General features: G+C 54.2%; 7 protein-coding genes and 1 pseudogene across 16 annotated transcripts in view; 7 read left to right on the top strand and 1 right to left on the bottom strand.

The window, feature by feature from the left end:
• Nucleotides 1-13385, top strand: part of ZNF304 (zinc finger protein 304) — a 17215-nt gene extending 3830 nt beyond the window's left edge. For 2 of the 4 annotated variants that reach the window (XM_070401510.1, XM_070401511.1), the window contains exon 3: nt 9729-13385. In XM_070401510.1, the coding sequence (XP_070257611.1) occupies nt 9729-11548 (1820 nt within the window). In that variant the 3' untranslated portion in view covers nt 11549-13385. Of the gene's footprint in view, nt 1-5053; nt 5164-7663; nt 7791-9728 lie in introns of those variants that run through there. The other 2 variants (XM_070401508.1, XM_070401509.1) reach the window with 2 other exon arrangements.
• Nucleotides 13386-17460: 4075 nt separating this feature from the next.
• LOC138999768 (zinc finger protein 548-like) lies at nt 17461-26314 on the top strand. Its single transcript, XM_070401992.1, has 4 exons — nt 17461-17608; nt 20158-20199; nt 21770-21896; nt 23227-26314. Exons 2-4 carry the CDS (start codon nt 20179-20181, stop codon nt 24867-24869), a joined length of 1791 nt encoding a protein of 596 aa, XP_070258093.1. The 5' UTR covers nt 17461-17608; nt 20158-20178; the 3' UTR covers nt 24870-26314.
• Nucleotides 26315-29089: 2775 nt separating this feature from the next.
• On the top strand, nt 29090-38673 carry LOC139000275 (zinc finger protein 773-like). The gene is made up of 4 exons (XM_070402527.1): nt 29090-29114; nt 32344-32396; nt 33567-33693; nt 35020-38673. The coding sequence occupies exons 2-4, from the start codon at nt 32382-32384 to the stop codon at nt 36099-36101; spliced, it is 1224 nt and encodes a 407-aa protein (XP_070258628.1). The 5' UTR covers nt 29090-29114; nt 32344-32381; the 3' UTR covers nt 36102-38673.
• Nucleotides 38674-41264: 2591 nt separating this feature from the next.
• On the bottom strand, nt 41265-49634 carry LOC139000274 (zinc finger protein 772-like). 2 transcript variants are annotated; one of them, XM_070402525.1, is made up of 5 exons: nt 49584-49634; nt 47928-47963; nt 46029-46155; nt 44899-45021; nt 41265-44059 (listed from the first exon to the last, which is right to left on the bottom strand). In XM_070402525.1, exons 2-5 carry the CDS (start codon nt 47937-47939, stop codon nt 42927-42929), a joined length of 1395 nt encoding a protein of 464 aa, XP_070258626.1. In that variant the 5' UTR covers nt 47940-47963; nt 49584-49634; the 3' UTR covers nt 41265-42926. The 2 variants fall into 2 exon arrangements, with proteins under 2 accessions (XP_070258626.1, XP_070258627.1); XM_070402526.1 differs by having other exon boundaries at nt 46029-46149.
• Nucleotides 49635-55342: 5708 nt separating this feature from the next.
• On the top strand, nt 55343-58508 carry LOC139000276 (zinc finger protein 773-like; annotated as a pseudogene).
• Nucleotides 58509-71175: 12667 nt separating this feature from the next.
• On the top strand, nt 71176-81808 carry LOC139000273 (zinc finger protein 211-like). The gene is made up of 4 exons (XM_070402524.1): nt 71176-71263; nt 73822-74014; nt 77428-77551; nt 78854-81808. Exons 2-4 carry the CDS (start codon nt 73862-73864, stop codon nt 80497-80499), a joined length of 1923 nt encoding a protein of 640 aa, XP_070258625.1. The 5' UTR covers nt 71176-71263; nt 73822-73861; the 3' UTR covers nt 80500-81808.
• Nucleotides 81809-93651: 11843 nt separating this feature from the next.
• On the top strand, nt 93652-104729 carry LOC138999740 (zinc finger protein 551-like). The gene is made up of 3 exons (XM_070401959.1): nt 93652-93844; nt 99112-99235; nt 100418-104729. Exons 1-3 carry the CDS (start codon nt 93689-93691, stop codon nt 102238-102240), a joined length of 2103 nt encoding a protein of 700 aa, XP_070258060.1. The 5' UTR covers nt 93652-93688; the 3' UTR covers nt 102241-104729.
• Nucleotides 104730-110488: 5759 nt separating this feature from the next.
• LOC139000087 (zinc finger protein 551-like) lies at nt 110489-124136 on the top strand. Of its 6 annotated transcripts, XM_070402363.1 has the most exons (4): nt 111690-111733; nt 115291-115399; nt 119117-119240; nt 120697-124136. In XM_070402363.1, the coding sequence occupies exons 3-4, from the start codon at nt 119120-119122 to the stop codon at nt 122586-122588; spliced, it is 2013 nt and encodes a 670-aa protein (XP_070258464.1). In that variant the 5' UTR covers nt 111690-111733; nt 115291-115399; nt 119117-119119; the 3' UTR covers nt 122589-124136. The 6 variants fall into 6 exon arrangements, with proteins under 6 accessions (XP_070258462.1, XP_070258464.1, XP_070258465.1 ...); XM_070402361.1 differs by lacking the exon at nt 115291-115399 and having other exon boundaries at nt 110489-111733; XM_070402364.1 differs by lacking the exons at nt 111690-111733; nt 115291-115399 and adding an exon at nt 111893-111904.
• The last annotated feature ends 14466 nt before the right edge of the window (nt 124137-138602 follow it).

Here is a 138602-nt window from a genome sequence, read left to right as displayed (position 1 = left end):
CCGGCCCCTCTGCTCCTAGGTTCTGCCCCCAGGCCCCCGGCTGGCATTTCCTGGGTCGGACTGTCCCGGGACTGTAGGCCCTGGCGGGATCGTTCCTTGTGGGACAGATGTTCCTGCAGAACCTTCTTACGGGATGTTTCCTAATACGGGCTTTTCTTCCCTGTGGGGGGGGCCGCCCCGGTCCCCGCCGGCCACTCACCAGCCCTTCTTTCCCCTCAGGACTCGCCGTCTCCAGGTCCCCTGCGGTCACCCACGCGGAGTAGGCGCAGCGCCCGGGTTCCTGAGAAGGTGGGCGCAGCTCCAGGCCCCGCAGAGGAGACCAGGGGGAGGCCTGGCCCGGTGAGAAGCCGTGGGGAGTGTGGCTCGGGGCGCGTCCGGGCTGGCTCTCGTGACACCCGCTCCCTGCTGCGTGTCCGTCAGCATCGGTGGCTGACCGCGTCCTACTCCTCGGCCCCTGTTTGTCTTGATTTGTTTTGTTTTCATCCTCCCCTGAGGATACGTTTTTATTTTATTTATTTATTTTAATATATATTTTATTGATTTTCTACAGAGAGGAAGGGAGAGGGATAGAGAGTTAGAAACATCCATGAGAGAGAAACATCGATCAGCTGCCTCCTGCACATCTCCTACTGGGGATGTGCCCGCAACCCAGGTACATGCCCTTGACCGGAATCGAACCTGGGACCCTTCAGTCCGCAGGCCAAATGCGCTAGCCACTGAGCCACACCGGTCAGGGCCCTGAGGATATGTTTTTAGAGAGAGAAACATTGATGTGACAGAGATGCATCACTCAGGTGCCTCTCGTACCCGCCCCGACTGGGGATTGAACCTGCAACCTAGGTGTGTGCCCTGACTGAGACTCAAACCCGGAGCCTTCGGGCGCGCGGGACGATGCTGCAGCAGCTGAGCCACCGCGGGCTCCTGGCCTGGGTTCGGCTTTGCCCGGTCCGACCCCGACCACGGGCACCGTAGCCCCCACCCCCCGGCCCGGGTCTCGTCTGCTCTTCGCTTGGCACCCGGTGATGAGCTCCTCAGCACCGGCTTCCCTTTCAGGGGTCAGCGGTACCTGTCCCTGCCTTCCCTTGAAGATGGAGTGTTCAGCTGCAGCCAGACCTCTGTGGCTCTGGACAGAGCCCTGGGCACAGCACTCAGCCGTCCTGGGAGCCGCGGCCCTGATGGGAGACCGTGTCTCTCCTCCTCGCACCGTTTCCATCCATATATATATAGTTTTTTAATTGCTTTCAGAGGTAGAGAGAGGGACAGATAGAAACATCAATGATGAGAGGGAATCATGGATCGGCTGCCTCCCGCACGCCCTATACTGGGTATGGAGCCCACAACCCCTGCGTGCCCTGACCGGGAATCGAACCCTGACCTCCTGGTTCATAGGTCGATACTCAAAAACTGAGCCACACCGGCCGGGCTGCTTCCATCCTTACACCCTCTTCCCTGTGGCATCTCCTTTGTTCTGTGACCTCCGAGGCCCCAGCCCTGCCTCATCCTGATTCCTCTCCCGTGTTCTGCCCGCGGCCCCGTGGTCGGTCCCGGCTGTCTCGGGCACGTTTGTAGTGGGGGCCGCTTGCCGCCAGTCAGTCACACACGTCACCAGCGTTTCTCCTCCCCAGGTCGCTGGCGGGGAGTGGAGGAGGCGGCTGCATCTTAAAACTGGTGAAGGGCCAGGGCTGTTGACAAAATCCTTCAGCTGCCGCTCCACCCTCAGTGAGCGCTGAGAAGCAATCGCAAGAACGTTTAAGAACAAAAAACAGACGTGAAGGGGGAGGAAGGAGAGTGGATGTGACAGAGAGGAGAGCACCTGTGGCTTCTCTCTGGTTCCCTGATAAGCCCACGGCAGCTCTTCATGATGCTCTCTACCTCTGACAGCAGGGCTTGGGGTGAAATGGCCTCGTCCCTTCACTGACTCAGTGCACAGCTCTGCCCTCCCCCCCCAGAGCGGCTGCGGGTGTTCGCCGAAATCTTCCTTTGTTGCAAAACACTGTCTCGGCCCGTGAGGAGCGTCAGTCTGATACATGTGACGACTTCATTTATGAAGCCTGAAGGAGATCATCCATGGAGCCTGCAGGAGATCATCTATGGAGCCTGAGGGAGATCATCTATGAGCCTGCAGATCATCATCTATGAGCCTGAGGGAGATCATCTATGAGCCTGCAGGAGATCATCCATGGAGCCTGCAGGAGATCATCTGTGGAGCCTGAGGGAGATCATCTATGAGCCTGCAGATCATTATCTATGAGCCTGAGGGAGATCATCTATGAGCCTGCAGGAGATCATCCATGGAGCCTGCAGGAGATCATCCATGGAGCCTGCAGGAGATCATCTATGGAGCCTGAGGGAGATCATCTATGAGCCTGCAGAAGATCATCTATGGAGCCTGCAGGAGATCATCTATGAGCCTGCAGGAGATCATCCATGGAGCCTGCAGGAGATCATCTATGAGCCTGCAGGAGATCATCTATGAGCCTGCAGGAGATCATCTATGGAGCCTGCAGGAGATCATCCATGGAGCCTGCAGGAGATCATCCATGGAGCCTGCAGGAGATCATCTATGAACCTGCAGGAGATCATCCATGGAGCCTGCAGGAGATCATCCATGGAGCCTGCAGGAGATCATCTATGAACCTGCAGGAGATCATCTATGGAACCTGCAGGAGATCATCTATGGAACCTGCAGGAGATCATCTATGAGCCTGCAGGAGATCATCCATGGAGCCTGCAGGAGATCATCTATGGAACCTGCAGGAGATCATCTATGGAACCTGCAGGAGATCATCTATGAGCCTGCAGGAGATCATCCATGGAGCCTGCAGGAGATCATCTATGGAGCCTGCAGGAGATCATCCATGGAGCCTGCAGGAGATCATCCATGGAGCCTGCAGGAGATCATCTATGAGCCTGCAGGAGATCATCTATGGGCTTGAGGGAGATCATCTATGGAGCCTGCAGGAGATCATCTATGGAGCCTGCAGGAGAATACTAAAAATGTTCCCGAATGCACGCTGTATTGAAGGAGAGAAGGACTTACCTGTGGATGGGCATGCTTTACTGTACAGCTTAAGACCATCCAAGGGCTCAGGTTAATGTATTTATGACGTTGTTTTTGAGACATAATTGACATGATGTTGTGTAAGTCTCAGATGCACAGTCTATTTATCTGATAGCTTTATATTGCACAGTGGTTGCCGCCTGGCGATAGCTGTCACCTCTGGTGTCCTATGTGGTGGGAGCACATGTCACGTTTGATACTTATGATCACGTCATTGTGTGTAACTCCGTCCTGTGTACTCGGCCTCCAGGAACCATTGACCTACTAGTTGCAAGTATGTGCCCTTCACACTCTCCTGTCCCCACCCACCAGCCTTCGTTAAACCACCAGCCCACTCCTTGTTTTTTTAGTCCTTTTTGTTTTGTTGGTTTGTTTCAGATTCCACCTATAAGGGACATCATGCAGGGTTTGTCCTTCTCTGTCTCACTGATCTCAGCATAATGTCCTCAAGGTCCACCCGTGTTTCACAGAGGACAGCATTTCCTCCTGTCTCGAGGTTGAGCAGTATTCCTCTGTGTGTGTGTGTGTATCGCACCTTCTTTCGTCCATCCATCCATCGCTGGCACTAGGCTGCCCGCACTTCCTGGCTGTTGTGCACATGCTGTAATAAACGCGGGTTTATATGTGTCTTCAGTAGCCTGTTTTTCATTTCCTTTGGCTGCATACCCAGAAGTGGAATTGCTGAATCATAAGGTAGATTTATTTTTATTTTTATTTTTTTAAATATATATTTTTATTGATTTTTTACAGAGAGGAAGGGAGAGGGATAGAGAGCTAGAAACATCGATGAGAGAGAAACACTGATCAGCTGCCTCTTGCACACTCCCCACTGGGGATGTGCCCGCAACCAAAGTACATGCCCTTGACCAGAATCGAACCCGGGACCCTTGAGTCCGCAGGCCGACGCTCTATCCACTGAGCCAAACCAGTCAGGGCTAATTTTTTAAAAATATATTTTTATTGATTTCAGAGAGGAAGGGGGAGAGAGAGAGAAACATCAATGATGAGAAAATCATGGATCAGCAGCCTCCTGCATGCCCCTCACTGGGGATGAGCCCACAGCCCAGGCATATGCCCTTGACCAGAATGAACCCGGGACCCTCAGTCTGCAGGCTGACGCTCCACCCACTGAGCACACCTGCCAAGGCTGATCTATCTTCCTGATGGCATCCATTCTTAAAGGTGTGAGGTGATAGTGTGTGTCGGGGGGAGGTTAGTTGGTTTGTTTTAACTGATTTTTAGGGAGAGGGATACAAACACCGATGAGAGGAACTTCATCGACTGGCTGCCTCCTGCATGGCTCCTCCCTCCTGGGGATCCAGGCGCAACTGGGACATGTGCCCTGAGCCGTGACCTCCAGGTTCATAGGTTGAGGCTCAACCACTGAGCAACACTGGCCGGGCCCTTGCTCAACATAAATCTCAGTGCCCTCCCCCTAAATGCATACGTACATACATACATACATCTCCAGTGGAAGAAGTGAAGCACCTCTTCCAGGATTACAGAATGGGTCCCCGTCCACCACGGAAATGTGGGCGCGTCCCCTTTAAGACACTCTCCCGCCACTAAAGTTCTGGGCGCCTTCGCGCCGCCCTCACCAGCATCTCAAAGCTGCCCCACGCTCGCTTGGATGCAGCGCAACGAACTACATTACCCAGAAGCCTGTGTCCGGAGCCTAGGCGTTGCGTCATGGCCGCGCAGCAGATGGCGTTTCCTGACGCCGGTCAGGCAGGGGCGGGACTTCCGGCGCCGGCGCCATGACGTATTTATCCCGCGCCGGGTCTGTCAGTCCACTCGGGCCGCTGAGGCTGGGAATCGGGGCGCGGTCAGCTGGCCGCGCGTCCTCGGACAGGAGCCGAGAAGGACGGTTACGGGGAAAGGACGGCCCCCCGCGCCCGGGGACGAGCCATGGTCCCCGCCGCGGGGCGGGCGGCGCTGCGCCGAGGTGTCCGCGGGGGCCGCGCTCCGTCTGAGGCCTGGGCGTCCCGTGCGGGTCGGTCCCTGGCGGCGGCCCCCTGAGCCCGGTGCGCCTTCTCCCTGGAGCGAGAGGGACGGGCGCGCGGGATCCGATGGCGGCCCCGGCGAGGACGGACCCGGCTGGGGTGAGTGGCGGGCGGCCGCTCCCTCCTCCTGGGACTCGGCTCGGGGCCGGTGTGTTTCCGGGCCTTCGGTCCCCCTCCTCACTCCCTCCCCCTTGGCTCGGGGCCGGTGTGTTTCCGGGCCTTCGGTCCCCCTCTTCGCTCCCTCCTCCTGGGACTGGGTTCGGGGCCGGTGTGTTTCCGGGCCTTCGGTACCCCTCCTTGCTCCCTCCTCCTGTGTGTCGGGACCGTGGCTGGCGGCCCTCTCGCGACCTGAGCCGGGGCTCCGCGTCCCCGTGTCCGGGCGTGAGCAGCGCACCGGCCCCGCGGGCACCCGGCTCTGCCGCGCGGAGGTGGCGGGAGCCTCGGGCCTCCGCCGCGTCGGGTGAGGACGGAGCCGGCGGCCGGGGCTCAGGCCGGGGAGGCAGCCGAGGAGCCGGGCCGCTGCTGGCGGCGGTGGGCGCCGTGGAAGCTTTGGGACCGAGGAGGGAGGGGACCCGGCTTGGGTGTCAGTCGGTGCCCCCTGGCTGCGGAGTGGAAAGAGGGGGGCGCAGGGGGCGGGGCGGGGAGGCCTCGGGCGTCCACTGCGGTGTCCAGGGGTGTGGGTGGGGGTCAGAGAAGCCTCTGGGCTTTGTATGTGGTTTTGTTTTTTGTTTTTTGGTTGTTTTTTCATCCTCACCCAAGGATATCCCCCCCCCCCCATTGATTTATTTAAATATATTTTCATTGATTTCAGAGAGGATGAGAGAGAGAGAGAATCAGTGATGAGAGAAACATCGATCAGCTGCCTCCTGCACGGTCCCTACTGGGGAGGTGCCCGCAACCCAGGCACATGCCCTTGACCGGAATCGAACCCGGGACCCTCAGTCCGCAGGCTGACACTCTTATCTACTGAGCCAAACCGGTCAGGGCTCCCCCATTGATTTTTAAAGAGAGTGTAAGGGAGGGAAGAGAGAGAGAGAGAGAGAGAGAGAGAGAGAAACATCAATGTGAGAGAGACACATCCATTGGTTGCCTCCCACAGGAGCCCCGACCTGCTACTGAGGTCCATGCCCTTGACCAGAATCGAACCTGGGACCTTGAAATCCTCAGGCTGGCGCTCTATCCACTGAGCCACACCGGCCAGGGCTGTGTGTGTGTTTGTAAAGCAGGGCCCTCCCCCCCCCCCCCCGATTTTCTGATGAGACTCTCCGCTTGCTCCTCTCTCTGCGCTTGACTTTGGGGGCCCCCTACAAGGGGCTCATCTCTAGCCCAGGGTTCTGAGTCTAGGCCTGGGGTTATGCAGAGAGCTTCCTAGTCTTGGCAGCCGACAGGATGAGGACTGGAGGGGGGGGGCGGTGCAGGGGGAGGCGGGGGGGGGGGGGGAGTATCAGGCTCAGGAGCAGCAAATGCTCGGAGGGAAGATCGCGCTGGGAGCCCTCAGAGAACCCCAGGTCTGCGTGATGGCCCCCAGGGAACAGGGCTGGGAGGCAGGCAGGAGGGGCAGGCCCAGGGCTGGGCTGTTTCTGAGGGTGGCGACCCCTGGAAGGTGTGAAAGGTGACCGGACGCCCAGCTTCACAGGCCCGGGCCCCCTGTGGCTGCGGGCTGGCTGAGAGCAGAGCGAGGACCCGGGGAGGGACCTGCCCCAGTGTCTCCGGGTGGGCTGGTGGCTGGGACAGGGCAGAAGTTGGTGGATTTTGCGTCTGTTTCTTACGTGGGGGGACTGGGTTTTCTGCTGTGAAGGGTGAGTGAGAGGAAGGGGAGAGCCGTGGATGACTCAGCGGTTTTTTTATTTATTTTTGCTTTAGCAGGTAGGACGATGGAGGTGCCTTCAACTGAGAGAGAGAGAGACGTCGGGGGCAGGAGTCACTGTCAGTGGCCGCAGGGGGAGTCGGGCTTTCGTGCTGAAGTCCCAGGGGCCCCTTAGCTGAGCGTCACACTGGGCACGGGGCTTAGTCCTGGTCAGAGACGTCCCGAAGGCGGGATGGGGTGGAGCCATGGTTTAAGCTCAGGGGCAGCACCTCGGGTCCCGGTGGCGAGGCTGTTAGTAACCAACCGGGACCTCACCCCGGGGGCCCCGGCTGCGGCTCCTGCCCCGGCTCCTGGTGGGGAGCCCTCCCTGGTCACGGTGCAGCGTTGGGGGAGGGGTTTCGGGGTGCACGTGGTGTAGACCAGAAGGTTGTCGGTGTTAGTGGGAGGTCCGATGAGTGATCTATATATGGGGTGAGGGCGACCTCACAGCCCTAGGCTGTGTCTGGGAGTCTTCGGTCTGGGCGACACCAGAACCAGCCGGCAGGGGAGTGTCGGGCCCTTCCTGCCAGACCCACGGTGTACATGGCACCTGCCGGCTCACCCGCTGCTCCCGCTCTGGGCTGGACTCGGCGATCAAAGGCTGTGAGGGGACAGCGGGCGCCAGCTGCCGAGGCCTGGTGTCTCCTGGGAGCTGAGGGCTGGGGAGGACGGGGGCCCGGGGGGCCCGTGGGAGCAGTGAGATCTGGGAGGGAGGCCTTGCTGCCTGTGGGCTGAGCTGTCCCCGTCCCCCAGGGCTGTGTGACCTTCGAGGACGTGTTCGTGTACTTCTCCCGGGAGGAGTGGGGGCTCCTGGACGAGGCTCAGAGGCGCCTGTACCGGGACGTGATGCTGGAGAACTTCGCCCTCGTGTCCTCCCTGGGTGAGTCCCGGCCCCGTGCCCTGTTCTGCGTGGCAGATCCCCCCACGTTTAGTGGCTTAGCCCAGCGGCCGTTCCCTGTCTCAGTGTCGGTGCATCGGGAGCCTGGTCCCGGCTCCCCTGGTGCTTCCAGCTCGGGCCGCCCGAGAGGTGTCAGCCGCGCTGTGGGCCTGAGCCGCGTGCTCTCTGCAGGCCCGGCCAGGAAGAATCTGCTCACGAGCTCACGCATGTCCGTTCGCCGGGTTCCGTTTGTTGCCTGAGCGTAGCTCCGCGCTGGCCGTTGGCCAAGGCCTCCCTCGGGCCGGCTGCTGGCCTTTGCGGTGCCTCACAGCACGGGGGCCGCCTGCTCTCTGAGCCAGTGAGCCAGAGCGGGCGCCAGGCGGACGCTGGTCGTCTGTGACCTGGAAGCGACAGCCCATCGTTGTTGCTTCATTGTGCTCCTTAGAGGCGGGTCGGTCAGTCCCGTCCACAGTGACGCTTATCTGAGGGCAGGGGTGTCGAGAGGGAGGCAGCCCTGGGTGCCTTCATGGCGGCCTTCCACCTGCCACACCCACTCGGGTCCCTGGTTTGCATGGGCCCTGCTCCCGGGGGCAGCTTTCTGTCCAGCGAGAGCTTTGAACCTTCTCCCTCCCCCTCGGCTCGGGGCCAGCGCTGGGCCGTGTGCAGGACCCTCCCTCGCTGAGGAGCCCCCACTGCTGCCCAGAGCCTGGAGGGAACAGGTCGGGGACGCGGGGTTTTCCCAGTGGGTTCTGTGGATTCTGCCTGGAGGGGGCGCTGCCTGGAGGGGGCGGTCCCGCCCCCCGGCGCCTCCATGTCCCAGGTTTGCCCTCGTCCTCTGCTGACGTTCCCAGGGCCCTCGGCCAGGACCTGCAGGTGTGGACGTGGCCACTGCTTGTCCAGGCCGCCGGGCTGTTCTGCCAAACATCGGAGAGTCTTTGTTAACATCTGTGACGAGGCCACTCCTCTGCCCATCTTCTTCTTCTTCTTCTTTTTTAATGTGTTTTTATTGATTTCAGAGAGGGAGTGGGGGAGAGAGGAACACTGACGTGAGAGAGAGACATCGACCAGCTGCCTCCTGCACGCCGCCCACTGGGGATCGGGCCACAACCCAGGCAGGTGCCCTGACCAGGGATCGGACCAGCGACCTTGTGGTGCATGGACAACACTCAGGCACCTGAGCCGCACCCCTGGGCTGCCTGCGTCCTCTCCATCTGTCAGACCCACGGAGAGGCCCCGATGGAGACAGGCAGCAGCCCCAGTGCCTGCCGGGCAGATCGGACAGCAGCCGCCGTGAGAGGCCCAGAGAGGCCGGGCCCTGCAGAGCAGGAGCTGGGAGACCGTGTCCCGCTAGGGCTGGGCGCCAGGCGTCCCTGCAGCCTGCTCGTGTGCACCGGTGTCCTCCCCAAGCCCATAGCGACGCTCATTCCTCCCCCTCCTTCTCCGCTCCTGGCGCTGTGCCGTGTCACCTCTCTTCCGTCTTCCATCCTTGGTCGTTCCCCACTTCTCTGGCCTCTGTCTCCCTCGTCCCTCTCCGCTCCCTCCGTGGCGCCCACTTCTGCGTGCCATGAGGGGAGCACGCACCCTCAGATCGTCCTTAGAGCCAGCGGCTTGCGTGCAGTCAGGTCCCTGGGCCTGGCCCAGCCTTCGCACGAGCTCAGCAGGCCCAGCAGCCAGGCCCGCTGACGCCCTTTCGTAGGGGAGTGAGCGGGAGACCTCGCCTCCCCCCTGGACTGTCCCCCATCGTGGTCTTTACCCGGCATCGGGTCCTCCATTCTGTGACCCCCAGAGGCCCAGGGCTGACGAGGCCCTTCCTCGCGCTCCCCGGATCCCTGCTCCAGCCAGCGGGCCGTGGGCTCGTTCCTGGGTGTGTGACACGGCATGGGCCAGGCTGCTCTTCCCGCCGCGGCCACGTGCACTCGGCCAGCATCTCTCTGCTTGCAGGTTGCTGGCGCGACGCCGACCCTGAGGCGGCCCCTTCCGAGCAGAGCGCCTCTGCAGATGCATCGCGGGATGGGCCGCCCGAGCCAGGTCCACGTACCCAGCCAGCCCTCCCGTGGGAGGCGTGGGACCCGCTCCGGGAAGACGCTGTGCCCCTGGGTGGTCTCCAGGGGTCGCACCCCACGCGGGACCCGTGCACACGTGGCCCCGGCGGGAGAGGACCCTCGGGCCGTGCAGACTCTGCCCAGCAGGAGGAGCAGCACAGGGCAGAGCGCCCCCGCGGCGGGGACCATGGTGGGGCCTCGGGGAAGAGCTGTGCCGCCCCCACGTTCGGGTGGCCCTGTCCCTGCAGGGAGGGTGGGGTGGGCCTGCTGGGCAGCTCCGGCCTCTCCCGGCACCGGCCCGCTCACTGTGGGCTGAGCCCACGCAAGGGGACTGGGCTCTCGGACTCTTCCCCACACGGTGCCAGCCCCGGGCGCCACCCGGGGCACCAGGAGGCACGGGCGCTCTTCAGCCGCCGTGACGACGGGGACGCCTTCCTGAGCACCTCCCCGCCGCCGGACAGGCGGGTGACTCGCACGGAAGGGGGGCCCGCCGGATGCCCGCCCCGCGGACGTGTGTCCCAGGAGAATTCGGCTCTGATCCCCCCCGGGAACGCTCCCAGCGGGGAAGCAGCGCCTGTGTGTGAGGAGTGTGGGGAGGCCTTCGAGCACCTGTCCCACCTGAAGGTGCACCGGACACTGCACCCCGGGAAAAGGCACTACCCGTGCGGCGACTGCGGCAAGGCCTTCAGCCGCAAAGACACGCTGGCCCAGCACCGGAGGGTGCACACCGGCGAGCGGTCCTTCGACTGCAGCGAGTGCGGCAAGGCCTACAGCAGGAGCTCCCACCTGCTCCAGCACCAGCGCGTCCACACCGGGGAGCGGCCGTACGCGTGCGGCGAGTGCGGGAAGGCCTTCAGCCGCAAGGACACCCTGGCCCAGCACCAGAGGTTCCACTCCGGGGAGCGGCCGTACGCGTGCAGCGAGTGCGGGAAGTTCTTCAGCCAGAGCTCCCACCTGACCGAGCACTGGAGGATCCACACCGGGGCCCGGCCCTACGAGTGCGCCGAGTGCGGCAAGTTCTTCAGCCACAACTCCAGCCTCATCAAACACCGGAGAGTCCACTCGGGCGCCAGGGCCCACGTGTGCAGCGGGTGCGGGAAGGCTTTCGGCTGCAAAGACACCCTGGTCCAGCACCAGGTCGTCCACACCGGGGCCCGGCCGTACGCGTGCGGCGAGTGCGGGAAGGCCTTCAGCCGCAAGGACACCCTGGCCCAGCACCAGAAGACCCACACCGGGGAGCGGCCCTACGAGTGCGGCGAGTGCGGGAAGTTCTTCAGCCACAGCTCCAACCTGATCGTGCACCGGAGAACCCACACCGGGGCGAAGCCTTACGCGTGCGGCGAGTGCGGGAAGTGCTTCAGCCACAACTCCAGCCTCATCCTGCACCAGCGCGTCCACTCGGGCGCCAGGCCGTACGTGTGCGGCGAGTGCGGCAAAGCCTACATCAGCAGCTCCCACCTGGTCCAGCACAAGAAGGTGCACACGGGAGCGAGGCCTTACGCGTGCAGCGAGTGCGGGAAGTTCTTCAGCCGCAACTCGAGCCTCATCCTGCACCAGCGGGTTCACACCGGAGAAAAGCCTTACGTGTGTGGCGAGTGTGGGAAGGCCTACAGCAGGAGCTCCCATCTGGCTCGGCACCAGAAGGTTCACGCTGGAGCGAGGCCTCACGACCGCGGCAGTTTCGGGGGCCCTTTGGCTGCGTCGCTGAGACTGCTGTAGCCCCAGGAGGCCCACACTCGAGAAGGGCCTGTGAACGCGGGGTATGAGCCTCTCCCTGTTCGTCCTCAGCCTCACACCGGAGGGAGGGAGCTCTGTGAGCACCTGGCCCCGAGGGAGCACGGCCGGCCGGGGAGCCTCGTACAGGCGTGCGCCCGCCTGGTGAGTGCCGTGAGCTGGGAGTCTTCACGGGCGACGCTGCACTTTCCGAGCTGCCTAGAGCTCTCGACGGTTTTGTCAGTGCCAGTGCCTTTGGCAGAAGCCATCGCTGCCTCCAGCTGTGGGTCCCCCTGCGTATCAATCACTCCAGTAGCTCAGGGAAGGCAGACCCTGCACACGCGCTCATTCCCTGGCGGGGATCCGCGTGCTCCGGGCCATGGAAGGTCCTCACTTCCCCTGACGGGTTCTGAGAGGACAGGATCTGAGCGGGAGTCTGCTGGGCATTCCCACACAGGCTTCCCTTCAAGCAGCCTGGACTCGAAGTCATTGGTCCTCTTCCCGTCCCCCACCAGTGGAACTGCTGCCCCGGGGCTCCGGTCCGCTGCGGTGCAGCCCTGCGGGGCGTCATGGCGGCTCCGGGAGGGACATTGATTGAGAGGAGCCTGGGTTCCGCCAACACGAAGGGAGGAACACCTTCGTTGGCACCCACTTCATGTGCCTGAGAAGGGACAGCAGGAGGGCAGAGGACAGGCCTCAGTCCAGTTGGGCCTGGTCTGCATTACTGTCCGAGGCTTTCGGGGAACGACTGAGACCCTGGTGTGCCTGATCCTGCGGCCTGGACGCCGGGCTCTCTGGAGGCCAGAGTTCGTGCTGAGAAACCGCCAGCGCTTCTGGAAACACTGTGAACCGGGTCCCTTTTTCATAGGAGACGTCCCATCATCCCCGGCACGTGTGGGGGCTTTCTGTCCCCTGGATCTATGGGAGCCAGTCCCTGGTGTCCAGGATCCGTGGGCAGGGGTCAGCGCCTGGAAGGCCTGCAGGGCAAGGTGCGAGTCATGCTTTGTGTAGCAATACTTAGACCACTGCGCGGGGCTGACTGGAAATGAGAGGTTCTGTGTCTGTTACAAAGGGGTCGTCTACAAATGCCCGTGTCGGAGGAGAGGGTACAGAAGTTCTCGGGACCCTCAGACATCTGCATCTCCTGTGGCCACGGCCGCTGTCGGAGTAAAGGTTCGCGGGTTCCTCTCTTCCTGGGGCTGCTGAAGGCATGGCCATCACTGCACCAGCGCTGGCGAGAGCAGCCCTGGGAGAGGGCACAGGATGCCCGTGTGTGATGTGGAAATGAACGGACTTCATTCCTCGCTTCAGGGCTCCCCCTTTAAGTCATGGGGCGAGGGATACGGTGGCACCAGAATAGCTGGCAGATGTGACCTGGCAAGAGGAGGGTGAATACATGTGTTTTCTATCGACGTGTGATTGACATGAAAAGATTGCACATATGAGGAGTGTGACATGTTCGGCACGTGTACACGCCTGAGGAGCCATGACCGGAATCACGACAGTGAACGTGTCCAGCAAAGCACAAGGGGCTCCTTTAGGGCCCTTTCCTCCCCGTCCTTTCAAACCCCTTCCCCACAATATGCAAACAGCAGCAAGCATTTTCTAGATTTTTATGCTCCCTGGGGAGGGGGGCCCTGGCTTTTTTCATTAATCATAATTGTCTTCAGATGAACCCATCCTGTTACATGTACCAATGGTTTATTCACTCGTATTGTTGGGTGCTGTTCCATTGTATGGAGATACTGCAGCTTTCTGTCCACTCCGCTGTTAGTGGCTATTGGGGTTGCTTCCAGTTTGGGGCTATTACCAATAAACCTGCTGTGAATACCTGTGCGTGTTACCCCTGAATAAATTCCATTGCATGAATGTTCACAGTTCATCCATCCACCCACTGAAGGACAGCAGGGGCTGCAGGTAGCATTTTTATTTTCCTCTAGTCCAGAATACTTATGCTTCTTAAAGTTTCCCTTGTCATTTCTCCTTTTACCTGGAGGATACTTGGCAGCATGTGGTTTGGCCTAGGATCCTGGGCTGTCACTGATTGGCTGTCTGCTGGGGCCTGAGCGCTCATTGGCTGAATTTTAGAAGTTGGTGACTATCAGAGATGTGCTGACTTTCAGAAGCTGGGTTACCGGAATGAGGCTGCGGTTGCTGCTGGCTTCCAGAGGTCATCCGAAGTTAACTCTCATCTTGGTTTCTTATTCACAACTTTGGAATTGGGCCAAAAAACAGGCTTTTCCTTTCCTGGGTATGAAAAGTAAGCACTTCCTTAGTCCCCTCTTTTGCTCTTCCTCAGCCACACCCGCAGGAGAGGCAGCTCATAAGGCACATCCCCATGGTTCTTTGTGCAGATGTGGTTTTGAGCTAGTGTTGCCACTAAGTGATTTAATTGCCAGTTGCAGGGAGAGAAAAAATAATAGCTCTGACTTCTGACTTTCTGTAATGTATTATAAAAAACCAAATACAGGGTATTTAGGGCATCCTGACAATGTCAGTACAGGCAGTCCTATGCCTGGTGTGGGCCGTGCACTACTGTTGTGCCTGTAAACCTAAGTGCTCGTTGAATATTTGTAGATCAGTAAATACACAACTCCCCTATTCCTTTTTACCTTTCTGGCAACTTTTTAAATATCGTTTTTACCTTTCCCTCCAAGTTGTTAATGTGCAATATTTTAGAAGTATTAAAAACTAGAGGCCTGGTGCATGAAATTTGTGCACTCGGCGGGGGAGAGGGGCTCCTTCAGCCCCACCTGCGCCCTCTCGAAGCCCGGGAGCCCTTGGGGGATGCCCAATACCTGTGGGCCTAAGCCAGCAGTTGGACATTCTTAGCGCTGCCACAGAGACGGGAGAGCCTTGCCAGCTGTGAGCCCAGCTTCTGGCTGAGCAGCGCTCCCCCTGTGGGAGCACACTGACCACCAGGCGGCAGCTCCTGCATTGAGCGTCTGCCCCCTGGTGGTCAGTGCGCATCATAGCGGCCAGTCATTCCACCATTCAGTTGATTTGCATATTAGCCTTTTGTTATATAGGATGATCACATTTGGGGACAAAACCCTGAGTGGAGTGTGGCCAAGGTTTCAGCAAGCCAGTCTCAGTGTCATTCTCTGACTTTTCACACTCGGTGCCTCTCACTCAAAGGGCCCTGAAATCCTAACTATTTTTTTCCCTCCGACTTGTCACATATTCCTCTAGAAGGGTGGTTCTCAACCTCTGGCCCTTTAAATACAGTTCCTCATGTTGTGACCCAACCATAGAATTATTTTTCGTTGCTACTTCATAACTGTCATGTTGCTACTGTTATGAATCATCATGTAAATATCTGATATGCAGGATGGTCTTAGGCGACCCCTGTGAAAGGGTCATTCGATCGCCAAAGGGGTCGCGACCCACAGGTTGAGAACCGCTGCCTTAGAACCATTTCTGTCACTTTCCTCAGAAAACAACCAAGTCATTATTATTAGCATTGAGTAATGCCCACTTCATAAGTGTTTTCCCAGAGATAACCTCAACGCCCTGGCAGACATTGTCGCTACAATTACAGACGCAACGATGAACCACTTCCCAGGCAGGAGGTGAGATCAGACACCCAAACCTTCATCGCAGAGGTAAGATGCTCCCTTTGCACACGCGGTCAGGTTGTCAGAAAGGCACAGGCTGCCCACACAGAAGGGAGAAGTCCCTCGCAGAGAGCTTTCAGATTCCTAAGTGGGAAATGCCTCAGGCGTGGAGTGATGAATATCTGAATTAAAATGTGGCTCCCTGGTCCAGCCGGGTGTGGCTCATCCGTTCAGCCTCAACCCAGGAACCAAGAGGTCACCGGTTCAATTCCCGGTCAGGGCACATGCCCGGTTGCCGGCTTGATCCCCAGTGTGGGGTGTGCCGGAGGCAGCCAATCAATGGTTCTCTCTCATCATTGATGTTTCTATCTCTCTCTCCCTTTCCCTTCCTCTCTGAAATGAATAAATATATATATATTAAAAATAAAAAGAGCAACTGGAAAGATAAACTGTACTCCGTTGATTTTTAAAATGTGGCTCCCTCCATTGGAACACCATCACTAGCCATACAGGCGGGACAGATGTTTCCTGTGGCAGCCAGAGGCACAGGGACATCCTGACCACTTGGTGGGGGCGGTCCTGTCACCCCGAACCCCGTCATAGCCCTGCCTGGGGGCGTGTCTTATTGTCCCCCACAAACCTGTTGGCGCTCAGAAAGCTCCACAGCCTCAGTGCGCATCTGACAACTCGGTGGCCGACAGGGATGAGGGGGCTGCCCCTTCCCGAGCGCAGCCTTCGGGAACCGGCTGCGACCCCCTATTGATGTTCTTGGTGAACGGAGGCGCAGAGATGAGTCGGACGACAGGATACGGAGAAGCAGAGGGCTACCGCTCGCTCAGGCGAATAGCAAAGATCCTCTGATCCCTCATGGCTTTTATTGGGGGTGAGCACAGCAAATAACAATGGAGTACAGCAAGTGACAATGATTAATAAACATGCTTTAAGAAATCATCAAAGCTAAGTTATACATTACACTATTAATTTCCTATATTATATAAAGATTCTTTCCACCTGCAGCAGTGCACCCTCCCCTGAACTTTCTATGCCTTCATGGACTATTCATCATGTCAGGGAAAGTTCTGCCTCGGAACAATAAGTCTCGCGTGCAAGACTTTGTTCTGACGCAGCCTGCTTGCAGGCTCCCGCCTTTTCCTGGCAGAGCGTCCTCTTCTAGTTAACTTCTTTCCACTTTACCGCAACAACCCCCCGAGTCCCTGAACAGTCTCTGCGGTGACCCCGGACCGAACGCCAGGAAACCTGAGCGGAGCCGCTTCCAGAGCCAACGAAGCCCGGCCCCGTTCGGGCCTTGGAACTCGGTTCCCCAGCGCCCCTCCCATTGCCGATTGGCTTGTATTCACGGTCAGGAATGACCTGCTTCTGAGACAGCGCAGGGCACGGCGAGGGAACTACGTTACCCAGGAGGCAGTGCGGAGGCGGCGGCGGCGACGGACCAATGAGAGCTCAGACTGTGTGCGAGGCGTGGGGGCGGGCTTTGGATGTCCTTTAGTGACGCACTGCCTGGGGGCGGAGCTTCAGGGGCCTGATAGTGACGTACAGCAAGGGGGCGGGGCTTCAGGGGCCTGATAGTGACGCCCGGCCTGGGGGCGGGGCTTCAGAGACCTGGTTAGTGGCGTAGACTCTACGTCATAGAGAGTTTCAGTGGGGTTGGGGCCTGCTCTTTGGTCCAGAGCGTCGTCGGAGTCCGCACTGAAGTGAATGGAAAGCGCGTGGGAAGCTCGGCGCCTCCACCCCTCCTGTGTGCCCTCTTCCTTATTTCTCTAGAAGTAAGACTTCCACTCAGCCCGCTGTCAGGCGGTTCTGTGTTTTAGTTGTAATTGTGCTGCGGTTCCGGGAGCCGCGTGTACCGGCATTCACCTCCGCCACCGTCTTGGTTCTGCAGAGCATGCGTATCCGCAAAGCCCCAGGATAGCTGACAGCTGTGAGTGGGAACGTGCCGGGCCTGGTGGGGCGGGTCTGAGAATAACAGGCCTCTCACCTTGGTGGCTTCCTGAACCGCCTCCCGAGAAACCCGGGCACGTCCCCTTTAAGAGCCCGCGGAGCCCAGCCTCCTTTCGGAGCCCGAACTAACTCCGGTCCCAGCGCCCCTGCCCCGGGCACTCGGCCTTTATCCGCCACTGGGAGTGACTTAGGGACGGAGACCTGACAGGTGGCGGCGGCAGCGGAAACTACAATACCCAGAAGTCTGTTCGGACTACGAGGGGCAGCTGAGCCAATGAAGGCTTAGGAGAGGCGCGCGGACTACGTGCGAATCATGCGCTGGAGGCGGGACTTCCGGCGGTGTTTTTTTTTTCCCCCCCCCCGATTGTCATTTTGATGGGGTTTATCCCCGGGTCAGCGCCTCGGAGGGGAGGGGCGGGAGGAAGAGCCGGAGCTGAGGCGGCGGAGGCCCGGCTGGGCCCGGTGGTGACGGCGACGCCGCTCTCCCGCCCCGTCGCCCCTGCGCCTCCCTCAGGCCCGCGGCGGGGCCGCGCCCAGGAGCCCGACCGAGGTGGGTGCTGCGCCCCCCGCCTCCCGGCCCGCCCCCTCCTCCGAGCAGGAGCCCGGGTCCCTCGTCAGGTCCGTGTCCGCCGCGTCGGGAGCGGCGGCCTGAGCGCTGGGGAGCCGGGGTCTGTGTCCCGGGGGCAGGGCCGGGGGGGCGTCGCCTCGGGGTCTCTGTGTCCAGGGGGCAGGGGCGAGGGGTGCGCCTCGGGGTCTCTGTGTCCAGGGGGCAGGGGCGAGGGGTGCGCCTCGGGGTCTCTGTGTCCAGGGGGCAGGGGTAAAGGGGTGCGCCTCGGGGGCTCTGTGTCCAGGGGGCAGGGGTAAAGGGGTGCGCCTCGGGGGCTCTGTGTCCAGGGGGCAGGGGCTGGAGGCGTCGCCTCGGGGTCTCTGTGTCCAGGGGGCAAAGGTGGGGGCGTTGCCTCGGGGTCTCTGTGTCCAGGGGGCAGGGGTAAAGGGGTGCGCCTCGGGGGCTCTGTGTCCAGGGGGCAGGGGCTGGGGGCGTCGCCTCGGGGTCTCTGTGTCCCGGGGGCAGGGCCGGGGGGCGTCGCCTCGGGGTCTCTGTGTCCCGGGGGCAGGGCCGGGGGGCGTCGCCTCGGGGTCTCTGTGTCCAGGGGGCAAAGGTGGGGGCGTTGCCTCGGGGTCTCTGTGTCCAGGGGGCAGGGGCTGGGGGCGTCGCCTCGGGGTCTCTGTGTCCAGGGGGCAGGGGCGGGGGCGTCGCTTCGGGGTCTCTGTGTCCAGGGGGCAGGGGCGGGAGGGGGGGCAGGGGACAGGGATGAGAAGCTGGGAAACAGCCGCCAGGGCTTCCTGTTGCCAAAAACAACAAAACAAACAACGGTTGTGACCAAAAGTAAGGCAACATCCCAGGTATTTTTTAAAATACCTTTTTATTGATTTCAGAGAGAAACATCCGTGATGAGAGTCAGGCACCGGCCGCCTCCCGCCCCCCATGGACCCCGGGACCTTCAGTCCGTGGCCGGCGCTCCATCCGCTGGGCTGACCGACCGGGGCCTCCGGGGGGGGGGGTGGGGGGGGGGTGGGGGGGGGTGGGGAGGGGGGGGGGAAGGGAGGGGCAGGACCGCGAAGGGGCGGTTCAGGGAGGACGCGGAGCTGAGTGCGGACCTGCTGGGGAGGGAGGTGTCAGCCATGGAGGCGGGTGTGCGGGTGGAGGTGGGGGCCTGGGAGTGAGGACGGGGCGGGCGTGGAGGCGGCAAAGCGGGGAGAAGGGGGGCCCGGCCGGCCCGCTGGTTGGAGGTCGTCCCCGCCCCACAAGGTCAGCTGAGGGTTCAGGTCCGGGCCAGGCACATCCCTGGGTTGTGGGTGCGACCCCCAGTCAGGGTCTGGACCCACGTTTCTCCTTCACATTAATCTCTCTCTCTCTCTCTCTCTCTAAATCAGTGGTTCCCAACCTTGGCTGCACATGAGAATCACCTGGGAATCTTTTTAAAATCCCGATTTCTGGGCCTCCTCCGGAAATTCTGTTTCTCTGTTACTAATGCTGTGGCCCCACCCCATCACAAAATAACAGAATTTCTGGAGGATGAGGCCCAGAAATCAGGATTTTAAAAAGATTCCAGGGTGATTCTAATGTGCAGCCAAAGTTGAGAACCTTTGCTCTAAATCAATAAACAGCCTGGCCAGCATGGCTCAGTGGCTGAGCATCAACCTATGAACCAGGAGGCCACAGTGTGATTCCCGGTCAAGGGCACGTGCCCGGGGTGTGGGCTCCATCCCCAGTGTGCGGGGTGCAGGAGGCAGCCGGTCAGTAATTCTCTCTCATCACGGATGTTTCCTTTGTTTGTTTGTCAATCCTCACCCCAGGATATTTTCCCGTTGATTTTCAGGGAGAGAGGGAGAGACAGTGAGAAACATTGATGTGGGAGAAACACATGGATTGGTTGCCTCCTGCACGCGCCCTGACCAGGGCCCCAGGCCGGGGAGGAGCCTGCAACCCAGGTACGTGCCCTTGACTGGAATCGAACCCAGGACCTTTCAGTCTGCAGGCTGACGCTCTATCCACTGAGCCACACCAGCCAGGGCTGGAGGTCCTTCATTTTTTTAAAAAAATATATTTTATTGATTTTTTTTTAATACATATTTTATTGATTTTTCACAGAGAGGAAGGGAGAGAGATAGAGAGTTAGAAACATCAATGAGAGAGAAACATCAATCAGCTGCCTCTTGCACATCTCCTATTGGGGATGTGTCCGCAACCCAGGTACATGCCCTTGACCGGAATCGAACCTGGGACCCTTCAGTCCACAGGCCGACGCTCTATCCACTGAGCCACACCGGCCAGGGCTGGAGGTCCTTCGTTTTCACTGCTGCAGAGCATCCCGTGGTGTCAACGTCTCACGGCTGTTATACCCACTGGTCTCCTGATGGCACGTGGGCTGCGTCCAGGTCTCAGCTGCCGTGAATGGGAGGGGCACGGCTTGCTGAGGGGCTGGGCTCGGACCACCAGGCGGAGATCGCGTGCCTGCCTGGCAGGGTCAGGGTCCGGCGTGGCCGGTAGGGTCCGACCCTGGCGACCCCATTCTCACGGCCGCCTTCTTCCCACAGGGTCCCACAGTGGCAACAGCAATGCTCACGGACCCTGCACAGGTGAGTGGAGGGCGTGCCTGTGCTCACCCATCCATGTATCTATGACACGCATGTCAGAGGTGACACGTGAACTCATTTTTTTGGTTGATTTTTCTTTGTTAAAGGGCATTTAAATATATGAAATAAATATCAAAAATATCAGTCTTTGTTTTACTATGGTTGCAAATATCAAAAAATTTCTGTATGTGACACGGCACCAGAGTTAAGTTAGGGTTTTTCAAAATGCTGACACGCCGAGCTCAAAAGGTTCGCCATCACTGGTCTATGCCCTCAGGGAAGGGGAGCGTCCTGAACCGTCTCTCACTTGTTTCCCTCGAGTCTGAAGACCCTGTGCATTCACCAGGCCCAGTATTTTGTTTCCAGGCCCAGGTCTTTTCTTTTCTTTTCTTTTCTCTTCTTTTCTTCCTCTCTTTCTTCCTCTCTTTCTTTCAGAGAGGAACGAAGAGGGAGAGAGAGAAACATCAATGATGAGAGAGAATCATGGATCGGCTGCCTCCTGCACGCGCCACACTGGGGATCGAGCCCACAACCCGGGCCTGTGCCCTTGACCGGAATCGAACCCGGGAGACCCTTCAGTTCGCAGGCTGATGCTCTATCCACTGAGGCACACTGGCGAGGGCTCTCTCCCTCTCTCTCCAAAAGTCAATAAAATGAAATTAACAAAAAGATGTCCCAGGGAGTCCTAGGCACAGGGTTTGGCGTGTTCCGGTGCGAGCAGGGGAGGTTCAGCTGGGAGGTTAAGGGACCTGCAGGTCTCCGTTCTCTCTGGTGGGAACAGGGAACCTGGTGGGGGGTCAGGTGGGGAGCACAGGTCTCCCGCTTGGAATGACAGCCTGAGACCACGGGCGTCTGATCTGAGGTCGGTGGGAAGCTTGGAAGGTGCTGTGACCCACACTTTAACGGGCCCCCTCTGGCTGCAGACGGAAGAGACTCAGGGTATGAAGAAGGCAGGGAGACCTGGCAGGAACTTCCTGTAACCGTCCAGGCGAGTTTCCCCAGGGGCCACGTAAGAGTGGTGGCCGCTGCCCTGGCCAGTGTCGCTCAGGGGATAGAGCATCGATCTGCAGACTGAAGAGTCCCAGGTTCGATTCAGGTCAAGGGCACATGCCTGGGTTGTGGGCTCGATCCCCAGTAGGGGTCGTGGGAGGAAGCAGCCGATCCATGATGCTCTCTTATCATTGATGTTTCTCTCTCCCTCTCCCTTCCTCTCTGAAAGCAATAAAAAAAAATATTTTTTTTTTTAAATAAAAATATATTTTAAAAAATAAAAGAAAAACGTGATTTGAGGTTCTAGTCAAAAACCTGTAAAAAATTAATGAAAGAAAGAAAGAAAGGAAAGGAAAGGAAAGGAAAGGAAAAAAGAGAGAGAGAGAGAGAGAGAGAGAGAGAAAGAAAGAAAAGAAAAGAAAGGAAGGAAGAAAGGAAGGAGAGAAGGAGAGAAGAAGGAGAGAAGGAGAGAGAGAGAGACAGAGAGAGACAGAGAGAAAGAAAGAAAGAAAGAGAGAGAGAGAAAGAAAGAAAGAAAGAAAGAAAGAAATTGCTCATGGGCTGAACTGTCCCCCTTTCCCAGGGCCGTGTGGTCTTTGAGGACGTGGCCGTCCGCTTCTCCCGGGAGGAGTGGGGGCTCCTGGATGAGGCCCAGCGACGCCTGTACCACAACGTGATGCTGGAGAACGTGGCCCTTCTGTGCTCCGTGGGTAAGGCCCTCGCACCCCCGGGGCCCTGGGCTGGGCTCCGTCCTTCCCTTTCCCAGGTGGCTCTGTCCTTTCCACTGGAGACCGTGGGCACTGGTGCCTGGCACCCGTGTTGTTGGTGCCAAGGCCAGGCCCCGTGCGCTGTCCCCACTGTCCCCACGCTGCCCCGTCCCTGCTGCTCTGAGTCCTCGCGAGACGGGGCTGAGGACTCGGGAATCATGAAGGTTGTGAGAGATGCCCTATGGGTTCCCCCAGAGCTGGTCTCCCTGGGGGGTCACTCAGGCCGGATGCTGGGGCCTCGGTGCCCAGGCCCTGCCCCTCCTCATGCTGACATTTCTTGGGATCCGCCTGAGTCAGGAATTTTAAGCCCCAACATAGTTACTGATTTTAGGGACCACTGGGTTATTTCTACTGTCTCTGCTGTGAAGTTCTGATAATTTAAAAATATATATATTTTATTGATTTCAGAGAGGAAAGGAGAAGGAAGAGAGAGAGAGAGAGAGAAATATCAAAGATAAGAAGTTTATTGATCGGTTGCCTCCTGATGGGAATCTTTTCTTTTTTAAAATATTTTTATTGATTTCAGAGAGGAAGGGAGAAGGAGAGAGATAGAAACATCGGTGATGAGAGAGAATCATGGATCGGTGGCCTCATGCACGCCCCCTACTGGGGATCGAGCCCACAACATGGGCATGTGCCCTTGACGGGAATTGAACCCGGGACCCTTCAGTCCACAGGCCGACGCTCTATCTACTGAGCCAAACCAGTCAGGGCTACCCACTCGCTTTTCATTACTGTTTGATGCCAGGACCAGTGGCCGCAGCTCATTTCTACTCCCGCCCCCCACTTTCACTTCTGCTCTGACCTGTAATCCCTTCCTGCCACACGCCAGCCACACTCCCCACTCGGCTTCCCTGCTCCCTTTACACTTGACCACGCTCAGGCTGTCATGAGGTCTACACATAGCCTTAAATCGTCCCTTGAACTACAATATTTTTTTAAAGAATTAATATGTTTTATTTATTTATTTTAAAATATATTTATATATATTTTTAATTGATTTCAGAGAGGAAGGGAGAGGGAGAGAGAGATAGAAACATCAATAATGAGAGAGAATCATGGATTGGCTGCCTCCTGCACGCCCCCTACTGGGGATCAAGCCTGCAACCCGGGCATGTGCCCTTGACCTGAATCGAACCCAGACCCTTCAGTCCGCAGGCCGATGCTATGCCCACTGAGCCAAACCAGCTGGGGCTCTGACACACATTTCTAATGGGGCCACCACCTCCCACCAAAATCAACACGCACGTCACTGCCATTTCTCTGCTTCCAGGGAGTTGGCATGGCGCCCAGGGTGATGAGGCACCTTTGGAGCAAGGAGATTCTGTGGGAGAATCACAGGTCAGGACTCCAAAGCCAGACCCGTCCACCCAGAAGGCCCGGCCCTGTGAGACGAAAGGCATTTTGCAACTGGCTGAGCGTGATGGAATGCACCCCGATCAGGGCCTACGCATCTGTGGGACAGATCTCTACCAGCAGCATCTGGAGCAGCCGGGAGACCACGCCTCCAGAAGGGGCAGCGTCCCCCTGGCAGAGAGGACCTTCCCGTGCAGCGAAGGCAGGGAGGGCTTCCCATCCGGCACAGGGCTCCTGCAGCACTGGGCTCCTCACAACAGGTGGAAGCCACGGGGGGGCACCCAGTGCAGAGAGACCTTGGAAACGGGACGGAATGATCTCAGGTGCTCTCAGTGTGGGAAAGGCTTCAGCCGGAAACAGATCCTCGTGCAGCACCAGAAAATCCACACGGGAGTGAGGCCGCACGTGTGCGGCAAGTGTGGCATGGCCTTCCTCAGGAAGTTCCACCTCGTTCAGCACCAGCGGGTCCACACTGGGGAGCGGCCCTTCGAGTGCAGCGAGTGTGGCAAATCCTTCAGGTACAAGTCCACCCTCATGGGCCACCAGAGAGTCCACACCGAGTCAGGCCCATCCGAGTGCAGCACGTGTGGAAAACTCTTTAAGTACAGAGCCAACCTCGTGAAACATCAGAGCATTCACAATGGAGAATGGCCGTACGAGTGCCGATTATGTGGGAAGTTCTTTAAGTACAACTACAGACTCGTCAGACACGGGCGAGTTCACACTGTAGAAAGGCCCTATGAGTGCGGGGAATGCGGGAAGTTTTTCAGGTACAGCTCGACGTTCGTGAGGCACCAGCGGGTTCACACCGCAGAGAGGCCTTACGGTTGCCGGGAATGTGGCAAGTTCTTCCAGTACAACTCCACGCTGGTCAAACACCAGCGAGTCCACACCGGGGAAAGGCCGTACGAGTGCAGCGAATGTGGGAAGTTCTTCCGCTACACGTCCACGCTCCTCAGACATCGGAGAGTTCACACTGTCGAAAGGCCTTACGAGTGCAGCTTGTGTGGGGAATTCTTTAGGTACAAGTCCAAGCTCGTTAAACATTGGCAGAATCACACCGGGGCAAGGCCGTACGAGTGCAGCGAATGTGGGAAAGCCTTTACGTACCACTGCCGACTCCTCAGACATCAGCGAGTTCACACTGGAGAGAGGCCATACGAGTGCAGCGAATGTGGGAAATTCTTCCGGTACAACTCCAGCCTCCTGAAACATTGGAGAAATCACACAGGAGAGAGGCCCTATGAGTGCAGCGAGTGTGGGAAAGCCTTTAGCCACAGACACATACTTGTGGAGCATCAAAAAATCCACACTGGAGAAAGGCCCTACGCATGCAGCAAATGTCAGAAGGCCTTCGTTCGGAAGTCCCACCTTGTTCATCACCAGAAAATCCACAGCCAAGACAGGCCTGTGAGAGGCGTGAAGGTGAGAAATTCTTCGGCTACAGCTCCAACCTCATTAAACAGAATTCACGCCGGCAAGGAGCTCAGGAGTGCAGAGAAGACGGTAAACCTTCTGGATGCCACGCTAAACTCATTCCCCTGGAGAAGGGACTTATGAGTTCACACTGGGTTAGGGCCTTCAGAATACGGTGAATGCGAGAACGTCTTTAAGTGCAGCCCCCACCCCGTGACACATCAGAGATTTCATGATGGAGGAAGACCGTGAGTGCAGTGAATATGGGCATGTGCTCGGCCAAACCTCCAGCCACACTGGCACCAAAGGTTCATGCCGGAGAGAGTATAGCAAACGGTGAAGGACCTCAGCCAATTGTCTGCTCTAATTTATCCCCGGGAACTACTGTAATGTAGTTTTTAGTCTTAATTTTACGTTTTCAATTGTGGTTAAAATGCCTGTGACAAAGTTTACCCTCTAGCATTTTAATGGCACAGTTTAGTCATGTTAAAAATTAACATACACACACACACACACACACACACAAAATTCACATATTTGTGCAACTAATCTCCAATATTTTTTTTATCTTGTAAAACTGAAACTCCATACTCATGAAACAGCTCCTCCTATCCTTGCCCTACTGCGCCAGGCAACCACATTCTGCTTTCTGTCTCTCTGAATTTGACTCCTCAGGATGTTTCATATAAGTGGAGTCACACAGCATTTCTGTTTCCGTGACTGGCAGCTTTTCGGAGCATAATTTCCCCACGTTGAAGCATTTGTCAGCATTTCCTTCTAGTTTGAGAAGGAATCAGGGTTGATCCATCTAAGACATGGGGAATGGCGCTGCTGGAATCAGTAGAGCTTTGTCAGATGTTAGGATATTTCTACAGGAAGGGAGATCTAGATTTTGTATGGACTCTTTATTTAACAGCTTTATTGATACACTGACATAAATGGCATTTTTTTTAAAGTGTAAAATATATTTTCATATGTGTGTGCACAAGGGGACCATCACCAAAGTCATGATAATGAACATATCCATCAGCCTATAGTTTTCTTAAGTATTGATTTTTAGGGAGGAAGGAACATTGATTTTGTTGTTCCACTTATTTATTTACGCATTCATTGGTTGATTCGTGTATGTGCCCTGACTAGGGGATTGAACCCACAACCTTGGCGTATTGGGATGAAGCAATAGCCAACTGAGCTACCCGGCCAGGGCCAGTTTTCATTGGCTCTTTTATAGTCTCTCCCAATTCTACCCAACTGGTCATCCCCAGGTACACACTATAGTTTGCATTTCTAGAATTGTATAAAAGGAATCCTACAGTTACTCTTGTATAGCTGTTTTTACTAAGCGCATACATATATATATATATTTTAGTATTATCCATGCTGTGTGTGCAAAAGCATGGCACCCAATAATAATCACGGCTCTGTGTTATCACAGCAGCACACGGATAAACAACACGGCGCTGTTACATTCTGACAATCACTCTGAGAAGAGTTGTTTAGGGAGGGAAAGTGAAGTTTAAACCAACACACTTAAGTTCAGTTTCATATGAATTCATTATCAATAAAAATTTTGAATCATCTGCCTTGTACATAGCATATAGATTTGTCTCTTCTTATCTGACTTCTTTCTTCTAGTAATGCCTCTTTTTTTTTTTAATCTGAAGGTGTGATTTTTTTTTGTTTTGCTTTTTAGAGAGACAAACAGAGGAACATCGATGTGAGAGAAACACGTCGATTGGTTGCTTCCTGCAAGGTCCTGATCCTTTGGTGCCAGGGCCAACACTCTAACCACTGAGCTCACCTGTCAGGGCAATAAACTATTCTTTTTAAAAAACAGTATTCTTCTTCTTCTGATGGAAGCTTTCTCCTTAAGAACAAAGGCCTCCCAACCAGCAGAACTTACATTGAAGGGCTGAGTAGCAGGATGAATGGGTTAATAGCTATAATCATGTGGAAAGTTGGCTTTCAGCCCTGGCCTGTGTGGCTCCTTTGAGCACAGTCCCATGCACCAAGAGGTCAGCAGTTGGTTGGATGCCCGGTCAGGGCACCTGCCTGGTTGCAGCTCAATCCCCAGTAGGGGGTGTGCAGGAGGCAGCCGATTGATGTATCTCTCATGAATGTTTTCCTTCCTCTCTAGAATCAATTGAATGACATTTTTTAAAAAATTTAAGAAAGTAGGCTTGCCAGATTGTGAATAACATCTGGAACATTAAAATTTGAATAATTTCTTACTAGAGGCCCGGTACACGAAATGCATGCACAGGTAGGGTCCCTCGCCCTGGTCGGGGATCAGGGCCGATCAGGGCTTTCCAGCAGCCAGCTGGGGCCTTCCTTCATTCCACGCTGCCCCCTGGTGGTCAGTGCATGTCATAGTGAGCAATCGCACCCCCCAGTCCAACTCCCAAGGGGACAGTTTGCATATTAGGCTTTTATATATATAGATTCCATATGCATACTGAGATAAGAGAGAAATATTGCATAGAAATACTTATAAAAATTATGTTTTGTATCTGAAAGAAATTATAACTAAGTGCATACTTCTTTTTTCTTCAGTTACCTTCCCTGGCAGTTTGCTTCTCCTCACAGTTCCTTGTTCTGCAGAATTCGTTTACAAAACTCCTTGTAGTTCCTGCCTGCATTTCATTTACTTTGCGTCACAGCTTCCAGGGTTGTCTCACCCACCTTCTTTCACCCCTTTGTTCATGGAACATTCCTGATTGAGACAGAGGCTCAACAGCTGCTTTGGGAGCGGAGACCTAATGATGATATCCAGTGTGGAAAGTCAACACAACTTCCCGGATTTTTATTTTCTAACTTTTAAAAATCTATTGATTTAATTATTTTTTTTTAGAGAGAAAGGAACATTGGTTTGTTGTTCCATTTATTGATGCATTCACTGGTTGCTTCTTTTTTAAAAAAATACGTTTTTATTGATTTCAGAGAGGGAGAGAGAGATAGAAACATCAATGATGAGAGGGAATCATTGATTGGCTGCCTCCTGCACATTGGACGAGGCCTGTAACCTAGGCATGTGCCCTTGACTGGAATTGAACCTGGGACCCTTCAGTCCGTAGGTCGACACTCTATCCACTGAGTCAAACCAACCAGGGCCACTAGTTGCTTCTTGTATAGGCCCTGACCCGGGAGCCAACCACATCTTGGCATATGGGACATAGGCAAGGTGACTCTAATCAATTTAGCTATGGGGCCAGGGCTCAAATGTCTATTTCTTTTTCTTTTTTTTTCCTTTATTGATTAAGGTATTACAAATGTTTCCTTACCCCCCCATTATCTCCCCCCCCCCAATCCTGCCCTCTCCCTCATCCCCTGTTGTCTGCATCTATTGTTTATGCTTATATGCATGCATACAGGTCCTTTGGTTGATCTTTCCCCCTTACCCCCGCCCTCTATTTCTTTTTTAAATATACTTTTATTGATTTCGTAGATCAGTGGTTCTCAACCTTCCTAATGCCACGACCCTTTAATACAGTTCCTCATGTTGTGGTGACCCCCAATTTCATTGTTACAAATTGAACATAATTAAAGCATAGTGATTCATCACAAAAACAATATGTAATTATCTATGTGTTTTCCGATGGTCTTAGGCGACCCCTGTGAAAGGGTCGTTCGACCCCCAAAGGGGTCGAGACCTACAGGTTGAGAACCGCTGTCATAGAGGAAGGGAGAGGGAGACAGAAACATCAACGATCAGAGAGAATCATTGATCGGCTGCCTCCTGTACGCCCTGGGGATCGAGCCCCCAACCCAAGTATGTGCCCTTGACGGGATTGGAACCTGGGACCCTTCAGTCCGCAGGCCGACATTCTACCCACTGAGCAAAACCAGCCAGGGCTCAAATGTCTATTTCTGACACTTGGTGCCAGACTGCACCCCAGGGAAACGTAGGGACCCCCCCTTTAAGAGCTACTAAGCCCCACTGCATCCTTGGAGACTGGGAACGCCACTTCCCAGCGCCCCTCGCGTCGAAGGTGGGCCGTTATCCCCCAAACTGTGAAGGAACCGCTCAGCCAGAGAGAGAACCAGAGGAGGAACTACGTTACCCAGGAGTCCCTGCGGTGACCGATGACGGCGAGAAGAGCCAATGAGAGTTTAGCATGGAGCCGTTTACGTGCCCACGCGCGCTGGAGGCGGGACTTCCGGCGGCGTTCCCTGGGCCGTGACGCTGGGGCTGTGAGTTGGATTCTTTTTCGTTTCTCAGGGGTCGGAGCTGGGGCGGTGCCGGGACAGAGCGCGGGGGGAAGGGGGCGGCGTCCCCGCTGCTCGGAGGCCCGGCTGGGCCCGGCGGTGACGGCGGCGCCCCCTCTCGCCCTGTCGCCCCCGCTCCTCCCTCTGGACCGCGGCGGGGCCGCGCCCAGGAGCCCGACCGAGGTGGGTGCTGCGCCCCCCGCCTCCCGCCCGGTCCCCTCCGAGCAGGAGCCCGGGTTTCTGCGTCAGGCCCGTGACCGTCGTCGGGGGGCGGCGGCCTGAGCGCTGGGGAGCCGGGGTCTCTGTGTCCAGGGGGCAGGGACGAGGGGTGCAACTCGGGGTCTCTGTGTCCAGGGGGCAGGGCGAGGGGTGCAACTCGGGGTCTCTGTGTCCAGGGGGCAGGGACGAGGGGTGCAACTCGGGGTCTCTGTGTCCAGGGGGCAGGGCGAGGGGTGCGCCTCGGGGTCTCTGTGTCCAGGAGGCAGGGATGAGGGGTGCGCTGTGCGCCTTGGGGTCTCTGTTGCCAGGGGGCAGGGTTGTCACCTCGGGGTCTCTGTGTCCAGGGGGCAGGGGCTGGGGTGTCGCCTCGGGGTCTCTGTGTCCAGGGGGCAGGGGTGTCACCTCGGGGTCTGTGTGTCCATGGGGCAGGGGCAGGGGTGTAGCCTCGATTGCCGACTGGAGCGGCAGGAATTCTGGAAGGTGGGGATTTCTAAGAAATGAGTATTTGGTCCGAAATGTGTTTGGTCTTCATCACAGACCCGCTCCCGGCACCCCCAGCCCTGGGAGCCCCCGGTGTGGACAGTGACGGGCGTCTTTGTGGGGTGAACGGGGACTTTTGGGAAGCTCCTGCGAACTGGGCGGGGCGTCGTGAGAACCGAACCTGTGATTGGCGGGCTGGGACTTTGGGTCCCACCCCCTGACTTCTGGTTGGTAGAGGGACTGGCGGTTAAATCCATCCCCGCTGGCATTTAATTTAGCCCATCCCGTCATCAGTCCTGAGCAGGCCCCCCCCCCACCCCTCGCCGCCAATAGAACCCCAGAGGGACGGGGTGCAGCCCGAGCAGGTCACACAGCTCCCACGGGCCAGATAAAAAGGTGTAAGTGGATGTGGCCGCAAAAAACAAAGCTCCCATTTTCATAGAGATGTAGGTTTATGTCAATAGAGAGACTGAATGCAAAGGGCTAAAATGAGTCGTCGTTAACACAAAATAATAGGACATTTTAATAAAAATTAATACTTTTCTCTTGAACAGGAACTTACCAGACACTGAGTAACTGCACAGATGAGTAAGCATCACACAAATAAACCATTTGTTCTCCAAAAGCAAAATATTTCCTGCTGTGCATACCCAACAAGTCAGTCCAAGACGAAACACATGGCCATTGGCTACTAGAATATTCGCTGCTGGTGTCAGTGGAGAGAAATGGTGTGCCTGCGCGTAAGGGAGATGAATGCCACACAATGAGAGTCATCAGTCATTAGTGAACGTTGTAGTTTGTTATTAATAACTAGAGGCCCAGTGCACAAAATTCGTGCAAGAGTAAGCCTTCCTTCTCCTGGCTGCCGGCACCAGCTTCCCCACGGGACCCAGGACCTGGGCTTCCCTCCAGCCCTGGCTTTGTCTGGAACGTCATTTGGGAGGACATCTGGTCTAATTAGCATATTGTGCTTATATTATTATAGACTAGAGCAGCCGTGGGCAAGCTACGGCCCGTTTGAAATGAATAAAACTAAAAAAAAAAAAAGACCGTACCCTTTTATGTAATGATGTTTACTTTGAATTTATATTAGTTCACACAAACACTCCATCCATGCTTTTGTTCTGGCACTCCAGTCCAGTTTAAGAACCCATTGTGGCCCTCGAGTCAAAAAATTTGCCCACCCCTGGACTAGAGCATTGATGGTGAATCTATGACACACGTGTCAGAGGTGACATGGGAACTCATTTTTTTGGTTGATTTTTCTTTGTTAAATGGCATTTAAATATCCTATCTAATAAAAGACAAAAAGGGTAATTGACCATACCTTCGCTATGTTTCCCATTGGCTAATCAGGGAGATATGCAAATTAACCGCCAACAAAAATGGCGGCTGGCAGCCACACATCTGAAGAGAGCAGGAGGCTTGCTTGCTCCAGTGATGGAGGAAGCCAAGGTTCCCCGCCTGCTGTGTCCTGGCTCTGAGTTCCAAAAGCAACAAAGTTTCAATTATAGAAGCTAAACAAACCCCAGATACCTGCTTTCAGCAGGCCATGGCCTCAGAGCTGGAGCGAGCAGAAGCCGGCTCTCCAGTGATGGCAACAAAGTTTCAATTATAGAAGGTAAATAAATCCCAGAATGAGAAAAAAAGGAGAGGCTGGGAGCTTCAGTCACCCATCAGCCTGAAAACAGCCATCAGCCTCTCATCCAGGCTGGCCAGGCACCCCAGTGGGGACCCCCACCCTGAAGGGTGTGACCAGCTGCAAACAGCCATCAGCCCCTCAACCAGGCTAGCCAGGCACCCAAGCGGGGCAGATGCTCAATGCAGGAGCTGCCATCTGGTGGTCAGTGTGCTCCCACATGGGGGAGCTCTGCTCAGCCAAAAAGCCAGGCTGATGGCTGCCAGTACAGCAGTGGTGGTGGGAGCCTCTCCTGCCTCAGCAGCGCTAAGGATGTCCGACTGCAGCTTAGGTCTGCTCCCCGCTGGCAAGTGGACATCCCCCTTGGGCTGCCGGGCTGCCAGAGGGATGTCTGATTGCCAACTTAGGCCCAATCCTCCGGGGAGCAGGCCTAAGCCAGCAGGTGGTCATCCTCCGAGGGGTCCCAGACTGCGAGAGGGCACAGGCCGGGCTGAGGGACTCCCCCTGCCATCCCCCTGAGTGCACAAATTTTTGTATACCGGGCCTCTAGTATAAAATAAATATAAAAAATATGTCTTTGTTTTACTATGGTTGCAAATATCAAAAAATTTCTATGTGTGACATGGCACCAGAGTTAAGTTAGGGTTTTTCAAAATGCTGACACGCTGAGCTCAAAAGGTTCGCCACCACTGCTCTATCCACTGAGCCACACCAGCCAGGGCTCGTCACCTTTTCTCTTTTTTTTCAAATGAGTTAAATGCTTTTATTTTTTTAAATTCTTTCTTTCTTGATTAAGGTGTTACATATGTGTCCTTATCCCCCCCCATAGCCCCCCACTCCCCTCGTCACCTTTTCTTACGTCTGGTGGATGCTACTTGTACGCCAGGTGTGATTGATAAGGGGTTTTCCCCTGCTAGTCACATGACCTTACGGCACGACTGTATATTCTACCCTCTTTAACGTGCTTTATTTTCTCTGTTTCCCTCTTCACCTGAAGTGTTGTGTGTCCATCATTTCTCATTCTGTTTGCATTGCCGACAAGAATTAAATTAACACGACCTGCTCTCCCCCCAGGTCCCACGGGCTCCCCGGGGCTCTCAGCTGGAGCAGCGATGGACCTTGCGCGGGTGGGTACCCCGTGTCTGCAGCTCTTCTGCTGCCTCTCCTTTTCCCCTGGGTGCCCGGCAGCCCCAGAGAAATCCTAGAGTCAGGTTTGGAAATCCAGGTCAGAGGTTGAGAGATCCCCGTTTTTTAAAAATGTATTTTATTGATTTTTTTACAGAGAGGAAGGGAGAGGGATAGAGAGTTAGAAACATCGATGAGAGAGAAACATCGATCAGCTGCCTCCTGCACCCAACTGGGGATGTGCCCGCAACCAAGGTACATGCCCCTGACCGCAATCGAACCTGGGACCTTCCAGTCCACAGGCCAACACTATATCCACTGAGCCAAACCGGTTAGAGAGAGATTCCCATCTTGGCACCCACTGGAGGGAGGTGTGAAAGGTCATAGGTGCGGGGTCCGTGAGCACATGCACAGGGGTGATCCTGGGACTGGGGTGCTGTGGTCTCCATGGCTGATGGTCTGAGGTGGTGGCAGCCGCAGCGTTTGGTGCAGAGGAGAAAAGCGATCTGACTCACATCCTCACACAGGAGCCATCACGAAGGCATTGATTGGGCCCTGGCTGGTGTTGCTCAGTGGATAGAGCGTCGCCTGTGAACGGAAAGTTCCCGGGTTCGATTTCAGTCAAGGGCACAGGCCTGGGTTGCAGGCTTGGTCCCCAGTGTGGGGTGCGCAGGAGGCATCTGATCAATAATTCTCTCTCATCATTGATTTTCTTTTTTTAAATATATTTTATTGATTTTTTACAGAGAGGTAGGGAGAGGGCTAGAGAGAAACATTGACAAGAGAGAAACATCGATCAGCTGCCTCCTGCACACCCCCCACCAGGGATGTGCCCACAACCAAGGTACATGCCCTTGACCGGAATCGAACCTGGGACCTTTCAGTCCTCAGGCCGATGCTCTATCCACTGAGCCAAACCGGTTTGGCGACAGTTGTACTTGTATCTTGGTTGGGTTGTGTGGGCAACTTCCAGAAGCCGCCTGGACAGTGGGGAGATGAAGGAGCCATGTCCTGCGTCTCTTTCCTCCTTGGCGCACTTACAGTGAGGGGCCTCTGGCAACCCTCACGGCTTCAGATGGGGCCCCGCGATGAAGGGTGGAGGGTGGATGTGGGTGGTGACAGGTCCTGGGGGGAAGGCGCTGCTGACGGACCCCCGTCTGCCCCCCTCGCAGGGCCCCGTGACCTTCGAGAACGTGGCCGTGTTCTTCTCCCTGGAGGAGTGGGGGCTTCTGGACGAGGCTCAGCGGGTGCTGTACTGCGACGTGATGCTGGAGGTGTGCACACTGGTTGCCTCGCTGGGTAAGGCCCTCTCCCCGCCTTCCCCATTGTTCCCCAGGCAGCTCCGCTCCCCTCACAGCTGGGCTCTGCGGGGGCCCTTTCGCAAGTTCTCAGACGGTCCCGTGAGCCCTGCCTCCGGCTGCAAATAGCCAGGCACCAGGGAAGGTCTGCCGGTCAAGAGACTTGGGCAGGACTCAGCCACTCCCTGCCCCCAGGCCATCTCTGCTCCAGGTCCTGCCCCTGTAGCTGGCACTTCTGGGGTCTGAATGCACCAGGACTCGCAGGAACCCAGCATCCTCCCCTTTGGGGTGGGGAAGGGGCCTTTGGGTGTCTCTGTGGTGCCCTCCTCGGAGCTTCCAGGGCGATTTCCTTCCCGAGGTGTTGGGTTAGGGTGGCCCTGGGCCGGTGCTCACCGTTCACCTGACCTGTGTCTTCCGTAGGGACCGCCCCTGCTGGTCGCCCAGGGTTCAAGGGGGGCTGGGAGGACAGCCCTGGGCCCAGGACGGAGTGGACATGCTGCAGGCACAGCAAGAGGGCTCCGCTGTGGCTGGTCCTGCTGGTTGACATCGGGGAGGACGGGATGGCATGACTGGGGTCGGCTCCTATCACAGACACGCCGTGTGCCCAGCGCTGTTCCGGAGACCAGACCAGTGGTTGTCTATATACCACATGTTTCTTAACTCCCAGTTCTTTTTTTTTTTAATATATTTGTATTGATTTCAGAGAAGAAGGGAGAGAGAGAGAAACATCAGTGATGAGAGAGAACCACCGATCAGCTGCCTCCTGCACACCCCGCACTGGGGACCGAGCCCGCAACCCGGGCATGTGTCCTGGACTGGAATCGAACCCGGGAACCATCAGTCTGCCGGCTGATGCTCTATCCACTGAGCCACACCAGCCCCGCTGACTCCCCATTCTTGGCACCTGTGCACCTTTCATTTTTTACTTCTGACGCTGGATTACCCTCACCTCTCGCACCCGCCGCTCCACTGCGCCCTTTGCCGTGCGCCCCAGGATTGGCCTCACTTAACGTGTTATGGGGTCTGCGCCTCTGTCCCTGAGTAGCCCTTGCTCCCCAGCTACTCAGTGGAGTCACCCTCCCCCGCAGCACGCGTGTGAGTAGCAGCACTGGCCCAGGTGAAGTGTGCGCAGAGGTGTGAGTCGTGGACCTGCCCATCCTGTGTCTTCGGCCGAGGGATCCCCTGTGCTGCCCCGTTTAGCGGCCTGTTACGCACAGAGCCCTCCTTCAGCCTCGGTTAGGGATCCCCGTGGACTCACCCCTTGGTGGGCAGACACACTGATGGGGCTGCCTCCACCCCACCCACACCCGCGTTTCTCTGCTTCCAGGTTGGCATAGGGCAGCTTCTGAGCAGAATGTTGCTGAAACGTCACAGAGAAACACTCCAAAGGCAGGTCTGTCCACGCAGGAGGCCGACCCCTGGGAGACATGTGTCCCGGCCTCAGAAGGCGTTTCACCCCTGACTGACAGCCTGGGGGAAACTGAGCAGGAACTGCCTGGGGCACCTGGGAAGGGTCGCCAGCTCCAGCACAGTGGAGAGGAACTCTCCAGAAGGAACACAGACCCGGCCTCCTGCGGGAAGAGCTGCACAGCCCGCGCCTCAGAGGAGCCGTTCACGTGCTGGGAGGCTGGGAGGGGCTCCCCCACCAACTCCCGCTTCTACCAGCTCACGCACGGCGAGCGTGCGAAGGCCTTTCACCCGGGACAAAAGCACTACATGTGCAGTGACTGTGGGAAAGGCTTCTGCCAGAAGTACAGACTTGCTCAGCACCAGAGAATTCACAGTGGAGAGAGGCCTCACGGGTGCAGCGAATGTGGGAAAAGCTTCAGCTACAAACACACACTTGTTCGGCATCAGCGGACTCACACTGGAGAGAGGCCGCACAAGTGCAGCGAGTGCGGGAAAACCTTTAGCTACAAACACACGCTTGTTGGGCACCAGCGAGTTCACACGGGAGAGAGGCCGTATCAGTGCAGCGAGTGTGGGAAATTTTTCAGCCATAGCTGCAGCCTTAGCGAGCATCAGAGAATCCACACTGGGTCACGGCCTTACAAATGCCGTGACTGTGGAAAATTCTTTACCTCCAACTCCAACCTTGTAAAACACCAGAGAGTTCACACAGGAAGGAGGCCTTACGAGTGCAGTGAGTGTGGGAAATGTTTTACCCAGAGCCCCAGCCTTATTATACATCAGAGGATCCACACTGGGGAGAGGCCCTATGAGTGCACCGAGTGCGGCAAGGTGTTCAGCCAAAGTTCCACCCTCAGCAAGCACCAGAGAGTTCACACGGGAGCCAGGTCTTACAGGTGCAGCGAGTGTGGAGAGTTCTTCAGCCAAGGCACCCAACTGGCCCGGCATCGGAAAGGTCACGTCAGAGACAGGCCTCAGGGGTGCAGCAGGTGTGGGTAGGTCTTCCTGCAGGATCCGCTCTTACTCAGCACCAGGAACTTCACGTCCCAGGCAGACTGTGGCTGCCGCTAATGTGGGAAAGTCTTCAGCTTGGAAGTCTAACCTCGCTCAGCATCAGAAATGTCACAGTGGAGAAAGGCCTGGGCATGAGATGGGATAGCAGGGCGTGAGCTCTCTGTCACACAACATATGAAAAACTGAAAAACCCTGTAGCGACAACCTCGCTTTTGAGCCCTGAGCCACAGCTGACAACACAGTTCTACAGGCTGGCACTGGGCACCTTCGGAGAGGACCCCGGCGGGGCTTGGGCCGGACAGGCAGGTACCACGGGGGAGTGAGGCAGCAGCTGACATGTTTTCTTTCTTTTTAAAAAAATATATTTTATTGATTTTTTACAGAGAGGAAGGGAGAGGGATGGAGAGTTAGAAACATCAATGAGAGAGAAACATCGATCAGCTGCCTCCTGCGCACCCCCCACTGGGGATGTGCCCGCAACCAAGGTACATGCCCCTGACCGGAATCGAACCTGGGACCCTTCAGTCCACAGGCGGATGCTCTATCCACTGAGCCGAACCTGTCAGGGCGACATGTTTTCTTTATAGTAGCTGAGGCCGTCTCACCCAGTGACAGTTGGCAACAGAAACTGGGCCAGGGAGCCTACACCCTTCTCAGATTAGGGTCAGTGACGGCGAACCTTTTGAGCTCGGTGTGTCAGCATTTTGAAAAACCCTGACTTAACTCTGGTGCCGTGTCACATAGAGAAATTTTTTAAATATTTGCAACCATAGTAAAACAAAGACTTATATTTTTGATATTTATTTTATATATTTAAATGCCATTTAAGAAAGAAAAATCAACCAGAAAAATGAGTTCGCGTGTCACCTCTGACAGGTGTGTCATAGGTTCACCATCACGGGGTCAGACAGAAAAGAGCTGTCCCCTGCCCAGGCCCGCCCTCTGGTGTCAGGCTGTGAGGGCAGTTGTGGAACCACCACTGCGTGTGCTGGAGCCGCATAAATGATTTCCCTTTTCCTCCAGGATGGTCACGTGATACCTAAGAGGTTTGTACCACAAATGTGACCAGAGGGGTTAAAACTCAGATTTTTATTCTACTCATCAGGGGACAACCATAACGGAATTCTTAAATTTGCCACCTGCATATTTTAATTTTTAAAAAAATATATATTTTTTATTTTAGTGAGGTAGGGAGAGGATGATAGAAACAGCAATGATGAGAGAGAATCAGTGACTGGCTGCCTCCTGCACGCCCCCTACTGGGGACCACGGGGACCCGGGCATGCGCCCCTGACCAGAATCGAACCTGGGGCCCTTCAGTCCACAGGCGGACGCTCTATCCGCTGAGCCACACCGGCTAGGGCTCCATTGATTGTTAGAGAAAGTGGGAGAGGGAGAGAGAAGAAAACCCATGTGAGAGAGACACATCGATTGGTTGCCTTCCACACGCCCCGGGCCAGGGCCAGGAGCCTGCGACCGAGGTGCGCGCCCTTCACTGGAGTTGAATCCAGGACCCTTCAGTCCGCAGGCCACGCTCTATCCACTGAGCAACACAGGCCAGGGCCTCGATGCCAGTTCCTATTGACAGCAGAGAATCTGCCTTTGTCCTCTGGAGAGCCCAGGTCTGAGTAACTGGTCAGCCACACGCGTGCTGCTCCATGTTTGTGACGGAAACTCGGGGGGCAACACCAAGGTTTCCTTCGGTGGGTCCCCTTGTTAGCAATACGGCTTCAGCGTGTGGTCACACACCATGGGCGGCAGACAAGCGCCACCCCTGTGACCCCACTGGATGGGGTCTCCTGGACTCTGCCCTCTGCGTGGCGCCTTCCTTTGCTGGCTCATGGCTGTCCCCTCATTGGCATAAAAGAACAAGGGGCTGGTCAGGGCGCTGCCCCTGGAGGCTCCGGGGTGGGCTCTGTCCCGGCCCCCAGAGCTGAGTCTTGGGTCCTTAACTCATGAGCACACCCGCCTCCCTCTTGCTTCAGCCTTTCCCCAGGACAGCGTCCCCCTCTGCGGCCTGGGCGAGGGCACATGGTCACGTTGTGGGCAGATACAGGTAATCCCACTCCATCTCAGCCAAAGGCCGAGGAGCGATAGCGGAGTCTCCTCTCTAAACCCGGATCGGTGACCCCACGAGGCCCAGGACTGAGGAGTGGACATCTTTGGGGGACATGAGTCAGCCTCCTGCAGGGCTGGGGCGGGTGGTTAATTGTCTTAAAAATGTGTTTGCTAAAAAAAAAAAAAAAAAAAAAAAAAAAATGTGTTTGCTGCCCTGGCCGGTGTGGCTCAGTGGATAGAGCATCGGCCTGCAGACTGAAGGGTCCCTGGTTTGATCCCAGTCAAGGGCATGTATCTTGGTTGCAGGCACGTCCCCAGTTGGGGGGTGTGCAGGAGGCGGCTGATTGATGTTTCTAACTCTCTATCCCTCTCCCTTCCTCTCTGTAAAAAAATCAATAAAAAATACTTTTTAAAAAATGACTCAACTCTTTAAAAAAAAAGTTTGTTTTGCGGGGCCTAGTTTGCTCAGTGGTTGAGCATTAACCTAGGACCCAGGAGGTCAGGGTTCCATTCACCACCAGGGCGCATGCCCGGTTCCTGCTGGGTCCCCCATGGGGGGCGTGCAGGAGGCAGCCGATTTGTGGATTTGTGATTCTCTCGCATCATTGACGTTTCTCTCCCTCTCCCTCTCCCTCTCCCTCTCCCTCCCTCTGAAATAAAACAACATAAGGCTAACCCTGCGCCTCCCTGAGGCCTGTGGGCAGGACGAGCCCACGCAGCGCGGACGCTCGCCGGTCCCCTCCCGGCGCCCGCAGTCCTGGCCCCACGTCTGAAGGCTCAGCGCCCACCCGGTGCCCCCCGTGGGGCCTCTACAGACCCGAGGGTGACCTTGGGGTCCCAGACCCCAACCCCCACTCTGATTGGTAGCCAACTGCGGGACCCTGTGCGCAGGCGCTCAGCTCTCGCCCCGTGGGCGCGCGGTCCAGGCGGCGTCCAGGGCGGGGCGCGCGTTTCCCGGTGGCGAGCGGAGCGGGCAGCCCCCGCCCGTCCTCCCGCGGTCAGTTCCCTCGTCTTCGTCTTGAAACGCAGGGCGGGGGCCCGTCGCCGGGGAGCGTCCCTGAGGCTGACCCGGGGCGGACCAGACGGTGAGTAGTGGGGGCGCGGGGCAGCCCGAGGCGCCCGCCTTCGCGTTCGTCGGGTTGAATCCCGGCGCGTTTTGCGGTGACCGGGCTGCGCCCAGGCCTTTCCCGGGGCCCTTCCTGCGGGCGCCGCTCCAGTCCAGGCCCTGAGCCGCCGCCTCGCGCAAGAGCGAGACTTTAGCCGCTGCCCTGGCCGGTGTGCTCAGTGGCTAGAGCGAAGGGTCCGGGTCGGATTCCGGTCAAGGGCACGCACCTGGGTTGCAGGCTCCTCCCCGGCCTGAGCCCAGGTGTGGCCGGTGCAGGAGGCAACCGATCCCCGTGTCTCTCTCACATGGATGTGTCTGTCTTTCCCTAAAAATCAACGGGAAACTACCCTCGGGTGAGGATTAAAAAACAAAAATAAAAGCCAATCAGGCTGAAAAGACCGTCTCTAGGGGCAGACTCGCCCGTGGCGCGGGGCGTCGGCGTCGGTGGAAGAGTCGGGGCGGCGGCAGAGCCCGCGGGTGCGCACCGAGGCCCGTCCCGTCCCGGTCCCGGGGCTTCCGGGCGCCCCCTGAGCGGGTCCCGCCTTCCCGGGGTCGCCAGGCGCCTCACTTTCTGGGCTGCGGGGGCCCCGGCGCCAATGGTCCTGAGCCAACCGCGCGGGTGAACTGGCGGGAGGGTCGCCCAGGGGAGCAGCTGCGGCCCCTGGTGCTGGGCCGCCACCTGCGCGGTGCGCCCCGCGGTCCCGAGAGAAGAGCGCAGGGAGGGGGCGCGGGTCGGGGGGCTCCCCGCCCTCCCGGCCGCCTCTTGGGTCCCCCGTCGAGGCTGCTGAGCCCCCACAGCCCCCAGCATCTGTCCGTCTCCATCTCCGTCCCTGCGGGGCCAGGGGTTGATTCCGGTCGCCAGTCCCCGTGCGCGCTCAGCCCTCAGAGGTTCACGCGGGCCGCTCTCCACGCCTCGGCCTGTCTGGCACTGGCTGTCCTGCCTCGGTTGTTGTTGGGACAGAAGGGATTTGGACCTGAGAGGCCGGGCCGTCCTGGGGGAGGCGGGCTGCGGCGCAGGGCGGGCCCATCGGGGCCACAGGGCGGAGGTGTGTGCCCTGCGCTGTGCAGCCCCTTAGGCGTCATGGTCTTAAGTAACCAGCGCGGAGGTTCATGGAACTGCTGGGCCCGCGGGGAGTCGGGGAGTCAGGAGACCTGGCGCCCGCCCCCCAAGTCTGCCACTGGAAGGGGCACCTGGTGCTCCTGTCCTCCCGGAAGTGGGAACCCCTGAGGGGGGGGTGTGGAGGTGGGGCGTGTGTCCGAGTTGGGCCTAACCAAGGGGTGCCAGACAGGAGCCTGATGTTTTCCTAGCTGATAGAACAAGGCTATAAAAAAATGTTTGTACACCTGTACAAATGTGTTTAAGCTGTGTCATTCCAGAGTTGAAAAGTTTTTTTAAAATTAGGTTTAAAAAGTAAAAAAAAAGTGTCCTAGGTCCCATCCCCAGTCCCAGTTCGGGCAACCAATCGATGTGTCTTCCTCCTCACCTCCCCTTGCGGGGTTTCCCTCACAAATGCAAGGCTAGTTTAATTTCCGAAAATCAGTCAACGTAATTTGTCATTAAGACTAAAAAGGTAAAGAAAATTAAAAACTACGTGGTCACCGGTGTTCAAGAAACACTCCCCCCCCACACACACACAAAATAAATAAATAAATAAAAATGAAATAAAACCCACAAACCCCCACCTCCTTGTATTCTCAGCCGTGGAGTCTCGGTCCCCCTTGTAACAGAGTTAGTCCGTGTTACCCACAGACCCTGTCATAAATGATGACACGCCGTTTTCCTGTTATGGTTCCAATGGATACTGTGGCTTCATTATTCCGAGTTCTGGACCACTTGCTTTGGAATTATTTCCCCAAAAAAAGGATTACTTTCAGCAAAGATATGGGTAGAAAGGAATGAACTACTGATACACAAAATGTTGATGAATCACAAAATAATTATGCAGAATCAAAGCCAGACATATCTTATTAAATTAGTCCATATAGATCATCTATAAAATTCTGCAAAGAAATCTAGTGACAGAAAACAAGAAGCGTGTTTGCCTGGGAGTGGGTGAGGGGAGAGGGATTATAAAGACAATCAGGAAACGGTTTCACAGATGCAAACATATTGGAACTTGTCAAATTGTACACATGGTTTATTACAGAAAATGTTTGAATCAATTGATAGTGACCACAGCCGTGAGAGAGACAAATATGTCAGCCCTGAGAGTTCCTGGAAGCCCTCCTACCAAAGTCATAGTGAAATGACACTTTCGGAAGTCACATCCCGCCATCTGCTGCAGTCTCCCAACTCCCCAGTGATCAGCGTCTCTGTACAATTACGACTCCTACCTGGTCCTTTAGGGGACAGGGACATCTTCCTACTGAAGAATACGCTTTGGGGATGTTGCCAAGCCCCAGGGGTCAAGCTCTGCCCAGGAGGGAAACGTGAAACATGGACTTGTTCCTGGGAACAAGGAACCCAGCTCACGCTGTTCCCAGACACACCGGAGGTTGTCACAGCACATGCCCCCGCTCAGGGTCTCACAGATGACCTTGCATACGGGTCACAGGTCAGGCCTCAGAGATGGGCATCTCCCCTAGGCGGCCTTGAGCAGCGATGCCAGTTGGGCTGAAACCAGAACGAGAGCTGCCCACTGCACTGAGCCGACTTGCTGGGCGTCTCACAGAAGCTGTCCAACCCTCGTGCGGGCAGAGCCTATGCTGTCCTCCGCCAACCCAGTGAACAGAATCCCCAAGATCAAAGGTGACTTCAAAACTAAGGCATGTGCTGCAAAACCAGAACATCGGGGCGGGCAATTCCCAAGTCAGGTGACCTGGAGGCTGGACACACCCACGAGGAGTGCCACCTGAGACCAACAAAGTCCACGGGAACTGGAAACTCCCCTGCAAGTGGCCAGCACAACACTCGCATCCTCCGTCCCGGCTGAAACTGGGTCATGTCCACACCTGAACCCGCTGGGGCGGGAGGGGGTGGGGGGGGAAGAGTGAGGATCAATGGGCCCGGGATACCGAGGATCCCCTGTTGGAAAGGGGAGGGGAGCATAGGTCTGCCTAGCACAGTGGTTCTCAACCTTCCTCATGCCTCGACCCTTTAATACAGTTCCTCATGTTGTGGTGACCCCCAATCATAAAATTATTTTCGTTGCTACTTCATCCCTGTCATGTTGCTACTGTTATGAATCGTCATGTAAATATCTGATATGCAGGATGTATTTTCATTGTTATAAATTGAATAATTAAAGCATAGTGATTAATCACAAAAACAATATGTAATTATATGTTTTCTGATGGTCTTAGGTGACCCCTATGAAAGGGTCGTTAGACTCCCAAAGGGGTCATGACCCACAGGTTGAGAACCGCTGGCCTAGCAGAGCATGTTGGCCGATGTTCGCTCAACATGGGGCCCTGCCTTGCAGACTCTGACAGTGACAGGATTTCGGCAGGGGTGCTGGCAGGCGATGACGGGCCACATTGCTGCAGAAAGCTTCCCGTGGAGGGACCCTCAGAGGAAACTTCCTGGGGTGGGTGTTCACAGGGATGGGGGTCAACTTCCGGCTGATAGCTCCTCTCCAAGGCGGCTCGCAGAGCTTCTCTCTGGCGTCAGTCACTCGTGACCACGGACAGGCCCACTCCCCGCGACCCTATGGCCTTTCTCCAGTGTGGACTTTCCAATGTCGGATGAGGGAAGCCCTCTGCCTGAAGGCCTTCCCACACTCGCTGCACTTATACGGCCTCTCCCCGGTGTGGATTCTGTGGTGCTGAACGAGCACGTGCTTGTGGCTGAAGGCTTTCCCACACTCGCTGCACATGTAGGGCTTCTCCCCATTGTGGACCCTCTGGTGTGCAATGAGGTCGGAGCTTTGGGTAAAGAACTTCCCACACTCGATGCACTCGTACGGCCGGGCCCCGGTGTGGACGCTCCAGTGTTTGATGAGTCTGTATTTGTGACCAAAGTATTTCCCGCATTCGCTGCACTCGTACGGCCTCTCTCCGGTGTGGACGCTCTCGTGCTGCACAAGCGTGGACTTGTGGCTGTAGGCTTTCCCACACTCGCTGCATTTGTAAGGCCTCGCTCCGGTGTGGACTCGTTGGTGGACAATAAGGTTGGAGCTGTGGTTAAAAACTTTCCCACAGATGCCACACTCGTAGGGCATCTCCCCAGTGTGGATTCGCCGGTGCTGCGCAAGTATGGGTTTGCGGCTGAAGGTTTTCCCACATTCGCTGCACTCGTACGGCCGCTCTCCAGTGTGGACTCTCTGGTGCTGGACGAGCGAGTCTTTGCGGCTGAAGGCTTTCCCGCATTCGCTGCACTCGTAATGCCTTTGTCCACTGGGCACGGCCTCCGCACACCTGCCATCACCGTGTGGCTTCCACTCACCGTGGGGGGCGCGGTGCTGGGCGCGGCCTGAGCGAGCCGAGAAGCCCTCACAGGCCTCCCCAGGCGCAAAGGGCACTGCCAGGGGCTGGACGGGGCAGCTGCTCACAAGAAAGGCCTGGCCCTCGTCTCTCCCGACGGGCTTCTCTCCACTGCCCTGTTTCTGGTGGTGAAGGTTCCCACGGAACCAGAACTGTTCCCCACACTGTTTCTGCCCAGAGGGTGTTTCTCGGTGCTTAGCCAAGTGCGAAATGTCCTTCAAGACCAGGCCGCCTGCCTCGCAGGGGTAGGCTTGCTGGGTGGAAGGGCCTGCCTTGAGAGTCCTGGCCTGTGACACTCCTTCTGCTGAAACCCTTTGCTGACAAGGCATCTCCTCATCCTCCATTCCGGGCCAAGAACCTGAAAGCAGACAAATGCTGGTGAAGTCCGAGTTGACACGGGTGGGCAGGGGCAGTCTCGTTACAAACGTGTGTCGCACAGAACTAAGAGCAAGGTCACAGCTCAGGCTGATAAAGGGCTGCCCTGCAGCAGTTGGCATCTACAGGTCATAGAAGGGACCCTAGCTGGTGTGGCTCAGTGGATAGAGCGGCGGCCTGCGGACTGAAGAGTCCCAGATTCAATTCCGGTCAAGGGCACACGCCCAGTTGCGGGCTCGATCCCCAGTAGGGGGCGTGCAGGAGGCAGCCGATCGCTGAGTCTCTCTCATCATTGATGTTTCTATCTTGCTCTCCCCTTTCCCTTCCTCTCTGAAATCAATAAAAAAATTTTAACAAAAAAATAAAGGTCACAGAAGGGAAGAGGCCTTCACTGGGGGGCGGGAACACATGTGGGGCACAGCCCAGGAAAGCCAGGGTCTCCGATGAGGTCCTTACAAGCAGCTCTCAGCAAGGCCTTGGCTTCTGGGGACAGGGGAGAGGTGTGGGCAAGGTTTGCCCCCTGCAGAGGTACGACTGAACCCCTGGTATTTAAGGACTCTCGTGGGGTCTGTGGAGATCGGACGCGTTAAGTTCAGGCAAACGTTGGCGAGCACTGCAGAGGGAGCAGTGGAGAGGAGCAGGTGAGATGTGGAGGCAGAGGTCAGGGACAGACAGAGGCCAAAGGACAGACAGAGCACAAAACGCCAGTGTTATAAATGAGAAGAAAAGACAGAAAGAAATGTGGTGCTGAAACAGCTGTGGGCACCGAGAGGTTGGGGACTGCCTGGGGCCCAGCCTGCATGACACCCCAGCTCCACTCACCGGGGCCACACCCACTCTGAGCGTCTCTGGTGCTGGCTGGACTCACGTGCGCCCAGTCCGACACCTGGGGTTCGCTGCCCAGCTCCAGGGGGGCTGCCCCACGGGACATGGAAGATGCACATCCTAAGGAACAGACAGGACAGGTCACTGGGCGGCACTGGCCGGCGTGACCCACCATTCAGAGAAGAGAACCGATTATTATAAAAATAACCTCGACCCGGCCAGTGTAGCTCAGTGGTTGCTCGTCGACCTAGGAACCAGAAGGTCACGGGTTCGATTCCCTGTCTAGGGCACATGCCCGGGTTGCAGGCTCCATCCCCAACCAGTAGGGGGCGTGCGGGAGGCAGCCGGCCTGTGATTCTCTCTCCTCATGGATGTTTCTCTCTCCCTCTCCCTTCCTCTCTGAGATCAATAAAAAAATGTATTTTTTGAAAAAATAAAAAATAAGAATAAATAAATAAAAATAACCTCGAGCCGTAGCCAGTTTGGCTCAGTGGATAGAGCGTCGGCCTGCGGACTCAAGGGTCCCAGGTTCGATTCTGGTCAAGGGCATGTACCTTGGTTGCGGGCACATCCCCAGTAGATGTGCAGGAGGCAGCTGATTGATGTTTCTCTCTCATTGATGTTTCTAACTCTCTATCCCTCTCCCTTCCTCTCTGTAAAAAATCAATGAAATATATTTTTTTAAAAATAACCTCGAAGTGGGGTCTCACAGGGAATAGCCCAGTGGCCCCAGCAAGCAGGGACCAACCAGACTGGTGCCTGCATTTTCTGTCACAGGCTCCACCAGGAATGTCAGCTGCAGGAAGGAGGGGAGAGCCTGGGGCACAGGGTGCCCTGGTTTGGGACAGAGGCACCCCGTCAGGGCAAGGACAAGGGGCATCTGACCTACTGCGTGCCTGTGAGACCCCTCCCTCCTACGCCATCCTTCGTGGCAGCAGGCGTTGGGGCTGCTCAGGAGTCCGAGGTGGCCGTGCACACAGCTCAGGCCGGGCACCCCCGGCACCGACTCCAGGGAACGGGGGAGGGAGGTGACCCATGGCTGCGACACAGGAGGGGCCGGGATCCCCCTGGAAAACAGGAGGGGCAGAGCCCAGCCCCGGGCCCTGGGGTGGGTGTGAGGGGCTCACCCAGCGAGGCCAGGAGTGCGAAGTTCTCCAGCATCACGTCCCGGTACAGGCGCCTCTGAGCCTCGTCCAGGAGCACCCACTCCTCCCGGGAGAAGTACACGAACACGTCCTCCACGTTCACCTGCGCCTGCCAGTGGGGAGAGCGGGCCCATGGGCAGCCTCTCCTCCAGGGACACTCCCTCAGGCCCCCCCGTTCCTTCCTAATCCTCAGCCCAGAGGAAGTACCAGGACTGGGAGCCACAGGGTCTGCTCTCGCCTGCCCCTTTGTCACTGTGCCCGCCCACAGCGAGGTGGGCAGGAAGGCACCTCCTACTGCCCCTACGCCCCCCTGCCCACACCCACCACAGCCCACACCCACCACAGCAGCCAGTTCTCCCGAGGCTGCTAGGACTGTGCGTACAGGACAGCCCAGACTGAGCTCACCTTTCTCTCCGAAGCCCCGGGTACCAGGCCCCAGGGCCACCAGTGCACACGCCTTTCCGCGTGCACACCATCCTCTTAGGGCGACTGACACCTGGCCCCTCACCCAGGCGTCGGCCTCACCAGCCCCTTCCTGCTCGCTGACTGCACTGCCACTTCCTCCTCCACCCTGAACCCTCCCAGCACCCCCATCCGGGTCCAGGAGCCTTGTTCTCCGGGAGATCTCAGACCCTTCATGTGCTCACGGGTGAGCTGACATCCACAGGGAGTTACTTCTACCACGGACCTGCCCTTCACCACTGGGGGAGCACCTACCCTCACAGCTGGTAAGGCCCCAAACCTGGGGTTAGTGCTGGCGCGCTCTCTCTCTCACATCAGAGAATCTGGCCCAATCATGTCCACACAGCCGACCTCTGACCCACCCATTACTGCCTCTCACCCAGGATATGAAAGCAGCCTCCTTGCTGGGCTGCACCATAACCCACCGGCCCTCACCCCACAGTCTGTTCTCCACTCGGCACCCAGAGCGAGCCTGGTAAACCCACGTCAGATCACCTCTCTCCTCCGCCCTGCACCTGCCATGGCTGTACCACCCTCAGGGCAGAGGCCTAGCCCTGGCCGGTGTGGCTCAGTGGATAGAGCATAGGCCTGTGGACTGAAGGGTCCCAGGTTCGATTCCAGTCAAGGGCTCGTGCCCGGGTTGTGGGCTCAATCCCCGGTGGGGGGGTGTGCAGAAGGCAGCCAATCCATGATTCTCATCATTGATGTTTCTGTCTCTCCCTCTCCCTTCCTCTCTGAAATTAAAAACATAAATAAATCCTATATAATAAAAGGCTAATAGGCAAATAGACCAAATGGCAGAACAACCGGTCGCATGACACGCACGGACCACCAGGGGGCAGGCGCTCAACGCAGGAGCTGCCACAGGGGGACCGCCACTCAGCCAGAAGCCGGGCTCATGGCTGGCGAGCGTAGCGGCAGTAGTGGGAGCCTCTCCCACCTCCGAGGCAGCGCTAAGGATGTCTGACTGACGGCTTAGGTCTGCTCCCCACGCCGTCAGTCAGACATCCCCCAGGGCTCCCGGGCTCTGAGAGGGTGCAGGCCGGGCTGAGGGACCCCTCCCACACCAGTGTGCACGAATTTCATGCACCGAGCCTCTAGTAAATAAATAAAAGTTAAAAAATAACAACAAAAGCCTAACTCCCCCCCACCTGCTTTTGATGCCTGATCTGTAAGGACTTGAGAACTCCCATCCTGTCTCTCCTCCAAGTATTTGCACCTTCCCCCCCTTATTCCAATGGGAACCAGGGACAGGAGCCCTTCCATTCGACCCCAGGCTGGGACCCGGGACCCTGGGCTGGGCCTTTCTCCAGGGTCCGCAGCCTCAAGAACTGTGGGCGTGCCTGTGGCCTCTGACACCAGAATCCTGGAGACCAGGGGGTGGGGGTGGGACCAGGGACTGCGGCATCCTCCCCTCACCTGCAGGTCCATGGTCACTTCCGAGCTCGTGGGAACCTGTGGGGAGAGGGAGGCTGTGAGCGACCAGCAGCCAGGAAGGGGCCTCAAGGGCTCATGCCTGTCCCCTCGGCCTGCCCTGCCCCCCACCGAGACCCAGGGCTGCCGCACGCCTTCTGTGCTCGGGCCTCAGCCGCCGAAGGCTGTGACCTCGGACCAGGTCTCCCTCCTGCTGCACCTCACTGTCCTCATCACCCCCCCACCCCCACCCTGTGCGCCAAGTCTGTGCTCCCCTGAGCAGCCTGTGGGATTCTTATAAAACCGTCCAATCGCAGGACCTGTGTGGCTCAGTGGCTGAGTTTCGACCTATGGACCAGGAGCTCAGGGTTCAATTCCCAGTCAGGGCACATGCCTGGGGTGGGGGCTCGATCCCCAGTGTGGGGCGTGCAGGAGGCATCCTGCTCACATCACTGATGTTTATCTCTCCCCCCTCCCTCTCTGAAGTCAATCTATATATATATAAAACCCTAATATGCAAATAAACCAAACAGTCAAACAACAGGTCGCTGTGACGCGCGCTGACCACCAGGGGGCGCACGCGGAACATGGCGATAGCTGTGGTGGGATGGTGGTGGTGGGGGAGGGGCGCCAGACCAATCCAGGGTGCTGGATGCTGATTGCTGTCATTGAGGGGGGCCTCTGGTGGTGACTGAAAATTCCTTGCTCCCGCAAGCCGAGGTCCGGCTGAGCTATTGCATCCCCCGCCGGCACCCGGATCGCCCCTTAGGGCTTCCCCACTTCCCCCGGCTCCTGAGGGGAGATGGCCGGCAGCCCCCTCTTGCACCCACTGCTGGCGCTACCCAATCGCTCCACACTGTCAGCGCGAGGGGTAAGTCTGGGAGGAGCGTGGACCGGGGGGTCCACGGCAGGAGGGGCCAAGACCCGCCCCTGTGCCCACCACCGCCTCTGGCCCACAGTTCCTTCCAAGGTGCACGAATTCGTGCACTGGGCCCCTAGTAACATGTTATTTATATATTTATTTTTACTTATTTTTAATTTTTTATATTGCTTAAACTATTACACAGAGTAGTACATTTATCTCCTTTTTTTCCCCCCTCCTTAACCTTCGCCCTGCAGTAACATATTTTTTTAAAAACCACCTTGCTGAAACCGGTGTGGCTCAGTGGATAGAGCGTCGGCCTGCAGACTGAAGGGTCCCGGGTTCGATTCCGGTCAAGGGCATGTACCTTGGTTGCGGACACATCCCCAGTAGGAGGTGTGCGGGAGGCAGCTGATCAATGTTTCTCTCTCATCGATGTTTCTAACTCTCCCTCTCCCTTCCTCTCTGTAAAAAATCAATAAAATATATTTAAAAAAAAAAAAAAAAAAAACCACCTCAAATCGTGCCCTCCGCTGGGAACCTCCCACGGCTCCCATCCCCTCAGATGACAGCGGAGGTGACACTGCAGACGTCCCCCCTCCTCACACTGCGACCCCGCGGACACCCCGCCCAGGCTCCCGAGGCCCCTGCACTCGCGGGCCCTCCCCGCCCGTCACGCCACATCCCCTCAAACTTCCGGTCAGAAACGGGGGGCCCCCCCACGAGCGCCCCCACGGCCCTCATCGAGGCCTGAGGATGCAGGGGCGGAGGTCGGGGAGGAGCCGGGGCGCAGCACCCACCTGCGCGGGCTCCACCAGGGCGGCCTCCGCCTTCGGCACCTGAGGGCGGGGGACGCGAGGGGCCAATCGGCGGGAGACGAGGGCGAGGAGCCGGGCTCCCTTCGGGCAAGAACCGCCTCCGCGCCCGTCACTGCAGGTCTGACACGGCGACCGGCAGACTGAGGAGGTGGATTCATCCAAAAGAAAAATGTCCGCCCAAGGAGGCAGCCGGAAGTCCCGCCCCGAAGCCTTCCCCACGCACGGAGACGACCGTTTCCTGGGTCTTCATTGGTCCTGCACCGCTGAGGCTTCTGGGTAATGTAGTTTCCACAAGCACCAACGGTGGAGACGTGCGTCGGGCGCCACCTCCTGGGCAAAGGTAGAATCACAGCGTTAGCGGCGCCTGGAAAGGGAGGACTAGGCGGAGCTTCCCCCCCCTCCTTTCCTCTCTGAAATCAGTAACAATATATTTTAAAAAAGAAAAGGAAGTCCTGACTGGTTTGGCTTAGTGGGTAGAGCGTCGGCCTGCGGACTGACAGGTCCCAGGTTTGATTCCGGTCAAGGGCATGTACCTTGGTTGCGGGCACGTCCCCAGTGGGGGGTGTGCAGGAGGCAGCTGATGGATGTTTCTCTCTCATGGATGTTTCTAACTCTCTATCCCTCTCCCTTCCTCTCTGTAAAAAACCAATAAAGTATATTTTAAAAAAAAGGGGAAGTGAAGCATGGTAATGAGCCCTCCTTAGGGAAAACTGCTGATTTAGAATTCTCTGCTGTTTTGAAATTCTCTATCATTTTTATTTTATTTTTTTATTTTTTATTTTTTTACACCAAGCAACCTACAAGGGCTGCTACTTCTCTCTATTATTTTTAGACTGTAAAATAACTTTGTTTTTTAGCTTGAATAATAGAAGAGATAAACTTAATCTTCTGACCTTGCAAGCTAGCCATTGATGAGGCCCAGAAATCAGGATTTTAAAAAGATTCCCAGGTGATTCTAATGTGCAGCCAAGGTTGAGAACCACTGATCGAAAGGACTAACACGCTGATACTGATAATAATCCCCATATTCTCATGCCAAGTGTTTGTATCCAAGGTTACTGGTGTCTGTATAGATATGACAGGTATTTGCTAGATATGATTTATACTCAAGGTTACACGCTGTCTACAAAAACAACTTACACAAGAACTAGAAGGATATAAAAAGGAAATTCTCCGTGCTGTGTGTTGGTTCAGAATCTGACAGCGATAATCTGCTCTGAACCTGTGCGCAATGAAGGTGACTCCTAACTAATTGGCTGATGAAGGCGTCTTGTCCAGCTCACTGATTTGTGATACGACAAAAGGAAGGACTGGGGCCCCAGCTGTGCAGGGACATGCAAATCCAGGTCCATCAGTAAGAACAGGCTCTGGCCCTGGCTGGTTTGTCTCCATGGATAGAGCGTCGGCCTGCGGACTGAAGGGTTCCAGGTTCGATTCCAGTCAAGGCCATATGCCTGGGTTGCGGGCTCGGTCCCCAGTAGGGGGCGTGCAGGAGGCAGCTGATCAGTGATTCTCATCATTGATGTTTCTATCTCTCTCTCTCCCTCTCCCTTCCTCTCTGAAATCAATAAAAATATAGTTATGTAAAAAAAAAAAAAAAAAAATCACAGGCGGAGTCCTGGACGCTGATTTCTCTTCTACCCCTATCCCTGCAGCTCTACTCCCTTAACGGTTAGCGCCTCGGGAACTACATTTCCCAGAAAGCACTGCGCGCCGCGGCGCTGATGCTCGGCCAATGACAACGGTCGTTTCCTCGAGGGCCGACGTTCTGGGGGCGGGACTTCCGGCGTGGCCTCAGGGGCGTTGACTCCGGGCGGTTCTGAGGGGCCGGGTCAGTCTCCGCTTGCCTGGTTTGTGGGCGGGGTGACGGGGGGGCGGGGGCGGTGCGAGGCGAGGCTGCCGCCCGGGTGACCCCCGTTCCGTACGGGCGACCGGGGCGACCAGGTTCTCCACCCCCTTCCCCCCTCCCCGGTCCCGGTCGGCGCACAGAGTCCGATGGCGGCGGCCGCGCTGAGGCGCCGGGCGGAGGTGAGTGCGTCCCGGGCCTCCCCGCCGCCCCCGTGAGCGACCCCCAGGCTCAGGGTGGGGACTGGGCGCACCGGTGGCCATGGAAGGGGGAGGAATGGCCCATCTAGGGTGGATTTTCAGAACCGGCCGGGCCGCCCCGGCTGGTGTGGCTCAGCGGATAGAGCGTCGGCCCGCGGACTGAAGGGTCCCGGGTTCGGTTCCTGGTCAAGGGCACAGACCCGGGTTGTGGGCTCGATCCCAGGTAGGGGGTGTGCAGGAGGCAGCTGATAATGATTCTCTCTCATCATTGATGTTTCCATCTCTCTCCCTCTCCCTTCCTCTATGAGATCAATAAAAATATTTTTTAAAAATAAATATATATATGTATTATTGATTTTTTACAGAGAGGAAGGGACAGGGATAGAGAGTTAGAAACATCGATGAGAAACATCGATCAGCTGCCTCCTGCACACCCCCTCCTGGGGATGGAACCCGTAACCCGGGCCGGTGCCCTGACCAGGATCGGAACCCGGGACCCTTCAGTCCGCGGGCCGACGCTCTATCCGCTGAGCCACACCGGGTAGGGCTGTTGTTCCACTTATTGGTGCACTGATTGGTTGGTTCTTATGCGTGTCCTGACCGGTGACTGAACCCGCAACCTCGGTGTATACAGCACAGAGTTCTAACCCACGGGGCCACCCAGCCAGGCTCATGTCGGGGGCAGGGAGAGAGGAGTGGAGACTCAGGGGTGACTCTGAGATGTTTGGCCTGAGTAGCTGGTGTCCCAAAATTCACGCAAGATTTGAATTTTGCGTGAGCATTAACAACAACAACAAAAATTAAAAGCCTAATTTTACTTGGTTTATTGAATCAGATTCTAATATCTGTTGCCCTTTGATTTCGATCCCTTCAATTGGATAAGCATCACCAAGTACCAATGATGGCCCAGGAGCAGGGACAATGAAGACCAATGAAGACCACGGCTTTGCGTATGTGCCAGCAAAGCCATGGAGGCCATTTACCCGATGTGCTATTCCACACATAACCCTAGACTGTATCCTTTATGAATCAATAAAAAATTTACAATTTTTAATTATAAATCTGTGTTTTCTATCAAAATTACTTCTTGCATGAATTTTGGGACACCGTATAGAAGCAAGGAAGTACACACATCCCTGTCAGAGTTGGTTGCGTGAGAAATTTTTTTTTTAACCCTTAAAACCGAGAATATTTCCCATTGATTTCTAGAGAGAGAGTGGAAGAGAGTGGGAAAGACAGAGAGAAACACATTGATTGGTTGCCTCTTCCACGCGCCTGACCAGGGCCCGGGCAGGGACGAGCCTGCAACTGAGGTTCGTGCCCTTGACCGGAATCAAACCCCGGTCCCTTTGGTCCACAGGTGACGCTCTCCGGTGGTTCTCAACCTTCCTCATGCCGCGACCCTTTCATACAGTTCCTCATGTTGTGGTGACCCCCAACCATAAAATTATTTTCTTTTTCTTTCTTTCTTTTTTTTTTGATGATGAAAAATACATTTATTTATTTATTTATTTATTGGTGATGAATGGTTTTTATTTATTTTTTATTTTTATTTATTTATTTATTTTATTGTTTTATTGCTTAAAGTATTACAAAGGGTATTACATATGTCTCCTTTTCCCCCCCGCCCTTGACAATCCCCTGGCCTCCCCTACCCCCCAGTGTCTTATGTCCATTGGTTATGCTTATATGCATGCATACAAGTCCTTCAGTTAATCTCTTACCACCTCCTTCCTGCCCCCCAACCGTCCCCAGCCTTCCCGCTGCATAAAATTATTTTCGTTGCTACTTCATAACTCTAATGTTGTTACTGTTATGCATCGTAATGTAAATATCTGATACAAGATGTATTTTCATTGTTCATGACCCACAGGTTGAGAACCGCTGCCTAGCCACTGAGCCAAACCGGCCAGGGCGGTTGTAAGAGAAATTTCTTTTTTTTCTTTTAAAAATTATTTTAGACAGAACCTGGCTGGAGATCCTGGATAGAACCTGGCTAGAGAACCCAACTATGCTGATCAACTGAACGCTGCCTCCGAGTCATTCTTTCTTCGCCGACTCCGTCCACACCTTTGGGAACCCCTGGACCTGCTGGGACTGGACCCCAACATGAAAGCAATAAAAACATTTTAAATAAATAAATAAATAAATAAATAAATAAAAATTATTTTAGAAAGAGAGGGAGAGAAAAGGAAACATCCACTTGCTGTCCCACTCACTCAGGCACGCATTGGTTGGTTCTTGTCTGTGCCCTGACTGGGGATTGAACCCACAACCCTGGCCTGTCGGAACCACGCTCTAACCACTGAGCAGCCTGGCCAGGTGTACGAGTGGGTTTCTGTGGGACTAGTAGGAGCCAGGTTTTGCCCGTATTGAACGGAGATGTCCCAGAGACTCCTGAGGGGATTTCAAGTCGGGGGTTCAGGTGAAGGGTTCCGATGGAGACACCCACGCCGCCCGTGGTGGACAGATTGCTGGTGGCAGTGCCCTTAGGTCACCAGGGGCCTGTGGGGCCAAGGCTGGGTCTCCTGCTGGACACCCCCCTAGGGGCGGGGTCTTCACAAAGGCACATGAGGCAGAGTAGGGGCCGTGGGGGAGGGGTTGCAGGAGTGAGGAGGGGAGTGGACAAGAGATGGATGTGCCCTGGCCGGTGTGGCTCAGTGGATAGAGCGTCGGCCTGTGGACTGAAGGGTCCCAGGTTCGATTCCGGTCAAGGGCACGTCCTTGGTTGCAGGCTCCCCTCCCCCATTTTTCCCGTCGGAGCGGGTGCAGGAGGCAACCAATGGATATGCTCCTCTCACAGGGATGTTTCTCTCTGTCTTCCTTCTCTCTCCCACTCTCCCTGAAATCAATGGGAAAATATCCTCGGGCGAGGATTAAAAAAGAGAAGAGAGCCCTGACCGGTGTGGCTCAGTGGATAGAGCGTCGGCCTGCGGACTGAAGGGTCCCAGGTTCGATTCCGGTCAAGGGCATGTACCTTGGTTGCAGGCTCATCCCCAGTAGGGGGTGTGCAGGAGGCAGCTGATCCATGTTTCTCTCTCATCGATGTTTTTGCCTATCTCTCTCCCTTCCTCTCTGTAAAATATCAATAAAATATATATTAAAAAAAAAAGAGAAGAAGAGACCGATGTGGAGTGTGGCAGTGAGGTGGCAGGGAAGGTAGTGGCTCACAGGCTCTGAGCTTCGCGGGATTCGCTCAGATGCGGGGGGGCCTGGGGGAGACTCGGGGGCCTGATGTGAGTCACGTGGGCCTGGGGTCATTAGCGGCAGGAAGCTGAGCCTTTGAGGGGACACTTGGCAGCGGAGACATGAGTGAGGGCTGAGGGTATCTGAAACCCGCGCGTGGTCCCGGGTGGCCCAGGAGAGAGGGAGGGTCAGGGTCGGGCAGGGAGGGGGGCAGGGAGGCCTGCACAGCAGGCCTGGGGGTGCCCTTGGCAGTCAGGGCCCTGGAGGCCTGGGCAGATGGGATTCCTTTTTTTTTTTTTAATATATTTTTGTTGATTTCAGAGAGGAAAGGAGAGAGAGAGAGAAACATCAATGATGAGAGACAATCATGGATTGACTGCCCCCTGCACGCCCCACACTGGGGATCGAGCCCGCAACCCGGGCCTGTGCCTTGACCAGGGATTGAACCCGGGACCCTTCAGTCCGCAGGCCGACGCTCTATCCACTGAGCCACACTGACCAGGGCAGGATGGGATTCTGATCACACGTGTCCAGCCCTGCGGATGCCATGTGCATACTGGTGTGTGGTGAAGCTGGGAGATGCATGTGGTGTGTGTTGGTGGCGGGGGGTGGCAATGAGGGGTTGGGGGCGTGAAGGGCGGTGCGGGAAGGAGTGATGCCACGTTGGGAGGGACTGTAAACCGATGGCCTCAGGCCCTGGTACTGGGGCCGATGGACCCAGCTTTGATGGTGGCCTTGGCCGGTGGCTCAGTGGTCAGAGCTGCGGCCTGCATGCCGAAGGGTCCCCGCACTTAATTCCCTCACATGGATGTGTTTTTTCCTCTCGCCCTGTGCCCTCCCCCCTCTCTCCCCACCCTGCAGGGCCGTGTGACCCTCGAGGACGTGGCCATCCGCTTCTCCCGGGAGGAGTGGCGGCTCCTGGATGAGGCCCGGCGGCGTCTGTACCGCGACGTGCTGCTGAGAACGGGGCGCTGACGGCCTCCCTGGGTGAGCTCCCCCGCCTTCCCCGCCCGAGGGGGTTGTGCGAGCGCCCGGCCCGTGCCCGCCTTGTGTGCACTGCCCCCCCTCTTCCCCGAGCTGCCCAGAGCCTGGTGGGCAAGGGTGTGGGGACGAGGCCTCCCGCCGTCAGCCTGGTGGCTCGCACCCTTGGCCTCTCCCTGGCCTGGTGACACGGTGACGGTCCATGCGGTTCTGTCTGCCCCAGGCTCTGGCCTCTTCCTGTGTCTGACATGGGATCTGCCTGTGGCTGGAATTCAGGCACCAACACAGTGACAGCCTGAGGGGTCGTCGGCCACGGGGTGGGCTGCTCTGGCCCCCCCGTCTTGTCTCTCCCATAGGCCTTGCATCTGGCGGGACCCATGAGCTCCCCCAGATGGTGCAGTGGGGGGAGCCCCTTCTGTCTGCCGGTGGCGTCAGGACTGAGGCCGGACCAGCGGGTATGGAGGGAGAGGCGTGGCTCAGGGGGGCTCACAGTGCCACAGTCTTTCCCAGGGCCTGGCGGTTTGGTGCCAAGACAAGGGGCCAGGCCTGCTTTCCATCCTCGCTTTCCCAGTTGCCCACTGGGGAGGGAGCCCGCAACCCGGGTGTGTGCCCTGACCAGGGATCGAACCGTGACCTCCTGGTTCATGGGTCGGTGCTCAACCACTGACCACGCCAGCCGGGCAGTTGCTGCCATCTTTCTGGGTCTGAACACCCTTCTGGGCTGTGTTCCTGGGTGACCAGCAGCTTCGGGCTCTTAGGATCCGATCCTTGTGTCCTGGCTGCTCCTGTGGCCCCATGGGCCTGGGAGCTGGTCAGGCCCTTCCCACACGGTCTCCCGCCTCATCCTCCCGCAGCCCCGGGACTCAGCTGGGCTGGGTGAGTCGGGTGCAGGTTTGTGAGGTGCTGCCCCTCCCCCTGAGGCCCGCATCTCTTCCTCAGCACGTCTCTGCCCCCCCCCCCCTGCATCTCTGTGTCATTATGTCTCTGCTTTCAGGCTGTGGGCGCGGAGCAGAGGCGGAGGAGAGTGTTCCTGCAGGAGGAGTGCCCAGAGCGAACCGTCGCCAACACGGGAAGCTGCGCTGTGAAGAGAAGAGGGGGCACGGGGCCAGAAGGACTCTTCAGCGGGCACTGGTCTCAGACGGCAGGAGACTCACAGTACAGGGGCGCCACGCGGGGCCGCCCAGCATCACCCCCAAAGAAGGCAGTACAAGTGCAGCGAGTGTGGGAAAGCCTGTGGTCAGAAATACTTGCTGGTGGAGCACCGGAGGCCGCACCCCGGAGAAAAGCCGTTCCAGTGCAGCGAGTGTGGGCGGGCGTTTAGCCATAAGCCCAACCTTTTCGTGCACCAAATAGTTCACACGGTGAAAGGCCTTACGGCTGTAGCGAATGCGGAAAATCCTTCAGCCGCAAGGCCGACCTGGTTCAGCACCGGAGAGTTCACACCGGAGAGAAGCCCTTCACGTGCAGGGCGTGTGGGAAAGCCTTCCGGCATCACTCCACCCTCATCCTGCACCACAGGGTCCACACTGGGGTGAGGCCTTTCGAGTGCAGCGAATGCGGGAAATCCTTTAGCTTCAGCTCGGGCCTCATGAAACACCAGAGGGTTCACACTGGAGAAAGGCCTGATGGGTGCACTGAGTGTGGGAAATTCTGTAGCCACAAGGCCAGCCTCACTACTCACCGGCAGGTTCACACTGGAGAAAGGCCGTATGAGGGCAGGGACCGTGGGAAGTTTTTTAGCCAAAGCTGCAGCCTCGTGCAGCACCGCAAAGTTCACGCAGGAGAAAAGCCTTTTCAGTGCCAGGACTGTGGCCGACGCTTCAGTGAGAACTCGAGTCTGGTCAAGCACCGGAGGGTGCACACCAGAGCCGGGCCTTACGAGTGCGGGGACTGTGGGAAAAGCTTTCGCTCCAGCTCCAGCCTGGTTAAACATCGGAGCGCTCACCCCGGAGAGACGCCGTAGGAGTACAGTGATTGTGGGAAATCCTTTCGCCGGCGTTTCGGCCTCATTCAGCACAAGAAAGTCCACAGAGGAGATGGGTCTTGAATGTAGCTCATGTGGACAAGCCTTTAACCAAAAGTCCGTTCTGATCCGAAGGGAAGCTCCACACCCAGAAAGGCCTGAGGACACAGTGACCACGCAGAGGTTCAGCCAAAGCTTCGCTAACTCGTTCAACACCCGGACGTTCAGGCGGAGAAAGGTCTTAGGAGTCAGGGCACGTGCTGTCCCTGGTCACCCCAACCCCGTGTTCCCACCGGGGGCACACGCCCCACAGGGGGGCAGCGTGATTTTTAAGGAGGGCAACTTGAGAATTGAACTATTAGCAGTGCATTTTTTGCATTTCTTACGGTTCTAGGGGCCTCATCTACAGTATATAAATAGGTATTGTGACATATTTATGCATTTCAGTTCTCTCACTTTTTCAAACTTTGCTATTTTTTCCTATCACTTCATCTTATTTTTTTTTTTTTTAACAATTTCTTAGTGATTTCTTCCTCAGTACTTAGGCTGTGCTTCCGTTCTTTTATTTTTCTCTTTCATGGATGCCATGTTCTCTGGAAGCTTGTTTAGACCAAGTTCATGGCCGTGTAGGCTTCCTCCATGTGAACAGGAGTTCATTTATTATTTTTTTAAATATATTTTATTGATTTTTTACAGAGAGGAAGGAAGAGAGATAGAGAGTTAGAAACATCAATGAGAGAGAACCATCGATCAGCTGCCTCCTGTACATCCCCCACTGGGGATGTGCCCGCAACCCAGGTACATGCCCTTGACCGGAATCGAACCTGGGACCTTTCAGTCTGCAGGCCAACGCTCCATCCACTGAGCCAAACCGGTTTTGGCAGGAGTTCATTTTTTGAATAGTAAGAGTTATATGTTGCAGGGGAGGGGCATCAGGATTTAGGATGATGAGAGAGAATCATTGCTCGGCTGCCTCCTGCACGACCCCCACTGGGGATCGAGCCCACAGCCCGGGCATGTGCCCTTGACCAGAATCCAACCTGGGACCCTTCAGTCCACAGGCTGACGCTCCACTGAGTAAAACCAGCCAGGGCTCTTCATTAATGTTTCTAGCTCTCCTCCCTTCCTCTCTGAGATTAATAAAATAAAATGTTTTTAAAAAGAAGCGACTGCCCTGACCGGTGTGGCACAGTGGATAGAGCGTCGGCCTGCGGACTGAAGGGTCCCAGGTTCGATTCCGGTCAAGGGCATGTACCTTGGTTGCGGGCACATCCCCAGTAGGAGGTGTGCAGGAGGCAGCTGATCGATGTTTCTCTCTCATTGATGTTTCTAACTCTCTATCCCTCTCTCTTCCTCTCTGTAAAAAATCAGTAAAATATATTTTTAAAAAATCAATAAAATATATATATTTTTAGAAAGCAATTGATGTGTGCAATTAAGTGGAACAACAAATTGATGCTTCTCTCTTTCTCCCTCCCCCCTCTCTCTAAAAATCAATCAGTAAAAGAGATGGTAAAGAGTTGGGGCCCCTCGGGGCCAGGGCTGCCTTAGCTGGAACTAAAGCCTGGACAGGTCCCCCTGGGAGGTCCCCCTGAGGCACAGCGAGGGTGCAGAGAGGCCGCCCCGCAGAGACCTGGGGACGGGGCCAGGGAAAGGCTGCAGAAGGGGCAGGAGTCTGGCAAGCTCAAGACCGGCTGGTGGGTGCCCTGAGCGAGGGAAGGGGAGCCTTGCAGGCCGCTGTGGGCGGCTTGTGTGGATTGTAAGAGTGATGAGAGCCCCTGACGGGGAGACCCAGGCATTCGTGGAGCTGTTTTCCCAGGCTCTTTGGCAAGCCCAGGCCGCTCTAGTCGTGGCACAGAGCAGCAACGGCTCTGAGCTGGAAACAGCCTCAAGAAGCAACTAACCGGCCCGGCCGGTGTGGCTCAGTGTTTGAGTGTCAGCCTGAACCAGGAGGTCGCGGTTCGATTCCAGGTCAAGGCACAGGCCTGGGATGTGGGCTCCATCCCCAGTGTGGGGCGTGCAGGAGGCAGCCGATCCATGGTTCTCTCTCCTTCTCCCTCCTGAAATCAATAAAAATAATATAAATAATGCAAATATCCAATAGCATTTCTTAAAAAAAAAAAAAAAAGCAAGTAAATGAATGGAAGACGTCAGAGGACCCCAAACATTCCAAAGACCAGAAAGTGGAGGGAGGCTGCAGAGATTACAGCCACTTTATTTACTTAAATATTTGTTTATTGATTTCACAGAAGGACGGGGGAGAGAGAAACATCAGTGATGAGAGGGAACCACCCATCAGCTGCCTCCTGCACGCCCCCCACCGGGGATCGAGCCGCCAACCCGGGCAGGTGCCCTGACCACATGCCACGTAAGGGAACCTTGACTTCCTGGTTCATAGGTCGATGCTCAACCCCTGAGCCAGCCCTGGGGGCTGGGCTCCCCGTTAGGATGAAACGGAGTCTCCTGAACAGGAAAGAGGATTCGCTCACAGTCGGTGGGAAGCCGGTTGCACCCGCTGTGAACCCAAAGGTAAACCCCAGGGCCTCCTCCGGCCTCCGCGCGCGCCCAGCCCCTCGGGTCTCCGTGGGAACTGGACACGGGCGCACACGTCACCCGCGTGTCCTTTCCCGGTTCCTCAATGCCGACGAGACGTGGTCACGATCCCTCTTTTATAACCGAGAACACGGGCTCCGGGCAGCAAGGGCCTTGCTCAAGGTCACAGCCAAGGTCAAGGCGCAGCCGGGCGCACGGAGGTTCCCGAGGGTCGGATCGCGCTTCGCCCCCCCCCCCCCCCCCGCCCGCCCCCGGCGCACATGCGCGCGGTTGTCTCCCTCCCACGCGGCATCTCCTTGGGGGGCAGAAACGGGACCCACCCCACGTCATCCGGGCCTGGACAGCAATCGGGAGCCCAGAGTGACCCCCCCATCCTCCCCCCAGTGCGGGAGGGGCCTGGGGCCCCATCCACTCAGCTGCGCCTGCGCCATGGGGACTGGGCGTGGGCACCGGGGCCTCGCGGGCGCAGCCAACCGCCCCCCGGGCCCCACGCGGGCGCAGCCAACCGTCCCCCGGGCCCCACGCGGGCGCAGCCAACCGTCCCCCGGGCCCCACGCGGGCTCAGCCAACAGCCCCCGGGCCCCACGCGGGCGCAGCCAACCGCCCCCCGGGCCCCACGCGGGCGCAGCCAACCGTCGCCTGGTTCCCACGCGGGGGCAGCCAACCGCCCCCCGGGCCCCACGCGGGCGCAGCCAACCGTCCCCCGGGCCCCACGCGGGCGCAGCCAACCGTCCCCCGGGCCCCACGCGGGCGCAGCCAACCGTCCCCCGGGCCCCACGCGGGCGCAGCCAACCGTCCCCCGGGCCCCACGAAGGCGCAGGCGGGCGCCTCGCTGTCCTCGCCGCAGCCAAAGGGCCAGTGGGGCCCCTTCGCTTGGCCTCCTGAACCCCCCGCGCCCCTCCTCTGGGTAAGGAGTTCGCTCCCGCATCGGCCCAGCTGGGACCCTCCGGAGCTGAGGGCCCTGAGCCGGGGAGGGAGTGGGGCGGGGCTCACAGGGGCTGCGGGAAGGGACGGCTCTGGGCTTCCCCAAAGGGGCGGCCGGGGTCCCCCGTGTGTTCTCTGCCGCTTGTCCCCTCAGATGCTGCTGAGGCCGCAAGCACGATCGGTGTCAGTCATTAAAACCGTATTTTTCTGCTGCTGAGCGTCACCCCAAAGCGGCCGTGCGCACCCCACGCAGAGGGCCAGCGGCCCATGTGGTCAGGCTGCCCCCACACAGGTTCCCTTTTGGGCCCGCCCTCCCCGGGGCTTAGTGACATTCCAGGGCACCAATGAGACGTCCTCATGCCGCGTGCTTGTCTGCTCCCCCAGCTCCCAATCCTGGCATTTCTAGGAGCTCTCTCTCTCTCTCTCTCTCTCTCTCTCTCTCTCTCTCCCCTTCTCCTCCTGGGCAGTCATCCCATCGGTCCCTGCAGTGGGTGTGGTGTCCCGATCAGAAGCCCCCAAAAGCCCCCCTGCCCCTTCCTCCAGGTGAGGCCACACCAGGAGGAGGCAGTCCATGAACCTGGGAGAGGGCTCTCGCCAGACACAGAGTCTCGGACACCTTGACCGTGGACGTTCAGCCTGCAGAACTAAGAGGTACATTTCCGTTGTTCCTATGCTACCCAGGCTAGGATTTGTTCTTTTTCCTTTTCTTTTAGGATACTTTAAAAAAAAATTGATTTTTTTTACAGACAGAAAGGGAGAGGGATAGTCAGAAACATCGATGGGAGAGAAACATCGATCAGCTGCCTCCTGCACACCTCCTACTGGGGATGTGCCCGCAACCCAGGTACACGCCCTTGACCGGAATCAAACCTGGGACCCTTCAGTCCGCAGCCCGACGCTCTATCCACTGAGCTACACTGGTTCTCAATCTGTGGGTCGTGACCCCTTTGGGGGTCGAAGGACCCTTTCACAGGGGTTGCCTAAGACCATCGGAAAACACATATATAATTACATATTGTTTTTGTGATTAATCACTATGCTTTAATTATGTTCAATTTGTAACAATGAAATTGGGGGTCACCACAACATGAGGAACTGTATTAAAGGGTTGCAGCATTAGAAAGGTTGAGAACCACTGGGTTAGGGCAATGCACACTAAGTTTTTGTTAAAGAAAGTAAACTCTGGCCCTGACCAGTATGGCTCAGTGGATAGAGTGTCGGCCTGCGGACTGAAGGGTCCCAGGTTCGATTCCGGCCAAGGGCATGTACCTTGGTTGCGGGCACATCCCCAGTGCGGGGCGTGTAGGAGGCAGCTGATCGATGTTTCTTTCTCATCGATGTTTCTAACTCTCTATCCCTCTTCCTTCCTCTTTGTAAATAAAAAATCAATAAAGTATATTTTTTTAAAAAAGAAAGAAAGTAACTCCGGGACTTCTGTAGGCCCAGGAAGGGCAAGGCGAGGTTATAAAAAGGCACAAGGTAAATGTTACCTGTGACATTGAATATGTTAGCTGTGACTATGATTGTGTTTTGGGCTGGCATATCTGACATTTTTCAAATGGTACACCTTAAATATCTACAGGCTATTGCATGTCAGTTATGCCTTCGTAAAGTCGCTAAAAAGTAGTTCAATATAAAAAGCTCTGGCTCTCCCACAGGCTTTGGAAAGCAGAAGTGTGAACAACCCAATGCGGATCCCACTCCGTTTTCCTTATTCCCGGAGACGGGCGGCCCCGACTCCGTTTCGGAAACATTGGCGAGCAACGGATCCGTGAGGACAGCGACACGGGCTGGTCGCAGAGCCACAGCCCAGGCAGCGGACGCCATTCTCTGTCCTGCCTGTAAGCAACGGACTTGAGCTGAAGCCCAGAATGACAGCGGGAACGCACAAAACCTTTATTTAAAATTTATTGTTTTGTTTTTTTAAAAAATATATTTTATTGATTTTTTACAGAGAGAAAGGGAGAGGGGTAGAGAGTTAGAAACATCGATCAGCTGCCTCCTGCACACTCCCCACTGGGTGTGTGCCCGCAACCCAGGTACATGCCCTTGACTGGAATCGAACCTGGGACCCTTGAGTCCGCAGGCCAATGCTCTATCCACTGAGCCAAACCGGTTAGGGCTAAAATTTATTGTTAATCCTCACCCGAGGATATTTTTCCACTGATCTTTTAGAGAGAGTGGGAGAGAGAGGGACAGAGAGAGAAACATTGATGTGGGAGACATCGATTGGTTGCCTCCTGCACATGCCCCCGACAGGCCCAGAGAGGGGGCTTTCAACCAAGTACGTGCCCTTGCCCGGAATCGAACCCGGGACCCCTTGGTCCACAGGCCGACGCTCTAGCCACTGAGCCACACCGGCCAGGGCTCCAACCCCTTTCGATGATTTGCTCTGACAGTGACGGCAGCTGCGGGATACGCCCTCTGGGGCTGCTGCTGGGGCTCCTCACGGCCTCGGGAGATTTCTGGGTGCAGTTTCCGAAGAGGCACCTCCATCCGGTTTGCAGCGGCTCCTCTCTGCCTGTCAGTTGCACCCAGGGTTTCAGTCCCCATGACGGTTGCAATCGGCTCCCCTGGCCTGAGGAGTGGCGCCTGCCCGCTTGCAGAATTCTGACCAGCAGGACACGTGGCTCCTTTTTTCTTTTTTTTCCTATTTATTATTTTTTCTTCCACGTGGCTCCTTGTAGAACCTGGTGAAAAGTTTCCCCTCGACAGCAGTGACATTATGTGGGGCCCCCTGAGAGCCCCCCAAAGACAACGGAGCTGCCAAGGGGAGGGAGCCCTCCTCGGGGTGACTGACCTCTGGTCTCAAAAGACACGCAGGCCACACACATCAGGGACACGGAGCCCTGCCCTGGTCCCAGGTCTCGGGCGGCAATGCAGGTTCGGCAGCATCGGGAACAGAGACACCGCCATGACCAGCTATGGCGCCGCCCGGGCACTGGGAATGCCAGGGGACACTTTGTAAAGCATATGATTGTCTAACCGACAGTGATGTGCCCGAAAGGAACACACAGCAGCATTCGATGGACTTGCTCTTCCACCTCCTGGCCGCCGGCGTGGACGGTATTTCAGCCCCCGGAGGGGCGGGGGCGGGGGCAGCAGGAGCTGGAACCTGCTGTGGGCGCCCTCAGGCCCCGCCGCCTGGTGATGGAGCCTCCGAGGGGCAGGCGCGCGGGAGCGTGTGGCGGCCTGAGCGCCTTCTGTGACGTTTCGCTCGTCCTTTGGGGAAAGGGAAGTCGCTGTAAGAGTTCTGGGTTGGCTGCGGCCACATCATCAAAATCAGTCTCGTTGCCCTTCGGGGCACCTCCTCCCGTGCCTTCCACTGAAGCACCGGCTCCCTCCGCGTCCGCCTCACGCCGGCTCCGTGGACGGGCTGCCATTGCTCGGAAGGTGCCAGCGCCTGCGCAGGGCACTGGGAAGAACCCCCAACTCTGCTGACGCCGGGATTCCGGAAGAGACTTTGTTTTAAAAATTAAGACTAAAGAGCCGTCCCGCCCTCCATACAAACCAAGCCCCATTCTGTTTTCCGCCCGCCCCACGCGGTGCACAGCGCCCCGCGACGGGAGGTGGACTCGGCCGCGAAACCTCCGCTGTCGGGCAGACAGCCCTCACCGCTGGTGCCTTGGAGGCTGGGAGACGGCAGTTCCCGAGGAGGAGGCCGGCTCTCCCGCTTGGCTCCCGCAGCTCCGGTGCCTGGCCCCCCGCGGGCCCGCTCCCCGCGCCGTGGGAACGGGAGCTCAGCTCACATCTCCTCCGGGGAGCGGGGGGGAACGGCGCCAGCGCGCGCCCGTGTGGCCCCAGGGACTGTGCCAGGCGGTGGGGGCGAGACAGCTCCTGCCGGGGAGCCGGGGCCCGAGGGTGGGGTCTGCAGCCCCCCGTGAGCCCACACCCGCCCGGAAGCTTCTGGACGCTGGGGAGGAGGGGCTCCAGTTCAGGCACATGGCCGCTGGGACGCCGTGCGCGGGGAGGCGCGCATTTCCTCCGGGAGAAGGCTTTTCTCCAGTGTGGGCCTTCTGGTGTGAGCATCGGGGGGCGCCGGCCGGGGACCCGCCGTGCTGTGCTGTCGGTGCGGCTTTGGGTGGAGGCGGAGGCGGAGGCGGATCGCCGGCCGCAGGGCTCCTCCGCCGGCTGCACCCGCAGGGCCTCTCTCCAGTGTGTACTGTGTGGAGTTGAGTGAGGACAGACTGGCCCGAGGGGTTTCCCACATCGGCCGGCTCGTGGGCCGGGGCCGCGCTGAGGCTGGGCTCCCACCAAGGGCTCGCCCACCGCCCGCTCGCGGCCTCTCTCCAGTGCGCACTCTGACGTTCAGTGAGGCTGGGGTCCTGCTGGGGGTCCTGCGCTGCCCACCCCGGAGGCCCGGCCCCCCCCCCCCCCCCCCCGGGACTCCTCTGTAGCTTCAGAAGCTTCCCGCGCTCGCACACCGCCAGGCCTTTCTCCGGGGACTCCTGCTGCGCCCTCGAGTCTGCATTTGCGCCCAGAGCTTTCCCCGCATTCACGGCACTCGCGGCCTCTCTCCAGTGTGGCCTCTGGAGCTGAACAAGTGAGTACTCGCCGCAGGAGTCCTTCCCTCCCTGCTGGCCTGTGGGTGCTATTGTTACGGAATTTCCCCGGCGACCGGACAATACGCGGGAGCGCCAGGAAAAAGCCATTTATTTTCAGGTGTCTCACGTGTCCCGGTCGGTGACTCAGGGCAGACGGCTTCTCTCCAGACCCTGAGCCAACCGACACGGAGGAAGCTCTCCCCTTATCCCCTGTGCTTTCTCTGTCCCCCAAAGTGGGATGGGACCTTTTGCGGGCTTTGCAGAAAGCCCCGTGTGCTGGGGTGGGGGCCGGGGGGCCGTACCCAGAGGCCTGGCCTGGCGCCGGTGCTGATAACCCCGCCTGGGGGTTGTGTATTGTTCATGGTTTATGCCGAGGGGGCAGCGGCGAGGAGAGCAGGGGGAGAGGGTTTTATTGATTTTTGCCGGCTGCGGGCGCTCTGCTGACGGAAGGGTCTGGTCCGTCCTTGGTGCCTCCCATGCCAGGTGTCTTCTGGTTATTTGAGCTGTGCTGTGCTCAAGGCTGCAAGCTTTCTGCAAGATCTCTACTACCCCAGTGGTCGGCAAACCGCGGCTCCCGAGCCACGTGCGGCTCTTTGGCCCCTTGAGTGTGGCTCTTCCACAAAATACCACGTGCGGCCCGTGTATAGTGCGATTGAAACTTCGTGGCCCGTGCGCAGAAGTGGGTTTTCGGAAAGGAGATGGACGAAACAGGTATACAAGATGAGTGTGGATGGGAGAGTTGGAAGGGGTCGACCTCAGCGAACGTACCTCAATCAGATTGAGGACGTTTTTAGCAAAGGCCAGCTTAGATAAAGGCCCTAATTAAGTTAATAACAATGTACCTACCTATATAGTTTAAGTTTAAAAAATTTAGCTCTCACAAGAAATTTCAATCGTTGTACTGTTGATATTTGGCTCTGTTGACCGAGTTTGCCGACCACTGTGCTGAGCACAATGAGTCTTTCTCTGCCCCCTTTTATTCTCTAACCCTTTCAATACATAGAGAGAAAATCTCGTTGTCCAGGATCTGGATCTTACTTAGGTGAACAGGGCTTGCAGGACCAGATAATTAAGGAAGGGGCCGTGACTAGAGCAGGGGTGGGCAACCCCTGGCACAGGTGCCAAACATGGCACGCCAGTAACTTCTGCTGACACGTGAAACCCTCTCTTATAATCTTCCATTTACAATTTTTTTCTTAATATCGACTTTATTTTTCAGATAAATTCAGTGTAGGTGCATCTTAGATAAATAATTTTACATGTTATCTTAAAGACCATAGACATGGATTGATGAGAGAGGGGAAGAGCAATTTCAATAGTGTCGAAAATGAACTATTGAGGACTTGGAATGCCATTCCAGAAATTTTTTTCTGTTTACAAAACTTTGCAACAGCGTTACTCTCCATGTTTTCATCCACATACGCGTGTGAATCTTTGTTCTCAGTGATGAATTTTGTTAAGTCTCGTAATAGGAGGAGCCTGACGGATGAAAGTAGTAGCTCGTGCCTATCTCTGAAGGTCACGAAATGTAAACCTGATGTAAAATCTCTGTCATCAGTGATGCAGCAGCAAAAGTCCCACTGATAATATCAAACGGAGTCATAAAGTTTTCTGTCGGACTATCAGTGTACATGTATCCATTAAAAAATAAATGTATTTTTCATCATCATAGACTGTGTTTTTGTCGCTCGAGTGAATTTTATTATTTCTTCAAGGTTCTTCACATACGTACACCTTAAGAGATATCAAGTAGGCGTAACATGTTCTCAAAAAATTAGGGTTGGCATGCAGAAGAATTTTGAGTCGGAGATTTTGCTGGTTTTGGCACGCACTCACAAAAAGGTTGCCCACCCCTGGACGAGACTACAGGCTAACAGGAATGAGCATCAGGCTACTGGCCCAGACTCCGATCGCTAGGCCCCCCCCCCCCCAAATGTCTCATTCCCCCATCACTGTGACTTGGGGAACTTTAGGAAAGGCTACAGTTCCCATGAGGCATCTCTCCCTTCGTCTGTATTACACTCACTTTCCCAAGGCCACAGGGATGCGGTGTGTGAAGTGCTGGGGTCCCAGATAGAATTTAAACTCCAGCAGTGATTACATTTTTGAAGTTTGGCCACTGGTGCCTTTTAGTAAATGTTAAAGGTTATTAATTTATGTTTAAACCACATTTTTGACCAGTGTTCTCAGTGGTTAGCACGTTGGCCCACGCACCCACCGAAAGGGCTGCGGGTTCAATTCCCGGTCCAGGGGGTGCACTCGGGTGCAGGTGTGATCCCTGGCCCAAGTCGGGTTGTGTTCGGGAGGCAACCAGCCGCGGTGTCTGTGGGAAGGACCGACGGGGCCAGGACACCGAGGCGAGTCGTGAAGGCCTCACCCAGTGAGGACACGAGTGCCAACTTCTCCAGCATCACATGGAGGTACAGGCGTCTCTGCGCCTCACCCAGGAGCCCCCACTCCTCCTGCGAGAAGAGAGTGTCCACTGTGGAGAGCGGCTACACGCAGCGGTTCTCAATCTGTGGGTCGCGACCCCTTTGGGGGTCGAACGACCCTTTCACAGGGGTCGCCTGAGACCATCGGAAAACACATATATCATTACATAGTTTTTGTGATGAGTCACTATGCTTTATGTTCAATGTGTAACAATGAAAATACATCCTGCATATCAGATATTTACATGACGATTCATAACAGTAGCAACATGACAGTGATGAAGTAGCGACGAAAATAATTTTATGGTTGGGGGTCACCACCACATGAGGAACTATATGAGAGGGTCGCGGCATGAGGAAGGTTGAGAACCGCTGGGCTACAGCGTGTGGACAGGTTCAAGCCTGAGACTAATGAGAGAGCTCGATCCTCTTGTGACAAAGCCACGTGCAAGTCTCAGCGCAATTACAGCCAAAGGCTATAGTGCCGTGGTTCTCAGCCTTGGCTGCACATTAGAGTCACCTGGGAATCTTTAAAATCCTGATTTCTGGGCCTCATCATTAGTAACAAAGAAACAGAATTTCCGGAGGATGGGGCCCAGGAATCAGGATTTTATTTATTTATTTATTTATTTATTTATTTATTTATTTAAAAATATATTTTATTGATTTTTTACAGCGAGGAAGGGAGAGGGACAGAGAGTTAGAAACATGGATCAGCTGCCTCCTGCACACTCCCCACTGGGGATGTGCCCGTAACCAAGGTACATGCCCTTGACCAGATTCGAACCTGGGACCCTTCAGTCCGCAGGCCGACGCTCTATCCACTGAGCCAAACCGGTTAGGGCCCTGCCCAATTCCTTAAAAAAAATTATTTTTATTGATTCCAGAGAATGGGAGAGGAAGAGAGAGAAACATCAACGATGAGAGAGAATAATGGACCAGCTGCCTCCTGAACTGGGGATGGAGCCCGCAACCAAGGTACATGCCCTTGGCCGGAATTGAACCCAGGACCCTTCAATCCCCAGGCCGGCGCTCTATCCACTAAGCCACACCGGCCAGGGCCTCCCCACCCAATTCTGCTCCTTGCTTCAGTCTCAGCCACCGAGACCCACCTCAGCTCTCAGAGGCCCACAGCCCTCCTCCCCTTGTGCTCACTTGATGTTGACCCCTCCTTCCCCCCAGGCCCAGGGACTGTCCCGGGCAGCGACTTGTACCCTGCGCTAATCTGCCAGCCTGACCGAAACCCCCAACATACTCCCAAGGCTCCCTGTGGCTCAGTGGGTAGAGCGTCGGCTGCGGACTGAAGGGTCCCGGGTTCGATTCCGGTCAGAGGCACATGCCCAGGCTGTGGGCTCCATCCCCAGTAGTGGGTGTGTAGGAGGCAGCTGAACAATGTTCCACCTCTCCCCTCCTCTCTGAAATCAATTTTGTTTTATTTTTTAAATTTTTATTGATATTTTACAGAGGAAGGGAGAGGGATAGAGAGTTAGAAACATCGATCAGCTGCCTCCTGCACGCCCCCCACTGGGGATGTGCCCGCAACCAAGGTACATGCCCTTGACCGGAATTGAACCCGGGACCCTTCAGTCCGCAGGCCGACGCTCTATCCACTGAGCCACACCGGCCAGGGGCCTGAAATGAATTTTAAAAAATTAATAAAATAACTACTGTCTGTGTTTTAAAAAAAAATACTCCAAGGGTCACGACAAAAACCCTAAACCCGAAGTGTGAGTGGCAGCAGTCAGGGCGCATGTCTGCTGGTCTGGGTCGGTCACTCCTCCGCTCCCCGTTCCGCTTAGTCCCCGCTTCCCAAGGGAGCCCCGCTCCCGGGACAGAGCACCCGGCCTCCCGGAACCCCCGCCCCCAGCCACCCGGTACTCGGGGGAGGCCAGGCACAGCCCCGCGGCCAGCAGCCCGCGGCCCCCGAGGCTGAAGGCGAACCCCCTCCTCTGCCTTCCCGGCGCCAATGCTGCGGGCTCAGCGGCCCCTCCACGACCCGTCCCGTCCCCCGCCCCCGCCCGGTCCCCCCGGGAGCCGTCCTTCCCCCCAGCGGCTCCGGTCCTGACGCGGGGCCGGGGCTGCCGGGTTAGGCGGGGAGGCGCAGGGGCCGCCAGCGGGCTCCGGACGGAGGGGACGGGGCGAGGTTGGAGAGCGGACGGCCCCGGAGAGACCGGACCCTGCACAGTAGCCGCCCGCCGCCGGGCAGGGGGCACGACCCCACCGCGAGCGTCTGCTCGGCCAGTCCCCTGCGGCCCGACCCGCGCCCCAAAGGACCCAGATCTCCGCTGAGGCCGTCGGTCAGGCGGACGGCGACCCCCGCGCCGCGATCCAGGGTCCCCTCCCCCAAAATCCCCGCTTCCAGGTGCCTGAGGGAGGCACCCCTAGCATGTCTGCCGCGCGGCATTATGGGTAACGTAGTTCCCTCCGCGCCCTTTGCGCCTCACCTCAGGGTGTGCCTCAGAGGCACGCCTATGGCGATCGGCGCGGAGGATTGTGGGTAACGTAGTTCCTACGCTGACAGTTTGCGCCTTATTTCTGTGCACCCATTGGCTGCATGCCTGCAGCGTGTTACATGCGGCATTATGGGTAACGTAGTTCTTACAGCGTCGTTTGCGCCTTACCGCTGTACCTTCAACAGAGGCACGTCTTCGGCACTCGGCACGGGGCATTGTGGGTAACGTAGTTCCCGCAGCGTCGTTTGCGCCTTCTGTTCTTTCACCAGGGGCACGCCTACGGCACTCGGCACGGAGCATTGTGGGTAACGTAGTTCCCGCAGCGTCGTTTGCGCCTTCTATGCGTTCATCAGGGCCACGCCTGCGTCACTCGGCACGGGGCATTGTGGGTAACCTGCTTCCCTCACCTTCGGGAGCGGCAGCGCGGGAGCCCTCGGCACATGGCTGTGGAGCCCGCGAGGCCGCGTTAGGCCCGGCGGTGGTCGCCCCCCAGGCCTCGCCGCGAGCTCCCGGGAGGACGGTGCGCGAGCGGGGCCGCGTCCCGGCGGGGCCGTGTGAGCGCCGAGCGTCGTTGGAAAAGGTGAGGCCCTGACCTCGTAGGCGAGGCCGGGAGGCTTGAGGGGGAACGCGGCCGCGTCGGCCCCCGACTCCGGGCGGGAGTGCGGCCTCCGGGTCCCTCCCACGCGTGAGGGGCGAGCGGGACGACGCGCCCGGAGCCACGAGGGGCCTGCGGGACGCGGGCGCCGCCGGGAGGGGGTCTCGGCAGCGCCGGGCCTGCGCCGGGGAGGCCTCCGGGCAGCTCGCGGCCGCGCCAATCCCGGGCCCGGGCGGGCGCCCCCTGAGGCGGCGCGGGCAGTTCGGGGACTCGCCCCGGTGGGTGAAAAGGGGGAGCGCGGGCTCCGGGTCCTGAGGTGGAGACTCAAACGCGACGCGTTTGCTCGGAAAAGCCCACGCCCTCGGGGTGTCTCCCGCCGAGACGCCGCGAGCCGCGGGCAGGGGCGTCCCTCCCGCCGCCCCCCAACGCGCTCCCCCGAGATTCGAACTCAGGTCCCACGTGGCTCCGCTGACTTGAACCCCATCTCCCCGGGGCGGAAAGAATTGACCAGGTTCCCCCCAAAAACCAGAACCAAGGGGACCCGCAGCGCTCTTCACATTAAGGGGCTGTCGGTCTAAAACAGTAAATATCGGGCGCCCCGTCATTCCTAAGGGGGGGCTTTCTGGGGCCACCCAGGGGCTCAGGGAGGCGGCTCCCCTCCGGCGGGTCGGGGTTCGAGGGTTGCCCACCCGGTGCCACTGCCCCGGGCCTGGTCGCACCCTCACAGGCACTGCTTCCGTTCCTTCCCGACACCCTGGGGAACCCGTGTGCCTGCAGTGCCCATTTCCCACCTTATTTTATTTTATTTATTTTATTTTATTGACTTCACATAGAAATTTTTTGATCTTTGCAACCTTAGTAAAACACTTATATTTTTGATATTTATTTTATATATTTAAATGCCACTTAACAAAGAAAAATCAACCAAAAAAATGAGTTCATAGGCTCGCCATCACTGGAATAGAGCTTCACGGAGGGGGAGGGGGGTGGAGCCCCGGCGGGTTTGGCTCAGTGGATTGAGCTTGGCCTGCCAACTGAAGGGTCCCATCGCGGGTTCGATTCCGGTCCAGGACACGTGCCCGGGATGCAGGCTAGATCTGCAATAGGGGGCGTGCAAGAGGCAGCCGATCAATGATTCTCATCATTGATGTTTCCATTTCTCTCTCCCTCTTCCTTTCTGAAATCAATAAAAATATATATATATTTTTTTTTTAAAAAAAGGAGGGGGTGGAGGCACAGTTTCCTTTTCAGTGGTTCTCAACCTTCTGGCCCTTTAAATACAGTTCCTCACGTTGTGACCCAACCATAAAGTTATTTTCGTGGCTACTTCATCACTGTGATGTTGCTACTGTGATGAATCGTCATGTAAATATCTGATATGCAGGATGGTCTTAGGCGACCCCTGTGAAAGGGTCGTCCGACCCCCAAAGGGGTCGCGACCCACAGGTTGAGAACCGCTGCTTTAAATGGAGGAGGTGTCAGCTCATGTTTACACAATGATGGGTAGTCATCCCTGAATGAAAGGTCATGGAGGAGGGAGCAGTAACAGTTAGACTTCCATAAGAAAAGGGAAAGGCACAAGTTAATTTCCATAAGACAAGGGGGCTGGGAGTAGCCTACAATCTGTATTTACAATATAAAAGAGGAAGAAAGGCCAGAGCAAATAGGAGGACAATGAGGAAGGGGGGGACCAGTGTGTCCCCTGTGAAGTTTGACCTTTGAGCTCAGGAGTTGCTATAGTGACCAAATCAAAGGGAATATTGACCAATCAGAGGGGATATAAGGACACAGGAACTGCAGCCTTTATAAACCCTGGGAACAGGAAGTCAGTGGGACTCTTCCCCCTCCCCACGTGGGAGTCTACTTGTTCTTCAGTAAATTTCCACTTTTGCCATACCATCAAAAAAAAAAAAAAAAAGAAAAGGTGATGGAAAATAGAAACAAATTAAGATGCTAACATCACTGGTCATTAGCAAAATTCAGATCAAAACCACAATGAGATACCAGTTTACATCTAACAAGATGACTTAATTTTTTAGCCCTATCAGGTTTGGGTCAGTGGGTAGAGCATCAGCCAGAGGACTGAGGGTTCCAGGTTCAGTTCAGTTCAGGTCAAGGGCATGTCCCTTGGTTGGAGGCCCCTCCCTGGCCCCTGTTGGGTCATGAAACACTCTCCAGAAATCAATGGAAAAATGTCCTTGGGTGAGGATTAACAAAACACAACAAAAAGCCGGATGGAAAAATAAAACTTTTGGTATCGATTCTAGAGAGAGAGATAAAAATGTCAATTTGTTGCTCCACTTATGTATGCATTCATTGGTTACTTCTTGTATGTCACCTGACTGGGATGGAACCCTGGTGCGTTGGTGGGGTGCTCTAACCTGCCAGGGCGGGCTGGCACAATGCCTTCAATCTCGTAAGGTCAATGACTGATGCCCCTGGTGGAGAAAACTACATTACCCAGAGGGGAATGCGCCCAGTTCTGGGGAGGTCAGGGTGGGACTTCCCGTGCCCTCCTCAGAAGCTTCATATTTGCCTTTCAGGTGGTTCTCCAAGTCAGAGGCTCCAAAGCAACAGGCCGTGATGGGGAAGCGCCAGAGGGTCGTCCCTGCCATGCTGGGGCGGGTCCGAGGCTTGCTGAGCCGCTACTGTTGGGGTTCAGGCCTTCCAGCCTCACAGACTGGCCTCTGCCCACAGAGTTCGATGGCTGTGGCAGCGCCAAGGCGCCAGGCTGAGGTGAGCACGTCCCCCTCCCAACCCTGCAGCCCAGGCCCCACCTCAGGACCGGGAGGCGTTACTGGGTGACACCGGTGTGACGGGGGTGGGAGAGGGTGAGGGGCCACCCGGTGAACAGGTGCAGGGGCTGCTAAGCTGGAAGATTCGGGAAACCTGGGCCCGTTTTGTTTCTAAAGGCAACAGAGAAAGTGAGGCAGAGGTGTGCGCGAGGAGTTTTACTTTTATTCTCACGGCGCCGGGCCATGGATGGATGTGAACAAATGAGGGACATTGTGTGAGGCAGGGATTCTCAAGTTTTCCCAAAACTTCCCAGAGGAAGACCAGACTAGAAGGGAGGGGCCAGCAGGAGGGGCAGGAAGGAGGACCCTGTAGGTGATGAGGTCACTGGCAGGTGCCCACTGGACTGAGCCCCGAGGGCGGCGGGCATCACCCCCCCGGGGCGGGGCCAGGGCCCTGAGCAGCCGGAGCCCCTGGGTCCTGGGGTGGGTGCCCGGCCCTCAGCCCTTTAGTTCCCGCCGGTTCCTGCGGGTGCAGAGCCGCTGAGGGGACGGGGCTGTTGGGCTGATTTCAGGGCCTCACATTCCTGTGTCCTCTGAGGTCGTGGGGTCCTGGGGCTGTCCAGCTTCTCTTCCAGCTTGTAGGCCTGGGGATCTTGAACAGACACCAAGGCCAGAATCCTAAGTCGAGGTCTAGGGTTATAGGATGTGGTCCCTGTTTTTGGCAACGAGTGGAATGAGATGTGAGAGGTCCTCCCAGGCACAGGGGCCAGAATGAGCAATGGCTTAGAGGGGACACTGAGCAAGTTCTGGAACCTGCAGGTGTCCTTTCTTCCCATGGTAACTGGGGGCAGTGCGAGAGGAGTCAAGTCTAGAGCAGCTTTGTGACAAGTTGGGTGTCTGTTCTGCCGGTGATGGGTGCCTGGAGCAGTGGAGGCAGGTGATCTGACCCCGGTCTCGTGGGAATCCATGTGGCTGCAGCTTAGAATGAACAGGGAGGAGGCTGCTGCAGTAGTCGGAGTAATTGTGATGGTGTCTGGGCCAGGGTGGTGGCCATGGAGGAGAGAGAAGCATTTTGATTATAAGTTAGGGTTTTGAGTGAAGATGCCAGGATTTTTTTTAAAAGCTTTATTTATTTATTTCAGGGAGATGGGGACAGACATTGATTTGTTGTTCTGTTTATTTATCCATTCACGGATTGATTCTTGCATGTGCCCTGATGGGAGATTGAACCCCCAACCTTGGTTTATGGGGCCTCACGCTCCGCCCAACAGAGGAAACCTGCCAGGGTGCCTTCTGCATTTTCTTTTTTTAAAAATACTTTTGATTGATTTTAGCGAGGAAGGGAGAGAGAGAGAGATAGAAATATCAATGATGAGAGAGAATCATTGATTGGCTGCCTCTTGCACGCAAGCGAGTCCGCAACCCAGGTATATGATTGGAATCGAACCTGGGACCTTTCAGTTTGCAGGTCAACGTTCTATCCACTGAGCCAAACCAGCTAGGGCTGCATTTTCTAATTTTGAGGTTGACATAGAGAGAGGTAGGAGCCAGGGATGACATGAAGGTTTGGAGGAAGTGAAGCACCTCAATTTAGATGGCGAAACACACTGAAGGAAGAGCAGTATTCATTGAGGATATCGAGAGTTTTATTTTTGGCCTGATGAGGGTATGAGACTTTTGAGAGAGAGTTCATAGGTGTCTGGAATTCTGAGGAGGTGTTCAGGATGGCGACTTCTCCAAAAGGAAGTGGAGAGTGTGTGGACTCGGGAGGAGCTGCAGCTCACGTTAGTATGGGGAATCCTGGTCGGAATGTTAATGGTAATAGCCCCGGATGAGGAGCGTGGGCCTGAGGACTGGGTTCCTGTTGGGACCCTAGTTGTGGGAAGTGGGTGTCACAATATAAGTGACAGACAGAAGTGGTCATGTGGAGGGTGAGGGAGAGACTGGTTTGGCAAGTGGACAAGGCCTCCAAGGGATGGGGGATGTGGAACAGATGAGGGTGGAAGAGTAACTCACACAAGATGAGAGGAGGGCTGGTGCATATTCACTGCTTTCAAGACTCTCCAGAACATTGGTGTAACCCTTGGTCTGTCTGGGGTGTGGCCGTCAGGTTGGCTGTTAGCTTAGGGGCACATGTGATCATCTGGAAGACTCGCTGGGCACAGGCTAGAGGGCCCCTGGGGCTGGGCCTGGTGTGGGGTGAGGAGAGGGGAGGCTGTGACTGTGAAGGGACATGAGGTGCAGCATCAGTGGGGAGGCTGTGGGCACCTGAGAGCCCATGTGGTTCTCAGCAGGTGACGTGGGAACAAGGAACCGTCAGGAGGGCGGCCCTCGGAGCAGGACTCCGGCCGCCTCTCTGATGTGGACCATCAGAGCCCGGGCAGTGCTCGATCCTCTTAGAATTTTCCAGACGTTCTCCGGACCCCGTCTGCTGAGCAGTGAAGAGAGAGGCCAAGGAGATGATGTGGTGCCGCACAGGAGGGGCCGGGCGGTGGGAGCACAGGCGGGAGAGGTGTGGTCGGGACAGTGATGTGCACGTGGAGAGGGCGTGTGAGCTCATGGCCACAGGGCCCTGGTGTTGACATGAGAGTGAATGAAGGGCGAGCCCATGTCTGTTGTATTTGGTGGAAACGCGATGTGGCTCCCCTGGGGAGTTGCCTGGAAGGAGGGGGTGTTGTGGTCCTACATGCCCGGCCCAGAGCTTCGATGTCATTTATGTTCCTTCCTGCCTTTTGTTGAGGGCGGATAAGTGATCAGTAGGGCCTCGATGAGATAGCGGACCTCAGTGCCACCCAGGCTTGGAAATCTCGCCTGGCATAGGGAAGGGAGAAGGAGAAGCAGGGGCTAGATTAGGGAGGTGGTAAAGTAATAATCCTGGGAAAGAAGCGAATCATGGAAAAATTGTCCCTGTCAGGGCATGTTTGACTTTCCTTTAAAGCTGTGCTTCTGGGAATGTAGCTGTGAGAGAGAGGTGTGAGTCACATAATTATTTGCGGAGGGTACTGTAAAGGGAAGGGATTTGGGTCAATAGGGTGAAGGGTGATGCCATGGTTTTTATGTATTGGAGGGACACTGGGCTCACGGGTATTGCCTGACAATTTGAGTGTCTGATCACTCCCACACTCTCTGTGGCCAACTTCTCTGTATGTTTGTGGCACCCACTGTGTTAACAAGGGGCAGTGTGGCCTACATGCCACGCGCAGAGCTGTTATCATCTCTCTGCCCCTCTGCCTGTTCCTGTGGGAAGACACAGTCTCGATGGGAATATAGAAGTGAGTGACTCCAATGATAGCAGGGCTTGGTGTCATTGATGTGGGAGGAGGGAGCAGATGGATGTGGAGGCTGGGTGGTCTGAGGAATGTAAAATCCTAGGAGTGAAGCTGGTCATGAACTGAACTGTCGCCATTGTGACAGGATATGGACTTTGAGGACGTGGCCATCACCTTCTCCCAGGAGGAGTGGGGGCTCCTTGATGAGGCTCAGAGACTGCTGTACTGCGAGGTGATGCTGGAGAACTTTGCGCTTGTAGCATCTGTTGGTAAGACCTTCACATTACTACTTATGTCCTAGGTCATGACCTCCCTTTCGTTTTTCCTCCTGAAGTAGCTTAGTCCCTCAGCCAGACCATGGGCTCTGCTAATTTCCGCACTTTGTTGTCATACGTGCTGTGGCTGCTTGTGCTGAGTTGTTCGGTGAGTTCCCTCTGCCGGGAACACTGAGCATCCCTTACATCTGTTGCCTCAAAAAGTTCAGAGAATGGGCCTCTGCTCAGACAGCCCAGTACATGCCCCGTCTTCACCCTCTGCCTGGAAGGGTGACTCTGCTCAGATTCATGGCTTCTGGTTCTGGCCCCTTCCGTTAGCTAACAATCCTTTGTGACTTCCTGTGCCAGGTCATGGTCATTCTTTATATGAACCATGGACTGTACTTGTCAGATCTACCTCAATTGTTTGTAATATTGTCTTCCCTGAACACTATCGTATGTCAAGTTGGCTCTGGGCCAGTAGTGGCTGCTTACGTGTGTTGTCTGTCATTAAGACTTGGATCATTCAGGTTCTGAGTAGTTGTTTCATTGAAGGTGCAGGGAGAACCCTGCTCCTATCACAGGCCGTACATAGAAAGATGGTCTCAGGAGAAGGCTGGCCCTGGTGAGTGGCAGCTGGGCAAGAGCCTGACCTAAGGGCTGTTCCAATCATGCCCGGATTCTGCTTGTGTCCGATAGTGTTGTGGTGCAAGTGCCCCTGCTCACAGCACATTTCCATTTTTTCTTTCCCATATTTGATCCTTTGATAACTTGTCATTTCATCGGTGACTTCTCAGCTCCTGGCTACCTTCCCTTGTGTGGTCTCCCAGCATCAGCTGTTCCTCTGCACTGGTCCCTCTGGCATATGTTCCAGCATTGACCTCTGCATATGTTATGAGGTGTGCATGTGTCATTAGCAAGTGCATAGACACCAGCTTCTCACTTCCTGAATTTTACTGGGGGTAAAACATAACCAACCTTCTGGACAGCTTGCCCATTCCACCCTTAGACAAGCCCTTCTGAATGCTTTCAGCAGAAGAATTAGTTGGAGATGCTGTTTCTATTCCATGTGGTTGCCTGCCATGTCTGTGTCCTTTTCCTGGGGAGGTCTCCCCTATTTTGTGATCTTCAGAAGCCCAGTAGTGCACAGCAGCACATTATTCAACCTGCCTTCAGGGCTCTATTTTCAGATGATCCCACAAAACCAAAAACCAAGATCCCATGAAACCAACATACGGAGTCTGACAAACCTTAGTAATGGGACTTGCTCCTTCCACCACAGCCAACACCGTTACCTCAGCATTTCTCTGCTTTCAGGTTGTTGGCATAAAAGTGAATATGAGGAGACCTCTTCCAAGCAGAGTGTATCTGTAACAGCAGAGTCACAGGTCAAGGCTTCTAAGACAGCTCTACCAACTCAGAAGACCCATCTTTGTGACCGGTGTGTCTCAGTCTTAAAAGCTATTCTGCACCTGACTGAGTCACAAGCAGCAGACTTTGAGCAGAAATCCTTCAGTGATGCATGTGTGAGAGACTTCTGTTTCAGTGCAAACCCTCACCAGCAACAGAGAGAAGCCAGTGGAGAGAAGCCTTGGAACGAAGCTATGGACTGGGCCTCGTTGCTGACCAGGTGCAGCTTCTATGCATCACAGAAGCCTTTCACGTATAGGGAGGTAGAGGAGGATTTCCCAGCCATCGCAGGCCTTCTTCAGCACCAGGACACTCTTCATACTGAGGAGCCACACAGTGGTCCTGAGAGTGGGCAGGCCGTTCTTAGTGGAAAACATCATCATGAGTGGGGTGAGTGTAAAACGGCTGCCTTCCACAACCAGAACCTTGTTCAACAGCAGAGTGTCTGCCCTGGAAAAGGGCGATTTGAGTGTCGCAAATGTGGGAAGGCCTTAGGAGACTTCACAGGTCATAGGAGACTTCACACTGGACAGAAGCCTTATGAGTGTGGTGATTGTCCGAAATCCTTTAGCCAAAGCTCTAGCTTCATTCAGTATAAGAGAGTTCACACTGGAGAAAAGTCATATGAGTGTAGTGATTGTGGGATGTCCTTCAGCCATAGGTCTAAGCTCATTGAACACCGGAGAGGTCACACAGGTGAAAGGCCTTATGAGTGTCGTGAATGTGGGAAGTCTTTTAGACGCAAAGATTACCTCCATAACCACGAGAGAGTTCACACCGGAGACAAGCCGTATGAATGCAGTGATTGTGGGAGATGCTTTCGCTATCAAAATGGACTCATTCAACATGAGAGAATTCACACTGGAGAAAAGCCATATGAGTGTAGCTATTGTGGAAAGTCCTTCAGCCAGAGCTCAACACTCCTTGAACACCACCGAGGTCACAGTGGGGAAAAGCCTTATGAGTGTAGTGTTTGTGGGACATCTTTCAGCAGAAGGTCTGCCTTCACTCGACATCAAAGAATTCACACTGGAGAAAAGCCATATGAGTGTAGTGATTGTGGGAAATGCTTTAGCTATAACAGTGGACTCATTCAACATCAGAAAATTCACACTGGAGAAAAGCCATATGAATGTAGTGATTGTGGAATGTTCTTCAGCCTTAGGTCTAAGCTCATGGAACATCACAAAGGTCACACTGGAGAAAAGCCTTATGAGTGTAGTGAATGTGGGAAGTTTTTTAGACGCAAAGCTAACCTCCGTATTCACCAGAGAGTTCACACTGGAGAAAAGCCTTATAAGTGCAGTGAATGTGGGAAAACCTTTAGACAAAACAATATCCTCTTCCAACATATGAAAGTTCACACAGGAGAAAAGCCATATCAGTGTACTGATTGTGGGAAGTCCTTCAGCCGTAATTCTATCCTCATTGATCACCAGCGATGTCACACAGGAGAAAAGCCTTTTGAGTGCAGTATTTGTGGGAAATGCTTTAGACTACGCAGCAGTCTTAGTTATCACCATCACGTTCATTCTGGAAAAAAAGCCTTATGACTGGTGAATGTGGGAATTCCTATAGCAATACTTGTGGCCTTGTTCTTCACCAGATAGTTCACACCGGAGAAAAACTGTATGGATGTTGTGATTGTGGAAAATGCTTTAGAAATAAACATAGACTCATTCAACATCAAAGCACACACAGCGAAGAAAAGCCATATGAGTATAGTTATTTTCGAAAGTCATTCACAGAAAGGTCTCAGCTCAGTAAACACCGCAAAGGTCCCACTGGTGAAAGGCCTTATGTGTGTAGTGTTTGTGGGAAGTCCTTCGTGACAACCTCTCTCCTCATTGAACACCAGCGATGTCACACTCAAGAAAAGCCGTGTGAGTGTAGTGAATGTGGGAAGTTTTTTTTTTTTTTTTTTTTAAATATATAATTTTATTGATTTTAGGGAGGAACAGAGAGGGTGAGAGAAACATCAAGGTTGAGAGAGAACCATGGTTTGGCTGCCTCCTGCACGCCCCCTACTGGGGATCAAGCCAGCAACCTGGACATGTGCCCTTGATCGGAATCGAATCTGGGACCCTTCAGTCTGCAGGCTTACTCTTCTATCCACTGAGCCAAACCGGCCAGGGCAAATGTGGGAAGTTTTTTTATAGAAAGCTCTATCCTTTTCCAACACTACAGAGTTCACTCTGGAGAAATGCCTTTGCAATGTAGTGATTGTGGGAAATTCTTTAGACAATGTTCCAACCTGATTCAACACTGGAGAGTTATTCTGGAGAAAAGCCTATGGGTGTACTGGATGTGGGGATTCTTTTAGACTCAAATCTAACCTCTTTAGACACTAGAATGTTCACACTGGAGAAAAGCTTTAAAGATGCTGGGATGTTGGGAATGTTTCATTTCCTCAGTCATAACAACACTAGAGGAGACCGAGAACCATTTACTTTAAATCTTTTTAGCGAAACTGCTAGATTCCTCATATGCTTCACGTACAAATGTTTTTAACTCTCTATCCCTCTCCCTTCCTCTCTGTAAAAAATCAATAAAACATATTTAAAAAAAAAAATCACAAGGACAAACTCTAGACAGAGTAGGCATGTTCCTACCTGAACCTGTTTTCGCACATGGTCAGTTATATGTTGCTTTCTCTTGAGTTCGAAGAGCATGTGACGTTAAAGTTGTAAATAATTCATCAAAAGGGAAATTAGTCAAACACTCTGAAAGTGTTTTCACTCTTAATGTGGTGTACAGGGAGATATTAGGATAAGTTTACTCACTTTATTAGTCATTGTTTGCATAACTTGTTTTTATATGATGTTTTTGTTTTCATATCATGGTTTTGTTTTTATATCATGCCTCTGTTATATCCTTTTGTTACTGTTTATTAATAAATTTATATATTCTCATACATTTTAGTGATTTCCTTTCATCTCTCACACTTCTATTATAGAGAAAGGTCAAATAGCAATATTAAAATATTTCCTCTAATTCCCTTTTATTTTTATTTTTATTTTTTTCCCTCTAATTCTCTTTTAATGTGCATGAATTTCATGCACCGGGCCACTAGTTTTTAAATGAAATGTGAACATTGAGTACAGCAGTATTTAGTAGGAGTTCAAAGTTAGCTTTTTATACCATTTCATGGATTTTCGTAACGGATTATTATAGACACTCATTTGATCAGATATATCAACTGCTGCTTTTCCTACAAGAAGTGACATCTGTTTTCAGCGTTCACCATCTCTGACGTATGTTTTGTTGAGAGAAGATACATTACAACATTAGTTGGTGTCGTATTTTCTTTTTCTACACTTTTCCCTGCATATACAGCGCTAAATGGAGAGGAAGACAAAAACAGGCTTGGTGCTTAACGTGTTAATTTTGTTGGTTCTGTTCACTTTGCGGAATGCTTTGAAAGGATAATTGTCATCTGTCAGCATGTGGGGCTGAGGAGATGTGGGGATGCTAAAATTTCTGTGCTGCTTAAGGGACAGTAGGCTGTCAGAAGATTGCTCTTTGTTTAACATTGCCTTACTGCATTGCTGCCCAAAGCCTTCCATGTAAGACTATGACTCTGGCCCCTAATCTGCAAGATTATTGGGGAGGTCATAGGTCACCTTGAAGAGGAGGCCTTTGTTGTGTTTCTGTAAACATGAATTTTATTAGAGGCCTGGTCCATGCAATTCATGCACGGGTAGGGTCCCTAGGCTATGGCTGGGGCCTGCCTTCCCTGGCTGCTGGTTGCCAGCTGGGGCCTTCCTTCGTTGCACACCGCCCCCTGGTGGTCAGTGCACGTCATCATGAGTGACCAAACCCCAGGTATCCTGGTCGAACTGAGGGAAGGCTTTTATATACAGTATATAGGTTGCTTTGTTCACAGTACATATTAAATAGTGCCCAGCAACCTTGAGGCAGTGATGTAGAAAATTTCATAGGCTGGTGCTTTTTTTCTTGTAGGACTCTGAGGATTAGGTGGAAGCACAGCTGGAACAGAAACACTGTATTATTAGTGAGTGGAAAACTGCAGTAGCCTTAGCCAGCTTGGCTCCGTGGACAGAGCATCGGCCAGCGGACCAAAGGGGCCCAGGATCTATTCTGCTCTAGGGCACGTACCTCAGTTGCAGGCTCTTCCCCAGCCCAGGCCCTGGTCAGGACTCATGCAGGAGACAACCAATTGATGTGTTTCTCTCCCATTGATATTTCTGTCTTTCCTTCTCTTCCACTCTCCCTAAAAACCAATGGAAAAATAGCCTCAGGTGAGGATTAATAAAGAAAAGAAGAAGGACGTTGCAGTAAGTGAAATAAAGGGTGCTTTTTCTGAATGTTCATCCACAAATCTTGCAGACACTGGCTTCTGGGATCTGTGGTCACACACAGTCTCAGGGCCTCCACTACTGTTTCCTGTAGCTGAGGTTACTGGCCAGGAAAATAATCCAATGGTTTTGTGGATTCCCCTGGAATCTGGGGTTTTCACCTCAAGGTTGTTGCTCTAAAAGCAAGAAAGCAAAGCTAGAAAGATGCTCTTCCTTTAGTCAGTCGCAGATGTGTCCTTTGTAACCAGTCAGCATTCCTGTTGACTCAGAGGGCAACAGTCTTCACTGCTTGCCAGTACTTGCTGCCACTGAGGAGAGAGATGGTAGAGTCCACATAGGCCTGCCAACCTGCATTTCTAAGAAAAGACGGATATCTAGGCCTTCATTTGGAGCCAGTTTTTAAAGTTTTAAAGTGTATATGTGTTATTCACATTCAACAAAGTGCACTTACCTAATGTGTGCTGTTTGGTGCGCTGTGACATACAAGAAATAAACCAGTCTGTCACCTACAGGTGGGGCGAAAACAGGCTTACAGTTTTGAGTGAAACCGTTTCTTCTAGTATTTTTTTTAAAAAATATTTTATTGATTTTTTACAGAGAGGAAGGGAGAGGGATACAGAGCTAGAAACACTGATGAGAGAGAAACACCGACCAGCTGCCTCCTGCACACCCCCCACTGGGGATGTGCCCGCAACCAAGGTACATGCCCTTGACCGGAATCGAACCTGGGGCCCTTCAGTCCGCAGGCTGATGCTCTATCCACTGAGCCAAACCGATCAGGGCTCTTGTATTGTTTTTTATTATAATACTAGTGACCTGGTGCGCGAAATTGCGCTAGACCCGGTACCCCGGGGCTCCTCGATGGGTTGCCCCAAAGAGGTAGGCTGGAGCTGTGGGCCCCCCAGGCCTCCTCCTCATCTTCCTCCTCCTCCTCCTCCTCACATTCTCCTTCACCTCCTCCTTGTCATCTTCCACTATGACAATGGCCTCTTTCTTCCCCTGTAGACCCGCTAACACCTGGTACTCCCGCCCCCCTATGCTACAGGTATCTAGGGCCTCCACCAAAGCCGGTCGTCTGGTTGGGTAAGACCAAGGTGACGCCCGAAGCAGTCACTGGCAAGGGCTGACCCCGACCTACGAGAGGGAAACTGTTACAGGCCTATGTTGGTCTTCTGGGGTATTGGCGAGTGTTCATTCCCCACCTGTCGCAGTTGTGGCGGCCATTGTACCAGCTGTCCAGGAGGAGGCGACATGGGACCGGATTCCCGAAGTGGAGGAGGCCTTTCCAGCTGCCTGGCAGGTTGGAGACCTGACCCAACCATTCCAGTTGGACGTGACGGCTACTCCCTCGGGGTCTGGTTGGGGTCTGTGGCAACAGCATGGGCGGAGAAGGGTACTGTGGGGTTCTGGTCCCAGCTGTGGGAGGGGCCGAGAGTCGGGGGGGCTCCCACACTGAGAAGCAGGCAACAGCCACTTGCAGGCCTGAGGCAATCACGGCACAAAGCAAGGTGCTCCTGAAGACTGCCTCTCCTGTAGCCGGTTGGCTTAGGTCCTGGGTGACCAGGCCCAAGTCTGTCACAGGACCGGCAAACCCTGTGGGGTCCAGTGGCAATTGAGACCCTGTCAAGGGATGAAACCCCTGCCCTTGATGCTGTGGCTCCGTGGATAGATTGGCCTGCGGACTGAAGGGTCCCGGGTTTGATTCCACCCAAGGGCACAGGCCCAGGTTGCAGGCTCAATCCCCAGTAGGGGGCGTGCAGGAGGCAGCCAATCGATGATTCTCTCTTATCATGGATGTTTCTCTCCCTCCCTCTCCTTTCTTCTCTGAAACCAACAAAAATATTTTTTTAAAAAAACGCCATGGGAGTTTTATGGAGGAAGTACTCCCTAGTCCAGTGATGGTGAACCTTTTGAGCTCGGCGTGTCAGCATTTTCAAAAACCCTAACTTAACTCTGGTGCCGTGTCACATGTAGAAATTTTTTGATATTTGCAACCATAGTAAAACAAAGACTTATATTTTTGATATTTATTTTATATATTTAAATGCCATTTAACAAAGAAAAATCAACCAAAAAAATGAGTTCGCGTGTCACCTCTGACACACGTGTCATAGGTTCGCCATCACTGCCCTAGTCCGTTCCAAGAGGGTACGCACCCCGCCCTCCTGGCGACCATGTGGTACACAGATGGACCAAGTAGGGGGAGCCCTGCTACATGGATGGCAGCGACTGTCCGTTTGGATACAGAGGAACTGTGGTTCGATTCTGGTACTGGACAACGTAGCCAATGAGCTGAACTGAGAGCAGACCAGATGGCTTTGACAAAGGAACCTGGCTCGGTAGCCATTGGGACAGCCAGCAGGGCTGTCTTTAAAGGCTCAACTTGGTGGTGGCGGCTAAGGCACAAGCAGCAGTGGCCGAGGGGACATCGCCGGAAGGAGGTGTGGGAAGCAGGGACTTCCAGACGCAACAGTGCGCCATTTGAGCGGCCGTCGGCCGCTGTTATCCTCTGGGAATGGGCCGAGAGGTAAAGGGTGTCCCAAAATTCACGCAAGAAGTAATTTTGATAGAGAAAACAGGTTTATAATTAAAAATTGTAAATTTTTTATTGATTCATACAGTTATACAGTATAGGGTTATGTATATAATAGCATATCGGGTAAATGGCCTCCACGGCTTTGCTGGCACATACGCACTCTTTTGTTGAAATTTTCCATGACCGTTTTGCATAAATGCGGCTGAATTTCGATGAGGCTCATTTTCATCTTGCTGGCTTGGTTAATCGACAAAGTTCTCGCATTTGGGGTTCAGAAAACCCACGAGTGATTGCTGAGAAACAAATACATCCACAACGTGTCACTGTTTGGTGCGGATTTTGGGCTGGAGGCATCATCGGACCATTCTTCTTCGAAAATGCGGCCGCTCAGGCACTAACAAAAGACTGCATCTGTGCCAGCAAAGCTGTGGAGGACATTTACCTGATATGCTATTCTGTACATAACCCTATACTGTGTACTTTATGAATCAATAAAAAATTTACAATTTTTAATTATAAACCTGTGTTTTCTATCAAAATTACTTCTTGTGTGAATTTTGGGACACCCTTTAGTACCTTCCCCTGGAGATCAGGTGGTGTTTCCATCGGAAAGTGGGGCATGTGGGACCATAGGCAGTGATGCAGGCGGCTGAAGGCTGGGGCCTGGCCATCCCCTGGGAAGCCCTCACTGCAGGAGGAGGTTGTCCCCACTGTGCTCAGCCCCCCCCCCCCCATCTGTGTGGCCTCCAGGGAAAGATGGGCCATGTCCTCAGAGGAGGGGCCCCCTGCAACATTGGCAGGTGGATTTCATTGGGTCTCTCCCTCTGGACCAGGCGTTTTTTTAATATATATATGAAAGACCACTCGGGAGCCGAGAACCAGGCTTTATTAGGAGAAAGAGCTGCCAGGCTGTCTCGCAACGGGAGAGCAGCAGCCCCCGGCAGAGGGGAGCACTGTTCTGAAGGCAGGAATGAGGAAGGAACAAGGACTTAGGGTACTCGGTGGGTGCTGATTGGTGATTCAATGTATACTCCACATGAGGTACAGAACTGGGCCTTCTGGTATTTCCGGGCTGCAGGCCGCGTCATGTTTACCGTTACTCCGCCTACTGTTCTGGGGAAGGGATGATCTATCAATTAATCAATATATATATGCAAGCTTAAGCGACCATTACAACCAATCGTTATGATGCGCACTGACCACCCGGGGAGGCAGATGCTCGACGCAGGGGCTGCACCCTGGTGGTCAGTGCGCTCCCACAGCCAACCTCCTGCGGTCCCTCCCCCTGGTGGGCCAGCCCTGATCGGTCCTGATTGCTGGCCAGGCCGAGGGACCTCACCTGTGCACAGATTTTGTGCACTGGGCCCCTTTAGCATATATATACTGTGTGTGTGTATACACACATACTTGTACATACATATACATACGTACATACACACATACTAGAGGCCCAGTGCACAAAATTCGTTCAAGAGGGGCTCAGCCCTCACAGCCCTGGCTTCTAGAAGGTCTCCCAGAAGGATCTCAAGAAGGTCTTTTGGCTGTCTGGTCTAATTAGCATATTACCCTTTTATTATTATAGATTTTGTTGTTAATCCTCACCCAAGGATATTTTTCCATTGATATTTAGAGAGAGTGGAGGAGAGAGGGAAAGACAGAGAGACACATCGATTGGTTGCCTCCTGCATATGCCCTGACAAAGGCCTGGGCCAGGGAGGAGCCTGCAACCGAAGTACGTGCCCTTGACCAGAATCGAACCCAGGGTCCTTCAGTCCACATGGAGATGCTCTATCCACTGAGCCAAACCTGCTAGGGCTTGAATTTTATTGATTTCAGAGAGGAAGGGAGAGGGAGAGAGAGATAGAAACATCAATGATGAAAGAGAATCGTTGATTGGTTGCCTCCTGCACACCCCCTACTGGCCCCCAAAGGGACAGTTGTCAGAGGATTGGAACACCTGGGGGCCACCTATGGGTGACCCCTTAGCATAGTAAGCAATGATGGAACCCATTTCACAGGGGAAGATGCGGAGCTGGCCCAAGGCCAGGACATAGCTTGGCAATTTCATGTTCTCTTTCGTCCCCAAGTGGCTGGGATGATTGAAGGGTATAATGGCCTATTGAAAGACAAGCTCTGGCCCTGGCTGGTGTGGCTCCGTGGATAGAGCATCAGCCTTTGACCAAAGGGTCCTGGGTTCGATTCCAGTCAAGGGCACGTACCTCAGTTGCAGGCTCCTTTCTGGCCTGGGCCCTGGTTGTGGCTCGTGCAGGAGGTGAGTAGATGTGTTCCTCTCACACTGATGTTTCTCTCTGTCTTTCTCTCTCTCTCCCACTCTCCCTAAAAATCAATGAAAAATATCCTCAGATGGGGATTAAGAAAAAGTAAATAAATTGCACATAGGACAAAACTTTGAGGAAAAAACAATTTTCCTCCCAGTATTAAAAAAAATAATTGTGCCTTATGCATTGAAACAAAGTCATGTCACTGAAGGATGAATAAAATTCTAACACATGACTTTGTTGCTGCATTGTCTTCCTATTGTTTAAAATAATATATTCATTTAAATAGTAGACAGCCCTGCCTGGTTTGGCTCAGTAGATAGAGCATCAGCCGGCAGACCAAAGGGTCCCGGGGTTGATTCTGGTCAAGGGCATGTACCTTGGTTGTAGGCTGCTCCCCGGCCCTTGTCAGGGCTCCTGCTGGAGGCAGCCAATTGATGTTTCTCTCACATCGATGTTTCTCTCTGTCTCTCCCCCTCTTTCTTCCATCCTCTCTAAAAGATCAATGGAAAAATATCCTCGGGTGAGGATTAACAAAACAAACAAACAAAAATTAAATAAATAAATACCTTAACTAATAAAGAATTAAAAAAAAATAAATGTGATTAAATGTTTTAAAAGAATAATAAAAAAAAACAAAAAGTAGGCAAATGATTCTGAGCAGACATTTTACCAAAGTAGATAAAGACAACATCCTATATAATAAAAGCCTATGTGGTCATGACGACCTCACACTGTAACGAGCGATCACCAGGCGGTTGTGTGCGCAGCGGGCGCCTAGGGTGAGCGGGGCTGTGTGTGTGGCGAGGCGCGCACTGATGGGTGGGGGTTTGACACGGGCACGGCACTGAGCCGTCCCATGGCTCTGGCCTACCTCTTTGGGGCTACTGATCACGGGGCTTCCGCACTGTGAGAGAGCACAGGCCAGGCTGGGGGGACACCCCCCACCCCCAAGTGCATGAATTTCGTACATCAGGCCTGTAGTAAATACATGAAAACAATGCTCTTGACTGGGAATCACACCATGACCTCCTGGTTTATAGGTCACTGTCCAGCCCTGAGCCACCCAGGCCAGGCACATGCCTGGTTTGCGGGCTGGATCCCCCAGCGGGGGCCATGCGGGAGGCAACGGATCAATGATTCTCTCTCATCATTGCTCTTTCTATTTCTCTCTCCCTCTCCCTTCCCCTCTGAAAACAATTTTTAAAAAATCAAATTAAAAATAAAATTTAAAGCCCTAGCCGGTTTGGCTCAGTGGATAGAGCATCGGCCTGCGGACTGAAGGGTCCTGGTTCGATTCTGGTCAAGGGCATGTACCTTAGTTGCTTGCGGGCACATCCCCAGTAGGGGGTGTGCAGGAGGCAGCTGATCGATCTCTCTATCTCTCTATCCCTATCCCTTCCTCTCTGTAAAAAATCAATAAAATATATATATATATATATATATTTAAATGTATTTTATTGATTTTTTACAGAGTGGGAGGGAGAGTGATAGAGAGTTAGAAACATTGATGAGAGAGAAACATCGATCAGCTGCCTCCTGCACATCTCCTACTGGGGATGTGCCCACAACCCAGGTACATGCCCTTGACCGGAATCGAACCCGGGACCCTTCAGTCCGCAGGCCATCCACTGAGCCAAACCAGTTTCGGCAATAAAATATATTAAAAAAAATAAAATTTAAAAAAGAATTAACTAGGCCCTGCCCCTCCCTCCCACGCTCGGCCTCCTGTGCTGGGCAGCTTCTGCCAAGCCTCCGAGGCCCAGGGCCCAGGGTCCAGCTGTGTGCAGCGGGCGTTCCACGTGATCTGGAAGCGGCTCCTGCTCTGCGAGGTCTCGGAGGAGCCACCACGGCTGCTCTGGATCCCACGGGTGACGGCCTCTCGGCCTGGGCCTCCCCCTTGGCGCCGGAGCTGCCCTGAAACTGCACAGTCCACATGGGGCCAAGACCGAGCCTTCGGCTTTGCCCAGCACGTGCCTGTACGGTGGGGACACGGGGGCTCCAGGCAGCTCGGGGCCTGAGGGCCGAGGCTGGGAGACTGGAGCCACCATGTGGGGTCCACAGTTCCCCGCGGGGACCCTGGGAGTAGATGAGGACACAAGCAGCCACAGGCGTATAGGAGAGACGTTATTACAGGCCGAGCAGCCATCGCCAACCAGGAGCCATCCATCAGACGTAGCCCCACAGAGCGCCGCACACCGCAGGTCAGTAACACTTTTTTTTAGCAGATAGGGTGTGTATTTATTTTTACAATATATTTTATTGATTTTTTTACAGAGAGAAAGAGAGACGGATAGTTAGAAACATCGATCAGCCGTCTCCGGAAATTCTGTTTCTTTGTGATGGGGTGAGGCCAAAACATTAGTAACAAAGAAACAGAATTTCCGGAGGATGAGGCCCAGAAATCAGGATTTTAAAAAGATTCCCAGGTGATTCTAATGTGCAGCCAAGGTTGAGAACCACTGGGCTAGCCCCACCTTTAGGCGAGGTGGGCCCACCCCTATGTAGAGCTTGTCTTTCATTTTTTTTAAACATAAGAATTATGTTTAAATATAAGAATTTCATCATTTGTTAATTAAATATACTTTTATTGATGTCAGAGGAAGGGAAAGAGAGAGAGAGAGAAACGTCAATGATGAGAGAGAATCATTGATCATCTGACTCCTGCACGCCCCCTACTGGGGATCGAGCACGCAACCCTGGGCACGTGCCCTTGACTGGGATCGAACCCGGGACCTTTCAGTCCAGAGGCAGACACTCTATCCACTGAGCCAACCTGGCCAGGGCTGTATATTAGAATACTGAGTAGGAAATACTAGGTGGATGAGCAATGTTGTTCTATGGATTGGATACTGGCACTGAGGATACAGGCAAGAGAGTCGTTATCTGTGGGAACCAGAGGCAGAGATAACTCTGTGCTTTATTTATTTATTAAATACATTTTTATTGATTTCAGGGAGAGTGAGAGAGAGAAAGATATTGAAACATCAATGATGAGAATCATTGATCAGCTGCCTCCTGCACGACCCCTACTGGGGATCGAGCCTGCAGCCCAGGCATGTGCCCTTGACCAGAATTGAACCCGGGACCCTTCAGTCTGCAGGTCGATGCTCTATCTGCTGAGCCAAACCAGCTAGGGCTTTTCTTTTTTAAAAAAATACATATTTTTATTGCTTTCAGAGAGGAAGAGAGAGGGAGAGAGATATAGAAACATCAATGATGAGAGAGAATCATTGATTGGCTGCCTCCTGCACATCCCACATCCTGACCGGGAATCAAACCGTGACCTCCTGGTTCCTAGGTCAGCGCTCAACCACTGAGCCACACCAGCTGGGCTCCACCTTATCTTTCACGTCCTGGCCCAAACTGAACACAGGGTTACAAAATCCAAAAAAGGCTTCTTACTCTATGAATATGAATTGGGCAGAAGATGGTTAGCACGTGCCAGCGAGGAGTGAGACAGGCCAGTACGCAGGGGCCAGTGGGATAGGGAAACAGGCTGGGAGCTGAACAAACTGGCAGAGCAACTTACAGCAGATGCAGAAGGTCCCCTCCCTGGAGACAACGCCGAGGCCTCAGTGGTACTTCAGCTCCGGGCCAGAAAAGCAGCAAAACCAAGTGGCCGATTGGGTCAGGGCCCGTTGTAGGGACTAGGGACCCCTACCTGACACTAGCCAGTCAGTGGAGACCCCCCGCTGACGGCGCCCACCTAGGAAACGGGAATATTTTGCTGAGACCGTCTCCTGTGACCTCCCCTAAGATTCCTGTCTGCAAGAGAGAGAGAGAGAGAGAGAGAGAGAGAGAGAGAGAGAGAGAGAGAAGCCACAAGACAAAGGGCCCAGTGTGCTCTCTCCTCCCCAGAGCACACCTGAGCCTGCCTCGCCCCTGCTGCCTCCACAGGCACGCACCTCCCACACCAGTGATGGCAAACCTACGACACGCGTGTCAGAGGTGACAGGCGAACTCATTTTTTTGGTTGATTTTTCTTTGTTAAATGGCATTTAAATATATAAAATAAATATCAAAAATTAAGTCTTTGTTTTACTATGGTTGCAAATATCAAAACATTTCTATATGTGACACGGCACCAGAGTTAAGTTAGGGTTTTTCAAAATGCTGACACGCCGAGCTCAAAAGGTTCGCCATCACTGTCCTACACCCTAAGGGACCCCAGGAGCCTTGCAACCAGGGCACACCCCCCTGAACCTGTCCCCCAGGCCTCCTTTCCACTGACTTCTTTTTACATAGATTTTTTTAATTGATTTCAGAGAGGAAGTGAGACAGACAGAGAGAGAGGAACATCAGTGACGGCAGAGATGTTTATGCTTTGCAAGCCAGGAAGCATATGGAGCCGGAGGTCAAACAAGTTTTGTGGTTTTTTTTAAATCTCCCAAAAGCTGCCAAAAGCCTTGGCTATTACAGAGCCCTACTGCCAATAAAGGACAAAGAAGAAATGTGCATCGACCACTTATGCTTTTAAATCACCCAGACGGGCGGATCTCCTTATATAGCAGCCAAAATCAATGAAGCTAAAGCTTTACTGGAAGGTCAAGCTAAAAAGTGATGACTCTTCAGTTCTCATTAGTTACATATATGAGAACCAGCTTTTTATAATAAAATGTCCTGAAGCTACACATTTAAAATAAATAATAATAGTGCCAGCCATTGTGGCTCAGTGGATAGAGCTGCGGCCTACGGACTGAAGGGTCCCGGGGTTTGACTCTGATCAAGGGCACATGCCCGGGTTGTGGGCCCGATCCCCAGTGTGGGGTGTGCAGGAGGCGGCCAATCCATGATTCTCCCTCTCCATTCCTTTCTAAAATCCATAAAAATTTTAAAAAAGATTAAAATAATAATAATAATAGTAATAATATGCCTTGCCCTGTCCAGTTTGGCTCAGTGGATAGAGTGTCAGCCTGCACACTGAAGGGTCCTGGGTTCGATTCCGGCCAGGGGCACGTGCCTGGGTTGTGGGCTCCATTCCCAGTAGGGGGTGTGCAGGAGGCAGCCGATCCATGATTCTCTCTCATCATTGATGTTTCTCTCTCTCCCTCCCTCTCCCTTTCTCTCTGAAATCAATAAAGAAATATATATATTTTTTTAAAAAAAGCGCCTCAAAAAACATTCTGAGCTTCACAAAGTCACATAAAAATGCCTTCAAAAACCTAATCAGTTGCAGACAAGTCATCAGTTGCAAACAACACACCCCACAAACATGCAGACCCCCCACCCTTATCTCCACCCCTCATCCCCCCCAAACCTAAAACTGTCATTTGAACCACGACCTGGGATCAAGCTCAGGAGCGAGGCGCACGCAGAAGGCGCCCCGACAAACCGGGCCATCGGCTAATGCAGCAGCCGATCCATTGCTGCCCAAGGTCAGTGACTGGGACACTAGCGTCCACCACCGGCCGCGGAAAACTACATTCCCCAGAGGGCAACGCGCCGAGTGACGGCGGGCGTAGCCAATGAGCGCTCGGGAGAGGGGCGTTGCTGGGCAGCGCCAGGGGTCAGGGCGGGACTTCCGGGTCCTCCTCGTGGCGGTCATTTTGGCCTCTCGGGTCCGTTCAGGGGCTCGCATCGCCGGGCTCCGGAGCGCCGGTTCGCGATGGAGGCGGTGCCGGAGGGGCCGTCCCCGCTGTGCGGCGGCGAGGCGGGCGCCTGGCGCGTCCTCACGGTCGGGGATCCGGGCCTCCCGGCCCCGCAGACCCCGCTCCGCCCACAAAGTCCAATGGCGGCGGCCTCGCTGCGGTTCCCGGCCGAGGTGAGGGCGCGTCCCCGGGGGCGGGCGCCTGGCAGGTCCCGCAGCCCCGGCACCGGCCCGGCGGTGGGCGAGGCGCCCGGGGGTGACGCCCGGAGGGACGGGGGTGCGAGGGGGCGGCCGGCGGAGGGTCCGTGGGGTCACCGCGCCCGGAGGCCGAGCCGGGGAGACGCGGGCAGCCCCGGCCCCGTTGTGCGTCCGGAGGCGGCGGAGACGCGGCGGCGAGGCGGTGCGGGCGCCGGGTTTCACTTCCATTCTCGGGGCGCGGGGGCCGCGCATGGTCGGGAACAAAAGGGGGACAGGGTCTCGGATGCGGTTCTCGGGGTTCCCCGGGCTGCGCGGAGTGAGAACCGGGGGGAGAGAGAGGACGGCCGCGCGGGGCGGAAGGCGGCTCCCGGGAGAGAGGACGGACAGGCAGCCCGGCCCGCGGGGGTCAGGGGTCCAGCCTGGACCCAGGAACCGGGGGGAGAGGCGGGTCACGGTTCGGTTCCGGTCCGGCACACGCCCGGGGTGCGGGCTCCATCCCCCCGGGGGGCGCGGTGCCGTGAGCGGCGGATCCGTGATCCTCTCTCACCATTGATTTCCTGTCTGCCTCTCCCTCTCCCTTCCTCCCTGAAATCGATAAAAACATATTAAAAAAAAAAAACGGAATTGGCAAGAGTCTGCACTGCGGACCTTGAGCCCCGAGGACGGCGGGCATCACCCCCCCGGGGCGGGGCCGGGGCCCTGAGCAGCCGGAGCCCCTGGGTCCTGGGGGGGTGCCCGGCCCTCAGCCCTTTAGTTCCCGCCGGTTCCTGCGGGCGCAGAGCCGCTGGGGGACGGGGCTGTGGGGCTCCTGTCAGGGCCTCACTCTCTGGTGGCCTCTGAGGTCGTGGGGTCCTGGGCTGTCGGCCCCTCCTCCCGCCCTGGGACCTGGGGACACTCAGCCCAGAGTCCTAAGTCCAGGTCTCGGGTGGTAGGAGGTGGTGTCAGCCTTTGGCCACCGGTGGGATGAGATGTGGGGGGTCCCTCCAGGCACAGGGACCAGAGCCCAGTGGCTTCCGGGGGAGGCCCAGCTGGTTCAGGCACCCGCAGGTGCAGGTGTCCTTGCTGACTTTTTTTTTTTTTTGGTAAATATATTTTATTGATTTTTTTACAGAGAGGAAGGGAGAGCCCTAACCGGTTTGGCTCAGTGGATAGAGCGTCGGCCTTTGGACTGAAGGGTCCCAGGTTCGATTCCGGTCAAGGGCATGTACCTTGGTTGCGGGCACATCCCCAGTGGGGGGTGTGCAGGAGGCGGCTGATTGAGGTTTCTCTCTCATGGATGTTTCGCAGTTCTCTATCCCTCTCCCTCTCTGTAAAAAAATCAATAAAATATATTTTAAAAAAAACAACAGAGAGGAAGGGAGAGGGACAGTTAGAAACATTGATCAGCTGCCTACTGCACGCCCCCTACTGGCAACCAAAGTACATGCCTTTGACCAGAATCGAACCTGGGATCCTTCAGGCCACAGGCCTACTATGCTCTGTCCACTGAGCCACACCGGTTAGGGCTGTCCTTGCTTTCTTTTTTCTTTTTTTTTTTTTTAATATCTTTTATTGATTTTTTTTACAGAGAGGAAGGGAGAAGGATAGAGAGTTAGAAACATCCATCAGCTGCCTCCTGCACGCTCCCTACTGGCAACCAAAGTACATGCTCTTGACCAGAATTGAACCTGGGACCCTTCAGTCCGAAGGCTGACGCTCTATCCACTGAGCCTCACCGGTTAGGGTTGTCCTTGTTTTCTTATGGGAAATGGGAACAGTTGGGACAGGAGTCCAATTTTTAAAAATATATATTTTTATTGATTTCAGAGAGGGAGGGAGAGAGAGAGAGAGAAACATCAGTGATGAGAGAGAACCATTGATTGGCTGCCTCCCGCATGCCCCCCACGGGGGATGGAGCCCACAACCCTAGCATGTGACTTTGACCGGAATGGAACCCGGGGCTTTTCAGTCCACAGGCCTGGGCTCTATCCACTGAGCCACACCAGCCAGGGCAGGAGTCAGGTATTGAGTAGCTTTGTGACAGGTCAGGTGTCTGGTCTGCAGATGATGGGGGTGATGGGAGATGGCAGCCATGGAGGCAGGGGATCTGACCCAGGTCCCCTGAGGCTCCCTGTGGCCGCATCGTGGAGGGCGGTGCAGGTCTGAGTGATGAGGCAGGAAGACCAGGGGAAAGGCTGAGGGTGAGGTAACGGGGCCATGATGGTGGGTGTGGAAGTGGGAGACGCAGCTGGATTTTGGCGTTTTAGGTGTGGCCCCTGGATCTTGTTGTTTTTGTTGTTTTTGAAGTGTTATTTATTGATTTTAGGAAGATAGGAAGAGTGATAGAGAGAGAGAGATACATTGATTTGTTGTTCTATTCATGCATTCACTGGTTGATTCCTGTATGTGCCTGGACAGGGGATCACACCCTGAACCCGCAACCTTGTCATATCAAGACAGCTCTCGCCCTGGCAGGTTTGGCTCAGTGGATGGAGCTTCGGCCTGCAGACTGAAGGGTCCCAGGTTCGATTCCAGTCAAGGGCATGTACCTGGGTTGCGGACACATCCCCAGTGGGGGCTGTGCAGGAGGCAGCTGATGGATGTTTCTCTCCCATTGATGTTTCTAACTCTCTATCCCTCTTCCTTCCTCTCGGTAAAAAATCAATAAAATATATTTAAAAATAAAAAAAGACAGCTCTCCTTCCAACTCAGCCACCCGCCAAGGGCACTGCCTGGATTTTTTTTTCTTTTTAACTTTTTTATTTTATTGATTTTTTACAGAGAGGAAGGGAGAGGAATAGAGAGCTAGAAACATCCATCAGCTGCCTCCTGCACACCCCCCACGGGGGATGTGCCCGCAACCAAAGTACATGCCCTTGACCGGAATCGCACCCGGGACCCTTCAGTCCGCAGGCCGACGCTCTATCCACTGAACCAAACTGGTTAGGCTGCCTGGGTTTTCTAATTGGAAGGTAGAGAGAGAGGAGACAGGGATGGCATGGAAATGTGGGTTTAGCCCTAACCGGTTTGGCTCAGTGGATACAGCGTCAGCCTGCAGACTGAAGGGTCCCGGGTTCGATTCCGGTCAAGGGCATGTACCCTGGTTGCGGGCACATCCGCCGTGGGGGGTGTGCAGGAGGCAGCTGATCGATGTTTATCTGTCATCGATGTTTCTAGCTCTCTATCCCTCTCCCTTCCTCTCTGTAAAAAATCAATAAAATATATTTTTAAAAAAAAAGAAATGTGGGTTTAGCTCAGCCGTGGGCAAACTATGGCTCGCGGGCCGGATCCGGCCTGTTTGAAATGAATAAAACTAAAAAAAAAAAGACCATACCCTTTTATGTAATGATGTTTACTTTGGATTTATATTAGTTCACACAAACACTCCATCCATGCTTTTGTTCCGGCCCTCCGGTCCAGTTTAAGAACCCATTGTGGCCCTCGAGTCAAAAAGTTTGCCCACTCCTGGTTTAGCTCCTGGAGGAATGGGGTCACTGTACACTGAGACGGGGAAGCCCGCAGCAGTGAGGGTGATGTTCATTGAGGAAATCAGGGATTTACTTCTGGCCCGTGAGGAGCGAGATGCTTGCGAGCAGCTCCCGGGCGACTGGAACTGGAGGAGGCGTTCAGGGTGGAGACTCCCCAGAAGGGAGTGGAAGTGCCTGGGCCGGGAGGAGCTGCAGCTCCCTTTGTACGGGGAATCCTGGTCGGGAGGATGGCGGTCGCAGCGGCTCAGGAAGAGGAGGCTGCGCCCGAGGCCCGGGCTTCCTGTGCGGGCCTCCGATTGTGGGAAGTGGGTGTCACACAGGTTACAGAGGAGGCGGCCACGTGGGGAAGGGCAGGGAGACTCCGGTTGGGTAGAGGTCACGGCCTCAGAGGGGTGAGTGGCCATGAGATGGATGGAGGCAGAGCAGCAGCTCACACAGGATGACAGGGGCTGGTCCGCAGTCACGGCCCTAGAGCCTCACCAGGACGATGCTGTGCCCCTCGGTGTGGTGGGGAGCGGCACGCGGCCGGCACGATAGCCCAGCTGCACACGGGTCATTGGCAGACTCAGTGGGCACGGGCTAGAGGGCCCCTGGGCTGGGCCTGGTGTGGGGTGAGGAGAGGGGAGGCTGTGACCGTGAAGGGACGTGAGGTGCAGCATCAGTGCGGGGAGGCTGTGGGCACCTGAGAGCCCATGTGGTTCTCAGCAGGTGACGTGGGAACAAGGAACCGTCAGGAGGGCGGCCCTCGGAGCAGGACTCCGGCTGCCTCTGTGATGTGGACCATCAGAGCCCGGGCAGTGCTCGATCCTCTTAGAATTTTCCAGACGTTCTCCAGACCCCATCTGCTGAGCAGTGAAGAGAGAGGCCAAGGAGATGATGTGGTGCCGCACAGGAGGGGCCGGGCGGTGGGAGCGCAGGCGGGAGAGGTGTGGTCGGGACAGTGATGTGCACGTGGAGAGGGCGTGTGAGCTCACGGCCACAGGGCCCTGGCGTTGACATGAGAGTGAATGAAGGGCGAGCCCATGTCTGTTGTATTTGGTGGAAACGTGATGTGGCTCCCCGGGGAGTTGCCTGGAAGGAGGGGGTGTGGTCCTCCATGCCCGGCCCGGAGCTTCGCTGTCATTCAGGCCCCTTCCTGCCTGTTGCTGAGGCGGATACAGTGATGGACGGGGCCTCAGTGAGATAGCGGACCTCAGTGCCGCCCAGGCTGGACTCCCCGCTTGCTGGGGGGCGGGAGGGGTGAGGCAGGCGGTTGGTTAGTATCAGGAGAGCGAGGCTGACCGGGAACACGCTGTCCGTCCCGCAGGCTGTGCTGCCTTTGCAGCTGTGCTCTGGGCGTGCAGCTGTGTGGGCCAGTGAGGTTCAGAGAGCTGTGTGCGGAGCTGGGGTTGCCTCGGCGCCTGCGAACGGTCCTCAGCGTGGAGGTGGGGCCGTGTGTTCTGTTCCCTGGAGGGACCGTGTGCAGGATCACAGGGCATCGCCTGGCGCGACGCGTGTCTGATCGCTCAGTCCTCCGGCCAGCTTGTCCCCTGCCCCGTGTTGGTGGCACCGCTGTGTTAACAAGGGACAGGGCGGGCGTCCTCTCTCTGCCCATCTCCCTGCTGCTGTGGGAAGACGGAGTCAGCGGGGGCCTAAGGGGAGGGTGACTTCGAGGGGACCGAGGCCTGCTGTCTCCTCAGAGGTGGGAGGGAGCAGATGAACGGAGCCGCCGGGTCGGGTGAACCTAAACCCTAGGAGAGAAGCTGATGGCGGCGTGAACTGTGTTTATTGTGACAGGATATGAGCTTTGAGGACGTGACCGTCGCCTTCTCGCAGGAGGAGTGGGGGCTCCTGGATGCGGCGGAGAGGCTCCTGTACTGCGAGGTGATGCTGGAGATCTGTACACTCGTGGCCTCCGTGGGTAAGACCCTCCTGCTCTTCCTAGCGTCCGAGGTGGTAACCTGCCTTCCCTTTGCTCCAGCAATGGCTGTGTCAGTCCCACAACCAGACCGCGGGTTCTGATCACCCCCAGTCTCTGGTCACATGTGCCGGTGCTGAGCTGTGGCGGGCCCTGCCCCAGGGGCACCCCGAGCAGCCCTAACCCCTGTTGCCTCAACAAGTGCGGGGCGAGTCTGGGAGTTGGGAGCCTTGCCGACAGCTTAGTGCGCCCAGCTCTGCACCCCCCCCCCCTCCCCCTGCAGGGCGACTGCGTCCACATCCACATCCGTGGCCTCCCTTTCTGCCCCTCCCTCTAGCCTAGAGCTCTCTGCGGCTTCCTGTACCAGGTCATGGTCGTCACTCACAGGCACCGGGGGCTGTCCTTGTGAGAGCCACCGTCAGGTTTCTGTGATGTTGTCTTCCCTGGATGCTGATGTCTGCCGGGGTGCTCCTGGCCTGTGCTGGCTGCGCACCCCTGTTGGCCCTCATTCAGACTCGGTCACTGAGCGGAGGTACAGTGGAAGGTGCAGGGGAGCCCTGACCTTTTCACAGGGCGCACATGTCAGGGTGGGCTCAGAGGAGGGCTCCCCTGGTGAGGGGCGACCGGGCCAGAGCATAGGGCTGTGTTCAGGCCCTGCCTGCTTCTGCCCTGTTTCCGATCGTGTTCTGGTGCCTGTGCCACTGGCCGCACGGGTACTTGGCACTTGGCTGTCTTGTCATCTTACCTGTTACCTCCCGGCCACCTCCCCTCTGAGGCCTCTGCCATCACCTGCTCCCTCTTCTTTATTCTCCAGCGTCGACCTGCGCATGTGCGGTGAGCTGCGCACACGTCCTTCACTAGTGTGTGGGCGCCAGGCCGCTCGTGTTGAGTTTGATTGGCCCGTGTCACCGGCCAGCAAGCCTCGCTGGAAGCTGTTAGCGGAGGGAGGGTGTGGAGGGCCTCCTCCTCTCCCGTGTGGTGCATGCCCTCTTGGTGGGGTTTTCTGGTCAGGTCTACCCTATTCTGTGACCTTCAGAGGCCAGCAGCTCGATCTGCAGCCTGCCTCCAGGTTCTTACTGTCCAACAGCCCCCTGAAACCGGCGATGGAGCCTGAGAAGCCGCGGTGACGGGGCTGGCCCCGGCCGCCCGCTGGCATCCCTCTCCTCGGCGTCTCTCTGCTTTCAGGTTACTGGCACAAACCGGCGGACGAGGAGGCCCCTTGTGAGCAGACCGCGTCTGCGGAAGCGGAGCCGCAGGTCAGTGCGTCTGAGCCCGCGCCGGCCGCCGAGAAAACACATTCCTGTGAGCAGTGCGTCTTAGTCCTGAAGGCCATTTTCCACCTGACCGAGGTCCAAGCGGGGAACCTGGAGCAGAGAGCCTTCTTCAGTGACGCGTGCGCGAGGGGCTTCTGTTTCAGGGCCAACATCCACGAGCAGCAGAGGGAAGCCCGCGCCGAGGAGCCCTGGACGGGGGACGTGGACGGGGCCTCGCTCATGACCAGTAACAGCTTCTATGTGTCGGGGGCGCCGTTCACCGCTGGGGAGGCGGAGGGGGACCTCGCAGCCGCCACCGGCCTCCTCCAGCACCAGCCCACGCTGGGCACCGAGGAGCCGCACAGCGTCATTGAGAGCTGGCAGCCCGTGCACAGTGGGACGGGGCCTCGCCAGTGGGGGGAGTGCGAGAAGGCCGCCTTCCACAGCCAGGACCTGCCGCAGCAGAGCGTCTACACCGGAGAAGGGCTGTTTGAGTGTAGCCAGTGCGGGAAGGCCTCCATCCAGATCTTTAACCTCATGCTCCAGAGGAGCGTGCGCGCGGGGGAGAGGCTGCCCTACGAGTGCGGGGTGTGTGGGAAGTGCTTCAGCTGCGAGTTTTTCCTCCTCCGACACCAGAGTGTGCACACGGAAGGGAAGCCCTACGAGTGCAGTGTCTGTGGGAAATGCTTCAGCTGCAAGTACACCCTCATCCAGCATCAAAGAATTCACTCTGAAGAGAAGCCGTACGAGTGCAGTTTCTGTAAGAAATGCTTTAGCTACAAGTTTAATCTCATGAGGCACGAGAAAATCCATACTGGGGAGAACCCGTACGGGTGTAGCGATTGCGGGAAGTCCTTCAGCCACAGCTCTGCCCTCATCCGACACAAGAGAGTTCACACTGGAGAGAGGCCCTATGAGTGTAGCGATTGTGGGAAGACCTTCACAAACAGCTCTGCCCTCATCCAGCACCAGAGGGTTCACACTGGAGAGAAGCCCTATCAGTGCACTGAGTGCGGGAAGTGCTTCAGGCAGAGCTCCGCCCTCATTTACCACCAGAAGGTTCACGCGGGGGAAAAGCCGTATGAGTGTGGTGATTGTGGCAAGTGCTTCCGGTACAATTACATTCTCATCCAGCACCGGAAGGTTCACACTGGAGAGAGGCGGTATGAGTGCGGTGTCTGTGGGAAGCGCTTCATCTACAACTTCAACCTCATTAAACACCAGAGAATTCACACTGGCGAGAAGCCGTACGTGTGCAGTGATTGTGGGAAGGCCTTTAGACGGAGCTCTTCCCTCATTCAGCACAAAAGTGTTCACAGCGAAGAGAGACCCTATGAGTGCAATGAGTGCGGGAAGTCTTTTACCCGGGCGTCCAACCTCCTTAGACACTGGCGAGTTCACACGGGGGAGAGGCCCTATGAGTGTAGTGATTGTGGGAAGTCCTTCAGCCACAGCTCCGCCCTCATCCAGCACAAGAGGGTGCACACTGGAGAGAGACCTTACGAGTGTAACGAGTGCGGGAAAACCTTCACCCGCACGTCCAACCTCCTTAGACACTGGCGAGTTCACACTGGAGAGAGGCCCTATGAGTGCGCTTATTGTGACAAGTCCTTCAGCCACAGCTCCGCCCTCATCCAGCACAAGAGGGTGCACACGGGAGAGAGGCCTTACGAGTGTAACGAGTGTGGGAAGTCTTTCACCCGCACGTCCAACCTCCTCAGACACCGGAGGCTCCACACTGGGGAGAAGCCTTAATGGTGCAGGGAATGCTCCCTCTCCTCTCGGGCTCACCGCACGGGGGGAGACCCTTAGAGACCAATTCCGCTGAATTAGAACCTGTTGTAGTGGAGCATCCAGTGCGCTTGATCCCTCATGGGTTGTAGGTACTGGCGAGGCTTGACGGGGGTCCGTTGCACTTTCCCACCTGCCCGGGCTGTTCCTAGATGACGTCACTGCTAAGTATTGTAGCGGAGGCCCTCTCCCCGCCACCGCCTGGCTCCCCGGCACGGTGTCAGCCCCGCCCCTGCGTGCTCAGGGAAGCCGACCCGTGGTCTCCCTCCTGCCGGAGGAGATGAGGGATGCGCAGGCCTGTGGGGGACCCTCCTTCCTTTCTCTCCGCCAGGGGTGGGCCTGGCTCCGTGCTGGGTGCTGGTCCGGGGGCCCACCCTCAGCTAAGAACTACCTTCTCGATGGACGTTGTTCTCACGCTGATGCTGTGAGGGGTTCGCCCAGGTTCGCCTTCCCCAGCCTGGACGCTTGGCTGTCAGCTGTTCTGGATCGTGATGTAATGATGCTAGAACTGTGGTGGTTGTATAGTCCCTGCGTGAGATGGTTTGGAATAAGAATTGTGATCTGCCAGCATGTGGAGGGGCACGTGTCTGTGTTGGGGGACCCCTCACTGTCTGTGTGTCGGAGGGGACGGCGCGATGGTGGGGAGCCGCGCCCTGTCCAGTGTTGGCTCGTTTTGTGTTGCTGCCCACGGCCTGGCAGGAAGCACTGCATGACTTTGTGGTCCTGGTAGGAACCCCGGTGCCGCGATGATGGGGGGGTCAGAGGTCACTCTGAAGAGGGGGCATTCTTTTGTGCTTCTGTGGACAGTATGAATTTATTCCCTTTTTCACTGTGTACATTGCCTGCCTCCACCTGGGCGGAGGTCCTGCAGAGGAGCCACATGCCGTGGTGAGTGGGATGCCGTAGGTGGGGGACTTGTTGTAAGGCTCAGGTCAGGTGGGACCACAGTGGGGACAGAAGCACAGTGTTCATAGTGAGGGGGGGAGACTAGTAAATTAGAACGAGGGTGTCTCTTCTTTTTTTAAAATATATTTTTATTGATTTCAGAGAGGAAGGGGGAGGGAGAGAGAGAAACATCAATGATGAGAGATGATGAGAGAGAATCATGGATCGGCTGCCTCCTGCACGCCCCACACTGGGGCTCGAGCCCGCAACCCAGGCACGTGCCCTTGACTGGGAATCGAACCTGGGACCCTTCAGTCTGCAGGCTGAGGCTCTATCCACTGAGCCACACCGGCCCGGGCAGAACGAAGGTCTCTCTTCTGAAAGCTCAGCCACAGATGCTCCAGGGCCTGTGGCTTCTGGGGTCCGTGGCTACAGACCCCTTCCTGACCTTTTTCACTGCCTCTAGCAGCTTTGTGGATCCCCTAGCCCCGTGGTCGGCAAACTGTGGCACGCGAGCCACGTGTGGCTCTTTGGCCCCTTGAGTGTGGCTCTTCCTAAGCCTTAGGAGCACCCTAATTAAGTTAATAACAATGTACCTACCTATAGAGTTTAAGTTTAAAAAATTTGGCTCTCAAAAGAAATTTTAATCGTTGTACTGTTGATATTGGCTCTGTTGACTAATGAGCTTGCTGACCACTGGCCTAGCCTCTCTGAGGCGTGCACCTCCAGGCCATTGCTCTACAGACAAGCAAACCGAGCCGGGAAGCAAGGTGATAGATTTACTGTAGTCATTCCCAGGATGTCCTTTGCGACCCGTCAGCATTCCTGTCACTCCGAGGGCAGGAGTCTTCCTCGCGTGCCCGTCTCCGCTGCCCCTCCGCAAGGCTGCCCCTCCCGGACCTGAGGGGAGAGGTGGAGGCCGCACAGGCTGGCCAACCCGACGCCCTCAGCAAAGGGGGACTGTAGGCCTGCATGGGAGCCATGTCGAAAGCTTTATTCATGTACAGATGTATACTTCACATGCAGCCAAGTGCACTTACCCGGTGTGTGCTGTTCGGTGATCTTTGACACGGATAAAGCTATGAGACCATCACACAGGAAGTGGACTGGCCTGTTGCTCACAGGCAGGGTGGGACAATTGCAGGTGCCCAGTAGCGAGCATGTGCAACATGGAGTTCATTCCTGAATTATTTATTAATTATGTTGATTTCCATGCTGTCGGTCTCCGTTCGCTCCGCCCTGTGTTTGCCCCCTGCCCTTAATGATCTCTCCCCGCCCGTCCTGGCCCTGATGCAGCCACTGACTTCCCTTTACTTACAGTAGATTAGTTCGTAGTTTCTGTAACGTCACAGGTGTACACGGTTTTCTTCATGCTGCACAGTTATTTCAAGATTCCAGCCGTCAAGCTGATGTGAATAGCTAATTCCTTTCCTGCGTAGGAGTAGTCTGAACTGTAAATAACCCCTTTGTTTACCCATTGATCTGCCTACGGTTAGGGTTACTCCCGGGTTTGCGGTATTACAAATAAAGCTGCTATGAATATGTGCATTCCGGGCTCTTTATGTCGTTACGTGCTGTGTTTCTCAAACTTACAATGTAGATTAAGTGCTGACATTTTTAAAAAATGCGGAACTGCGATCTAAAACGGTTGTTCCCTCTGCCTTCCCGCCATCCCACAGGGTATGAAGATTCCTATTCTTCTGCAATTTGGCCAGCCCTTCCTGTGGCTAATTTTTAAAAATATCCCCGGATGTCAGTGTAGTGGCGAATTGTTCGTTTCAGTTCCATTTCCCTAACAATTCACGAGGGTGAGCATGTGCCCATGCATTTATTTATGAACACACTGTCTCTCTCTCCTTTGGTAACATGTCTCCTCAGAATCTCTGCCTGTTTCCTTTTTATGAATTTATTGTTTTTGTTTGTTTGTTAACATATTTTTATTGATTTTTTACAGAGAGGAAGGGAGAGGGATAGAAGTTAGAAACCTCGATGAGAGAGAAACATCGATCAGCTGCCTCCTGCACACCCCCTACTGGGGATGTGCCCGTGACCAAGGTACATGCCCTTGACCGGAATCGAACCTGGGACCCTTCAGTCCACAGGCCGACGCTCCATCCACTGAGCCAAACCGGTCAGGGCTGAATTTATTGTTTTAATTAATGGGCTGACAGTGTAGCATCCAAACATGTTGTTGGAATGTCACTCACTCCTCGACGACCTGAGTGACTTCTTTGCCCTATGGAACAGTTTTTGTGTTTTTTAAAATATAGTTTTATTGATTTCAGAGAGGAAGGGAGAAGGAGAGAAACATCAATGATGAGAGACTTGTTGCTTGGCTGCCTCCTGCACGCCCCATGGGGGGATCAAGCCGGCAACCTGTGTGTGTGCCCCGACCTGGAATCGGACCTGGCTCATAGCCTGATGCGTACCCACGAGGCCATGCCAGCGGGGCCGGAAGTGTATGTTTACATACACGTCAGCAGACTTTTCCAAAGCGTAAGCAACAGCAAAGAGGTGCCTCTGAAGCAACAGTTAAGCTGCCTGTGTACCGTGGTTCCTCAGGAGGCCCTGCACCCCGCACCCTGCACCCCATACCCCGCACGACCTCTGGGTCCCTTTAACTCTAGTCCGCGCGCTGCCAGTGTCGGCAGGACGTCCTCTGTACACACGGACCAATGCAGCTCTGCCCACAAGAGTCGGGAGGAGAGGGATGGTCCACGCGGGCTGGTGTTGCAGGGTCATCTCACTCCAAACAACTTTTTTTTTTAATGAAAGTGAAACTTTATTATTACTATTTTTAAAAATATGTATATATATATATATATATATATATTTTTTTTTAAATATATTTTATTGATTTTTTACAGAGAGGAAGGGAGAGAGATAGAGAGTCAGAAACATCGATGAGAGAGAAACATCGATCAGCTGCCTCCTGCACACCTCCTACTGGGGATGTGCCCGCAACCCAGGTACATGCCCTTGTCCGGAATCGAACTCGGGACCTTTCAGTCCGCAGGCCGACGCTCTATCCACTGAGCCAAACCGGTTTCGGCTAAAAAATATTTTTATTGATTTCAGAGAGGAAGGAAGAAGGAGAGAGAAACATCAATGATGAGAGAGAATCATGGATCAGCTGCTTCCTGCCGCCCCACACTGGGGATGGAGCCCTCAACCCGGGAATGTGCCCTGACCCAGAACCGAACTGTGGCCTCCTGGTGCATAGGTCGATGATCAACCACTGAGCCACGCCGGCCGGGCTAACCACGGGGTTTTAATTTACAGAGGTGACCAGATGGGGACTCGGGGAGTTTCATGCCTCTGTAAGAAGGTTTTATTGCTCACAGCTCCCAAGAGCAGAGACAGGCTGTGCCACACGGGGCCCCAGGGGACAGTGACAGTGTTGGTAACGGCAGGAAGGAGTGAGGAGAGCTGGGCACACGCCTTCCCAGTAGGTTCCTGGAGAGAGGCAAGGCCGGAAGCATCGACCACATCAGAAGTGAGAGTTGGAATCACTGGCAGGCGTTGGCGCGTAGGGGTAGCCCCCAGTTTCCTGCTACTTCACCCTGGTTTGATTTAGGAAAAGACATTGGCCTGGCGTGTGAGTCAGATAAAGGTGGTGGATTGGTAAGTTTGCATATGAAAGAATGGGAGGCTGCTGGGCAGGTTGTTTATTTGTTGTTTTTTGGGCAGAGGGGCAGGTTTTTTATTATCTTTTACTAGAGGCCCGACGCACAAAAATTTGTGCAAGAGTAGGCCTTCCTTCCCCCAGCTGCCGGCACTGGCTTTCTTCCGGCACCCAGGACCCCGGCTTCCCTCCTCTGGCCGCCCGCAGGCACCCGGGACCGGACCGGACTGGGCTGGCTTCCCTCCAGCCCCGGCTTCATCTAGTTAGAATATTACCCTTTTATTATAATTAATTAACTAGCCCTGGGAGGGGCAGTCTCTTCCAGGTCGGCGGGCCCTCCAAGATGTCACCATAATAAAATACAGAAAATAAAAGAAGGTGATGAAACATCAATTAGGAGAGAGACTCCATAGATGAATATATAGACGCACTTCTCACACACGACAGATTAAGCCAATGTGCCTATCCCTAAGCCTTTCAGTTTTTAAAAAAAAAATATTTTTTATTGATTTTTTTTTTTTTTTTTTTAGAGAGAATAAAGGGGGAGTAATAGAGAAATACATCGATGAGACAGAAACCATCGATCAGCTGCCTTCGGCACCCCCCCCCCCCCCCCCCCCCCCCACACACACACACACAGTATCAGGCTGCAACCCAGGCCTGTGCCCTGTCAGGGTATCAAATCCGTGGCCTCTTGGTTCCTGGCTCGACGCTCAACCACTGGGCCACACCGGCGGGAGCTAAGCCTTTCAGTTCTGCCTTGGGCATCCTGCCAGACAAACTGGCACCTCAGGCTGGTTAACGGAAAGGCCACTGTTGAGTCGACAGACACCTGAACCGCTGCCTGAACTGACCCACTCAGGGCAGGACCGCCTGCTGCGCGATGTCCATGAACTCCGCCCATTCGTTTATAGTGACTGGCCCGGTCCCCGCCTTCTCTCCTCCTTGGTCACCGTGCCCTGGGCCTAGGTGCACCTTTGCTCCCCAGGTTTCTGATAACAAATACTAGCAAATAAATTACGATTCTTCCTACGTTTCCACTTTTTCCCTGGATCATGCTGCGAGTGAGAACTAGCTGTCGTGTTTGTGGTGAGTCTTGGGACGAAGTGGCATTCCTTTGCAGGCGGCTGCCCCCGGCGACGTTAGCAGAGGAAGGCCAGTCCCCCCCAGACACTCGGTGAGAGACTCAATGACCTACAACTCCCAGATGGTCGCTTTCCTTTGCCTCCACCCAGCGGGCCCATCCCAGGTTCCCGTATCCCACTGATCAATCAGTGCCTAAGTGTCACCTGGGAAACTGCCCTCCTGTGTGCAGCTTTCATTACAGCCCAGCACTGCATTCATGAATTTTTTAAAAAAATATTTTGTTGACTTTTTACAGAGAGGAAGGGAGAGGGATAGAGAGTTAGAAACATCGATGAGAGAGAAACATCCATCAGCTGCCTCCTGCACACTCCCCACTGGGGATGTGCCCGCAACCCAGGTACATGCCCCTGATTGGAATCCAACCTGGAGCCTTCAGTCCGCAGGCCGACGCTCTACTGAGCCAAACCAGTCAGGGCACGGCATTCATGTTTTTGTCTTTTTAAAATATATTTTATTGATTTTTCACAGAGAGGAAGGGAGAGAGACAGAGAGTCAGAAACATCGATGAGAGAGAAACATGGACCAGCTGCCTCTTGCACATCTCCCACTGGGGATGTGCCAGCAACCCAGGTACATGCCCTTGACCGGAATCAAACCCGAGACCCCTCAGTCCGCAGGCTGACGCTCCATCCACTGAGCCAAACTGGCTCCTCCGGTGGCATTCATGTTTTGGTTTTCAGAAATATGAGCCCTGTATAGCTATAGAAATCAGAGCTGTTTTTTGTTTTTTTTTGTAATATATAGTTTTATTGATTTCAGAGAGGGAGGTAGGGGGAAACATCAATGAAGAGAGAGACTCATTGATCAGCAACCATCGGCACGCCCCACACTGGGGATTGAGCCCACAACCTGGGCATGTGCCCTGACCAGGAATCTAATCCTGACCTAACAGGTCGACGCTCAACTGCGGAGCCACGCCGGCCGGGCTCAGAGCTTCCTCTTCGAGGGCTCTCATGGGATTTCCTGTTTCTCCCGTGGGGCCTTGGATTTGCCACTTGCTCTCTGTAAGCAATAGCGTGAACTCAGAGGAATCCTCCCCTGACCACAGTTACTGTCACTGGCGCTGCCTTGATGCAACACCCGCTGGGTCTCAAGACCAGTGCTTCACCCGCCACTTCCTCCCCAGGCCGCGGGTGAGTTATGATACCGCTGTGTGCCGCCCGCCAGTCCCCAGCACCCCCTTTGTCCCTGGCTCGACGTTGAGCACTTCATTCAAGCCCAAGGCCCGGGCCAAACCAATCTCCACATTTCACCCTTACGGGTTCATCTACTGGGACGAGTGCCAGAACCAATTCATTATGGGTTATTAGGGTACAATCAGGAGGAACATTCCATAGCAATTAGGATAGAGTTTCCTAAAAATTACTAACTAAGACATGGTAGGACTGAGGCATTGCTCATGATATGCAAACTTTTTTAAAAAATAATTTTTTAAAATATATATATTGATTTTTTACAGAGAGGAAGGGAGAGGGATAGAGAGTTAGAAACATCAATGAGAGAGAAACATCGATCAGCTGCCTCCTGCACACCCCCTACTGGGTGTGTGCCCGCAACCAAGGTACATGCCCTTGACTGGAATCGAACCTGGGAACCCTTGAGTCCGCAGGCCGGCACTCTATCCATTGAGCAACACTGGCTGGGGCTACGCAAAATCTTTAAAAACTCTGGGCCTGCCCTGGCTGGTGTGGCTCAGTGGATAGAGGATCAGCCTGCAGACCAACGGGTCCCGGGTTCAATTCTGGTCAAAGGCATGTACCTCGGTTGCAGGCTCCTCTGTGGCCCCTGCCCTGCCCTGGTCGTAGCTCATGCAGGAGGCAACCCATCGATGTGTTTCTCTCACATCAATGTTTCTGTCTTTCCGTCTCTCTTCCCCTCTCCCTAAAAATCAATAGAAAAATATCCTTGGGTGAGGATTAGAGAAAAAAAAAAAGCCTTAATCAGCTTTTCACAATGTATCTGTGTATCAAGTCACAGGGTGTTCATTATAAATATCTCACAGGTTAATGAATTACATCTCAGTAAAACTGGACAAAAGATGACACACCTTCACACAAAACCATCCTCTCAACCCACTTTGGGGAATGATCAATAAGTGCAGTATCTACTTTCAATATTAAAGAATTTTATTTTATTTAAGTGTATTTTTATTGATTTCAAAGAGGAAGGGGAGGGAGCTAGAAACATCAGTGATGAGAGAGAATTTTGGATTGGCTGCCTCCTGCACGCCCCCTACAGGGGATGGAGCCCACAACCCGGGCATGTGCCCTCGACTGGAATTGAACCCGGGACCCTTCAGTCCACAGGCTGGCGCTCTATCCATTGAGCCACACCAGCTGGGGCCCTCTTTCTCTTGAGGGTGCTCTGCAGATTTTTTTTTTCATAGACGATAATGGGCCTTGCATTAGTCTGCGTGGGCTACTACAGCAAAGCACCTCATGCTGGCAGTTTAAGAAGCAGAAATTTATTTTTACATATTTCCAGGCTGGAAGTCACATGAAGATGTCAGGACGGTTGGTTTTTCCTGAGTCCTCTCTCCTTGGCTTGCAGACGGCTGGCTTCTGTGTCCTCACATGAGTGTCACACTGTGTGTGTGTGTGTGTGTGTGTGTGTGTGTGTGTGTGTGTCTTAATCTCATGAGGGCACCAGTCCAATCTATTGACCTTATATTGCATTTTTATAGACCTTGTTTTCAAATATAGTCACATTCTGAGTTAGTGGGTGTTAACATTTTTGTGTATGAATCAATTGTATACAATTCAGCCCATAAGAGCCCCCCGTGAATCATTTTAGAAAAAGCTAACACTGCCTGGCCAGTGTGGCTCAGTGATTGTGCGTTGACCCATGAAGCAGGAAATCGAGGTTCAATTCCAGGTCAGGGCACATGTCCGGGCTGCAGGTTTGATCCCCAGTGGGGGGCTTGCAGGAGGCAGCCAATCTATGATTCTTTCTCATCATTGATGTTTCTCTCCCTGACTCCCTTCCTCTCTGAAATCAATAAAAATGCATTTAAAAATTGAAAAAAAAAAAAAAAAAAAAGAGAGCTAACGTTAAGGAACTCTCCGGAGGATTGTCAGTTGTACAACACCCCCCCCAAGCCTGCCAACCTCCCCCAAACCTAAAGGTGTCATTGCGGCCGAGACCGGGGGCCAAACTCCCAGCCTTGGCTCGAGGAGACCTGGTAACAAACATATGGACCTACTCAGTCAGAGTCTAGGCCACACCTTAATTATTACTTCTGCTGATTATATTTTATTGATTTTTTTAGAGAGGAAGGGAGGGATAGAAACATCGAGGATTAAAAAAAAAAAAGTCGTAAGCGGGGCGCGTCAGTGAAACTACAACACAGACGTGATCGCTAAGTGGGAACCGACCCCGTAACCTCATGGTTCCCGGCTCCAGAAACAACCGCAGAACCACAGAACATCCTCAGCTGCTAGCTTGCTAAGAACAATAACAACTCACCGCTTCGGCGGGAGAAACTACATTACCCAGAAGGCAATGCGCCCAAAACGGCGGATGGAGCCAATGAAAGCCCAGGAAACGGGGCGTTTCAGCGACCCACACGACGTGAGGGCGGGACTTCCGGGTCCTCCTCTGGGCGGTCGGGGCGGCTGGTTTGGAGGATTCAAGGGATTCGCGCGCCGAGTCCGGAGGGAGGGAGCGCCGGGGGGTCGTCCCCGCTGCGAGGCGGGTCCCGGCTCCGCAGCCGCCCCGCCCCGGTTCGGGGCCTCCGGCCTCCCCCGCCCGCTCCGCCCGCTGAGCCCGAGGGCGGCGGCCGCGCCGAGGCGCCCGGCTGAGGTGAGCGCGCCCCCCGGCCTCCACGCCCCCCCAACCCCGCAGCCCGGGCCCCGCGGCAGGACCGGGAGGCGCTGGGGGGCGACCCCGGTGGGAGGGGGTGGGGAAGGGGGAGCGGCGGGGAGCACCGCGCAGGGCGGCGGAGCCGGGAGGATCGGGGAAGCCGAGGCCCAGGTTTGTGTCTAAAGCGGCGGAGAAGGTGCGGGCGGCTGGCGGGGGGTAGGGCGGGGAGTTTTACTTTGTTTACGTGAGAAACCATGGAAACCCTGCTTCCATGGTTTATTGGAGCCGAACCGGGACTCGGATGGAGCTGGGGGAGGGCGGCTACCCCGTGTTTACCCGTCGGGGCCACAGGGGGGCGCGCGGGTCACGTGGAACCCACGGGGGTGGCGGAGGGGGCGGGAGAAGCAGGGGGGGGACCGCGCGATTGGGTGAAAGTAAATGATGGGCGGGCGCGGGTCGGGGAGCGGGATAATGGAGTTTGTGGTCTCGGTTGTGCCCCAAGGGGTGTGTGGGGGGTGAAGGTTCAAGGTACCCGGACGTTTCAAAGGGTGTCTATCGTCTAGTCCAGTGGTTCTCAACCTTCTGGCCCTTTAAATACAGTTCCTCATGTTGTGACGCAACCATAACATTGTTTTCGTTGCTGCTTCATCACTGTCATGTTGCTACTGTGATGAATCGTAATGTAAATATCTGATATGCAGGATGGTTTTGGGCGACCCCTGGGAAAGGGTCATTCCACCGCCAAAGGGAACCGCTGGGACTCTATACTAATAAAAGGGTAATATGCTAATCAGACCGGAGACCTTCCAGACGTCCTTCTGGACAAAGCCATGGTGGTGGGGCCGAGGCAGAGGCTGTTAGGGGTGATCAGGCCAGCAGGAGTGGCAGTGGGAGCAAGTAGGCCGGTTGGGGGCGATCAGGCTGACGGGGGGGCAGTTGGGGGCAATCAGGCCGGCAGCGGGGGGGGGGGGGGGGGGCAGTTGGGGGCGATCAGGCCTGCAGCAGGGGCAGGGGGGGCAGTTGGGGGCGAGCAGGCCAGCAGGTGGCGCAGTTGGAGACAAGCAGGCAGGCAGGCAGCTGAGCGGTTAGGAGCCAGCGTTCCCTGATTGTGAGAGGGATGTCTGAGTCGAACATCCCCCACGAGGTCCCAGATTGGAGAGGGTGTAGGCTGGGCTGAGGGACACCCACCCCCCCCCCCCCCCGCACTAATTTCATGCACCGGGCCACTAGTGTTACTATAGATGCAAAAAGACAGACAGTCTTAGTTAAGGTCAAGGTTGACCAGAATCGAACCTGGGACCCTTCAGTCCGCAGGCCGACGCTCTATCCACTGAACCACACCGGTCAGGGCTAAGTCAGCACCAGTGAGGAGTTTCCTATAAACCATTCCCAGGAACAAGAAGGTGGTCAGCAAGCAAAACATCAAAGCCAGTAGCAAAGTTGTTACACCCAGTTCAAGTAATACCACCGGTAGGTGCAGAAGGCCAGCCAGCGCCAGTCCGCCGGGGGAAGGGCTGAATGTGATAAGGGTTCCACGGATCCAACAGAATGAAGGACATGGGCAGAGGGGAGCTACCACCGTCCTCCCTGTTGGTTTGCATAGCACCTCTCTAGCGGAGTCTCTAGCGGAGATGGCTGTGTGCAGGGAGGGAGCCCCTTGCCTACGGAGTCTAGTGTCTGACTGTCAGCCTATAGGTCTGTGATGCTTACGTTTGAGTTAGAACTCCTAAAAGCATTTCCTTTATTTCCGTGTATAAAAAGTTAGAATGCTTACAGTGAAGGTGTTCCAGACATAATTCTTTTTTTTTCTTTTTCTTTTTAAAAATATATTTTATTGATTTTTCACAGAGAGGAAGGGAGAGGGATAGAGAGCCAGAAACATCGATCAGCTGCCTCCTGCACGCCTCCTACTGGGGATGTGCCTGCATCCAAGGTACATGCCCTTGACCGGAATCGAACCTGGGACCCTTTAGTCCGCAGGCCGACGCTCTGTCCAATGAGCCAAACTGGTCAGGGCGCAGACAAAATTCTTTACAGATGTTTACAGCTTACTTCCCTTCTGGGTTCCTCTGAATTGGATTAGCTCAATTTTTAAAAATACATATTTTATTGACTTTTTACCTAGAGGAAGGGAGAGGGATAGAGAGTTAGAAACACAGATCAGCTGCCTCCTGCACATACCCCACTGGGGATGTGTCCGCAACCAAGGTACATGCCCTGGACGGGAATCGAACCTGGGACCCTTCAGTCTGCAGGCCGACGCTCTATCCACTGAGCCAGACCGGTTAGGGCTAGCTCAATTTGATCTTAATGGGACATATAGAGACTGGACATTTAATGAAAAATTTGAATCTAATTGTGACCACATCCACTCAAACCCAGTAATCCTCCAAGCTGCTTGCTTGCTTATGGAAGAGGAAAAGGTAGAATTCCTGTCTTTCAGGGTTGTTATTGTCAGAGTGAGATGGTTAAGGTATTCTACTTGACTTAAGGGAAATTGAAGCTTATCTTTTGACACCTTATGTCCTTTTATAGCTAGCTGTTGTAATAGGTAAATGGTGTCCCTTTGGGAGGTTAGTAATATCTTAGAGTTTAAGAGTAAATTATTGCCGAAACCGGTTTTGCTCAGTGGATAGAGCGTCGGCCTGCAGACTGAAAGGTCCCGGGTTCGATTCCGGTCAAGGGCATGTACCTGGGTTGCGGGCACATCCCCAGTAGGAGATGTGCAGGAGGCCGCTGATTGATGTTTCTCTCTCATCGATGTTTCTAACTCTCTATCTCTCTCCCTTCCTCTCTGTAAAAAAATCAATAAAATATATTTAAAAAACTATATTAAAAAGAGTAAATTATTTACATATTGAATTAGAGTGAAATTTCTAGAAAAATTTGACATTTAAATCAGCTTTTAGTATCTAAGAGAATAGATGGGACTTGCCTCATATACCTGGGGCATTACTATTCAGGTAAACTTGAGAGTAAAGAGGTATTTCTGTCTTTTTTTACAGAAATGCTGGGAAAGGCACTACATAAATCCATCACTGCAAAATATTGGCAGTTCACAGGAAGGGCTGATGATGGGTTATGTGGAATTGGAACCATAGGGTACTTGGGAATAACTGTAGCCATGAGATCCTGTACAAATCTCTGTTCTTTCCCATTGAATTTTTTTTTTAATATATTTTATTGGTTTTTTACAGAGAGGAAGGGAGAGAGATAGAGAGTTAGAAACATCGATGAGAGAGAAACATCGATCAGCTGCCTCCTGCACATCTCTCACTGGGGATGTGCCCGCAACCCAGGTACATGCCCTTGACCGGAATCGAACCTGGGACCTTTCAGTCCGCAAGCCGACGCTCTATCCACTGAGCCAAACCGGTTTCGGCCCATTGAACTTCTTTAATGGAAGGACAGGAGAATTATAGGAACTTGTACATGGAATTAAAATCCCCGTTTGAAAAGTAATTTCGTGTATTGGGATATTGGTGCGTAAAGGATATTGGTGACTGGAAAGGCCTGAAGTGGCATGGAATGTCTTGTAACGAATGTTTCCTCTTAAGATTCTACGGGGGACGGAGCCCGAAACCTAGACCTGTGCCCTGACTAGGACTCAAACCATCCTCCCTGTGCAGGTGATGACGCTCGGCCAGCTGAGCCTCGGACAGCCAGGTGGTGAAAGGCATTTAAAGTTCTTTTTATTTTTTATTTTTTAACTTTATTGATTTTTTTATAGAGAGAAAGGGAGAGGGATAGAGAGTTAGAAACATCGATCAGCTGCCCCCTGCCTCCTACTGGGCATGTGCCCGCAACCAAGGTACATGCCCTTGACTGGAATCGAACCTGGGACCTTTCAGTCTGCAGGCCGACGCTCTATCCACTGAGCCAAACTGGTCAGGGCCATTTAAAGTTCTTATTTTCCCAATTGGTTCAGTATCTGATTTACTTATTTCTAAATACATTTCACCCCTCTGCAAAAAGGATATGTGTATGTCATTGGTTTTTTCAAAAAAATCTTGCCCTATCAGGTGAATTGGGCCGGATTTGACTAGCGAAAATATATTTAAATTGCCCCATAACATTCCCAGTTTAAAGGGGACAGGTTCTGATTAAAAACAGATATTGGTTGATTAGGCAAGCTTTACTCCAGCTTAGTTAGGTGTGGTTCAGAACAGATAAAATAGCTGCGTTATTTCAAGGTCCTTGGTAATTTTCCCCCTTTTCATGGTAATTTTAATTTTTCTTAAACTATTAATAAAGAGAAGGGGAAACACCTTGTCATAGTTCTCAGAGTAGCTCTATGCTTGCTTCTGTTTTTTTTTTCTTTCAAAATCCCATTTTAGTTTCCCATATTCTTTTAACTTAATTTTTTAAAATATGGTTATATATATATTATTTTAAAAATATGTATTTTTTTTATTGGTTTCAGCGAGGAAAGGAGAGGGAGAGAGAGATAGGAACATCAATGATGAGAGAGAATCATTGATCAGCTGCCTCCTGCACCTTGACTGGAATCGAACCCGGGACCCTTCAGTCTTCAGGCTGACGCTCTATCCACTGAGCCAAACCAGCCAGGGCTCCCATAATTATTCTTAAGGGGAACAGCCTTCTCTACTGGCGCTTTCCTGCGAACCTTGTGTAGTTGTTCTCTGTTGCTTTTGCTCCCCAAAACCAGTAGGTCTATTACTTGGAAGAGGTCAGAACAGCCAGAATTACTTGTTCTAACAGGTAAGTTCCTTTGGGAACCTATCCGGGCCCCAGAGGAAATTGGGGAACAGTTGCTGCTTCCCCTCTGGCCGACACCAGCCTTTCTCCGCAGGGGGTTGCAGTCTGGCTGGCGGATTCGTAAGTGGTCACCTGGGTAACTCCCTGGGCACGGGGCGGAGAGCGGCCGGGGCTGGGCCTTCCTGCGGGTGAGGCGGAGAGAGGGAAATGGATTCCCAGTGCAGCACCAGGGAGGAGAGCTGAGGTTGGAGCAAGGCGCAGTCAGGGCGGGAGGCCTTCCGAGCAGGGCTCCAGGCTGCCTGTGTCCGTGTGGGCCGTCAGGGTCCGCGTACTGTACACTTGGTCCTGTTTGAATCTGCCAAGCGGTCCCTGCACCACACACGCTGAGGAACATGCAGAGGGCCAAGGAGATGTCCGGGGTGCAGGGCAGGGGGCGGCGGGGGCCGTGGGAGAGCAGGCGGGAGAGCGGGGTGGTCGGAAGAGCGATGTGCACTTGGGGAGGGAGTGCGACTTCATGGCCACAGGGCTCTGGCATTGACATGAGAGTGAATGAGCCCTGGCTGGTGTGGCTCAGTGGATAGAACGCCGGCCTGCGGACTGACTGAAGAGTCCCGGGTTCGATTCCAGTCAAGGGCACATGCCTGGTTGCAGGCTCCATCCCCAATAGGGGCCGTGCAGGAGGCAGCCAATCAATGATGCTCTCTCATCGTTGTTTCTATCTTTCTCTCTCCCTCTCCCTTCCTCTCTGAAATCAATAAAAATATATTAAGGAAAAAAAAAGGAGTGAATGAAGGGTGAGTCCATGTCTGGCAGTGCCTGGAGGAAACAATATGGACATGCTGAGAATTGCCTGGAAAGGGGGGCTGTTGAGGTCCCATATCCCAGGTTCAAGAGCTTAGGTGCCATTTATCTGCCCACCTGCCTGTTGCTGTTGAGGGCGGATGCACTGGTCAGTAGGACGTCGATGAGACAGCAGATGTCAGTGCCAGTGGGGCTTGAAAACCTCCACCGGCACAGGGAAGGGAGAACGCTACGCAGGGATAAGTCAGGGAGGCGGTGAAATCAGGATCCTGGGGAACAAGCTGACCAGAAACACGCTGTCACCCTAGCCGGCTTGGCTCAGTGGATAGAGCCTCAGCCCGCGGACTGAAGGGTCCCGGGTTCAATTCCGGTCAAGGGCACATGCCTGAGTTGCGGACTCGATCCCTAGTAGGGGGCGTGCAGGAGGCAGCCAGTCAATGATTCTCTCTCATCATTGATATTTCTATCTCTCGCTCCTCCCTTCCTCTCTGAAATCAATAAAGAAATATATTTTAAAAAAAACAAAAACACGCTGTCCTTGTCATGGGACCTTTGTGTTACCTTTGAAGTTGTTCTTCCGGGAATGTTGTGGGAGAGAGGAGTGATTTAAAGAATTATTTGCAGCCCGGCCTGCATGGCTCAGTGGTTAAGCATCGACCTATGAACCAGGAGGTCACAGTTCGATTTCTGGTAGGGGCACACGCCCGGGTTGTAGGCTCCATCCCCAGTGTAGGGCGTGCAGGAGGCAGCCGATCCATGACTCTCTCTCATCATTGATTTTTCTATCTCTCCCTCTCATTTCCTCTCTGAAATAAAAAAAAATATATATCAAAAAAGAGTTATTTGCGGAGGACAGTGCAAAGTGTCAGCCTCAGGGCCCTGAGGCTGGGATTTTTTTAAAAAATATATATTTTATTGATTTTTAAAAAATATTTTTATTGATTTTTTACAGAGAGGAAAGGAGAGAGACAGAGTTAGAAACATCGATGAGAGAGAAACATCGATCAGCTGCCTCCTGCACATCTCCCACTGGGGATGTGCCCGCAACCCAGGTACATGCCCTTGACCGGAATCGAACCTGGGACCTTTCAGTCCACAGGCCGACACTCTATCCACTGAGCCAAACCAGTCTTGGCGCTGAGGTTGGGATTAAAGGTGAAGGGTGATGTCATGTCTTTCGTGTCTTGGAGGGACGGGGAGACCACTGGGTTATTGCCTGACAAGACCAGCGTCACATCACTCACCCGTCTCTGTGGCCAGCTTCTCTCTCTAAGCCAGTGGTTCTCAACCTTCCTCATGCCGCGACCCTTTAATACAGTTCCTCATGTGGTGGTGACCCCCAACCATAAAATTATTTTCGTTGCTACTTCATCACTGTAATTTTGCTACTGTTATGAATCGTAATGTAAATATCTGATATGCAGGATGTATTTTCATTGTTTGAACATAATGAAAGCATAGTGATTAATCACAAAAACAATATGTAATTATATATGTGTTTTCCGGTGGTCTTAGGCGACCCCTGTGAAAGGGTCGGTCGACCCCCAAAGGGGTCGCGACCCACAGGTTGAGAACCGCTGCTCTAAGCAATGTTTGTGACACCCCCTGTCTTAAAGACAAGCGGCATTTTGGCCGACATGCCAGGCCCAGAGCTCAGGTCTCATCCATCTGCCCATCGGTGTTGAGGGAAGACACAGACTCAATGACTATAAGGAGAGAGCGACGCCGCTGGTCCCAAGGCCTGGGCTCTTCTGTGATGTGGGGAGCAGAGGAAGCAGGTGGACGTGGAGGGTGGGGGATACGACGAACTTGGAAGCCTAGGAGACGAGCTGATCGTGGACTGAACTGTCCCCATCACCACAGGATATGGACTTGGAGGACGTGGCCATCGCCTTCTCCCAGGAGGAGTGGGGCCTCCTGGATGCGGCTCAGAGACTGCTGTACTGCGAGGTGATGCTGGAGGTCTTTGCGCTGGTAGCCTCCGTGGGTAAGACCCTCCCATTCTCCCGGTGTCCTGAGGTGGTGGTCTGCCTCCTCTTTTTGATTCCAGAGCTATCTGTGTGTGTCCCACAGCTGGGCCATGGGCTCCGCGCATTTCAACCCACTTTCTTGTCGTACATGCTGGGCCTGCCAGTGCTGAGCCCGGCGGCGTTCCCTGAATGCCCAGGTGTGCCGAGCCGCCCTGGGCCTGTGCTGCTGCTCACCTCTGCTCTCTTTCATTAAAATTTGGATCAGGGGTCCTCACACTACGGCCCGCGGGCCACATCAAATACAAATATTGTATTTGTTCCCGTTTTGTTTTTTTACTTCAAAATAAGATCTGTGCAGTGTGCATAGGAATTTGTTCATAGTTTTTTTTTTTTACCTATAGTCCGGCCCTCCAACGGTCTGAGGGACAGTGAACTGGTCCCCTGTTTAAACAGTTTGAGGACCCCTGATTTGGATCACTGGGGTTCCGGGTAGTCGTACAATGGCGGTGCAGGGAGTTCCCCGGTTTTTCACAGGGTCGACATGTAAGCTCCTCTCAGAGGAGGCCTGGCTGTGCATGATGTAAGGGCCATGTTCAGATCATACCAAGAACAGCACCTCCCCCCCTCCTGTGTCCAATAGCGTTTTGGTGCAAGTTCCATTGGCCCCACCTCATTTCTGCCTTTTCTTACCCAGACTTGACACTTTTCTCTGACTGGTCATTTCATCTGTGACTTCAGGCTTCCTTCGTGTTTGCAGCCTCCTGACGCCACCTGTCCTTCTGCTGTCTTCTCCACCCTTGACTTAAGCATGTGATAGGAGGTTTGCATACATCCTTACGTTGTCTTCAGATACCAGCTACTCATTTATTGCATTTTATTGGGGAAAGGACACAATCAGTCTTTTCCACAGCTTGCCCGGTCACCAACGGACAAACTCTGCTGAGCGCTGTTAGGAGAGTGAGTGGGAGAGCCCGCTCTTGTTCCACGTGCTGCAGGCCGTCTCGGTATTCCTTTCCCGGTGGGGTCTACCCAATTCTGTGACCTTCAGAGGACCAGTGCTGCACAGTAGCCTCTTTTTCAACCTGTTTCGAGGCCCCTTATTATTATTTTTTAATAAATATTGATTTAATAAATATTGATTTAATAAGTATTGATTTCAGAGAGGAAGGGAGAGGTAGAGAGAGAGAGAGAGAGAGAGAGAGAGAGACATCAATGAGAGAATCACTGATGGGCTGCCTCCTGCACGCCCCACTCTGGGGACTGAGCCCACAGCCCAGGCATGTGCCCTGACCAGGAATTGAACTGTTCCTGGCTCATAGGTCGATGCTCAACCACGGAGCCATGCAGCTCGGGCAAGGCCCTTACTTGTAGACAATCCCATGGAACCAGCGTGTTATGTCTAACCTCTTGCAATGGGACTTGCCCCTCCGACCAAAGTCCACAACCAGCTCCTCAGCAGTTGTCTGCTTTCAGGTTGCTGGCATAAAACGGAAGATGACGAGACCCCATGTGAGCAGAGCGTGTCTGCAGAAGGAGAGTCACCGGTCGGGGCGTCTGAGACGGCGCCGGCCGCCCAGAGAACCCACCCCTGTGAGCGGTGTGGCCCGGCCTTGAAAGCTGTTCTGCACCTGACTGAGTGCCAAGCCGCAGACCTTGAGCAGAGAGCCTTCTCCGGTGACGCATGTGTGAGAGAATTCTGTTTCCCTGCAAACCCTCACCAGCAGCAGCGGGAAGCCAGTGCCGAGGAGCCCTGGGAAGGAGCTGTGGACGGGGCCTCGCCTGTGACCGTGTGCAGCTTCTGCGTCTCAGGGGCACCTTCCGTCTGTGGGAAGGTTGGGGAGGGCTTCCCAGCCACCCCAGGCCTTCAGCACCGGGCCCCTGGTGATCCTGAGGAGCCACACGATGGCAGTGAGAGCGGGCAGGCCTTTCCCAGCGGAGAAAATCGTCTCCCTTCAGGAGGATGTGAAAAAGCTGCCAGCCCAAACCAGAACCTTGTTCCACGGCAAAGCGTCTGTTCTGGAAAAGGGCTTTCTGAGTGCAGCCAGTGTCGAAAAGCCTTTAGACACATCTTTAACCTTATTCAACACAGAGGCGTTCACACCGAAGAAAAGGCTCACGAGTGTAGGGGTTATGAGAAGCCCTTCAGCGGAAGCTCTGACCTCAGCGAACACCAGAGCGGTCACACTGCAGAAGAACCGTGTGAGCGCAGTGTTTGTGGGAAATGCTTTAGACAGCGCACGAACCTCAGTCAACACCAAAGACTGCATTCTGGAAAAAGCACTTTTGAGTGTGGCGAATGTGGGAAATCTTTTCGCTTCAAATGCTACCTCCGCATACACCAGAGAGTTCACACCGGAGAAAAGCCTTACGAGTGTGGTGATTGTGGGAAGTCATTCAGCCAAAGCTCTGCCCTTTTTAAACACCAGAAAATCCACACTGGTGAAAAGCCATATGAGTGTAGGGATTGTGGGAGATGCTTTGCCTACAAATGTATCCTCATTAATCACCAGAAAGTTCACACTGGAGAAAAGCCGCATGAGTGTAGTAAATGTAGAAAATCGTTTCGACGACGCTACCACCTTATTCAACACCTTCGCATTCATTCTGAAGCAAAGCCGTATGAATGGGGTGAGTCTGGGAAATCCTTTAGCGACACCTCCAGCTTCCTTCAACACAGTAGAAAAATACCTTATGGGTGTAGTGAATGTGGGAAATATTTTAGCTGCAAATCTGACCTCCGTAGACACCAGAGAGTGCACACTGGAGAAAAGCCATATGAGTGTAGTGATTGTGGGAAGTACTTTAGAGAAAGCTCTGCCCTCATTAAACACCAGAGAGTTCATACTGGAGAAAAGCCATACGAGTGTAGTCATTGTGGGAACTCTTTCAGCCAAAGATCTAACCTTGTTAAACACCAGAGAGTTCACACTGGAGAAAAGCCTTACGAGTGCAGTGATTGTGGGAAGTCCTTCCACCAACGCTCTGCCCTCACTCAACACCAGAGAGTTCACACTGGAGAAAAGCCATATGAGTGCAGTGATTGTGGGAAATGCTTTAGCATCAAATGTATCCTCATTAATCACCAGAGAATTCACACTGGAGAAAAGCCGTATGAGTGTAGTACATGTAGAAAGTCGTTTAGGCAACACTCCCACCTTATTCAACACCTTCGCGTTCATTCTGAAGAAAAGCCTTATGAGTGTGGCAAATGTGGGACATCTTTCAGCAATACCTCCAGCTTCCTTCAACACCTGAGTGTGCACGCAACAGAAAGGCCTTATCAGTGTAGTGAATGTGGGAAATCTTTCAGCTACAAATGTCACCTCATTAGACACCTGAGAGTTCACACTAGAGAAAAGCCTTGAGTGTAGATATTGTGAGAAGTCCTTCATCCGAAGCACTAGGCTCATTGAACACCAGAGAGTACACACTCATAACAGCCACATGCGTGCAGTGTTTGTGGGAAAGGTTTTAGGCAGAGATCTAACCTCGCTATTCACCAGAGAATTCATCCGGGAGAAAAGCCACATGAAGGTGGTGAATGTAAATTCTTTAGACAACACCCCTGCCTTGTTTGACACCATTGAGTTCATTTGGCAAAAAAAACTCTATGAGTGTGGCAGATGTGGAAAACGTTTTAGCTAGAGGTCTGGCTTCCCGCAACACCAGGGAGTTCACACCGGAGAAAAGACCTTATGAGTGTAGTGTGTGTGGGAGATATTTTTGCTGCAAATCCCACCTCTTTAAACACCAGAGTGTTCAGAGTGGAGAACGTCCTTAAATGTGCAGAAGATGGTTTATTTCCTCACTCAGTGTAGCAGCACTGGAGGAGACTCTGAGAATTCTTCACCTGAATTTAAACATTTTTTAGTGGAACATACACTGTGCTAGATCTCTCAACAGTTTCATGTACAAGTGCATCTTTTTTAAAAAAATATATATTTTTATTGATTTCAGAGAGGAAGGGAGAGGGAGAGAGAGAGAGAAACGTCAATGATGAGAGAATCATTGATCGGCTGCCTCCTGCACCTCCCCCCTACCGGGGACTGAGCCCACAACCCAGGCATGTGCCCTTGGCTGGAATCGAACCCGGGACCCTTCAATCCACAGGCGGACACTCTGTCTACTGAGCCAAACTGGCCAGGACACAAGTGCATCTTTTTTTTTTTTTTTTTTTTTTTAATGTTTTTATTGATTTTAGAGACAGGAAAGGAGAGAGAGGAACATTGAAGAGAGAAACATCAACATTGATCGGCTCCCTCCTGGACGCCCCCCTTCCACCCTCCAGGGATCCGTGCAGCCACCTGGGCACGTGCCCTGACCTCCCGGTGCACAGGTCAGCGCTTACCCACTGAGACGCTAGCCGGGTACCAGTGCACCTCCAATGAGCTGCATTGCATTTTCTAAGCTGCCCAGGGCTAATCCCGGACTGATGTCCATTTTTGTGGCTAAAGTACGAGGAGGATTACCTCTGTCACTTCTTTTTTTTTTTTTTAATATATTTTTATTGATTTCAAAGAGGAAGGGGAGGGAGCTAGAAACATCAGTGATGAGAGAGAATCTTGGATCGGCTGCCTCCTGCACGCCCCCTACTGGCGATCGAGCCTGCAACCTGGTTATGTGCCCTTAACTGGGATTGAACTCGGGACCCTTCAGTCCACAGGCCGATGCTCTATCCACTGAGCGACACTGGCCAGAGCCTCTGTTCCTTCTGCTTGAGGAGGTCGTGAATACTCTGAGCTTTTGGCAGCATCCTCATTCCTTTGACTCTGACTAGAGAATGGACCCAACCCAACCGACAAGCATTGTTTGTGTGGCTTCTATTAGATGGTGTGTGTTTAAGTCGACCTGAGTGTACCACTCACCTCTGTGCTCACTGAAAAATGGCTTATTAAAGGTTTAATGTTTTAATAGTTGGTTCGATATTTCTTGTGTATTTTTTAAAATACATATTTTTATTGATTTCAGAGAGGAAGGGATAGGAAGAGAGAGAGAGAGAGACACACACACATTGGTTGGTTGCTTTTGGCAGTTTGGCATCGGAGGTGAAATTTCTGGACACCTGGGTCTTCCCGTTTGTAGTTCAAAGGAGGAATAACTCGGTTGTCCCTGAGCGAGAGGACTGTATGGCCATAGGGGCTAGTGGCCAAGGAAGCTCAAAGGTTGCTGAAAGATGAACTGATTTTCTTTTTTTTTTTTTTTTTTTTTTTTTAAATATATTTTATTGATTTTTTACAGAGAGGAAGGGAGAGAGATAGAGAGTTAGAAACATCGATGAGAGAGAAACATCGACCAGCTGCCTCCTGCACATCTCCCACTGGGGATGTGCCCGCAACCCAGGTACATGCCCTTGACCGGAATCGAACCCGGGACCCTTGAGTCTGCAGGCAGACGCTCTATCCACTGAGCCAAACCGGTTTTGGCAGATGAACTGATTTTCACTTAAGAATGCCATGGTGGTGTTGCTTTCAACGTTTTCTGCAGATTGAGTGTGATAAAAGAGAGGGTGCGGTTTTTTAAAAAATATATATTTTATTGATTTTTTACAGAGAGGAAGGGAGAGAGATAGAGAGTTAGAAACATCGATGAGAGAGAAACATCGATCAGCTGCCTCCTGCACACTCCCCACTGGGGAGGTGCCCGCAACCCAGGTACATGCCCTTGACCAGAATCGAACCTGGGACCCTTCAGTCCGCAGGCCGATGCTCTATCCACTGAGCCACACCGGTTCTGGCAAGGGTGCGGTTTTAAGTCAGAGGTCACACCTGACAGAATTAGTTATTAAATGATGGTCCCTAGAAAGTGGGTCACTGAACCACTTTATGTAAAATATTTGAGATGACCTCAGCTTGGAAACAATGATCAATAGAATCACTGATCGTTTTTTATATATGTTTTTATTGATTTTAGGGAGAGAGAAACATTGATCGGCTGCCTCCTGCATGACGCACACCGGGGACCCAGTCCAAAACCCAGGGATGTACCCTGACCAGGAATCTAACTGGTACCTCTTGGTGCATTGGATGATGCCCAACCCACTGAGCCACGCCAGCCCAGGCAACAAAATCACTTTTTTAAAAAAATGTCTTTCGGGGTTTCGTAAGTAGCAGAGCAGCTCCCTCGCTGCGCTCTATTGAAACTCAGCCCTCGACACAAGGGTTTGTAAAAAAAACAAATAAAAAAAATAAAACAAAAAAAAAATATCTTGCCCTGACCGGTGTGGCTCAGTGGATAGAGTGTTGGCCTGCGGACTGAAGGGTCCCGAGTTCGATTCCGGTCAAGGGCATGTACCTTGGTTGCGGGCACATCCCCAGTGGGGAGTGTGCAGGAGGCAGCTGGTCGATGTTTCTCTCTCATCGATGTTTCTAACTCTCTATCCCTCTCCCTTCCTCTCTGTAAAAAATCAATAAAATATATTTTAAAAATATATATCTTTTTATTGATTTCAGAGAGGGAGAGAGAAATAGCAATCATGAGAGAGAATCATTGATTGGCTGCCTCCTGCGCACCCCCTACGGGGGATCGAGCCCTCAGCCCGGGCATGTGCCCTTAACGGGAATCGAACCTGGGACCCTTCAGTCCACAGGCCAATGCTCTATCCACTGAGCCATTCCAGCCAGGGCAACAAAAATCACTTTTTAAGTGACTAAGAACTATAGCTTTTCAACAAGTAATTTGATCTAGCCGGATAACTTAGACATCACCGGGAGGGTAGCAGCTGGAAAAAATCCATCGGAAGGCCCCAGGGCCTGTGAGGTGTGGCTGCCCCTTCCCTTGGGCACCAACCTGGTGCGTGGGTGGTTCAGGCCTAGTTGTCTCTCTTTGGGGGGGTGGGGGGGAGCATCACTTCAGGAAGAGACAGCGGGGAGCCCCGTGAACCTGCCCACCCCAGGAAGAGGCCTTAGGTACAGAGATCCCCACTCCCTCACCCAGGGACAGCTCCCCAATGCACTGCCTCCCCACCCGCCATTCCCTTCCCCCAGAAAGACCTGGACTCCCAGAGCAGCCCCTCCTGTGGCTCTTGAGCCCTTTACATCTTCCCGCAGCCCCCGAGGCAGGGCTGCTCAGTGTGCCCACTTCCCTCGGGGGCGGGGGAGAGAGCCTGGGCTGCCATGGGAGGGAAAGTCTGCTTTTTTAAAAAAATTGATTTCATGCTGAAACTGGTTTGGCCCAGTGGATAGAGCGTCGGCCTGCGGACTGAAGGGTCCCAGGTTCGAGTCCTGTCAAGGGCATGTACCTTGGTTGCAGGCACATCCCCAGTAGGGAGTGTGCAGGAGGCAGCTGATTGATGCTTCTCTCTCATCGATGTTTCTAACTCTCTGTCCCTCTCACTTCCTCTCTGTAAAAAAATCAATAATAATAATAAAATATATATATATATAAAATTGATTTCAGAGAGGAAGGGAGAGGGAGAGAGAGAGAAACATCAATGATAGAATCATGGATCGGCTGCCTCGGGCACGCCCACTACTGGGGATGGAGCCTGCAACCCGGGCAAGTGCCCTTGACCGGAATCAAACTTGGGACCTTTCAGTCCGCAGGCTGACGCTCTATCCACTGAGCCAAACCTGCCAGGGCCAGTGTGATTTTTAAAAATATATACGTTTTATTGATTTTTCACAGAGAGGAAGGGAGAGGGATAGAGAGTTAGAAACATCAATGAGAGAGAAGCATCGATCAGCTGCCTTCTGCATACCCCCAACTGGGATCTTCAGTCCACAGGCGGACGCTCTATCCACTGAGCCAAACCGGTTAGGGCCGGAGAGAGGTTTTTATGGGAACCGGAGGCAAAGATGGCTTCCTGTCCTCCCACATACAAGCAGACTACATCTTTTCCACCGGACAACCAGTGCATCCTGGCTGCCTCTCACCCCTTGAGCCAATTCAGCAGAGACAAGGTTGAATCGTATACTGTGAGGGGCAGAAATTGAATAGGTTGGGGACCACCTACAAGGAGAAGAAAGAGGGATCCTGCTCTGTGGACCATGATGGTTCTGTCCTGAGGAGAGAAAGCACGTGCTGACCAGGCTGGGAGCTGTCCGCCTGGGCACCTGGGAGCTCACATTGGAATGCAGTCTGTCCTCCTTCCCAGAACTGCCTGTCACCATGGAAGGACGGACAGCCTCGGGGTCCCAGTCCTGGAGGCACCTGCCCTGTACAACCCGCAGCCCCTATTACCTGTAAACACTCTCTGTAACTATCTCCCCCCCGCCCTGCTGCACCCTCTGTCTGCATCGCTTGTAACCTGGGATGACTATCCCGTGCCCACTTTCCCAGGCCTGTAATTCCTACTTCCCCACTCGATCTGGTCCTTCTACCCAATATAAACAGCTGGCTTGTGGTGGGGTGCAGAGCAGATGGTAGTGGATGGCCTGCTGTTCCCCCATCCTGCCGGCGGGATTGGAATAAAGGCTCATATAGGATTCAACCCCGTCTCTGCTGATTTGGCTGAAGTAGTGACTAGCAGCCCGGACCCCTTGGTGGTCCGGTTACAATATGAGCGTTTATGCCAGTAATGCCGGCAAGTAGGGGAGAACAGCAGGTCACCCACAGACATCTGTTCTCTGCCCCCCACCCCTCCATAAGCCAGCTGCTTGTACTGGGTAAAAGGACGAAGGTTACACGGGGAAGTAGGCGAAAGGAATAAGAAGGGGCATGTAGCCCTGACCGGTGTGGCTCAGTGGATAGAGCGTCAGCCTGCAGACTGAAGGGTCCCAGGTTCGATTCCGGCCAAGGGCATGTACCTTGGTTGCGGGCACATCCCCAGTAGGAGGTGTGCAGGAAGCAGCTGATCGATGTTTCTCCCTCATCGATGTTTCTAACTCTCTATCCCTCTCCCTTCCTCTCTGTAAAAGAATCAATAAAATATATTTTTTAAAAAAAGAAGGGGCATTCAAAATGGATGTAACGGTGACAGTTTACAGGCAACGCCTGCTGGGGGTTGGCAAAGGGCTGGCGCCTCTGGTTTCTGCAGCTGGGTTGTCAGTCTTCCCGTGAGAACAGGCAGCTCGGATGGAGAGGACGGGCCCACGTCCAGGTGAGCTCCCAGGTCCGCCTGCAGCTCCCCGCCGGGGTAGGATGTGCCTTTGATCGGGACAAAAACAGTCACAGCTGCCCTAACCGGTTTGGCTCAGTGGATAGAGGGTCAGCCTGCGGACTCAAGGGTCCCAGGTTCGATTCCGGTCAAGGCATGTACCTTGGTTGCGGGCACATCCCCAGTGGGGGGTGTGCAGGAGGCAGCTGATCAATGTTTCTCTCTCATCGATGTTTCTAACTATCCCTCTCCCTTCCTCTCTGTTAAAAATCAATAAAATATATTTAAAAAAGAAACAGTCACGGCTAACAGAGCGTCATTCATATTTCCTATACTAACGGCTGGCCCCCCGCGTTTTATTCTGCTCCTGACTGACCATACAGAATCCACGGAGGCTTCTGACTCGGTGCATCTGAATGAATGGGCAGAAGGTCATGAACGCATCCCGGGGAGAGCGGACCAGAATCGGTGGCCATTTGGATCGGTGGCCGCTGGTCATCACAGACACGAGTTCTCGCCTCGGGACACAGCCTGAGCTCCACGGCGTCTGCAATCGTGTCGCCAAACTAGCGGCCGGTGGCAGGCAAAGCTCTCCAGACACGTGGGGACCGCCGCTGGGAACTGAAGTCGTCGTCTCGCGGCGCCACTCGCGGCGGCCAAACACCTTTTCAATAGCCCGGGACGAGACTCTACCGCCCCCAGCCCTGGGCGGCGGAGGAAACTACAATGCCCAGAGTGCAACGCGCCAACCGGAGCAGCGTGGAGCCAATGAGCGGCTAGAACAGGGGCGTCTTCGGGCGTGCCCATAGCGTGAGGGCGGGACTTCCGGCAGCCTCCTCCGGGCGGCTGTTTTGATCTCGCCAGTCTGTGCGTCGCGTCAGAGTCTCTGTGGGGCCCGGACGCCCCCGCGGGGGCGCCGAGGGAGTTGGCGGGGGGCTGGGGAAGGGGTCCCCGCGGTGCAGGGCGGGTCCGAGGCTGGGCGGGAGGTGCCGGGCGGGGTCGCTCTCCCGGATGGAGCCTCGGGGCTTCGCCGAGTCCGCGCGCCCACAGAGTCCGAAGGCGGCGTCCGCGCCGAGGCGCCCGGCCCAGGTGAGTGCAGCCCGCGTGGGGGCGCCCGTGTCCGGGGCCCTGAGGGGCGACACCCGCTGCGACGGGGGTGACCGGCGGGGGGGGGTCCGCAGGGAGGAGACGCGCAGGGTCCGCGGAGCCGGGAGGAGCCGGGAAGCGGAGGCCACGGAGACGCTGGCGGCGGAGCCCATGGGGGCAGCGGCCCCGGAGACACCGCGGGTGCGGGTCCTCTCTGGTCGCGCCACGCAGACCTCGCTCCCTCCGTCCTCCCCCCTCCTCCCCGTCCACGACCTCGCCCCTCCTCCCTCCGCCCTCCACGTCTACCCCCCTCTTCCCTCCTCCTCACTGAGGAAACATTTAAAATGCATCCAGGAGGCCCTGACCGGTTAGTCCAGTGGTTAGAGCGTCGGCCCCCAGACCCCAAGGTCGCAGGTTCGAGCCTCCGTCAGGGGCACCTGCCTCGCTTGCAGGTTCCCCAGTCCCGGTGGGGCCGCCAGCCCACGGGTCTCTCTCGCCCGGATGTTTCTCTCTCTCTACCCCCTCCCTCCTAATCTCTCTCTAAATATCAAAGGAAAAGATATCCTCAGATGAGGGTTTTTAAAAAATATATATATTTTATTGATTTTTTACAGAGAGGAAGGGAGAGGGATAGAGAGCAAGAAACATCGATGAGAGAGAAACATCCATCAGCTGCCTCCTGCACGCCCCCCACTGGGGATGTGCCCGCAACCAAGGTACATGCCCTTGACCAGAATCGAACCTGGGACCCTTCAGTCCGCAGGCCGATGCTCTATCCACTGAGCCACACCGGTCAGGGTGAGGATTTTTTTTTTTTAAATTTTATTGATTGAGTTAGAGAGAGGAGAAAAATATCAATCTGTTCCATGTATTGAACATTCATTGGATGATTCTTGTATGTGTCCTGACCTGGAATTGGACCAAAACCTTGGTGTATCAGGATGATGCTCTAAGCAGCTGAGCTACCTGGCCAGGGCCCCCGCCTAAATTTTTTTTTTTTAATAAATATTTTTATTGCCCTAACCAGTTTGGCTCGGTGGATAGAGCATCAGTCTACGGACTGAAGGGTCCCAGGTTCGATTCTGGTTAAGGGCATGTACCTTGGTTTTGGCCTCATCCCCAATAGGAGATGTGCAGGAGGCAGCTGATCGATGTTTCTCTCTCATTGATGTTTCTAATTCTATCCCTCTCCCTTCCTCTCTATAAAGAAAATCAATAAAATATATTAAAAAAATATACACATTATTACTGATTTCAGAAGAGGTTAGAGAGAGATAGAAACATCAATGATGAGAGAGAATCATTGATTGGCTACCTCCTGCACACCCCCTACCATGGATCGAGCCCACAACCCAGGCATGTGCCCTTGACTGGAATCGAACCTGGAACCCTTCAGTCCACACGCCGATGCTCTATCCACTGAGCCAGACCAGCTAGGGCTATATTTTCTTCTTTCAACTTTGACGGAGAAAGAGGTAGGAATCAAGGATGCCTTGATAATTTGGTTTTGGCAGCCAGAGGTATGGAAGCACCATCAACTGAGATGGGAAAGTCCGCAGTAGTAGGAGTAATTGTCATTGGGGATATGAGTTTTATTTTTGGTTCATTAAGGGTATGAGATGCTTCAGAGAGCAGTTCGTGGGCATCTGTAACTGAGGAGGAGTTCAGGATGGAAGTTTCTCTCAAATGCAGTGGGGAGTGTATGGTCAGGCAGGCGCTGTAGAGTGCTTTCCTATGGGGAATCCTGGTCATGATGATAATGGTGATCTTTCTGTTGTTAATCCTCACCCACGGACATTTTTTTCCATTGATTTTTAGAGAGTGGAAGGGAGGGGGATAGGCAGCGATGGAAACATCCATGTGAGAGAGATACAATGATTAGTTGCCTCCCACACACGCCCCAACTAGGGCCTGGGATCTTGCCTTTGACTGGAATCAAACCTGAGTCCCTTCCGTCCGCTGGTTGATACTCTATCCACCGAGCCAAACTGGCCTGGGCAATCATTGCAATCTTACCCCGGGAAGAAGACGGTGGGCCTGAGGGCAGGGTTTTCTCTTAGAGTCCGATTGGGGGAGGGGGGACTCACAACACAGATTAGGGACACAAGTGGTCATGTAGAGGGTGGGGAACGAATATGGTTCAGCAAGTGGCCAAGGCCTTCGAGGGTTTGAATGGACGTCCGATGGAGTGGAGGTGGAGGAGTAACTCACACAAGATGAGACTGAGGGTCAGATCCACTGCTCTAAGGGTCACCAGGACGCGGCTGTGTCCCCGGGTGTGGCCTGCGGTGTGGAAGGGAGGCTGGCAGGTCAGCGTAGGTACATAAGAGGTTATCTGTGAACGCGCTGGGCGTGGGATAGGAGGCAACGGGCTGGCCTTGAATGAGGGTGAGGTGGAGAGAGAGAGGCTGTGCCTGGTGAGGGAACAGCAGCTGCAGCTGTGGGTGTCAGATCTGCTGTGCTTCCCGGTCGGTAAGGGTGAAGCAAGGAGCAGTCACAGTGGGAGGGAGGCCTTTATGCAGGACTGAGGCTGCCTGTGTAGGTGCTGGTCCTCAGAATCTGGGCAGCACTTGATCCCGTGTGACCACACGTGCTGAGTAATGAGTAGGGAGGCCAAGGCGATGGCTGGTGCGGGGCAGGCATGCAGGTGTGGGAGGTGTGGTAGGTGTGGGATGGAGTGGGATGTGCACTTGGAGAGCGAGTGTGAATTCCTGGCCCCAGGGCCTCGCATTGACATTAGAGTGAATGCAGGCTGAGCCCAGGTCTGTTCGTGTCTGGACGTGATGTGTGGAACCCCAGGGGAATTGCCTGAAAAGAGGGGGTGCTGTGGTCCTATATGCCAGGCCCAGAGCTTAGATGCCATTTATCTGCCTACCTGCCCATTGGGGTGGGAAGACACAGTATCACTGGGAGTAGAAGGATAGAGTAACTTCAACGGCACTAAGGTCAGGTATGTTCTCGGATGTGGGCAGTAGAGGGAGCAGATGCATGTGGGGGGTGGAGGGTAAGGGGTGTGACAAACCTGCAATCCTAGGAGAGAAGCTGGTAATGGACTGAACTGTCCCCATTGTGACAGGATATGGACTTTGAGGACGTGGCCATCACCTTCTCCCAGGAGGAGTGGGGGCTCCTTGATGAGGCTCAGAGACTTCTCTACTGTGATGTGATGCTGGAAATCTTTGCACTTGCAGCATCGCTAGGTAAGACCTCACATTCTCCTAGTGTCCTAGGTGATGTGTCCTGCGCCCCCCAAGTATCACTGTCCTTTTCACAGTCAGACCATGCACTCTGTTAATTTCCCCCACATTTCTGTCATGGGCGGTGGGTGCCAGGGCTGAGCTGCATGGAGAGCCCTGAGCAATGCACACTCAAGCATCCCTCACAACAGTTGCCTCAGAAAGAACAGGAAATGCTGGGAGTCAGGAGTCTTCCCACCTTGCTTGCCCTCAGCTTTGCAGGATGACTATATGGGTCCATGGCCTCTAATTCTGCCCCTTTCCTCTAGCTAATTGTGCTTTGTGACTGCCCGTGCCACGTCACGTCACGGTTATTAATTCCCTACGCCATGGGCTGTTCTCTGTTTGTTTGTTTTTTTATATATTTTTATTGATTTCAGAGGAAGGGAGAGAGAGAGAGACATCAATGATGAGAATCATTGATTGACTGCTTCCTGCATGCCCCCCACCAGGGATCGAGCCTGCAACCCGTGCATGTGCCCTGACTGGGAATCGAACTGTGACATCCTGGTTCATAGGTAGATAGATGCTCAACCACTGAGCCCCGCCGGCTGGGCTATTCTTTTTTTCTTTTTATTTTTTTAAAAATTTTTTTATTGATTTCAGAGAGAAGGGGAGAGGGGAGAGAGGAGAGGGGGGAGAGAGAGAGAGAGAGAGAGAATGAATATGAATGTCAATGATGAGAAAAAAATCACTGACTGCCTCCTGCACGCCCCCTACTGGGGGTTGAGCCCAAAACCCAGGCATGTGCTCTTGACGGTAATCGACCCTGGGACCCTTCAGTCTGGAAGCCGATGCTCTATCCATAGAGCCAGACCAGCTAGGGCTGGGCTGTACTTTTAATACCTTCCTTCAATTGTTGCTTGTAATATTTTGTTCCCTGAATACTATTGTGTGCCACTCACCATTGTGGTCTCCCATTAACATTCTGATTATTTAGGTTTTGAGTAGTTGTACAATACAAAGTACAAAAAGAACCCTGTTTTTTTCACAGGGTAGTCATGATAAGATGGTCTCAGAGGAGACCTTGCCCTGGTGAATGGCAACTGGGCGATGCCAGGACATAAAGGCTGTGTTCAGATTATATCAGGAACAGGTCGTTTGTCTAATAGTGCTTTTGTGTATTTGTCACTAACCACACCTCATTTCTACCTTTTCTTCCCCATACTTGACACTTTGCTGCCTTGTTGTTTTATCTGTGACTTCCTGGCTTCTAACTACCTTCCCCTTTGTGGCCTCCAAACATCCCCTGCTCCTCTGCACTGCTCCCTCGCCAACCTTTCTGACCTCACAGACCACCATTGGTCGGCGTACCACTGGTTGGCGACCGTTGCTCTACAGAACATTCCAGCATTGATCTGCACATGTGTTGTGAGGTGCACATAATCCTTCAGTAGTGCTTGGACACCGGCTACTCATTATTTAAATTTTACTTTGATAAAAACATAACGAGCTTTCTGCACAGCTTGCCCGTGTCACCAGCAGACAAGCGCTGCTGAACACTGTTAGCAGATGAATGAGTTGGACTTCCTGCTTCTCTTCTCTGTGCTGCACGTCATCTCTGTGTCCTTTTCCTGGGGAGGTCTCCTCTACTTTGTGATCCTCAGAGGCCCAGCACTGCACAACCGCACATTATTCAACCTGCCTTTAGGGCTCTTATTTTTCTTACTTTAAAAAAAAAATCTATATTTTTTTATTGATTTCAGAGAGGAAGGGAGAGTGAGAGAGAGATAGAAACATCAATGATGAGAGAGAATCATGGATCAGCTGCCACTTGCATACCCCCTACTGGGGATGAGCTTGCAACCCGGGCATGTCCCCTTGACCGGAATCGAACCCGGGACCCTTCAGTCCGCAGGCCGACGCTCTATCCACTGAGCCAGACCAGCCAGGGCCAGGTCTCTTATTTCAGACAATCCCATGAAACCATTGTATTATGTCTGACAGTCCTTTGTCATGGGACTTCCCCCTCCCACTAAAGTGAACATCTGTGTGCTCAGCATCTCTCTGCTTTCAGGTTGTTGGCATAACTTGGAAGATAAGGAGGCCCCTTCTGAGCAGAGTGTGTCTGTAGAAGGAGAGTCACAGGTAAGAGCTTCTGAGACAGCACCAGCAGCCCGGAGGACCCACCCCTGCAGGCGGGGTGTCTCAGTGTTCAAAGATATTCTGCACCTGAATGAGTGCCAAGCAGCAAACCTTGAAAATGAAACATGCTTCAGAGCTGCCTCTGTGAGCGGCTCCTGCTTTAGTGCAGACTTTGCCCAGCAACAGAGGGAAGCCAGTGGGGAGAAGCCCTGCAGAGGAGATGCGGACAGCGACTTGGTGACCAGGCGCAGCTTCTGTGCATCAGGGACGCCTTTCACGCGCCAGGATGTTGGGGTGGAATTTCCAGCCATCTCCGGCGTTCTCCAGCTCCAGTCCACTCTTACCACTGAGGGGCCACACAGTGGCAGTGAGGGTGGGCTGGCCACTCACAGTGGAAAAAGTCATGCGTCGGGTGAGTGTGAAAAGGCTGCTCTCCACAATCAGAACCTTGTTCAGCGGCAGAGTACCTGTTCCGGAGAAGGGCTTCATGAGTGTAGCAAGTGTGGGAAGGTCACTCAACATAGAAGGGTTCCCACAGGAGGAAAACCGGATATGTACAGTGTTTGTGGGACATGCTTTCACGGCGAAGATTTCCTCATTCCACACCAGAGAGTTCACACTGTAGAAAAGCGTTACGAGTGCAGTGACTGTGGGAAATGCCTTGGCTATAAAATTGATCTCATTCGACACCAGAGAATTCATACTGGTGAAAAACCATATCAGTGTAGTGATTGTGGGAAGTCCTTCAGACAAAGCTGTGCCCTCATTCAACACAAAAGAATTCACACTGGAGAGAAGCCATATGAATGCGGTTACTGTGGGAAGTCCTTCAGACAAAGGACTAACTTCATTCTGCACAAGAGAGTGCACACTGGAGAAAGACCTTACGAGTGTAATGAATGTGAGAAGTCTTTTACCCGCACATACAACCTCCTCACACACCAGAGAATTCACACTGGAGAGAAGCCCTACGAGTGTAGCGATTGTGGGAAGACCTTCAGAGAAAGCTCTACCCTCATTAAACACAAAAGAGTGCACACTGGAGAGAGACCTTATAAGTGTAATGAGTGTGGGAAGTCTTTTACCCGCACGTCTAACCTCCTTAGACACCAGAGACTTCACACTGAAGAAAGGCCTTAAGCATAACAACACGGGGGAGACCAGAGTTATTTACCTGAATTTAACTTCCTGTTCATGGAACATACACTCTGCTAGGTTCCTGATGAGTCAAGTTCACCAGAGGCTTTAAGGGGCTGCATTGCACTGTAACCTGCAAGGGCTATTACCAGATTGATCGATGTCACTGCTGGATTTTGTGGCTGGAACCATTTCAACTCTCCCACGTGGCTCCCCTGGACCGTGTGCCTCAGTCACACCTGTGTGCTCAGGGAAGACGACTTCTGTGTCCACTTTTGTCTGGGAAAATTATGAGTACCCTGAGCTGTGGTCGGGATCTTCAATTCTTCCTGTCTGACTAGGGAATGGACCTGAGGCCCCATCCTGAGCGAAGGTCGTGTTTCTCATGGACATTGTTGTTCTCACATTATGCTGTGGTGAATTTTTCCAGGTTATCATTCACCAGCCTGGAAACTGCTCTGATTTATGATCATTTTATGAAGTTTTTTGTTTTTGTACTTTCGTTGTTGTTGTTAATTCTCACGTGAGGATTAGAGACAGTGGAAGGGAGAGGGAGAGACAGAGAGAGAGAAACATTGATGTAAGACACATTGATTGATTGCCTCTGAATGTGCCCCAGCCCCTGCCAGGGACCCAGGCCATGGATCGAGCCTGCAACTGAGGTATGTATCCTTGAGCAGAAGCAAACCTGGGACCCTTCAGTCTCAGGTCGACGCTCTATCCACTGAGCGAAACTAGCTTGGGCGCTTTTGTGCTTTTAATTTTCATGCTTGTAGTCACTGTGCGAGATGATTTGACATAAGAATTGTGATCTGTCCACATATAGAAGTGAACGGATTTTGTGGGGAGGCCAAACTTTGTTTCAGAAGGCACAGCATGATGGCAGAAAATCGCTCTTTGTGCAATGTTGGCTTTTAATGCAATGCTGTGTGACTTTGTGGTCCTAATATGCATCCTAGTGCCATGATTATTGGGGAAGTCAAGTCACTCTGAAGCGGAGGCCTTTGTTGTGCTTCAGTGAACTTTGAATGATATTCCCTGTTTACAGTACATATTACATAATTCCACCCATGTTCAGGAGACCTTCTCCCCACGTCCTGCAAGGGAGTTATGTTACGTGATGTGCTAAATTTCTTAGGCTGGTGTCATATGTTGTAAGTCCCTGAGGGTTAGTGGGAACAACAGTTGGGACAGAAACTATTACCAGTCCAACCTCGGTTCTCGAATGTCTCCCAAATTGAACAATTTTGTTCTTGACTAAGTTGTTCATAGAAAATATAGGTCTCTGTTTTTCAAACAATCTTCGGTTCTAGACCCGACAATTCTTACAAGCTGATACGTCAGCATGACAAAAAGTATCTCTTTGGCCACAAACAAAGGAGAGAACTGAGTCAGTTGACCTCTAAACGTCATTTATTAACATCTGTGAATGTTTTCATGGGTTTTAATTAATTTATTTTTTGCTTTTGTTGCTGGTGAAGTGGAAGATTAGCACTATTTTAGAACATAAAGAGGCCACCAAGTGTGCTGATGTTGCTAAGGGTGTGGAAGTGCTCACAAAGCAGTGACCACAGGCCGCTGAAGAGGTAGAAAAGCTGTTGTGACTTGGATAAATGAGAAGAAGAGAGCAGGTGGCTGCATTTCTGCGGCAGTGAAACGTGAAAAAGAAAGCTGCTTCGCCCTCGGGAGGAGTGCTGTACTAATAAGTGATTCCCATAAGGCTCATAGGGGGTGGTTTTTTAAAAAATATATTTTATTGATTTTTCACAGAGAGGAGGGGAGAGTGACAGAGAGTTAGAAACATTGATGAGAGAGAAACATCGATCAGCTGCCTCCTGCACATCTCCCACTGGGGATGTGCCCACAACCAAGGCACATGCCCCTGACCGGAATCGAACTGGGACCCCTCAGTCCACAGGCCGACGCTCTATCCACCAAGCCAAACCGGTTTCGGCAGGGGGTGGTTTGATAAATTTAAGAAAAGGTGTTTGTTTATAGATTAAACTAGAGGCCCGATGCACGAAATTCGTGCAGGAGTAGGCCTTCCTTCCCCTGGCTGCTGGCACCAGCTTCCCTCCAGCACCCAGGACCCAGGCTTCCCTCTGGCTGCTGGCACCCAGGACCCGGGCTTCCCTCTGGCTGCCGACCGGGGCTTCCCTTGCAGAGGGAAGCCCCACCCACCTGCCAAAGCCCACCTGTCAGTGGCCTGGGCCTCCCTCTGTGGGGCAGTCATGGAGCCCCCAATTGATCGTCCTGCCAGCTGGTAGCCTGAGCCTCCTTCTGCAGGGTGATCATGGGACAATGGCCGGGCCCCGACCAATCACATCACACTCGCCTTGGCTGGCCTGGCGCCAGAGGGTGTCATAGCATGGTCCCGGATGGTCACCTGGATGGTCGTTCCACTGTTTGGCCATTTGGTTGATTTGCATATTACACTTTTATTATATAGGATAGTACAGTAGACATGTACTGAATATAAGGTATGTTAAAATGGAATCATTTAGGGGGCTGGAACAGATTATTTAAATTTACATTATTTTTAATGGGGGGAAATGAATCCATGTTCAAACGAATCACTTCTCAAAATGCTTTCTGGCCCTAGCCAGTTTGGCTCAGTGGATAGAGTGTCAGCCTGCAGACTGAATGGTCCTGGGTTCAATTCCAGTCAAGGGCACATACTCAGGTTGCGGGTTCGATCCCCAGTAGTGGGCGTGCAGGAGGCAGCCGATCAATGATTCTCTCTCATTGATGTTTCTATCTCTCCCTCTCCCTTCCTCTCTGAAATCAATAAAAATAATATT

Source organism: Myotis yumanensis, unplaced genomic scaffold (assembly GCF_028538775.1).
Source record: "Myotis yumanensis isolate MYYU_CA2020_CCGP unplaced genomic scaffold, mMyoYum1.0.hap1 SCAF_23, whole genome shotgun sequence".
Classification (NCBI taxonomy): domain Eukaryota; kingdom Metazoa; phylum Chordata; class Mammalia; order Chiroptera; family Vespertilionidae; genus Myotis; species Myotis yumanensis.
This window is presented reverse-complemented; position numbering and strand designations above follow the sequence as displayed.

What these genes read in the sequence shown, in the direction of transcription:
- LOC138999768 (XM_070401992.1), top strand. Translation starts at nt 20,179, where the DNA reads ATGCTCACGGACCCTGCACAG. An exon ending in TGCTCACGGACCCTGCACAG is followed by an intron (nt 20,200 to 21,769) that starts GTGAGTGGAGGG and finishes CCCCTTTCCCAG; the next exon opens with GGCCGTGTGGTCTTTGAGGA. An exon ending in GGCCCTTCTGTGCTCCGTGG is followed by an intron (nt 21,897 to 23,226) that starts GTAAGGCCCTCG and finishes CTCTGCTTCCAG; the next exon opens with GGAGTTGGCATGGCGCCCAG.
- LOC139000275 (XM_070402527.1), top strand. An exon ending in CACACTGGTTGCCTCGCTGG is followed by an intron (nt 33,694 to 35,019) that starts GTAAGGCCCTCT and finishes CTCTGCTTCCAG; the next exon opens with GTTGGCATAGGGCAGCTTCT.
- LOC139000274 (XM_070402525.1), bottom strand. An exon ending in CGCACTCCTGGCCTCGCTGG is followed by an intron (nt 45,022 to 46,028) that starts GTGAGCCCCTCA and finishes TCTGTTCCTTAG; the next exon opens with GATGTGCATCTTCCATGTCC. An exon ending in TCAGAGTGGGTGTGGCCCCG is followed by an intron (nt 44,060 to 44,898) that starts GTGAGTGGAGCT and finishes GTCTGCTTTCAG; the next exon opens with GTTCTTGGCCCGGAATGGAG.
- LOC139000273 (XM_070402524.1), top strand. Translation starts at nt 73,862, where the DNA reads ATGGGGAAGCGCCAGAGGGTCGTCCCTGCCATGCTGGGGCGGGTCCGA. An exon ending in CGCCAAGGCGCCAGGCTGAG is followed by an intron (nt 74,015 to 77,427) that starts GTGAGCACGTCC and finishes CCATTGTGACAG; the next exon opens with GATATGGACTTTGAGGACGT. An exon ending in TGCGCTTGTAGCATCTGTTG is followed by an intron (nt 77,552 to 78,853) that starts GTAAGACCTTCA and finishes CTCTGCTTTCAG; the next exon opens with GTTGTTGGCATAAAAGTGAA.
- LOC138999740 (XM_070401959.1), top strand. Translation starts at nt 93,689, where the DNA reads ATGGAGGCGGTGCCGGAGGGGCCGTCCCCGCTGTGCGGCGGCGAGGCG. An exon ending in CGCTGCGGTTCCCGGCCGAG is followed by an intron (nt 93,845 to 99,111) that starts GTGAGGGCGCGT and finishes TTATTGTGACAG; the next exon opens with GATATGAGCTTTGAGGACGT. An exon ending in TACACTCGTGGCCTCCGTGG is followed by an intron (nt 99,236 to 100,417) that starts GTAAGACCCTCC and finishes CTCTGCTTTCAG; the next exon opens with GTTACTGGCACAAACCGGCG.
- LOC139000087 (XM_070402361.1), top strand. Translation starts at nt 111,434, where the DNA reads ATGCGCCCAAAACGGCGGATGGAGCCAATGAAAGCCCAGGAAACGGGG. An exon ending in CGCCGAGGCGCCCGGCTGAG is followed by an intron (nt 111,734 to 119,116) that starts GTGAGCGCGCCC and finishes CCATCACCACAG; the next exon opens with GATATGGACTTGGAGGACGT. An exon ending in TGCGCTGGTAGCCTCCGTGG is followed by an intron (nt 119,241 to 120,696) that starts GTAAGACCCTCC and finishes GTCTGCTTTCAG; the next exon opens with GTTGCTGGCATAAAACGGAA.